The sequence below is a fragment of the Prosopis cineraria genome, unplaced genomic scaffold (genome assembly GCF_029017545.1).
Source record: "Prosopis cineraria cultivar Desert tree isolate PC_DT_omini unplaced genomic scaffold, ASM2901754v1 PC14, whole genome shotgun sequence".
Classification (NCBI taxonomy): Eukaryota; Viridiplantae; Streptophyta; class Magnoliopsida; order Fabales; family Fabaceae; genus Prosopis; species Prosopis cineraria.
The window spans coordinates 27638363-27780647 of NW_026555345.1; the positions used below are offsets into that span (position 1 = coordinate 27638363).

The following is a 142285-nucleotide window of genomic DNA, read 5'->3' on the forward strand; positions in this document are numbered from 1 at the left end:
TTAATTTAATTATAATTTCATTCTTAAATTTTAACTCAATATATATTAATCTTCATATATAATTTTAATTTGATTAAACTTAATTTTTAAATCTTAACTTATTAGAACTTAGTCTATATAATTTTAACATATTAAAATATTAATCTTTAAAATTTAATAAATAACTCTAGTTCTTATAATTGTAATCTTTAAAACTTAAAAATTATTATTTTAAATAATTAAAATTATATTAATTAAGTTGCATCCAATCTAAATTTTGTGATTTAGTTTTAACCATATTAAAATTATAATAATTAAATGCACTAGATTAAATTTTAATTTTTTAAATTAGGAAATCAAAATGGCACATCTGAATTTGTTTGTGTACTTTTAACCGGACAACTTCAATAATCAAGCGGCAACCGACACGACGGCGCTGCCACGTGTCCATTCATAACATATTGATCCTAAGTCGGTTTGCTCTGGATCCGGTAAAAGCACTGGACACGTGTCGGTCCCTGTCTCCCCACTCACATCTGAAAGCAACCTTAACCGCGCTGCTGAGCAGGTTCACATATCTATCACTTTACACGCTCACCCTTCTCTCTCTCCGGCTTCCTCTGAACCTCATACCCACCATTTTTTCCGGCCGTCACGTCGGATATACCTTCTCTCATGCTTCCTTTATCAGATCATTCCTCGTCAGAGCCCTTACCTCACCGAAGACCCAGAGCTCCTGAACTATTCGACGCCAAGAGCTATTTCAATTCACTTTCCACTTTATTCCAACCCCTTTTCTCTCCTCAAAGTCCTCGCGCATGGATTCTCGTTGTCGTCCTCTTCATTCAGATTGTACTCCTCTGCAACCTCCGTAGTTTCCCCACCTCAATATCTATTCGTTACCGCCGCCATGTCCACCATCGCTTCCCCGCTTATCTTGCCTCCAACAGCGTCATCGAGCATATACCGAAGGAGGAAAACGCCTTCGTCCAGAAGATACCCGGTGAAAACACCGTCGCCGTTGTCGAGATGTCGTCCAATGAGAATTCCGGCAACAATGACCAATGTGGATCCGGCAGAGTCTTCATCTATAACCTTCCGAGAACCTTCAACAAAGAAATCCTCGAGAATTGTGACAACCTGAACCCGTGGAGCTCCAGGTGTGACGCTCTTTCAAATGACGGATTCGGCCAGGTTGCCACCGGACTCGCCGAAATTGTGCCGGAGAATCTAACTCCGGCGTGGCACTGGACGGACCAGTTCGTTTCGGAGATTATCTTCCACAATCGCATGCTGAACCATAAGTGCAGAGTCACGGAGCCAGAATCCGCTACGGCGTTCTACATCCCCTTCTACGCTGGGCTCGCTGTGGGGAAGTACCTATGGTCGAAATCCACCGCCGCGGAACGCGATCGACACTGCAAGATGATGCTAAAGTGGGTCCAGGATCAGCCCTACTATCAAAGATCCAACGGCTGGAATCACTTCATCACCATGGGCCGCATAACATGGGATTTCCGTCGTTCCAAAGATGAAGACTGGGGTTCTAGCTGCATCTACATGGCGGGAATGAAAAACATCACGCGACTTCTCATTGAACGCAACCCGTGGGACTATTTCGACATCGGCATTCCCTACCCCACCGGATTCCATCCCCGATCCCAGTCAGACCTAAGTCGGTGGCAGAACTTCGTACGAGAACGGAAGCGAAACACTCTCTTCTGCTTCGCCGGAGCGCCACGCAAATCGTTTAAGAACGATTTCCGAGGTCTTTTGCTGAGTCAGTGCCGGGACTCGTCTGGGTCATGCCGAGTCGTAGACTGTGCGGGAAGTCGGTGCTCTAACGGCACGTCGGTGATTCTGGAAACGTTTCTGGACTCCGATTTCTGCTTGCAGCCAAGAGGCGATAGTTTCACGAGGAGGTCGATTTTCGACTGTATGCTAGCCGGTTCGATTCCGGTTTTCTTCTGGAGGCGAACCGCTTACCTTCAGTATGAGTGGTTCTTACCCAGTGAACCGAGTAGTTTTTCGGTTTTCGTAGACCGGAATGAGGTGAAGAATGGGACCTCCATTAAGGCTTTGCTAGAAAGGTACAGTAAAGAGGAGGTCAAGGCGATGAGGGATAAAGTGATTGAGTTCATACCCAAGTTTGTGTATGCTGAACCCCACGAGGGGATAGAGGGGATAAAGGATGCTTTTGATGTTGCCCTTGATGGGGTTCTGAGAAGGTTTAAGGGGCAAGAAGAATCAGGGTTTACTAAATGGTAAGCTGGTAATAACACGGAAGAAGATGAAAAACCCAAGCTGTTACGATAAATTGGGTGGTAGAATAGAGTTATTTTGACAGTTTAAATTAATACAATGGGCTCGGGGGTTGTACTATAGCATGTGATTCTTTCTATGGTGATGAAGGATGATATATTCGTCAAAAACCGTTGTTGTATATTGTATAATTTTTTTCAGAGAGAGAATAAAATTAATTTTTGAGCACAATAATTGCTTAGTTCTGCGCTACGGTAATAGCAGCTGCTGGCTGGTAGCTCCTGAGAAATCACCCCACATTCTGGTGATGCTTCCTGCAATAAAGATTGGTGGTCCTCACTGATCTTGGAATAGATTATGGCACTGGTCTGCTCTCTTGGTGTTTAGGGTTTGGCCAATGATGAGGATGGAGGAACAGACACAGCAACAGCATCACTGATATGAATGCATTGTAAAAGCTACATTGCGCCATAAATTTGTGGATCGGTTGAGTTTGGATAGGCATATCCAGGGCATGCTGGATCTGTTAGCGTTTTATGGAAAACCTTTCTGTATTTATCAATATGTGATGAACTTGAGCATCATCACCGGTTCACAATGGAAAGCTTGAACAGGTACATGTTAATGCAATTTTCTTGCATTTTAATTACATCAGATTGAGGCAGATGGATTTGTCTGATGTGAAAACATGGCTCTGAGCTTAGTTAATTCCGGTTGTAACAACTGCTCATTCATGAATTTTGATAAAATTTAGAGCATGTTACCCCTTTATTAGTGAGTGAGTGGCTGATATGTGGTATCTTTAAAGCACTAAAAGCTGGACTGATGATTGAATTGGTTAAGATACTAGTTCAAAGACTAACAATTAAAAATAGTAGACAAACGTTTATTAACAAATTTATTAAACTGATTAATATATTAATCTAAGGACCGACTAGTTCAGATGTTCATTATATGGGATGACCTAATTTTAATACTATTTTGGAGGGTCAATGGCAAGGGAGAACTAGGAACCGCAAGAGGTTAAATTTTTTTTTTTTATTGATTGATTTACTGAAAGAAAATGGCTTTGGAAGATGATCCCAGAAGGAATCCAAGCCAATTTCTGCAGTGGCCTTGTGGGGTTTAAAGGGGTGAAAAAGCAAAACATTTAAAAAATACGTCACCTTTGTCCTTTTTATGTAAACCAAGCTGAAGGATTAAAGAGCGGCGAGGTCATCCTCATTTGTTTCCAGCTTATTAAAGTAGGAAAATAAAATAAAAAACTGGAGAAGGGAAAGCAGTCGCACAAGCTTTCTAATTCTTTCAAGGACACGTATCAAAGAATTATTTTTTAAAAAAAGTGAGCGTTGGTGTCGGAATTATTCTTTGCTTTTTGCAAAATACGTATGCTGAATAAATAAAGCCATCCTATCCGTGCAGTACATGCCAAGTGTAATGTTTTTAAATAGGTAAGAGTGGTCACCAAAAGGACCCAATGATTCTAATATAGCTCTGCCTTGTATATCTTCAAGCATCAAGACAACATTGTTTTCATTATTGACACTATAAATCCAGGTGTCATCGAAAAAGAGAGCTCTAATCCATGAGCTAGGTTCATTGTGGTTTGATATTTGAAATTAAAATAAAGTTCCTTGAAAAGTTTCATTTTAGAAGCAACTCAAAGTAGAAAAAATTCTCATCGTATTACCAAAAAAAAAAAGTTAAGTCTTGTGAATGGTTGATTCCGTGGCTGGCAGCTGCAATATATATATATATATATATATATATATCAAGCTAAAGTTAACATGAGTTTTCATCATTAAAACAAATCGCTGAAAGTTTGAATGTCAATTTTTGCACTACTTACAGTTGCACAAGCGCACGCATAAATTTTTTTTAACAAATTCATCCTAATTGAAAGAAACAAGCTATTTTTTTTTTAATAAATAAACAGAAGTTTACCAAACAATTGTTTAAATACGCCCAGTTCCGACAAGTGAAGCAGCGGCCTCACGTTCCTGGGGTTTAGGGATTAGGAGTATTTTGTGGATTGTAGTTAATAGAATAGAAGTAAAATATATAAAATATAAATGAAGGGCTCATATTCCACAAGAATATTTCTATAAGCGTTTTTAAGTTTTTAGGCATGCTCGTTCCAAAATCCAAATGGTAGCAAAATATATATATAATTAATAATATTAACAATAATAATTTATAAGACTGGTGATTACTGTACTTTAAAATAACAAATATTATTACTGACATATAAAATCATTTACTAAAGATAAGAAAAGACTTTCTTTGCGTCAATAAATGAAGAAGAAACAATATACTGCCTCTGGACTATAACCATAAGAAGATGCCCGTTGTTAGTCTCTCTCTCTCTCTCTCTCCCCCCCTTTTTTTTATTGGTAAAACCGTTGTTAGTCTCTTGAGCAATGTGTCCCTTAAAAAAAAAAATTGGGCCATAAACCCAACAAGGCCGATTTCTCCAAAAACCATCAGACGAAACAGAAGAGGGGCCATGATAAGTCTTGCCCCAAACAATAGCATGATAAATGACTCCAAAAAAAAGAACAAAAACTAAATCAAGGATCCATGTGTGTTCATGAAGTATATAATTGAAAGAGATACTATTCACAACTCCATGAGCAATATTATTACCAAAAAAAAAAAAACTCTGTGAGCAATGTGGCTTAGCTACTTACATATAATATAGTGATGAATAGTTCAACTGATATGGACATTCACTTTTCAAACTATATCAATGAAACTTAAAGAACGTGGGGTACATAATTTGTAAATAATATGGCAGGTTATTTTTTTGGGAAGTTAGATTTTTTTTTTATTTTCTTATGTATAAATAAAAAAATAAAGGTGACAAATGAATGCACATTGAGATTTGACAAGAACCATGCTTCCCAATCCAATGTGCAGGGCGACAGTCCAGGTGTCGTTTTCTTATGCTATTTTCACATACACCATGGACACATGTGTCATTCCTCCGTTTTATTTATTTGTTTATTTTAATTTCTTAATTTTATCTTAAATTTCTTTCTTTCTAATCTAATTGCACAGTGTATTTTGCAGAATTTTAAAAATGGAGTTGATCATATATAAATTTTCATAATTATATTAATTTCGATTCCTGAAATTTATCTTCAATTAAATTAAATTAAATTAAATTTTATTGAATTTCTCTTTTATTTGACTAGGCAGAGCTATTTATTATTATTTTCAACGCTTTTGAATTTTAGTTTTATTTCTGTGGAGGCCCCTGCATATGATTTTGTCTTGTTTCGCCTGAAGCTCATAAATTGCTTGCTCGTGGGTCTCGATCGACGAACGAACCGATTTCAGGCTTAGGTCGTAATACACAATCTATAAAGAAACTAACTCCACAAAAGCCATATCTATCGATCTTAGATTCTTCAGGTTTCGCTTCGGAGGAGATGATGAAGACGGAGGTATTTCTGCTACTCTTGCTTGCCTTTGGAACGACACTCTCAGTCGCAGAGTTCCAATCTTCTACTCCACAACTTCACGCGGCCGAATTCTTCAATGTTAGCTATATCCAGGTATGCCTCACAAAGCCTCTTATCGTGGTTAATTTCTCGCTCGTTGATTCCTTACTCTTGTTTTATTGCACGTGAACTATGCTGTGGCCTGTGAGTTTCTTTCTTAATTAATTTCGTTTGTCGTAATTCAGATGAAAAACGTTGGCAGCTGTCCTTACACGGTGATTATATCTACGAGTTGTTCGTCTCCTGTATATACAAGGGATCAGATCAGTATTTCTTTTGGAGATGCTTATGGCAATCAGGTCTGCTCTTTCCTAAATAAGATTCATCCATTCACTTATTGCATTTGCTTGAACATTAGGTCTACTTTTAATTGGGATTTAGTTGCCCTGACTCCTGAGCCTGTGATTTGAAACCTTTTGGTTCTTTAATTGGTTCAAGATCGAATTATCAAATTGGAGAACAAGTCAAACTCAGAAACTGCAGTTAGAATCTTATTTAATTTTCCGTTTGAGTTCATCTTAGTCACGAGCTGATTCTTTCCTTTCATTTTTTTTTTTCCTTGGGGTCATTTTTTTTTTGGTGAATCAATTCATTTTATTCGTTGTCCTCTTTTTATAGCAGAAAGAACTATAACATCATTTGTGGGTATTTTGATTGTTTCGACTTGAGTTGTTCTAGAGTCAACTACCGATTGGTTTTGGAAGAGGCATGATTCATCACTTTAGTCTTTAGAAGTCAGAGATCATATCGATGGTTCAAATTAATTTTGAAATTCAATGATAGTAATTATCTTCCAATCAGTTAGGAGTTGGAACATGCATGTAGGGGCCCCAGTGGCCCATGGTAGTTTCTTTTTCTCGTAGTGCTGTCCGCAAATTTATTCTATATTGGTATGTTTATGGGAAGGCTAATGGTGTAACATAGACACTGGTTGACAGCTATGGAATAAAAGATCAAGTTTGAGTCTCTAATTTATCATTAAGAGCATAACAATGAATTCTTGCAGCGATGTGGGGGGAAACACTAGTGAATTGATAGCTTTAGAATCTATGTTGACAAGTAGCATATAAAAGGCCCGAATAGTAAAATCGAACAGACAGCACGCCTCATTTTGGACATGGTTTTAACTAATTGAGGAGGCTTATTTTTGCTTCTTTTTCACCTATAATTGCTCAGATATATGTACCAAGACTGGATGATCCATCTTCAAAAGCATTTGAGCGGTGTTCTTCAGATACATTTCAGATAAACGGTCCATGCGCATATCAGATCTGCTACGTGTACCTATGCAGAACTGGACCCGATGGCTGGAAGCCACGAAGTGTGCAAATTTACGGTCATAACACAAGGGCTGTTACATTTAACTACAACACATTCATTCCACCAGATACGTGGTACGGGTTTAATTTGTGCAATGCTGCTTCATCTTCACGCCGACTATCTAGCGAGAAATGGTTTTTATGTGTTGTTCTAGGGTTTGTTTTGAGTTTTTGGATGTAGATATTTGATATATGTTCTTTAAATTCCTGTTCTCTGTAACTGGGAAGCTTAATATATGCTACAAAAGAAAACGGAACAAGATATGTATGAAAACCCATGGTCTGATTCAGTGTAGCATTGGCTTGCTTGTTTTGTCTGATTTATGTGTTTCCATACGCAATGTTAAATAATAAATAGGTGCTTGCTGCCAGACAATTTAGACATCACTAGTGAGAGTGAAATGAAAAGAAAGCATTCGAATGGAACTTTCAGAGTGAGCAAGAATTACTTTTTCTTTTCTGGTTGCTCTGGAGCAGAAGAATAAAACATTTTAGCGTTAAAGGGTATCATTTCAGAATGAGCAGAAGAATAATACTGAAGCCTGGGATTCTCTCTCTCTGAAGGCAAGCATATGCCTGGGAAGAACAAGCCTGGGGTTCATTTTTGTTCTGCTTACATTGAGAGAATATGGAGCCTGGGATTTAACTTTTTTGAATATGGAGCCAGGAACTTTTTGTATTGAGAGAATATAATCCACTGTTTTATATTTTTTTGGTTTATGTTGCTTCTCATGTCAAGCTAGGCTCCCACCCCCTGGTTTGAATTAGAGATATCAATTAGGATCAACCCTTAAAGAGCCAGGGTTTAAACGGACTGACTCTAATAAGTACGATTATGTCTTAAGATTTTCTTTTACAACACCTGGCCTTGGCTTTCAAGGCCCTAGCCCTTTTTTTAATTAAAAATTCTAAGAAAATATACATTTATAATTTTAGAAAAAGTTATTACATATAATATTAAATTTCAGAAAATAAATTTAAATCAATTCATACTACAATAAATATAGAAAACTTAAACATCTAAGTCTAATATCAAATAGTAACATTAAAACTAACACAAGTGAAAATTAGACTTTGTTAATATCATTAGCTTAATTTTAATGATTGAATGAGGGAAGGATGAATAAGTTTAAGATGTTCATTTTTTTTTCATTATATATTTAATATTCTATATTTTAAAATTATAATTTTTTTAAAAAAATAAAAGGGCTTAAAAGGATCAGTGATGGCCCTTTTAAGTTCGAATTACTATTTTTGGTCCAAAATAGTAACCCATCTTAGTTATTCTTGAGTTTAAAAAAGACTGGTTCGACATGTTCAATCCTAATTGATAGTTCTAGTTTGAATATAAGATTTAAAAAGAAGAAAAATTAGTTGTTTTTTGTTTTTTAAAACTATTTTGTTGTTTAGTTATGTTAATTTAAAAATAATTTTAAAATTAAAAATTTGATTAATGGTGATGGTGGCAGGGAATTAATGATGATGATTTATAATAAAATTTAGTCAAGTTAATTATATTTTTCAATAACGATATGTAATGTGTTTTAAAAATAAGAAAGATAAAATGAAAATTTTAAAATGTTTCCCTTTTTTATTTAAAAATAAAATATAAGAACAATTTTAAAAATAATTAAATTTAAAACACTTATCAAACAGTTTTTCTTATTTCTTTGTTTTCAAAATAAAAATAGTTTTTAAACATTAAAACTAAAATATGTCCTACATTTGATCTATATAATTTTGATTCAATTGTAAATTAATCTTAAATCATAACGACAACTCCTTAATATCTTATAGTTTAAATTAACTCAATTCATAAACTCTAAACGTTGAAATCATGCAATTGGTTTATATAATTTTAACTATTTAATATATTAGTTCTTATATTTAAAAAAATAATTTTAATTTTCATAATTTTATTTTGTTAAAATATAAGAAGTAACATTTTGAATGGTTAAAACTATAGTAGCTGCATTATATCGAATCAAAAATTAAGGTATAACTTATATGATTATATGATACAACACTACAAAAAAAGTTTCTATGTATAAAAATATCATAATCTATCTAAAATAAACTAATTTATTTTTTAAAAATAATTTTTAAAAATAATTTATTTTTAAACTAAAATTGAGAAATATTTTAGGAAAAATTAATCATTTAGTCTTTATAGTTTTGATCTAGTTATAACTTAATTTTTGATCCTTGACTCTTTATAACTCAGTCTTTGAAGTTTTGACTCGGTTGTAAATCAGTTCCTGAATTTTACCTTTTGTAATTTAGTCCCTAAGGTTTTAACTTTTTAAATATTAATCTCTATATTTTAAAAAAAAAATTATAAAAATTAATAATATTTTAAAATTTATTACTAATATCTTAAATCACTAAACCCTTTTAATATTTATAAATATTAAAAGTTTAAAATATTTTTAATTTCTATAATTTTAAAATATAGGGACCAATATATAAGATGTTGAAATTTCAGAGACTAAATTATAAGAGATAAAGTTTAGGCATTGATTTACAATCAAGTTAAAACTTTAAGGACTGAATTATAACGAATCAAAATTTAAAGATTGAGTTACAATTAGGCCAAAACTATAAAGACTAAATAATTAATTTTCTCAATGTTTTAACTATTATTATTATTACATTATCATATGATTTACATAATTAAATGATACAACAAGATAAATAATCATCATATAAAAATAAAACTAAAAACAAAATGACATGCACTAAAAGTTGGGATAGTAAAACTGAAAAAATTATATAATACTTTAATTAATTTTTTTCATCTTGTATTCAAATTACCAATCTACCTTCATGGAAGATGTCATCGAAAATTGAATCAATCAACATGGTGAGCAAAGCAATATTGATAACAAATGCTTCAAATCATAGTTACTAGTCTTTATCATAAATTATTGGCAGGGGTTGAAGATTATACTGAAATTTCAATGAAGAAAGAAAGAAAATAAAGATGTGGTAATAAATAGATTGAATGGACATTCTCCTGCAACATTTGAATACGTAGTGTGTGTTTGGATTAACTTTCTAATTAAGATTCGAGTGGTCCAAATCTCAATAACATAGTTGAAAGCTCTTTATTTGGATTAAACTCTTATTTGGATAAAAAAAAAAAAACTAAATGAGTGTTAATGGCTCAATGACCATTTTCATAGAAGTTGGGAGGAGTAGCTTTGTAATGAAATGTGAAGGTACAGCATTGGGATATCGCAGATTCTTTTCTCTCTCCTCATATCTTCACTTTCAGGTCGCTACTCTCTCTTTGCTCAGCCTCCTATCTTCACAAACTCTGTCTTCATCTGATTCATCTCACCACCGTTGCTGATCGACCATTGTGCTCTTGTCGTCGACGAAGTTGAGAGTGATGTGATTGCTTGTGTATGTTTTGTTGAGATTGCTTTGTCCCTTAGTTTTCACTCACTGGTAGTCAACCTTGCTAGATCTACACATCCTTGCTTTTTATGGCCCTCGTTTGGTGCTTACCATCGTTGTACTTATTGGATTAGTTCTTTGTTGCTATCATTGAATTCATAGAAGGCAAGAAACTCCAATCCTTTGAAACAAATAGAAAGCTTAGCGAGGGACAAAGAAGAAAACGAGATACTAAATTTTTTATTTCCTTTGAGATTTTCTGATTTTGAAGGGGACTTTTACTTGTTATTCGTGGCTGAATTTTTTGGCCTTGAATGGTATCTAATTTTTTTTTTCCCTTTTGGTTCTCTCTCTTTTTATTTGTTTATTATTTTTAATTTAGTTTAAACTTTTCCTTTCTTTTTAATTTTGAATGAAGCTTAGTGCTTGATCATCTTTGGATATACGTTAATTTTCATTACCTTTTGTTTTGTCCATTGGGTGTTAATTAGTAATTACTGGATTAATTTTTCCAGTTATGTGCGATGGACTAATTATATATTCATCCCTTTTTGTTCTACTATTGGAAGAAATTCACAAGTAATGGAAATCGATTAAAAAAAAATTAATGAAGATTTTTTCATTTATCAATTTATTTTATATTTTAAATTCTATTTTTTTTAAAATTGTAATATTAAGTTTAATATTTTTTCCAACAATATTAAATTAATCACCAAATATATATACAAAAAATTGATGCTTATTTTTATTATCATACATTTTAATTGGCTTTTAAATAAAATCAATCAAATAAATTTTAGTTTATTCAATTAATTTTTAAAAAATATTATTTAAATATAAATTATGTTACAGTCGCAAACTTTTTTTTTAATTTAAATTTGCTAAGCTCAATTAAATTCTAACTTTAATTGTGAGTTTTCTAATCTAAACACACACATAATATAGTGGAGTTAGATGATAATTCAACAATTTGTTCTGAGATTTAATTAAGGAGATTAAAGCTCTTTTATTCAGAAGTTGGAATGCGCCTTTAAATTTCATGTTTAGAGATGCTAACCGCCTTGCACGTAATTTAGCTAGAGCTTGTCATTCTTTTAAACTTGATCTCTGTGTCTTTCATCAAAAACCACCATTCCTCTAATGAAATAAACAAATTTGAGTATTTGTCCCTCCAACAGTTCATAATAAGAATACGCCCCCGGCTGGCGCACCCATAAAGCCGGGAACCTCAGGTTTTGTTAGGCTTCGGTTTCTCCTGCTCCCTCTTCCGCAGTCCACTGTAGAGCTTAGAGGCAGGAAAATTCTCTACACACCCTCCCCTTTCTCTTTTCTGGTGCCTTTTACACATGACATAAACTGGTTTACTCATTTCTTTGTGATTTAACCCGCGGTAACATGCCTTCTATGGCTCCCTCTAAGAGTCCTAAAGAGAAGGAGAAGAAGATGAAGAACACGATTTTAACTGAGGAAGCATCCATTGGTATGGAGAGCACAAAAAGTTCTAAGCTTACAAGAAATACCAAGGTGTCTGATTCTGACCAAGACGGGTTTTCGGACAAGAAAGCGAAGAAGAAGGAGACCAAAAAGCGTAAATCTTCGGATATTGATGGGGTTGGAGAGAAGAGCGAGAGTAGCTCGGAGTTAGTTGAGCCCGAAAGTTCGAGGGCGAAGAGTCAGGAGAAGAGAAAGAAGAATAAAAAGCCGAAATTCGAGGAACCTGACATGGGAGAGGAAGAGGTTGAGAAGAAGGATCCCAATGCAATTTCGAACTTTCGGATATCGGAGCCCTTGAGGGCCAAGTTGAAGGAGAAAGGGATTGAATCTCTGTTTCCCATTCAGGCAATGACTTTCGATACCATCCTCGATGGATGTGATTTGGTCGGTCGGGCTCGCACTGGTCAGGTGTGTTCTCTTATGATTCGTTTGTGTATTTAGACATCTTTATGATTTCCTGGCTCTGAATAGTTAAATCATGTGTTTTCGGGAGCCGGGAGGTGCAGAATTCTTGTTAATATGAGCATTTTGTTATATGGTAGTTATTACCTCTTGTACCCGAAGGTTCAACAAGGTCATTCTGCTTTTGACCGATTTCATTTTTTATGTTGCAGTCGTTTGTTTTAATTGTTTACTGTTGGAAAAAATGTAGGGTAAGACTTTGGCTTTTGTGTTGCCCATGTTAGAGTCTTTAGCCAATGGTTCAGCGAAAACAGCCAGAAAGATTGGATATGGGAGGTCTCCAAGCGTTCTTGTGCTCTTACCTACTAGGGAATTGGCCTCTCAGGTACAATATTCAAGAGGCGATTGCAGAAAAATCTTCACATGTGACTGATATATGGATATTGGTTTTTCTTTTGTTTATACTGTGTTATGTGATGCATCAGGTGTTCTCTGATTTTGAAATTTATGGTGAGGCATTGGGTTTGATTTCTTGCTGTTTGTATGGTGGAGCTCCATATCAAGCTCAAGAAATTAAGCTCAAGCGAGGTGTTGATATTGTTATTGGAACACCAGGCCGCATAAAGGTAATTACTGTGGTGCATGCATATGTAATATGTGTCTATATATTATAGAGCTGCTGTTATTCCTTGTTATGGTTATTAAATTATGACCAGCATAGAAGCTTCAGTTTTTTCTCATGCAAGACATTTTTCTTAATTTATATGTGCATGTCCATGTAGGATCATATAGAGAGACAAAATATTGACCTAACCCAACTAAGGTTCCGTGTCCTTGATGAGGCAGATGAGATGCTGAGGATGGGTTTTGTTGAAGATGTTGAACTCATTTTGGGTCTGTGTTTTTACCTCTCACTGTAATGCGTGGAATGCCACTATGATTCAATATTAGTATAAATTATGCATATTCGATGGAAGATACTTTGATCACTCTTCATCTTCTTATTTGTTGATATTCTTTACTCCTGATATGGTTAAATTGTCACAAAAAATATTGAGATGTTGTCATCTTGTGGGAACCATGCATGGTTGATAAAGCTATACTCGATTGTTTATTTATCTTTACTGTTGAATTGAAATGTTAATAGTTGAATGCAATTTGCATGCTGGCCTTAGTACATTTCCTTTATGATTAAACACATGTTAAGGTTCCTAGTTGTTGGGTTCATTTTTGGAAAATTACTATCTCTCCTAAACTGTAGGTTAATCACAATTTGCTACTCTAATTTTAAATCAAAACATTTAACCTCCTAAATGTTGCAAGTGGAAATTTTATATTATCTTTTGGAGTTAACATCTAAATGTCCGAAGATTTCATTGTGATAGCTCATAAATATCCATAATTTCTGGAATTTTTCCTTTCTGAGGTATTACAAGCTAGTCTTGACTTACGTGTAATGCTCTTGTTTTTTTTTTTTTTTTTGGGGGGGGGATAAGTTTAAGTTTTGAAGCTTGTATGCCACCTTTTTCAAAGGTTTTTGGGATGATAATATATTTTTTAGCGATGTCAAATTCTGCCCTATATGTTATGCAGGTAAGGTTAAAGATGTTAGTAAAGTTCAGACACTTCTATTCAGTGCTACTTTGCCAGACTGGGTCAAGCATGTATGCTTCTATGAAAATTTTTTTCTTGTCACAAAAGTTTTGTCTTCTGATCAGATGCTCTGCCTTGTGGTTTTTCATCTCATGGAATGTGTAATTTTGTTGCCAGATTTCCTCAAAGTTTTTGAAATCAGATAAGAAAAATGTTGACCTTGTTGGGAATGAGAAAATGAAGGCTAGCACCAATGTTAGGCATATTGTTCTTCCATGTACAAGTTCTGCCAGGTCCCAGCTTATCCCAGACATTATTCGCTGCTATAGCAGGTAAATTTTTATAATTTATTTTTTGTATGTGCATAACATTTTTATGTCTCTGTTGGATCTATTGAATCTGGTTTTGTTTCAGTGGAGGCCGGACAATTATATTTACTGAGACAAAGGAGTCAGCTTCTGAGCTTGCAGGGCTTTTGCCTGGAGCTCGAGCTCTACATGGTGACATACAGCAAGCGCAACGTGAGGTGAGGTGTTCTATGAAAATTTATGATTTTCTTATTTGGAATTTCAATCGTGCACATTTTGTAAGGGTGATCCTGTATTATAACTCTTGCATCCTTTTGACAGATATATTTGCTTTTTGTCATTTTTTCAGCTGACAACCTTTTTCTTTCGATCTGCTGAAATGGATCCTCCCACTTGCAGGTCACATTGTCTGGCTTTAGGTCTGGGAAATTCATGACATTAGTGGCCACAAATGTGGCAGCTCGGGGTTTAGATATTAATGACGTTCAGTTAATTATTCAGGTTCTTCTAATGCATTTACTTAATTACTTATATTACATTGAATCATTATTACAACTTTCCTAATCTTTATGGTGATATTTATATTGGGTTTAGTGTGAACCTCCGCGTGATGTAGAAGCCTATATTCATCGTTCTGGCCTCACAGGACGAGCAGGTATAAATGGAGTATTGATATTTGTTCAAAAAGGGAATGTTTAGGATAATCAAACTTTGATAATCCTGAGGTTGAATTTTTCAGCCAATACTGGGGTTGCTGTTATGCTTTATGATCCAAGAAGGTCAAATATATCTAAAATTGAAAGAGAATCAGGTGTGAAATTTGAACACATATCTGCTCCTCAGCCTGCTGATATTGCAAAAGCTGTTGGTGGGGATGCTGTTGAAATGATAAACCAAGTATCCGACAGGTATTTTTTTTTCTTATATGCAAAATTGCAAATGGTATTTTATGCTGCCATTCTTGTTAACAAATGTGATATGCAGCGTGATTCCTGCATTCAAAGCTGCTGCTGAGGAGCTTGTGAACAACTCTGGTTTAACAGCCGTTGAATTACTTGCAAAAGCTCTTGCCAAGGCTGTTGTGAGCCCCCTATTCTTATAACATTTTCTCAATCTATCTTTTTGTTGCAATTGCAATTTGTTTTTTGTTTTTTGCAAACTCTTCATCTTTAATATCCTTCTCTGAGCTGGAAAAAATTGATTGTATAATGTGCAGGGTTATACTGAGATAAAGAAAAGATCACTTCTTACTTCCATGGAGAATTATGTCACGTTACTTCTTGAGATTGGAAGACCCATCTTCACCCCATCGTGAGAACCTTAGAATGGACCTTGTTCTTTAATTATTATGATGCTTGCATGTTACTCTAAGTCAGTTACTGATTACCGAAGAATACTTTCTATGTTATTTGAAAGGTCTAGATGTTTGCCTTGCTGTGGGAAAATCTGTTATCTGCTCCTTAACCTTTAATTTTAAGTGATTTTGCAATATGTGGTGAAATATGTTGGGAAAATGCAATGCAGTTCACATCCTATTTGTGACTACTTGTCTTTGTCCTGCTATAATATGTGCTGTAATAAAATATTTCTAGCCTGGTCTTCATAATTTGCAAAGCCTTAATCATTCCCTTTTGCCGATAGAAAACTATATCTGAAAGTGCTTTAGGTGTTTTAAATTTTTGTGACAAGGCATCTGACTATTTTAGCTTCATTAATGGGCTGGTGCATTTTGATGTTGAAATTTGTAGTTGCTGGTTATTTTGGGGTTGGCAGCAAGTTAATTCCTTGAGATTTTAATCTCTGAAGCCATTTGTTATGACAAATGCTGCTCTTTATTTCACCATCAATTAGAGTGAGTTCTATATGCATTTGCAGTTTTGCATGAAATTTGAAATGAACCACAACTATTCATGGTTTTTAAATACATCCCATAACTTTAATTAATATATTGATCTATGTTGTTCTTGTATGTTAAACATACAATGATTGGAATAGACTGATGATCTTCACAATTTAATTCTTTGGTCTAGGCTAATTTTTTCTGGAGTTATCATGATAGGTAATAACTATATTCAAGTATTGTGAGTTTCTTTAACTGATCTTTTCATGGTTTTTTTAACCAGTTTTGCATATGGAATCCTCAGGAGATTTCTTCCCGAGGAGAAAGTTGAGGCAGTGAAGGGCCTTACTCTGACTGCAGATGGAAATGGCTCTGTTTTTGATGTGCCAGCTGAAGATTTAGATACATATCTTGCTGGTAAATTATACTTTGGACTATGCATGCGAATTAGCTTTGTCGTAAGTGATTCAGTCCTACATCTTGGTGGTTATCTTTCTTATTAAGCAATGTTTATCCTTTAGGTCAGGAAAATGCTGCTAATATAAGCTTAGAAGTATTACAAGAATTGCCACGTTTGCAAGAAAGAGACCAATCAAGAGGGGGTAGATTTGGTGGCGGTGGTCGTGGTGGGTTTGGTAATAATAGAAGTAGTGGCGGTGGAAACAGGTTTTCTGGTGGAAGAGGAGGCGGCAGGAACGGTGGTTTCTCAAATCAGAGGAGTGATCAGTTTTTCGGCGGTTCTAATGGCGGGAGAGGCCGTGGTGGCAATAGAGGGGGAAACAGATGGTAGGGAAAATAAGAAACTGAGTTTATCAAGGCAGAGGACTAAAATCCTTATAGCAGTCAAACCCACACCACACCCCCCCCCCAAAAAAAAATATCGGAAAAGAAAAATATTCATTTTGGTGCTCTTAACTCCTAGGATACCATTTTTGTTCACTATTCTTTGGAAAGATAGCGTGAGATTAGATTGTGTATGTAGGACTGAGCAAGGTAAAATAACAGGAAATATATAGATTCTGGCAAATGATTATCCCACGACTTCTTTACACCTTTTGATAATTGTTAATGACATTACTTTGATTGAAATGTCAAGCCAAAAGAAAAGAAAGAAAGAAAGAAAGAAAGTTGTAGCCAACTGAAATTTGAAGTAGTTATTTATCATGGGTAAGATTTCGGTATTAGCCTTATATACTTTATTTGATCCAATGAAATAAAAATAAGTGAATTTTAATTTGTTAATAATATTAATATGAAGAGTTTGTTATAGAATAAATAATTTATAAAAGATTCATGTGTATTTATTTAATTGGAAACTAGTATTTTAGGTATTTAAAGTTAAATATACAAGTTTTTTTCATTTATTAACACATGTTAAGTTATGCTTATTTCATGTCATTTGTTAGTTCAGTTGCAATTACCCCCTTATTGTATGCCAATCATGGCTAATGCTTGAAATGTCTCGCTGTAAAAGTAATATGACGGAAAAAAATTGTGCGACCATGAAAATAATTATTATGGAAAAAATTATATTCATGAACTAAGAAATTTAAAGGGAGAATCTTAATAAAAGATCTTTAAAAAAATTTAATATCTTATAAAAATATTGGATAAATAAATTGAATGCTTGTTAAAATAATAATTTATTAGTTTGTTAATTTTTTACTCATTCAACATCATTTTAAGAAATTAAGAGCCTGTTTTTTTTTTAAAATTATTTTTTTTAAAATAGAAAAATTTAAAAACTCGTTTGGTTAAGTCTTATTTATTTATTTATTTGCAAAACTGTTTTCAATTTTTTATTTTTAAAAATAAAAAAATAAAAACAATTTTGAGTTGTTTTTGTTTTTATTTTTTTATTTTTAAAATATACATTTGATTATTAAAAATTATAATTATGTTTATCAATTTTTTTTCATAAATTACCATCATTAACCACCTATAATTATCACTGTTAATTTATTTTTTAATTCTAAAACTCTTTTTAAGTGAATATAACCAAATGAATTTTCATTTTATTTTGTTTTGAAAAACAATTATGAAGACTATATTACAAAACAGTTTTTAAAAACAAAAAATAAGAACAGAAAGCAAACAAGCGTTAAATTTTTTCTTGAGTTTTTAAACTTGAAAATTTAAGTACAACTCTCATTTAGCATAGTTAAAACAATTACTTCGTTTATTTATTTGTTAATTTTTACTTAAATATCTTCCTAGATCTTTTATTTATGTTCTCCCAAATTTAAGCCTGAAAGCCCAAGTACAACTTTCCTATAGTATAATTTCCATATGTTTATGTTCAATTTATCTTAATTTATCTCTTTATAGTCGAGTAACATGAATCACAATATTTTTCATCTTTGTTTTATTTATTTAGAGGGACATACATACACTAACAATATGAAATTATTCTACCAAAAAAAAAATATGAAATTAAAAGGGAGATTGAATCCTCAGGACCTCAACGTCCAATTTACAAGGAAACTTGTATACATAGGCAGTAAAATTGGTGGCAAATGGCAAGATCTGACTTTCCATGGCATTGTATTAAAAAAAAAAAAAAAAAAACCTTCCAGTGGTTTTGACCTTATTGTGGCTAGGCTGGTTCTTAACATAGCTTTCGGCTTGTATTTATATACGCCAGGCCCTGTCCTTAAACAAGCAAAGTGGAGTTGTACTTGTTGGCCTTAGTGTCAGTTATCTATTTAGATTTTAGATTATGGTTACCCGCTTAGAGTTCAAAACTTTTGAACCCAGAAGTCTCAAGAACTCACTCTCAAAATTAATTGAAGAATGCAAGAATTTCAGAGAGCTCAAACAAATCCATACCCAGATTCTTACGTCCCAGTTGTTACCTAACAATGACCAATATTATCTTATTACTCGTTTCCTCTTCTTTTGTGCTTTTTCGAGTTGGGGCTCATTCACCTATGCTTCTAATGTTTTTCGGACGATAAACAACCCGGAAATTCGTGCTTACAATATCCTGCTTAGATCATACGCAGCTTTGAAGGATGATGGTGAAGATAGCCACATTTGCAGGGCTTTAGTGCTTTATAGAGAAATGCTTCGCAATGGCATTTTACCAAATAACCTCACTTTCCCCTTCCTGTTGAAGGATTGCACTAGTAGGCTGGATGAAGCTACTGGCTCAGGAATTCATGCCCAAGTCGTCAAGTTTGGATTTTATGATGATATTTTTGTTGGGAATTCGTTGATAAACTTATATATGGCATGCAGGTTGTTGAGTAATGCCAGGAAGCTGTTTGATGAAATGCTGGTGAGAGATACTGTCACTTGGAACTCAGTAATTATTGGGTTTTTGAGAAATGGAGAGCTTGACAACGCAATGGATTTGTTCACACGGATGAGTGAGAAGAATATCATAACTTGGAACTCCATTATTACAGGGTTGGTCCAAGGTGGCCGACCAAGAGAGTCACTGCAACTTTTCCATCAAATGCAGGTTTCCAGCGAAGATAACATGGTTGAGCCTGATAAAATTACAATTGCTAGTGTCCTCTCAGCCTGTGCTCAACTTGGTTCGATAGATCATGGGAAATGGGTGCATAGTTATCTGAGAAGAAGTGGGCTAGAGTGTGATGTGGTAATCGGAACAGCACTTGTAAGTATGTATGGTAAGTGTGGGCATGCAGATCAAGCAATTGAGATCTTCAAACAAATGCCTGAGAAGGATGCTTCAGCGTGGACAGCAATGATTTCCGTGCTTGCTCTTCACGGATTAGGCGAGAAGGCTTTTGATTGCTTTCTAGAGATGGAAAAAGCTGGAGTGAAGCCTAACCATGTATCATTCGTGGGATTATTGTCTGCTTGTGCTCATTCTGGTTTGGTAGAGAAAGGTCGGTGGTGCTTTGACATGATGAAAAATGTTTACTCAATTGAACCCCACGTTTATCACTATGCTTGCATGGTTGACATTCTTAGCCGAGCCAAGCTCTTTGAGGAGGCGGAAAGTCTCATAAGGGACATGCCAATGAAGCCTGATGTTTATGTCTGGGGTTCATTACTTGGAGGATGTCAGATGCATGGGAATACAAAACTAGGAGAAAAGGTAGCTTTTCATTTGATTCATTTAGAGCCTCGCAATCATGCTTTCTATATGAACTTGTGTGACATATATGCCAAAGCTGGCCGGTTTGATGCTGCTAAAAGAGTTAGAAATCTAATGAAAGAAAGAGGAATCCAAAAGGATATCCCAGGTTGTAGCATGATTGAAATTTGTGGGGTGGTTCATGAATTTTCTGCAGGAGTTTCACTGAATCTTCCAATGGAAATTTTTTTGGTCTTAAACCAGTTAAATAATCAGATAAAGTTGCCAGGATGATAAAAATCAGTACAAGCATCTCTTCAATTAGAATATGGAGGCATTTGCGCAGTACGCTGTATTATAGTTCAACAATCAATCGTGGTGGTATGTGCTCTGCAGTTGGTTAACCCCTGACGCCATGAATAACGATTTTAATTGCTGCTTATGTTCTCCTCCCTAGGTTGTATCCTATGAATAACTACACATGCATTCAAATCGCCACTGCAAAGAAGGAAATCATCAATTTGGTGGCGGTTCATGCAACCTTCACTACATGGAAGCAATTTTTAATCATTTTCGGTGGTCTTTGGTATTACTACAGTGGTTGCTGCCTATGTTTTAGCAACAGGGGCTACCACAAGAAATTTCTTTTCTCGTGGTTAAAACCATCGTTAGAGCAAAATTTAACCATTATATTGTCAAAGCCTGCGCTTTTTCCCCCCCTTGGAGTGATTGGGATGATCACTCAATTACCAAAGTGAGGGCAGAAAATTTGACGAGGATAAAGCACATTACACATGCACTGCACTAGTAGGTAAAGATGTTAGATGATGAGGGATGACATTTTTGTGCAGAAATGTCTGCATGATTCGGTGTTCTTGTGATGGAGAAGACGAATTAGATCCTCTGCATTCGCATGTTCAAGAGAGATCATAGCACAAATAGCACGTAACTATGTGCGACATGTATTCACGTTTTTGAATGAACAAAGATTTACATTGCGTTGAAGAGGTATAATCTCTCTTTACCTGATTATGCAACAGTTTCTGTATGAGAATTGATTTTGCATCAGCAAGAAACAGATGCAATAACGTGATCCACATATTAGGAAATGTCCTTTCTTTATGAAACCGTTGGCTTTGGAATTATCAGGTTCAGTTTGGCACCATTCAAGTGCAAAACTCAGATCTTGGGTATGGGTGGATGTGAGAGAGAGAGAGAGAGAGATTTTATTTAGTTTTGCATATCCTAGAGTTACGAATAGATTTCTTGGTGTTAGATTCATGGATGCTTATTTTTTAACGGGAGTTACACTTTGAGACCAGAGCATGAATTTAATTTTAATTTCGGATAAAAAAGTTTCTAAAATTTTATTGAAGGATTAAAACATTAAATAATTTTGACGTTAATATGCTAAACTTTAATCTTTAAGATTTTAAAATTTGACATGGATAATACAAAATTGTGATATTGTTCGATTTTAAAATATTGATATCATTCTTGAGATACTCATGAGGTTACCATCATATTAATGATCTTATATAGTAAGGCTTCAAATTAGTTTAGACAAAAGGTGGTAATACCTCCAAATTTCTAAGAATATCAGGTGATAGAATAAAAAAATATTGAAATCAAATTTTAGAATATGAATATTGAATTATTTAATTTTTTTTTTTGAAAATAATAATACCAAATTTTAGCAAAAGCCTTTGAGAATATCAATAAAGGACTCTCGAAGAAGATTTAAGATTGGGTTAATGTTTATTTTTTCTCCTAAACTATACTCTCAAGGACACTCAATATCTTAAACTCAATTTTGATCCATTCATCTCTTTAAATGTTTAAAACTTGATCATTTTTGCCTCTGTTGTTAATTCACAATTAAGTTTGACCATTAAATATATTTGTTGACTAAAACTGCACACTTGGCAGTACATATATACTCAAAATTTTCACCTTACTTAAACAGGTCAGATTTTTTGCTTTTCAAAAAAATGATTAAGGGGCATCTCAAAAGTTTTTATAAAAGAGCACCTAATATTCTTATTTTTTAGATGGAATAATATTGCATTGAAAGTATTAAAAGTAGAGCAATGTTGCCCTTTTCTAATCTTTAATCAATGTTTGACTAATAGTTGACCAAAAGATGAATGAAAAGTCTAATGTGGCAAGCTACGTGTATCTCAAAAAAAGAAAAAAATTATTCAAAAAAACCTCACTAAAAAATTATTTGCCAAGAAGGACTTGGGTTAGAAAATGAAATTGGTCTCTGGCATTAATTTCACACGACTAAATTACCTTATCTCCCTTAATGAAAGGAAAGCAAAAATCGAATGAAAGCTCCAGCTCTCTTCACACGTGATTATCTCTCACCCAATGTTTGATTCAATCTGAGGAAGTTGCCACTGTGTTTGACCACCAAATTTGTGACTTTATTAGGTTAGTTCATTGAGTATTTGATGATGAGGGTGAGGTGGTGTTTGATTTTCAATTTTTGTCTTGTGATTGTGGAGTTTGGTTGTCTAAGTTTTAAATTACTGTGAAAAGAGCTCAAAAGAGGTTGAACCAAATATTTGCTATGCCACTTGCTCCTCCTATATGCATATTGCCTCACACTGCAGAGTTAGTGACGCTTAATCTAGAATTTGTTGTAATCATCTTACAATTTTTTGATAACGATAGCCTTTTCCTACCATATCAAAAATTGCAGATGTATATAATATCCTTATGAGTAAGGAACTAAAAGAAATATTTTGTTTCTTTCATATGGATGGAAAGATTGCTATTGATGATGAGAGGGTGAAATATGTTGGTGGAAGAGCAAATGGAGGGATAGTAAATAGGTTACATTAATTTATGAGTTGAGAAGAAAAATATGTTTATGTTTTGGGTATGAAGTTAAAAATTTGGAATTAAAGTACACACTGTTAGAATTAGATGAAACCACTGTTATAGACTTTAATGATGATGAAGGAGTTTAACAATTGGTTATGTTTTCCATGAAGAACTCTTGTTGGTGTTTGTTTATCATAGTGATAACTCTTGGTTCTCCAAAATTTGAGTCCATCATGAACTTTGCTCTGTAATTAACTCTCCTTGCTTTCACATTCAATTTCTTTAACCATTCTTTTAGCACGTCTTCATTACTCTTCTTTGGGGCCTTCACTTGTGCACAGTCAAACACAATAGTTAGGCGTGATGACAAGAATTCAACCAATGATCAAAGTTCAGAAATCCAAAATATGATCATGGTTGAAACTTTATTTGCTATCATTTTCTGATAAACCCAAAAAAAAGGAAATCGATCAAAATAGGAAAATCTCTCAAAAGGTATCAATTTTCAAGGAATTGCTACCATTTTTGACATGCCCAGAGAACAAGAGTTTTAAATCGCACAATGATTTACATAAGGTAACAACAAGCATTGTTGGGGGGGAAGAAAAAAAAAAAAGAAACCAAAGAACAAGAAGGTGATGATGAAGACCAAGAAAAGGATTTGACCAAATCTTCATTAGGCTAGATTTGTCCACAAGAACACTTCCTTCTTCATCACTCTTGTGCTGAGAATTCATAGAGACATTACTTTCAAAAGAAGAAGAAATAAGAAATAAGAAGCAATCACCTAAAAGCCAAGATTGAGGATAAAGGATGAGAGTGAGATCTAACGACACCTTGGCACCATTACAGAGGCGAGATCAAGATAAGGACTGTGGCAAGAATTAGAGACGCTTGAAGCCTGGAGTGGCTGAGTGAGATTGAGAGGTGACAAGTGAGATCGACGAAAATACAAGATCAACTTACTGAGAGGAATTCACGTGTGTGACTTGTCATTTGAGATTGAAAGGAGTGAGGAAAGGGAGATGAGAGCACCGTGAGGGAGGGAGATTAGAAGTGGAGTGCCACCTGTCAAAGCCATGTATTGTGTCATCATACTCAATTAGTCAACATTAGTAAAACATTGGAGAAGACATTACTCTACTTTTAATATTTCTAAGGCAAAATTGCTACTTCTAAAATGTAAGGTATTGGGTGCTCTTTTGTCCCTTAACAAAAAAAATTACTCTCATTTCTCTTATCACCATGATCAACCCATCACCTACTGAAAAAATTATCCAGAGCAAGAAAAACAAAAGAAAAACCAAATCCTAGAACAACAAATCAAATCGCTGAGATTCTTCTTTCCCTCTTACCCCATTGTGCAAAAATCCTACCAAGTTGTTTGTCGCTAACTTGCGATCTTGCTTATTTGTGTTGTTCGTGTCTCAAATCTCAATAAGTCTTTGAGATCCCTCCCCCTACTTTAAATCTTATTCCTTTTAGGTTCTTTAATCTCGTTTAGATCTTTTTTTTAACATCACTTCAATTCCCAGCCATCAAAGTTCGATCTGAAGCTCTATCATCTAGATCACATTTCACTCCAGTCAACAGCCTTATCTCTGGAATCCATACCCTTCCTGCCTCTTCAACTTCTCTCGTCCAATATCCTCAACCTTACCACTTCCTCTCGTCACATTTGCAAAATCAAAAACCAGCTCCTGCAATACCATTTTCTCCTTGTCGCAGGCACATGTTTGTGAAGTGGACAGATTCTGAGATTGAGACTCTGTTTTAGGGGAAGGATTATTTGCAACCGTTACTTCAAGTTCAGTCAAGAAAAATAACCCAAAAGAAAAAATTAAAGAAGAGGCTATCGTTTCTTTTGATGCCACCATGCTAAAAGATACCATCAGCAAAATAAAGAAAATTTGGATTATTGAGCCTTGGACCGTCAAGGATGAACCAGGAAAGTATGAGGTGATGGGGTGAAACTTTTTTAGTCAGATGATATAAGTTCACAGTCAACGTTAAGATCAATTAACAATAAAGGGTAAATTGAACTAATTTTTTGAATTTTGAAAAAAAGAATGGACCAAAGTTGAATTTAGGACTCTGGGTGTCCTAAGAAAATAATTTAGGGATAAAGCATTACTTTTTTTAATATTTGACAAGAATTTCTAACAAGTAAACATTAACAAATCAAATCAAAAGAGGAAGTTATTGTTTTAATAAGTATTCAATTAATCTAAAATCCTTATCATATATTAAATTCTTTCATAGATACTTCATTGATATTTTGCCAAAATCCTTTAGTATCAAATTTTAGAATATTAGTGTCAAATTGTGAAATATTAGTATCAAATTACTTAAAGGCATTTGACCCTCAACTAAAATGTTAGAATCTTTCATATTGAATTAAATTTTTGGGTGAATCTCATTGAAGGCTCCTAATACACAAAAATTTTCATGTAGGGCCCAATAAAATTTGAAAATGCATTGCAAGCTCGACGGTCTATCTTGCAAATTTTGTTGTGGACGAAAAGATGCAGTTGCTCTTATCTCAACAAAATATCTATATATGCACAATATAATATTCACAAATTCTCAATACAATATTCATAAATGCACAATACATCTAGTGAATATGGTTTAACTTGAAGTGAAAATGTACCAGCAAACAACGGATGAATAATATAATATCTATAAATGCACAACACGATATTTATAAATTCTCAAAGAAGTGAACATATGTAAACTTACAGCATTTGTACAATATAAAGTCTATAATAAATAATATATTTTCATTGAAACAACATACTTTAAGTTAATGCCCACCGAATATATTGTGCATTCATAAATATTTCGAGAATATCATGTTGTGCACACATGGACATTCTATTGAGATAAGGACAAATGTGCCTTTTCATCAACAACAAAATTTGCAAGAAGGGTCATTGAACTTGCAAAGCATTTTTGAATTTTATTGAGCCCTAAATACAATTTTTTTTGTTTTGAGGACTCTAGATGAAATTTTCCCTAAATTTTTGTATGTCTCAAATTGTAACTCCTACATTTTTATCATATTATGATGGTTGAATCATTGGTGGTATACATGTGTTTTAATGTTTTTGAAACTTTATAATAATTTTCTTGCCTAAACTTTTTTTTTAAACCATGCACAAATAACCTCTCAAGTCTTAACCTTTAAAATTTAGTAATGAACTTCTTAAATTTTCAAGTCCTCCCAACTATCAATTATATACTCTCATAAACTTTATTTTTGTGTGTATATAGCTCTTTAAATTTTGACTTTAATGTCAATGTAGATAAATTATGAATAAAACTAATAATAAAAGAGTTATTTAGATAAATGTGAGAATTAAGAAGTTCTAAAAATTAGGAAGATTATGTATATATAACATAAACTTGTAATATATAAATCAGTAAGACTCTAAATAAGAATTTATTTAAGTCTAGTTGACATTTTCTCTTGAAAAGACAGCCCATAGGTGTACATAAAAAAAAAAAAAAAAGTGGTGTATCTAGGAAAAGACCACCCATGGGCCAGTTCAACCTGACTTAGTCAAACAATATTCAGCCAGCTTGAACACCGGATACCTCAATGACTTAATTAATTTAAAGTAAAATTTTCTAAATATCAAGATCATGACTTTTAGTCAGGAGTAAAAAATAATGACTTTAGGGCTATATAGTGCTAGATGCTAAATTCTTTATTTTTCGATCTAGATGCTGATCAATTTAATCATTGTGTATGTAATCAATCAAAATTATTCTTTCAGGTGCCCAAAAAAATTGCGATGGTTTTTTTTTTTGACACAGTTATATAATTATGTTGGATTTGAGCATTCTCGGCTTAGCAAGTCTAAGTGGGATAAACTCTCCTGAAAATATTTTCTGCATTTACACAAATTTAAATTTGAGATATCTTGTTGAAATAGTTATAGCCCCTTTTGTTAGAGATAAAATGTCCCACATATAGTAATCAAAAGCTGGATTAAAAATATATAAAATTTAGAGTGTGTTTAAACAAATAGCTAGCTATTTTTGTAAAGTATATTGCTCTCAAATATACTTAATATAAAGAGTTTAGTATAGTATCAAAGCCATTTGATCGGAGACAAAAAGAAAAAAGAGAGAGAAAAAAAAGAATGAGTTAAAAATGAAAAAAAAATAAGAGATTAAAAAAAAAGAAAAGAGAAGAATAAAAGTAGTAGAAGGAATATTATAGATAAAAAATTCCACATCTAGTAATTAAAAAATTGAGAGAAAAGAAAACTAGTAAAGAGAATATTAGAGATAAAGAGTTCCACATCTAATAATTAAAAAATAGATTAAAAATATATAAAGTTTAAGATATATCTAGCCAACTAGTTAACTATTTTGATAAAGTAGACTATCCTAAAAAATATTTAATATAAAATGTTTGACACCTTCCCCTATGACTAACATTTATCGGTAATTATAATAACTAATAAAGTTCCCTTATAATAATATTTTTAAATAAATGTTAATATTGCATGAAAATCTTTCCCACAGCAATAACTTATAATACTCTACATCGTTTTATACGTAGTATCTATACAATAATAGAATGTCCAAACTCAAGGTTTGGAAAACGTTGAGGTTTGCCGAATTAAAGCAATTGGTTGTGCACTTGTGATGGTTCCACGTGATTGATTGTACCCGCAATGCCTATATTTTAAAAACCGAACCAGATAATTAGCCAGAAAAATTAATGGATCACTGATCTCACGATTCAACCGATTAAACTGATAGTTAAATCAATGATATAATAATTAAATAAAAAAATAATATTTATATACATATATATAATATATATATATATATATATACATATATAAAAGTGGGTAAAAATAGTTCAACTGCTCTAAATCTTGGCTTTTTGCTCCGGGTCTTGAAGAATCGCTTAAGTCAAAGTGGGCCACCCTGAATCAACTGTTAGAACAGGTCAAATGATTAAATTAAATCGTTTTCTTCTTTCAGAGATAGTTTGATAGATTTGATCATCAGAATCAGTTTGGGTCTTAAAAAAGTGCTCTTAAGGTTTGCTGAATTAAAGCAATCAGTTGTGAACTTGTGATGGTCCCACGTGATTTATTGTTCTTTGAAATGTTGATATAATTTTAGTCAACTCTCCAAAATTTTAAAGTTTCATCCTATATTTAGAGAATTAAAATGAAATTAAAGAGATGACCCAAATAATTTTAATGTTCTTTATGAAACTTAGCAAATAAACAACTCATGTAAAGAAAATAAACAACAGATATATGAAAATAAACAACTCTCGTTAATGGCGTAATACCACTATGAATGTCCCACTAACTTTGTGGCAATGTTTAAATCAACTAGTAAGGATTGTTCCCGCTTAACTTTGTGGCAATGTTAGAACTGTATGGGAGAGCCCCCACTTGAAAGGGTCCGTCAATGTTCTCTTGTGTGTCATTGCTGGGGTTAGATTCCCACGTGTTGGTTGTTATGTGTCTAACCAACCTGGTATTCAATTTCAGAGAAAATGTTTCTTCTCAATTTCACATGGGGCCACAATGTGGTCCCACCGTGTTGGTTGCCAGACAATGAGATAGCTTAATATACAGCATCTTTATTTGTGCTTTGTTATAGCCTCATTTCTCTAATGGATCTTCTCTTTGTTCTGAGCTCTCTGGTTTTGTTTGCACTGGTGAGTCTAAGTTTCGCTGCAATTGTAATCAAAATCCACGGCAGAAGATTGTCTAACAAGAAAAGAAGATACCACCCAGTTGCTGGGACTGTATTGGACCATCTTTTCAACTATCACAAGCTGCTGGATTTCATCACTGAGCGCACAAGACAGAGGAAAACTTACAGGATGCTTAGCTTCTTGAGAGCTGAGGTCTACACTGCAGATCCAGTAAATATTGAGCACTTTCTTGCGGGAAACTTCACAAACTACGGCAAGGTATTTCTTCAAGCTTGAAATTCTGTGGTCAAAACTCAAGGTTGGCTTATCAATACATGTTTGTAGATACGCTAACTTGGTGATGCTAGCCTGTGATACAAGTGAGAGGGCGTGTTCAATCTTAGTTGTCAACGACAACAATTTTTTTTTTTTTTTTTTTGTCTTTGATAAAAAGTAAGCCAACAAAAGAAGGAACTAGAGGTTGGGTTGGGTATTTTGAAAGATTCAACAACCCAAATAAAACTGATTTCCAAATTTTTCTTTGGACATACATACAATCAGGTTACGTTGTTTGAGCTACCAAGTGGGTACAGGTGCGTGTATATATATATATATATATGCATGGATATGAAACTATGATATTATAAAGTATTCATGTATTTAAAATTCTTTTTGTGGATAATTCAAATAAAGAAGAGAGACAAACTGAAATTCAAAATAAAAACAAATGATTGGGAGTGACAAACTTATCTTTATTCTTGAATCAGCAAAAGACAAGAACAAAATATTAGAGAAAGACAATAGTGACAAAAGCACTAACAATAAAAATATAAAGAGAACTTGAGAATTAGAGTGACTAAAATTTTAAATAACTAAAATATGATACATAGTGAATTTGAAATAAGAAATGTAATGTAATCCATAGATTTTTTATATATTCAAATGGGGTATTTGGTTTAAATCCAAATCCTATTATAAACACAATACTTTGTTTTAGATGTTTTCTATTTAAATTATTCAATTCAAACATGATGATGTGGATATCATTTTATAGCTCAATATTACTTAATTTCACTGGACAACCTAATAGCAAATACTTAAATAACTTAATAGCATCTAATCAATCTTACGGTATCTCAATTGAGATATAATAGTAAGATAGAAGAATGTCATCAAAATGAAGATCTATAAATAAAAGAGAATAAAGGTTTCCACGTGTTATTCCAGGGTTGGTATCACCATAGTGTTTTGAGCGATCTTCTGGGTGATGGTATATTCACAGTGGATGGAGTGAAGTGGAAACATCAGAGAAAGGCAGCAAGTTATCAATTCTCCACCAGATTATTGAAAGACTTCAGCAGTTCAGTGTTCAGATCCAATGCAGTAAAGCTTGCAGGGATGGTCTCTGAAGCTGCAATTTCCAACAATGCTATTGAGCTGCAAGTAAGAAATTATTTTGTGGAATAGAGGAACACCTTTGTATCATCATTTCTTTGAGGCTTCAAGTCTCACCTTGTTGGTCAATGGCATGCAGGATTTGTTCATGAAGTCAGCGTTAGATTCAGTGTTTAAGGTTGTGCTTGGTGTAGAACTGGACACCATGTATGGAACCTATGAAGAAGGTACTCGGTTCTCCAATGCTTTTGATGAAGCAAGTGCAATTACCTCGTATAGATATGTTGACGTTTTCTGGAAGATCAAGCGACTCCTGAACATTGGATCAGAAGCAGTACTTAGAAACAACGTAAGAGTGGTAGACCAGTTTGTGTATAAAGTAATCAGAACCAAGATTCAGCAAGTCCAAAAGCAACAAGATGATGATTCTCCTGTGAGTATAACTTTTCCTTTAACCAAACTGTAGGCTGCATAACCAACTAAAGTTAGCATGAGGCTCTCGTCACTTAAACAAGTAGTTCAAGGTTTGAATCTTTGCTTTTATGTATAAATCAATTTAGTTAGCGGAAATATACTTATTGCTTTCAGTACCTCAGGGAAAATTACCAAAAAAAAAAAAATGCTGGCTGCATTGTTTCTTTCTGTCGTGCATATCACTAGTGAAAAGTTTCGAAATTGTCATTTGATTATGACATGCGCACGCTTATATTTGTCTATATGTGGCAAGCATTCTTATGGTGTTTACAATTCCTAGTACCTAAACCTGTCCTAAAAGTTTATGCAAAGTGAAGAATTAATTTGATGACAGACAATATGTTTAACAGGTGGTGAATGGCGATATCTTGTCAAGATTTATAGAATTGAAAGAGACAAATCCAACATATCTTAAAGACATCATCCTGAGTTTCATCATCGCTGGGAAAGACACAACAGGAAGCACTCTTTCCTGGTTTGTTTACCTGCTCTGCAAGCATCCCCATATACAGGAAAAAATTGCACAAGAAATCTGGGAGGCAACAAAAGTACAAGGTGGCATAACCTCTGAAGAACTTGCAGCAAGAGTGACTGAAGATGCCCTTGAGAAAATGCAGTATCTGCATGCAGCTTTAACTGAGACACTAAGGCTTTACCCAGCAATTCCGCTGGTAATGAAGATACGTTAACGTATTCACTCAAAAAAAAAAAAAAAAAAAAAAGATACGTTAACATAAGTTAAAATCCAGGCATCACCTTTGTAATGAGTTACTACTTTATCAGCGAAAACTTATCTCATTCTCTCCCTCCTTCCTTCCCTCTCAAACTGCATGGTATACGGCCAGTAACTGTGTGGTGATTCAGATTTCAGCATATGAATTTTTTTACTTGTAATTGGAAAAATTGAAGTATGCTTGCATATATGATTTGAGTGTCTGACATTGTTTTATAGAAATGTTTGTGTTTCATAACTGTTTAATGAGGTTCTTGTTGCTATTACAGGAAGGCAAGTTCTGTTTCTCAGATGACGTATTGCCAGATGGATTTAATGTGAGGAAAGGTGATCTGATGGTGTTCTGCCCATATGCCATGGGAAGGATGAAGTACTTATGGGGTGATGATGCTGAGTCGTTTAAGCCAGAGAGATGGTTTGATCATAATGGAATTTTCCAGCATGAGAGCTCTTTCAAGCTCACTGCCTTCCAGGTAAGTATTTATGAAATTAGAACTTGTGCGTCTGTCAGATAAGAGATTGAGACATAGTTGGTGTTGATGTGATGAACAGGCGGGTCCAAGAATTTGCCTGGGCAAGGAGTTTGCATACAGACAGATGAAGATATTTGCTGCAGTTCTGTTGGGCTGCTTCAAACTAAGACTGGCAGATCAAAAGCAATCAGCAAAACACAGGTCAATGCTTACTTTACAAATTGATGGTGGTCTTCATGTTCTTGCTTCTCACAGATTGAGGCTCTGATTCTCTAGTCTCTTGAGATATCCCAAAGGCTGATGTATTGCTATCTGCTGTTTAAAAACAGCTACTATACATGAAGCATATTGGTATTTAAATAAATTGCACATAAACCTTTCTTAAAAGTCCATCATATGCTTTGTGTTGATACTAAAGGGTTCCACATTGACATCCTCAAATGTAATCCCATTTAATTTGATAAAAATCTAGATATGCATTATGCACTATATCTTTATTGTCACAATTCTAATAATTATTTTGGAAAAATCATTTTAAGATCCCACACAAGGAATCTAAATATAGAAAAATCTTGTGAAATTTCAAGATTACTTTAAAATCTCGTGTTCTTAACTAAAGTTGTTGCATTCTTCTAATTTGAAAGTTAATAACTTAAAAATATTACGCTAATCAAAACTCTAGGATGTCAATTACTTCTTCAAACAAACTTCCAAAGCAAAATTACTCTTTGATCCTTGTTAAAATTTTCAACTAATAATTAACATTGGTCAAACATTACTATAAAGTGACATTGCACTATTTTTTTAACTTATAGGATTATATTATGTTAATCAAAAGTTAAAAATATTAATTACACCTGGAAAAAAATTTCAAGAAAAAATTATCCTTTAACACTTATATAAAAAATAAAATTGTATCCTAATTGATGTATATTTAACATTTGGAGTCGAATATTTTCAGTGGATCAAGAATAGCACCGTAAAAAAATCAAGCAGATAGCTTAAATAAATAGAACCAGATTGTTTTTGTGATGAAATTCGTATATTTGTTTTTCCAGATTATTCGGTTAGCATTTATCCTAGTGAAATGGTGTCTATCTATCACCTTCTTTGAAGCAAAATTAAATAATCACGACCGTTTAAGTGGCATTAATAGCCCCAAAAAAAAAAAAGGCTGATATAGATGTTTAATAATGAATCCACGATGAGATCACCCACAGATTGCTCCCAAAAAAGAAGAAGAAGAAGTCAAACATATCACGCATGCCGCAATACTGATGATTCTTCTCTCAGGTTATTTGGGCCAACTTTTCTCTTAAACAATATCGCAATTAATTAATGGCTACTTGATCGTTTTTATGATGAGCCCTTCAAATCAATTTTGAAAATAAATTATTTTTTCTTGGCTGATGAGACAAAACAAGTTAATATATGAAGTGATGAAAAAGACAACTTGGTTTTTAAATCTTTATTATGTTTGGCAAGGCATAAAGAGTTACTTTGTCAATTATAGAATCTAATTTCTCACAAGCTAGATTCAAACTTTCAACTACTTGTTCAAGATGAAAGTCCCAACACTCACGCTAACCCAAGTTGGCATTTTTCAAACCTTTGTTAATCATGTAAAGACATGTTTATTTCATCCAGTTTCTCTGTTGCTTTATAAAGGGGCTGAGAAATAGATTAGAGACATACTACATTACTTCTTGAATATAATCAATCAATTAATCCTATACTAAACTCACCAAAAACAAAGTAGTAATCACCCTGCAGCATCCTCTAATTAATCTCAATTAATGTTATGACTTATTATTACTTCATCAATCATTTTACCTCTCTATCATTACAAGTAACATAACTGAGTCAAAATGTAAGCAAACGAGACCCGCTTGTTTTATAAATAAGTTAACATGTCTACGGTATACTTCAGAAGCTTCAGATTATTACTTATTATCATTGGCTCTTGAAACCAGCTGTGAACGTAGAGTGCCAGAGAGGATCAAAATGGAGGCCAATGGAAGAAATGAGAGGAATTCCTCTTGACTCAGTGATTCTGATCCTCACAACACGAGCATCCACCACACCACCTTCAAGCCTATGAAGCCTCTTGTAGCCCACTGTGGTCCCTCTGATCATCAATTCACCATCCACATATATCTCATGCTCTCCAATCCTCTGACCAAGTCCAATCGCTTCCTGTACCCTCACCACATTGAATCTCACGCTCCCATTGTTCTTCCCTCTTATCTCAACCCAATACTCTGTTCCTTCTTCAGGAGCCCAGTATGACCACAGATGGTCACTGTCTATCATGTTTTCTGGTCCAAAACCACCTTCTTTTCCTCCTCTTTGACTGCTGACTGTAACCGTGCAGTCTTCTTGCGCTATGTTCTTCTGGAAGACTGTGGCGATTGCACTGTGAAACTGGTTCAACCTCTGAGCATCAATGTCAGATATGAGGCCAGTTGTGTTGGGAGGCACGTTGAGGAGCAACAAGCAGTTTCTGCCAACTGAGTTGTAGTAAATGTCGAGTAGTTCAGTGAGGCTTTTTGGTGATTCTGACTTGTGCCAGAACCATCCTGGTCGAATCGATACATCGCATTCTGCAGGAACCCAGTCTGTTCCTCTGGGATCACCTGTGTTTAGGTACCTACAATGAATATATTATCAACAAGAAATCAGTGATTAATTACAGTCATCACAAATTATAAACGGTGTATCTTTAAATTGTATCTGTTCACGACAACTTCACTTGCACGTCAAGTATAATGAGTTTTCATCAGTTACTTATCTTCAAAGTGAATTTCAAAGGCCATTTTTTTTTTCTCTTTTTTCTAACGAAGCACCCAGTATATCTTGAACCTGCCCCACATGCTGAGAAAGTTTAACAGGATCTAAACTAATCCAAATCAAGTCAAGTCTATAGAAGCTCTAACTAATTCTACTGCATTTTCAAGACTCGAATTCGAAATCTTTAATCAAGTTGGTATATCTCCCTAGCCAAGCTTTCCTAGCAATCTTATTTTAGTTTCACAGGATTTATATGCATAATATGAAAATGAAAAAGATGACCTAAACTTCTTTTTATATATGATGGTGGTGGTAGTGATTGGAGAGAATAATGCTTTGCTTGGAAGATGAGCTTACTTGGTGATGTCTGGATTTCCGATGGAAAGAGAGGTTCGGTTAATGATAGACCAACACGTGTCTGATGCGTAGCCTTGTTCATCTCCCACCCACCTCACATCTGGACCTGCGTCAGAAAATATGTTAATGGAACTCTGCAACTCTTTCGCCATTGAGAACCATTTTACGAAGAAGTACGTCACGTTCTTTGCCTTTGGATCCTTGGCTCCATCAAACCATATCTCCCTCACTTCTCCATATCTGCTAATTATCAAATACCAACAGTTCATGCTATAATATTCGTCGATCAATTCTTTGTAGAAACAGATAGTAAATAATTGAAGGAACTCACTTATTGAGCAGTTCTTGAAGCTGAGCTAAATAGTATTCGTTGTAAGGTTTATCGCGTCCATATCTTGAGTCATGTCTGTCCCAAGGAGAAAGATAAAGCCCTGCATCGATTCCTTTTGTTGAAGTTGCATTCACAAACTCTCTCACAACATCTCCCTTGCCATTTTTCCAAGGGGTTCCGATCACAGAATGCTCTGTGTACTTTGAAGGCCACAGGCAGAACCCGTCATGGTGTTTCGCGGTGAGGATCACCAGGGAAACTCCGGCCTCCGCCGCGACCTCCACCCACTGGCCTGCGTCGAGGCCCGGAGGGTTGAAGATTTTGGGGCTTTCATGGCCGTCTCCCCATTCTCTGTCCGTGAAGGTGTTCACGCCGAAGTGGAGGAACATGATGATCTCTCTTTGTTGCCATTTTAACTGAGAATATGATGGAAGAGGCAGAATCGGCAACGGTGGAGTTGGCACAGCTTGGTCATGCACAGAAGTGGCCGACTTGAAGAGAAGATGAAGAATAGATGTGAGAAGAAAGGAGAAGAACGATAACCTTTCCATGACGCTCTAAATTTTGGTTCTTCTCCATCGTCATCTTCTTTGCACCTCTTTATTAACCAAAAAGAGCCCCCCGGGGGGTTGGGGGGGGGGGGTTTAGAAAATAGGTATGGAGTAGCAGTAATTAAGGAAAATTGTCAGGAAATTCTTGTTTTTATACCTATCGTTTTGCTTAATTTTTTAATTAGACTTTTTGGTGGGTCCTCATAATTAACAAATTTTCTAATGTAATTTACTATTATAATTATAACAATATTTTTGTTAAGTTTTATTTATTTAACTAACTATATACTGCTTTGATATTCTATATACACACACACTACTAAAAAAGATTAAAATATAGATAATAAAATAAAAGTAATCACATACTAGTATTTGACAAAATATTGACAAGAACATAGCACGATAAGAGGCTTACTTATACAATTCAACATCATCAAGATTTAATTGAAATCGAACGAAATGATATGGACAAAATATAAATTTTTTTAAAAGTCTTTTTTTTATACTTTTTAAGCTCATGGGAGAAATTAATCATGACATTTCAAAACTAGATAATGTGAGTGCATTTGCCATAAAATCAAATGAATGTATGATTTTGATACATGAATGGTTTCATGATGAATTTGATCACCATTAAATGGTTTCTACCCTTGTACATCATTCATGTATTAATTTATTATGAGTGAAAAATGACATTTGAGTGTTATTTCAAGATGACACCTTTATTAATGTTTAGGAGTTTTCTTCAAGATGACACTTGAGTGTTTAAGAATGGAAAATGACAAGGAGTGGCCTTTTAAGGCATCTTTAGTCACTCCAAAAGCTCAGATTTTTTCTGTTCAAATTGGGAGATCAAGGGTGGAATGACCCTAAACAAATATTTTAATTATAAAATTATCCTTAATTAAACTCCAACTTTGTTAAAAGAATCCTGCTTATTATTATAAGAATAAAGTAAATTAAAATAATGTTATATAAAATTTTATTTAAATGACTTGAGTATTTTGATTAGATAAATTATAATTGATGTGACATGCTCAATCTACTTAAAAAATTTTCTATATTGATCTAGCCGTAAAGAGAGATAAATAAAAATGAAAGAGGTGGAGGAGGAGGGGAAAAAAACAAAGAGAGCAAAGAATATATCTATATTGTGCTTCAACACCATGTTCAATAAAAGCAAACGTACTTGTTGGAAAAGGAAAATATTTAATCCCATCCGAATATTATATTTTTAAAAGACATGTTATTCTATTATATTTCTATCATAAATCAATTTCGATTATTAAGAATGTTGAGAAGACAAAATGGGATGAGGACAACTTTGTCTTGTATCTCATCTCAAAAAAAAAATAAGATTAAATTTTTATACTATATTCCATCTTATTTAAAATCGGGATGGGACATGATAAAATGGAATGGGATCAAAACATTGCAATAAAATAGGCAAAATATGAAGAAGAGATTTAAATAACAATATTTATTATATTATATAACTTGTTAAGTTTAAAATTAAAATAATATAAATAAACTCAATCATTGAGGTAGAGCAATTATAATTTAAAGTAAAAGAACAAAATTACAAAAATTATAATTTAAAGTCAATTACCCAACAACCACAAATGACCTACAAACTACAAGCACTATAACTATAACATAATCATTAAATTGCATAATTTAAGTGACTAGATGATTATATATAAAATAAATAAACAACAGAAATATACTCTAATTGTAATAGAATAAATAAATATTAAATAATAATAAAATAAAACAGAAAAAAATATAATAATATATTTGGAATGGGATGTCTTGAAAGTGATCTCACGTCCCTTCTAGCCTATCCCGAACATATTTTTACCTCGTTTCATAAAATTCCATCCCTTTTTTTTGGGACTGGGACAAAACCAAACTACCCAATACAAAGACAAGCATGAACACCCCTACTAATTACCTACCTAGAATTAAAAAGAGATGATTCAGGACCTGTTTGGTTCAATTGCCATATCCCTGAAAGCTGTAATGCATTGCAATGCAATGCTTATCCCTATCAACATGTTTGGTAATTTTTTAATTCTATTTATAAAACACCTCTTAAAAATAATAATTGATTCAAAATATAGAATATTGTAAAACAGTTAAAAGAAGATGGAATAAAAAATTATTTTTATATTCTATCAAATAAAACCTCTATTTAAAAAAAGGGAGGGATTCCTCAATCCTATCCACTTGTCCTCCCAAATTCATTCTCATTCCAGATTTATTATCTTCTTCCTCAATATAAAAAAAAAAAAATTCACAAAGTACAGGCAGAAGCACAAGACAAGTATAGGTTCACCATTTTCCTACTCACAAAAGCCAAAAATTTGATATCTACCTTTTTAATTTTATATCTACAAGCACAAGCATATAGATATAAGGGATAATTATAATCAAGTTTTATATAAAAAAAATTAATTACTATAAATTTATTACTGTAAAATTTCAATATAATTTTTTCATAGATCTGTTCTTCGCCTTGGTCTTTCTGACTTCCCCCTTCAAGTGAAGGCTGCCGATTAAAATTCACTTGCATAAAGCAAATAGAGTATTTTGAACGTAGTGGATAATGGATGTTAGGCATCAATAAAAAGTCAAACCCGTAGGGGAACTCGGAAGGGACGTCAAGAGAAGCATCCAAGTCAGCGTCGACACCATTCTTGTCGGCGAGGAACTGCGAGGGAAGCCATAGCTCAGCTCAGCGTCATTCACAGCTTTAACCATGCTCGGTAGCAAATTCAAAATGGAGAGTGAAGTTCAGGTGATGCCAACAATTGAAGGTGGAGAAGTCCAGGAAACCAGGATGGAGAGCGAGGAGACGACAGTGATGAAGGGAGGGAGGCGTCTAGACAGCGACGCCGCCGAAGAGGGATGGAGAGGAAGGAGAAGGGTTGGATAAAGACATACGGATGAGAATGCTTAGGGGCAAATTATGTCTTTTCACATGAGTTATTGAGGATAAAGTGGGAATTTTCTATGTATTCCAGGTGTGCAATGAATATTCATAGCCTCCACCCTAGGAATGTCTATTACCATGAAATGCGCAATGGGTGTTACCATTGCAATATTTTTTGCCACCCATAAACCCAAACAAACAGGCCCATAATGGCAATGGGGAAAAGTTTACCACTGTAAAGGTGCTATGGGGTTGAACCAAACGCTGCTGTTATTATTAGATTTATTTGCAAATAGAGTAAACTTCTAAAAAAATTACAAATTTATATTATATTATCTCTTATAGTAATAGGATAATATTAAAAAAACATAATTAATACTCTATCAAATATCTTATATTTTAGGTATTAAATTTTTTTTAAGGTGATCTATAATAAAAACTGGAGATAATGTATTTGAAAAATAATAAAGGGCGAATATCAATAAAGAACTCTAGAAGCAATTTATTTTTATAAAAATATTTTTAAAAAGTAAACATTAACAATTAATGAGTAAATTTCTTATTTTAACAAGTAAAGTCCTTACCAAATATTAAATTCTTGTAGAAGTGTTTTTTTTTTATTCTCCCAAAATATATATACGTATAGTTCTAGGCAGTCACACATTTGTGTGGCGTTTATCCTCCCAATGCTAATTTTTTCTCCTATGGCATGATTGTATTCGTATACCTGTAGAAATCCTTGTTATTAAAAAAAAAAAAGTTAAAACCAAAAATACTCTTCAGATTTTCTTCACCTCCCAGATTATCTTCTTCCTCCCCATTTTCCGTACGAATACTCTTGATTAAATTCAAGCAGTTCATATTTAATATTTTATAAAAGCATTATTAAAATATTAAATTGTGAAAATAAATAAATAAATTTGAACTAATTCATATGAGGAGGAGGGTTATAAGAGTTGAGTGAGCTACCCAAAAGTATTTCATTTGGCTGATTGAAGTATCCTGAGTCTAGAAATATGTAGTCAAGGTGAAGTCAGAAAATTTTATTTGAAGGGCCAAAATGACAAAGCAGCATATATAATAATTGAAGAAAAATTAAATATATATATATATATATATATCAATAACATAATATAAATATTTTAGTGTATATATTTATATTCAATTTTATAAATATATAACAAAAATAAATATATACATTCATTTTAAAATTTTGCTCATTGAGTTTTCATGACATAAAAATAATTAATTATCATGTCTATGATAAAATTTTTAGCAATATCCTTATTAGTATAAACTATTATTAAATTGGCAAATATTTCATCTTCTACATAGGTATTGAATGATTTAAATATATCATTGAAATCTAAAGTTTTATTCAATCAAACAAATTTTATTACTTATTTATTGAATTTATTGTTTAATTCATTCAATTGATAATTGTAGTAAATAAATATATCAATACAGTAATGATGTTCATTTGTTATAAATTTTTTATGTCAATAAAATTTAATTATATCATAGTAAAAATTATTTAAATAACAAATTTCAAAAGCTTGGTTACTACAAAAAAAGTAATTTTTTTCTAACAGAATATATTTTAATCATAATCTCTTAACTTTCAGATAAGTAATTTTATGATAAATATTAAGCATACATCATTCAATGTATCTTGAAATTTTTGTTATAGTGTTTGATAAAATTTGTTAGTAATAATTTTTATAATTTTTTTAATCAAATATAAAAGAGTTAAAGTTCAATTTTACTCATATACTTATTTTTTAGGAGCGCTAGGCACTCTATACTTTTAAATGGGATAATTTTATCCCTGAACTATTTTTTTGAAGAGTAAAAAACCCCTTTTATTAGTTAACCACTAGTTTTTTTCATTTTTTACTGATGTGGAATGTGTGTAAAACCCATGCACAGTAATATATAAGACTTTGGTCATGTCTTTTAGTCTAATTTACCCCTGAACTCTTTTCTAGAAGCGTTGAGCACTTTAAATTTTTTTTAGAAGCGTCGAGCACCCTAAAATCTTGTTAAAATAAAATTTAATAAATATTATTAAAATATTAAGTATTTTAATATTTCATAATTTAAATATTATTATTTAAAATATTACACCACCCAATTTAATATTTTAATGTTATCAATATTTTACAATGTTGTATTAAAATGAAGGGAATGAACTTATAAATTAACGAATGAATTTTTTCTTCTAATCTCTTCATTTTTCTCTTTTTTAAGCAACTTTTTTTATAGCACATTACTAAAAAAAGAGACATCTTTTAAATTAACATTTTTGTTAGCATATTTCTGGTCATGATTTGTCATGTCTTTTACTCTTAACACTGCAATGTATAGAGAGTATTAAATTTATATAGTATAATATTTTGAAAGAAGATTGTTAGTTGACCCAAAAAATTACAAAAAATGACCTAAAAATTTAAAGAACTTAACTAATACTCCCTCTGTTAAAAAATATAGAGCATTTTTTGAAGAGTTAGATGTTCAAAAATATAAGACAAGTTTAGTTTTTTAAGGTATAATCATTGTCTTTTTTTTCAAAAATGCCTCTATTAATAGTGATCTTATACTTATTATAAGGTGTTTGATAGGGGTAAATATGAAAAGATAGGATTAGTTTGAAAGTAGGTAATTACTTTATTGGAAGTGAGATTCAGTTAAAAATGCCTTACATTTTTAAACAAAGGGAGTATAAAAACTATAAGTCAGTTCTAATACGTACAAAAGGTATAATGATTTAGACACTATCTCAAATAAAAGATCAAATATCGATGTATAAAAAATAAGAAGTAATTTATAAATTTATAAAATGCTAGTTTGACTTGTTAATATTTAAAAAGTAATTTAAAAATTTTAAATGAATATTTATAAATAATAGTATTTAAATTATTAAATATGAAAATATTTAATATTTTGAAAATATTTATTAAATTTTATTTTATGCTTTTATAAAAAGACTTTAGAGTGTTTAATATTTCTAGAAAAAGAGTTTAAGGGCAAATTAGTATCAAAGGATGTAGTCAGAGTCTTATCTGTCACTGTGCGAGAGCCCCACGCATATGTCACGTTAGCAAAAAATGAAAAAGTTAATGGCCTCCTAACATAAGAGTGTTGTTGGACCTCAAAAATATTTCAGAGATAAAATTGGCCTATTTAAAAGTATAGGATGTCTAGCGCTCTTAAAAAACAAATACAAAGGAAAAATTGAATTTTAACCCAATATAAAATGAATCTAAAAACAAATGACATCCATGGTTTAAAAGCAAGTGTAGTATTATCTCGTTGAAAATAAATAAATCCTATAATAACTATATCTTCAATTTAGTGAAATAGTTAGACTATACATGTACAAAAAACTATATATAGAATTGAAATAAGAATTTCATATACTCTTTCCGTTCAAAAATGTAAGACATTTTTAACCGACTCTTACCTTTTAATAAAGTAGTTACCTACTTTCAAACTAACCCTATCTTTTCATATTTATCCATATTAAACATCATGTAATAAATATGAAGTCACTATCAATAGGGGCACTTTTTGAAAAAAAAGTAATGATTACACCTCGAAAAATTAAAAATACTTTATATTTTTGAACATCCAACTTCTCAGAAAATGTCTTATATTTTTGAACGAAGAGAGTAATATTTTAAAATTTTTATAATGTATCAATTTAAGAGGCTAAAAATATATAATCTTAATATTTTATAAAAAAAATTAAAAAATTAGGAGGCTGTGGCTCATGTTGGTCCTCCCGCACTCCACATTTACAATGGCATGAAATAAAAATGTTTAAAACATCTCTGAGATAATTGTAAGACGGACATTGGTGAGAATGGTGCCACATAGCAAGAATCTAGGTTTGCTATTATTCAAAGGATACAAAGGAAGTTGAGCGGGTTTCCCAGTCGCAATTGAAGATGGTTCGTTAAGGCAATGTTTGGATTGAGAAGAATGGCAGGTAAGAGAAGGGAAGGTCTGACTTATATATAAATAAAAGGAAAATGTCCATATCAAAACATTATCTTATCAACAAGGGCAAGAAGGATCCGCTTTCTTGTGATATTCAATGCGAATCTGAGCTTTTTGAGTACCTTTATCTCATCTGAAGGGTCTTCAATGAATTGATTCTCTTCCTTTACTTGCCATTAAACGCCCCATATCACGTCCACTCATGCCCAGTTGGCATTTTATCGCTATAATTGATGTTTGATTGCGACCCTCCTTTTTTAACCTTTTCCCCCCTTTTGATGACATTCTACTCTAGCCTTTGCTTAATATTTATGGGCCTGGTCGGCCCATCTAGGCCCATTAAATATACGACTTAAAATTGTTCTTACTGTAATGGAATTATTACTGTGCTCATAAATCTATGTTTTTTTTTTAAGGAAAATAATTCAGCTCAAATCTAATAGTAAACATGACACTCTTATGATCTTTTTTATAGAAAAAAGAAAAAAAAATTTTAATTCTATTTATAAAAAACTTGTCAATTTTTAATGCTTCTCTTTATATTTTTGCTTTTATTAAATACTTTAAATAAAAATATCAGTAATGTAATTTAAGAACATTCATTAACGATAAAAGTAAAAAAAATTTTAATTTTTAAGATAAAGTTAATAAAATTTAAGGTTTTCTTGAGTTTTGATAAAATATATTAGAAGTGATTTATAAATAAGACTAAAAAAAATATCATATACTGATGTGCTCAAAATGTGTAATTAATAATTTTGGGTGGCATTTACATGAACTTTTTTCTAAAAAATAGTTACTTCTTCCATTTAAAAATGTAAAGTATTTTTAACCGAATCTCACTCTTCAATAAAGCAGTTACCTACTTTGCAATTAATTTTATTTTTTTCATAATTATTCCTATTAAACACTCTATAATAAATATAAAGTCATTATTAATAGGGACATTTTTTTAAAAAAAAGATAATAATTATACTTTGAAAGATTAAAAATGTCTTACATTTTTAACGAAGAGAGTACAATTTAAGACTGAAGAGAGAATGCGTAATTAGTAGAACTTATGGACTGGGGAGGGAAAAACCTTCACAGAACTTTCATCCGTGGATCACAATTGGCGTCTCAACCCTCAAGCTTCCATCATCGCATCGCGGATGACTCAGCTAGCTCCGTTACCTTTTATTCGCAAATTAAATTAAAATATGCTCAATTGAGGGTATGCATTTTTTTCATCTACAATATTATAAATTTTGTATTTGACTAATTGAAGGAAATGTTTACGGGCGGGAACCCGCTACGATTTAAAATATGGATATGATCAGAATGTAACAAACTGAGAAAAAAAAATTAAAGTTGAAAACAACAGGATCATGACACTAAATTTGGTGATGAGAGAGAGCCACGTGTGTAGGTCTTGGAAAAAAACACGAAGACTATCTGTATCAGCGAGTCAAATTAAAGGTCAAGAAAGTTAGTTTGGTAACTTTGGTTAGGTATTTAGATATCATGTTCTGCTATTACATTTCCTGCAGAAACTGAGGCCAAAAGCAGAACACAGAGAAGAGAAACAGTGGTGGAGACATGGAGCTCGGTGTAAATCCTTTTCCATTAACATTCGCAGTTCACTTTCTGGGTATTGCTGCTATTGCCATGGTCTTGGTTTGGACCATTCACTATCTTGGTGGCTTAGCTTGGAACTCTTACGACAAGAGCCTCCTCTTCAATGTAACTTCTGACCTTGAGATCTCTCTCTCTCTTACTCTTCCCACTTCACACATGCATTTTAATGTCTAAGTCTCGTGTCACGTACTCTGTTTGATGCAGTTCCATCCTGTTCTTATGCTAATTGGCTTAATTGTTATTGGAGGCGAAGGTAATTAATTACAGTCCAACATATATGCTCTGAGAGAGCGTAGTGAGCGGGTTATTTATGAGCAAAGCTCTGATAATGTTTCTTTTGTGGGTGACTGTTGATCAAAATGCAGCAATCATAAGTTACAAATCACTTCCGCTAGAGAAAGAGGTGAAGAAACTGATACACCTCGTCCTTCACGCCATTGCATTGATCCTCGGAATAGTGGGAACTTATGCTGTCTTCTTGTTTCATAACGAGAAAGACATAGCTAATCTCTACAGCTTCCATTCCTGGATTGGAATTGCAGCCATTGTCCTCTATGGCGTTCAGGTAAAACCATTCGTTTCATTCACAAGGCTTAGGCGAGCACTTCAGAAACGCGGTATTTACTATTTAGGCACTCCGGTAGAGTGACTTACTGGAACACTTCTTAGTTAAAGCACTTGTATATGTTTTCCCTCAACTTTTTAGAATGCTTTCATGCATAAGCGCTCCAATACATAGACTCTTGACACTATGGGATGATCAAAATTGAACATGAACAAATGAAAATGGTGTTGCAGTGGATATATGGGTTTGTGATATTCATGTACCCTGGAGGGGATCCAGGTCTGAGGAGAGTGTCAGTTCCATGGCACATAGTGTTTGGGCTGACGGTGTACGTGATGGCTGTTGCGGCGGCTCTTCTGGGATTTCTGGAGAAGCTGACATTTCTGGAGAAGAGTGGATTGGCCAAATTTGGAGCTGAGGCTTACCTCGTCAACTTTACTTGTGTTGTTACCGTCTTGTTTGCTGCTCTCGTTGTCTTCTGTGCTGTCACCAAGCCCCCTGCTCCTTCTTACCATGACTATGCTCCTATTTAATAGTTTCATCATTCATCTGCTGGTACCACCAACAGATCTGAAGCTTGGAAAAGATCATAGCTAGGAATTCAATGGACAATTTTAGAGGAAATTAAATATATAGAAGCTTTCTTTTTTTTTTTTTGTTCTTTTAATGTTAGTTTAAATACATGACTTTTCAATATTGGGTATATGTGAGATTTCAAATGCCCTTTTGTTTCGGTTATTGGTGTTTGAAGCCGACACCAAAGTTTGATGGGTGGTCTAGTTTATTTTTATATGAGTATTCACTTTCTATTGATATATATCGTAAAATATTCAGGGAACTTTAGCTGGATCAACCACTATTTTTGACAAGGACGTTAATAAATTGTTGGTGAGAACATTGACATTTGATGAGGCAAGTTTGGTGTACTTTGGACTTCGTGGTAGCTAGCTCATCCACAGTTGACAACTATATTTTTTTTATTTTAATCATTTAAAATTGTTTGCAATAATAAAATTCAAATAAACAAACGGTCCTCTTTTTTAGATTAGATTATTAATTTCTTATAATTATAAATTAACTGCATATACTTCGGGAAAAATGAAAAAAAAGAATAAATTATATGTTTATATAAATTTCACTTTTTATATATAAGTCTTATTTATTACTTGAGAAATGTTTTTTTTATTAGCAGTTACTTCGTTCATATCAAATTATAAGATAATTATATAAGATTGCTCATATTGATAAAATACAATAATGATACTTTATAAATTTATTTTTTCAAAATAAAACTATAACATTCAAAAATAACCCTTCACATTTAATTATTGCATTACAATATCATTATAATTTTTTTACTTAAAAGATAATATTGTAAAAGTATTATTAATAAAATTTTATTTTTCTCAAATCTTATATTTTGATATAACAAAATTTCAACAAAATTATTTTATAATTTAAGACAAAAAGAATGTTTAATTAATGTTTACTGACTCAGGCGACATGTGTGGGTCTCTCCCTCTCTCCCACCGTGAGGGGTATTAAAGCGTTTGTTCCCCAAGACTAACAACTACTATCTTAATTTAATTAGAAATTTTGAATTTAAATTCTGAAAATATAGTAAATTTTTTTACTTGAGTTCAGATATATAGAACCGATAAATTACTAAAAAAAAAATTGGAAGTTTCAATTGGGATTACGACTAAGCAATTATAATTTTCTTGGCGAGAAAATTAAACTATTTCACGCACCATAACTTACTAAAAGATTTTTATTGAGGAATGACATTTTGGGACATGTAAGAAGATTAATTATAGTTAAGAAAATTGACTTGAAAATGATAAAAATTCAGTTGAAAATAATTTAATTGTAATTAAAAATCACAAGAATTCTGGTACTTAATATAATCTTCTTTCCCAAAATGATCTTTTTGTTCTTATTCTTAATGGATATATATATATATATATATATATAAACGGAATAAAAGAGTCAGGAAGTGGATATGATTTATGAGTGCGAGGCTAAAAACAAAGACTATATTCAATTATTTATATTCTTGAATTAATTTGAAAATGGCTGACAAAAGAATAGGGATGAGAAAATTTCTCAAATCCCGTTTTTTTTTGTTTTTTTTTTTTGTAGAAATTTTTCTCAAAGACTTGTTTACTGAAAGGGGTCAGAATACAGATCTTACCAGGCTCCCACAATGGGTTCTACATGGGCTCCATTTCAGGTGGACTATTGTCCAATATCTTGTGAAATAATCAAGTACGTGGGACGCACATTATGAATGGTAAAGGTTTGAGTTTCTTAAATATCATTTCAGTGTTGGGAGTTGTGCATGAAAAATCATTTATTTAGAGAAAATGACTCCTTAAATGGCACTTGAGTTTCTCTAAGGATTGGTCTTAAGGTTGTTAACTGTGGCGATACCTTGGTTAAAAAAAAAAATCTCATAAAATAGCATAGACAATTATATATAACAAAATGCATGTACTGTGGAATGCATGTAAATACCAATTAAATATGCGTGGGCCATTAAATGGATATGTGTAAGAGATTTTTTTATTTTTGTTCATTAAAGACTTGTTTACATGTTAAAGATACTGTTACAATGTTATGTACTGTGAGAGAGATAACTTTTGCTGTTAATAAAGTCTACCCCTTATGCTAAAAAATAATAATAATAAAAGATACTACTACAATAAATCACAAATATTAGAAGACAATGTTATAATGAAAAAGACTAACATGTATAACATCCTAATTTTTAATATGAGATTTTAATGAGGGGGTTTGTTAATTTGAGATTTATTAAGGTTAATAAATAACTAAGAATCTAAATGTGTTGGTTATTTGGGACTTAGGGTGGTTAAGTTGAGATTTGGTGATGAATTAGGGAGTATGTGGTGATTTTGTTTGTCACCGTAACCAAGGCTCGCAAGTTAAGCCAATGCTCTCTATTCAAGACCATCAATAGTTGAATCTAATTCATGGCAAAACCATCCATCGTTATAAATAGAAAGGGCGGACTAATTTAAGTGGCTTCAATTGTTCGTGGTTGTGACATACACAAGCCATGACCAATTAGAATACATGAGAGGAGTGGGAGACAATAGAGGGCAATGACTAGGCTTTATTAAGGCATGAATTTTTGAGGGTTTTAAGCCATTTTTGAGCCCAGTAATCACTCAAGGTAAGTTTTTAAATCCTCAGCTCCTCTCCTATTTTGTCTAGTTCTCTCTCATATTTGAAAAGTTTTTCAATTAGGGTTTCCTATAAAGGTAGAAATGCGAAGTAATAATAATTTATTATGATTGTTGATATTGGTGAAAGTATAATAAATGCTATAAAACATTTCTTTAAGGTTGGATTTCAATTTTGAGAACTTTAGGTTAAACCTTAGACCTAAATGGTTAAGTTTATGTTGAATGTGAACTTTTAGAATAATTTTCTGGGGACTGGATGTTTATTTGAGTATATGTAAATGTTTTTAAGGCTTATGAATGGTGATTTAAGGCTTAAGGACAATGCTTGATTTTTGGATGTATGTTTGGACAAATTTATGAATATGAAAGGATGGAAATGGTGATATTAGATGTGATTTGAGAATTAATTATAGTTTATTAGTATGTTGAAATTTTAGAAAGAAGTATGAAAAGTTTAAATAGAGTGCTAACCTTAAATGAGGATTAATTGTGAGTTAGGTCTAGATTTCCTAACTCTATGAATATAATCGTTTATTGATTCCAAATTGAAATTTATATTTATGTATTATGGACAAATTTGTGTAGATTTTGTGGACCAAGAATGAAAGAAGTGGTGTTGTGAAAATAACTATTATTAATATGTAATAGTGCGTTGGTGCGTGCGAGCATTATATTTGGTATTATATTATTATTTGGAAGTATGAGATTTGTTTGGATTTGTTTTTATTCGGAAAGGTTTGAAATATATATGATACGTTGGGTTTAAAATATGTGATATTGAGGATTTTGTCTGGAGTTTTTTTTTTTAATCAAGTGGTAAACTCTCCTTGAAACCATGGGTGGTTGATAGCTTGGACTAACTCACATTTGTTAGGTGACTTGGTTTTCGACACAATGTACAAAGGGATATAAGGTACAGCCATACAAATTATTTTTGCTCGAATTGTTTGAATATCATATGTATAAAAAATAATCTTATATGCTAATTTAACAATCGCATAGATAGTTGCATCATATACATTATTGTATATTAATTTTGGTTATTGAGACTTTTGTATCTCATTGTCCATGATTAAGATTTTTATATAAACAAGTCCAGTCCAACTAGGGAAGCACTAGAGGCTTAGTTTTGGTATATGAGGCACCAGTTTCTTTTGTTTGGCCTCTTTTTGGGTTAAATAATGTATATTTGTTAACCTAAAATGATTATCATTATAATTGAATATGTAGACTCTATATTTTAATTATCTTTCACATATGTTGCCACAAGGATTTTGTCTGTCCCTCGTGGCCACTGATTGACTTCGTATATCTTGCCATAAGGATTCTATTTGTCCCTTGTAGTATTTATTGTTTGCCTGGAATTCTTATGCTATGAAGAAACTTGGGATTTTGAGTAACTAGTGTTGATTATATAAAAGCGACAGGTAGCTGTAACCTAACTATGACTTTACTTTTCTCTTGTTTAGGTTATGTTTGATAGATGATGTTAAATGGGAAAATTTAACAACCCAAGTGTGTAGATATAAATTAAATTAATTAATAAAAAATTAAAATTAATTATGATAAAATAGTTAAGCATTTTAAAATTGAGGGGTAAGTATAATAAAGTGAATGGTAATTTGGTGAGAATACTTCTGGGTCTCTATTGGCTAATTTAGAGTTCAATATGGTTAATGCTAAAGAACTTATTTTATTTCTGTTCTAATATTATAAAAAAAGAAGAAAAAGAAGAAAGAATATAATATTAATAAAAATCAATAACACACACGATAGGCAGCGGTCATTAATTCTCATCCTTTTCCTTTCTTGCACATTCTCAAAATTTCAATTTGAGAGAGAGACAGAGCACGAGAGAAAATCATCCTTATTTTCTTATTTTATTCTTCTTCTTCCGATCGCTTTTATTAGTTGTCAGCGATAATGGTCTCTCTCTTCCTTGCTTTTTGCTATCACTTTGCTCTTCTTCCTTCTTTGATCGCTGCAGCGGCGTCAAAGGCTTCCCTTGCCAATTGATTCATGCTTGTTTGGTGGTTCAATACTTGTTTCTCTATCGTCCTTTAGCTTGATTTGGTGTGGGTAGGCTTGAAATCTCTCCTCCTCATTTTTTATGTGTTGTTGCCGCCCACCTGTATGTGTGAGTATGTTGCATGAGTTGTAAAATTTGATTTTTCTTCCTACTCATGTGTGATGCATGAATTAGGAAGTAGGTAGAATTTTATTAAGCTAGAAATTTAATTTTAAAGACTATACTTTGTTAGGTAATTTCACTTGAGCTATTTTGATTATTATAAGAGGAAGAAGGTAGGTATAGAATCACTCTTTTCTTAAGCCTAAATTGATCTTTGATGAGAAGTTTGAATTGTACCGTATAATTGTGATATCAAAACTGTTAGGGTGAAAGATTTAAGGTTAAGAAGTTTAAATGGACTGCTTTGGAAATTATGCATACTGAGTAAGAGAGAGTTTGTTCATTTAGTAGAAAATCTATTAAAATTCTATTATGTTTGGTAGGATTAGTAGAAGAAGAGAAAAATTGATTGCAGTTGCAAGAAGGGAATTTTGAAAACAGGGTGACATATCAGGTAAGTAAATAACGTTCCCCAATGAAAAGAAGTGATGGTATTTTTTTTGCCTTATTCATTAATTCATTCATTTATTTGTCTATCTATGTTCATTATTCAAGTTTAATTATGTATGTATTTCCATAGTATTTTATTTTTTTAAAAAATTAATTAATTATTGTTTATGCATGGACCGGACAAATGGTAGATGAAAAAGTTATTTATAATTCTCAAATTAAAAGGAAATTTTTGAGCTACAAGGATTTTTGGATTTCATATATAACAAAAATGTTTTATAGGATTGAATATAGAGCACTGGTTGCTAACGATAGTTTCGTTAACTCTTGATGTGCCATGGCACACCTAGCTAACAGAGTACATTAGAGGTGCTAGCCCCGTGTGCCAGTCAACATACGTGAAAAGGAGGATAAAATTTTGTGGATATAATTCACATCTGTTATTCGTGAGCTTTATGCTTGCGCCTGTTTTTTTCATGACTTCTAATCACACCAGATATTACTTACTCTCGTGGACTGTGTGTCCACGCTTGGTATTCATTCTGTTTAGGTCCTAATAGAAAAGAAATCTTTCAAATTGTATTTTTTTGCTCTTTAGAATTGTATTTTTATGATTTGTTTTATATAAAGAATATATTCCTAACTTGATGATTACGATTCTCTATTCTCTTGTTCTATTTTGTTACTTAGTTACCAAAGATAAATTGTATGAAAATTTTCTAATACTATTGATAATTAAATTAACCTCTGGTTTCCTATTATATATGTTTATGATTATCATTTTTATTTATTAAAATTATTTGGGGACGTTATTTACTAAAAGAATTTTTAGTATTCAGATAGTAGAAGCGGACCTGCTCTTCAGTAAACCTCGTGGAACTCCTTAAGACGAGAAGTATTTTTGTTACTCCATTGACATTGTGGATTAATATAAATATTTAATTATTTGTTTTTTTTCTAGAGTTGCTCCACGAATCCTATAGGTAGAATCCTTATTTAAAATATTCTAGATTATATGTATATATATATATTGTATTGGAGTGGAACTTCGAATGCTGCTTGGATATTCTTTTGACAAGTTGTAGAGATTTCGGGTAGTCCAATTTAGAGGGGAGACTCTGCCGAAATTTTTATAACAAATTTAAATATTTTGTTAGTACTAATAGTAATGACGATTTTACGATGAGATTGGGTAATTATTATGTTAGACACTTTATGGGTTTAGGCTTATGGAATATGAGTTTTCTTGCATTCCAGTCAGTTACACTTTGAAAGATCAAGGTGTGACAGAATATGTCAGGGTCAAGTGTATACCTTAGAGTAGACTTCGATTGGACCATACTATTAAATCATGAAAAGCATTGTTCGAGTTCATTTTGGATATTGATGATTAAATTTATGTTTGGAAAGTGTGATTTATCTTATTAGAGTTTGGTTTACTTGTTATGGAAGTATGCTTGAGTCACTTTATTGATTATTATTTGTGTTTGTATAATGTTTGGAATTAAATTACCTTAGAAACCATGCTTCATCCTTATTTATGATTTTTGAAGTAGATGATAGAATTTGAATATTGGTTTTCAGTAAGATCCCATTAAGTTCATTTAATTTAATATTATTTTTCATCAGCTTTTATTTAGATAACCTATTTAGTTTTCTAAATTACCATGGTAAGCTTATAATTAAACATTTTCTATCATGGTAGTTCATTTTTTATCATGATAGTTTATTTTAAAAAATATTTTATTATAAAAAAGATCTTTCTATCATGGTAAACTTTATAAAAATAATTTTCTTTCTTCATTACCATGGTAGTCCTCTTTCTATCATGGTATGATTTTGAAAAATATGCTTTACTCTTTATTACCTAGTAGACACTTTTCTATCATAATAAGTTTTTAATAATTAATGGTTAATTATTTAGATGTATTTGGCAAAAAATAGGAGTGAAATTTTAGATACAACATGTATAGCAAATAAAATGAAGAAAAAATATAATCATTAGTCTTTATAACTTTATCAAATTTTACTTTTAATTCTTATAGTTTTTCTAATGTTTACAGTTCTTATAGAGATTGAAAATGCTTAAACTATAAGGACTTGAAAAACAAACATGTTATCCAATTTTCTTGAAACTATAGGATTGAAAATATTAAAAAAAATTATAAGAACATAAGCAAAATTTGATAAAATTATAGAGATTAATAATTATATTTTCTTTAAAATGAATTACAAATTTTGATTCTAAATGAATATCCACATATGATTATTATGTTCACTATTCAGTGTAAAATGCATTTTAATCCTGAAAAGTGATCTTGTGTCACTTTTGTGAGTATAAATGTATAATGCTTTTGATTATATTTTTTATGGTAAACTATGAAAGCTGTGGCTATGAAACAGATGATGATTCTATCTTTACCAATTGTGAATGGCCAGAAACAAATGATAAGAAATCTGAAATTATCAGAAAAGATATAAGATTCTAAGGAATCTGAATCAAGTTGACATGTGAAATTTCAGAATACAAACAAAAAATAGGAATAACTAAAAAGATGTTTTTGTTGTTCCCATTAATAGGCCAATTCATAAAAACTGCAGGTATCGACAATTTTTCATCAACTTTTTTCACGGGTTTTTATATTTCCTTTGTTCCCTTTCCACCAATCGATGTGTTCCATCCGGCCTTCAAGTTCATTATTTTAGGTCACTATGAGAAAATTGGCTTTTGATTTAAATTTTATCTCAATAATTTTTAAAATTATTTATCCAATATTATCATCCAATTAGATTCAAACTAGATCAAACTTTGAATGGAAAAAACTCTTCCTCCATACTCCCTCTTGTCCTTGCTATAAGAAACATGTTAAAAGAGATTGATGGTCCTTAATACAAAATACTCATTAAGGTGTTAATTATATTTTTTAATATTATTTCCATTTAAATTCAATAACTATGAGTGAAAATATGATGCAAGTTTAAAATTGTTTATTTAAATAGAAAAAAATTAAAAAATTATTCTATTTTTGAACAATAATTCATGACTTAACCATCTCCCTATAATTTCAATAAAGTAGTTAAAGGTGTATTCTAAAGCTCCATCCAATGTAACTATTGTTGGTAATTTTACTTCAATATTTAAAAACTAATTGGCATAATATTTTCCTTTTACCCAAGAGTTTGCAATATGATCAATCTCTTATAAAAAAAAAATCAAATAACTCTCTTTTAACTCAACTAGAAGTTGATTATTGTATCATCTTTATTCTAGGTGTGTGGCCATCATGGTATCATGTTTGATAGGATTTGTGTAATTACATTTTTTATATGTAAAATATAATTGACCATTCTTTCTACCAAAAATTAAAACAAAAAAGAATAACTCTCTTTTAACTTTTGATTATTTAGAGGTTTAGTCTGATTTTAAGTAAGATTGTTGATTGGATAACTCTTTCTTTTTTTTTTTTTTAACTCTTTCTTTCTTTTTTGTTTTTTGTTTTAACTCTTTCATTGGCTCTCTGACATATTCTCTAAGTTTTAAATTTGCCATCCCCAATCACCTTTTAACATACATACATACATACATACATACATACATATATATATATATATATATAAATCCTTAAATCCATCATTCTCTCGCAACTGCCTTTTAAAATTTGCATCCTTATATGTTTTCAAAAAAGTGTCTGTAAACTCACTTAATTCAATTTTTGGGAGCTAAATTTTTTTTCTTCTTAAATTCTAAAATAAAATAAGATGTTTATATTTTTGGTATAAATAAGGTATTTGCTTCTAACTTCTAAATATCAAAAACATCCATGTATATTGGGAAATAAAATTTATTGTTATTCTTTTAAATGCTTGTATGATACTATTTTAGACCTTCTAAATATATTGCTTTTTTTACAAAGTTATCTAGCTAATATATACATAATATTTAGTTTTGTTAATTTTTAATGTTTCCTGCGCACTGTACCGGATATAAAATCTAATTTAGGTCTTGAGTTTTAACTAAATCAAAATTATATAAACAATATTATATTATAGATAAAAAATAAACTATATTAAATTGAGTCAAAATTCAAAAATTGAATTTTAATTGAAATTAAAAAAATCAAATGATTAATTATTAATTATTTTATAAATAAACTAAAAAATTGAACTAAATAAATTTTGAAGATTTCGTCATCGCGAAGAAATAACTGAATTTTGATGAAAGAAATCTTCCGTATTCGCCTCCCTTCTCCACGCTACAAAAAAATGAAAAATGAAAATAAACATAGCTTTGTTTTTTTTGTTTTTTGGCGTCACGACGCTACGCGGAGCTTAATGTTGAAGACAAGCTCAGCCTCAACAATTAATTTAACTGGCGTGCTGTATATTACATGTTAATCAGGCTTTTAAATTATTTAATAATAAATTGAAGTTAAATCGTCATGAGGGGTCATTCACCCATCTCTCGCTTTATTGACGTTTACATATTATATCCATAAATATCAATAATTGTCGTCAAGTCTCATTTAGCAACAATTTATAAATTTCCTAATTTTCTAGAGTGTTTGATGATGTTAATTAATTGTTTCTTTTTTCTAAATTATATATGTATGTATGTATTTTGTGGAAACTTTCTGTTAGTGGCTTAGGGCACCATATAATTCTGTAACGTCCACGCTATTTTTTAAAGCAAGTCACTTGGTATCCGGAGTTAAATTACACTCGGATTAAAAATAAGGTTTTATTTGGAAATTAAGTTTTATTTTGTATTAAATTGGACTACCGTAAAAATTTGTCGTACTGACAAATAAAATTAATACCCAATCATCAGTATTAATGTTAATATTAATATCAATTCTTTGACTGAACGACACCTTTATTGCATAATTATAATTCAGAAATACAAGTTATACCATTAATATGAATATGAATAACAAATACTCCTTTATGGATAGGGATTAAGTCTAGTAAAAAGAATTAGTACCTCATGACATGGAAAATCAATATTTAAATATGAGTTGGAGAAGTGCCCACACGCCTCAAATGAAATTATCTTTAATAAGAGAATATCTATGAACAATCAAAAAACAAATACTCTTTTGCTTCAAAATTATAAGGTAATTTTTTAGATATCATGTTTTAACATATAAAATTTTTTGGTATTTTCTAATAGTAAGTGATGAGGTTTTTAAAATTTTTTTAGCTAAAGTATATTTTTAATCCTTTAATATTATACAAGGTTTCAATTTAATTTTGTAATTCTATAAAGTATATTTTTATTTCTTTAACATTAATATCATTAGATTTAATAGATTATTTTTTGTGTCAATCATAATTATTTTAAAAAAATAAACTCAATAAGTCAACATTTAATTATATTTTATCAATATTTGAATGTTTAATGTTAAAATTTTTTTGTGATGAAATTAAATTTATTAAATCTAAAAGACTAAAAATATACTTTATAAAATTAAGGAATTAAAATAAAATTTTGTGTAGTTAAAATAAGAGGTGAACATTAATTAAAAATATCTTATAATTTTAAATAGGCAATGCATGAAATTAAAATATAGGAAATAAATTAACTTATTTATAAAATGTAAATATTATATTTATCAAATTTTGTGTAATAATTTTTTATTGCTCAAATTTTGTGTAATATGGATAACCGGACATAATACACTTTTTATGAATTTGATTTCAGAATAATTTTCTGGCACTAACTAATACACGCTACGAAACACCACCAGTGAATACCAAACTTTGAAGAAATTCATTTATTGAAGTAGAAGGTTTAAAGGCCAAAAAAGCTACAGTGATGTGAAAGCGAAATATATTGAGTTTTATATTTGAATACATGTCTTCTACGACTCTACGAAAAATATCCACTAAGCATTGCCAGAGAAAATTTATAATATTCAAGGACTAATCGATTTTCAATTTTCATTTGGTTCATGGGTCCTTTAATGAAATTAATTTTTTACATAAAATGACTAAATTGCCTAAAGTTTAAAATGAAAAAAGTCATCCTGCTATTAGCAGAACTTGCCACTAACCCGTCGCAGGAAAGCCAATTGGCAGTGAGATCGTTGGAACCCCTACTAAGCTAGGGTCACCGATAGGTGATCACAGGAGCCTTGACACCAATGACATTCAAGAATAATTTATAAAAATTGTCGAGGGAGAAAATCTTATAATTCTTTGATCACTTAAAAAATTTAATAGTCACCAAATCTATTAATTATATATGATAAAAAAATTCAAGTAATAACTCAAACTTTTAAACCACTTCTGCACTATAATATAACAGTATATTATGAATTCTAGAATAGCACTTGTTGTTTCAATAATATTATGCTTGTTGATCTAATATGGTCAATTATAAATTAAAAATTTTAAAATTTATGCATTTATTTATTAAAAATTTAAATGTATTGTTATTGATAATCACAAATAGATTATTATCAAAACATGAATAAATATTTATTGATGAAATACTAACATGTACAATTAAGCCTATCTTATTGATTTTTTTTAACATGTTAAAACCTGAATATATTGTTGTCAATTTCAAATGATTTATTGTTAAAATTTAAATAATTTATTTAAAGGTAAATAATTAATAGGGTCTTCGTCGATGATTAGGTGGTCAACATCAGTGATAGTGGGGGTGACTTTTTTATTTTAAATTTTTGGAGTAATTTGATTATTTTATATAAAAAACTAATTTTATCTAAGTACCAATAGAGTGCAATAAAAATTCAAAATCTATTAATTTTTGAATGCTATGAATTTCTTCCTACAATTCTTGGTTGATATTTTCCCTATCTTCCACTCAAAAGTCAAGATTTTTCCACCTGGCCATTACAAATAACAAAGAAACACATACAAACACATTCTTGTTTATCTCATGTTGAAACAATAATTTGATTTGATATTAGTTTTATCTATTATGATTTAGTTACTCTTATTTAAAATAAAAAAATTTTGACAAAATGATTTTTATTTAATTTCCTTCTCCTTCTTCTTTTTGCATGGATCATCAATCTCACTTTGAGTTGATAAGACTTTAACAAGATTTCAACTAATCTCGATCAATTGAATTCCTAGAGCTTACTATCAATACCTTTAATTAAGACGGTATAATTTTATTATCAGTTAAACCAAGTATTTGTCTGGTGATATTTCTTCTGTCTCAATAAGGAAAGTGAAAGAATTGTTAGTGTTAAAGACGAAGTAAAATCACTGGAGCCCCTTTTTGTGAGTGTATCTTAACCAAATGATTTGGTGTTATCTTTTTTCGCATATTAGTTTTAAATTATTAATTAATTAAAAGTGGAAGAATATAGTATTGGAAAAAAAGAAATTAAAAAAAAAAAAGAAAGTAGTACGATTGAATTGAGGCAAGTGATGAGAGAGGGTGGCCACCTGTATGCACCATCCAGCTAAGCGCCTTTGGAATATCAAAGACCTTAATCTTCTGGAGCTCATACGGTTACCTTATTCCTCCAACCATAATATCCTAGCCACCTCTCTCTCCCTCCTCATCAATTCCTGATTTTTCCTCAATAAGTGAAAGCTCCGTTACACCCCTTTGCTTCAAATCCTCCTCCTCGTCGTCGTCACAAGCTTTCTGTAAGGAATCACAACTCAACTCTGAAGAAGGAAAGGAACAGCATGACAGAGGAGCAACCTAAAGCTGTTGAGACTCAATCCTCGTCGGACCCTCCGCCGCCGCCGCCTCATGAAGAGCCTCCACCACCTCATGAGGAGCCTCCCCCACCACACCCGCTGCCGCCGCCTCATGAGGAGCCTCCGAAGGATGTCACTGAGGAGAAATCTGTAACTCCTCAACCTCCTTCTGAGGACCTTAAGGCTCTTGCTCTTGTTGAGAGTATATACTGATCTTCATCTCTTTCTCGCTTCCCTGTTATATATGTTTGCTTCCTCAGAAAATTAACTCAACGGAATATATATATATATATATATATATATGTATTGATATGTATATCTCTCTGTGTCAGTGTGTGATTGTGTTCCATGGTTACTCTGTTTATTTTATGGCTGGTTCAGTGGACGAGTCAATATTTGAACACCTTTTTTTTTCCCTTGTCGTTATATATATATATATATATATATGGTGAATTGGTGAATTTCTTTTCAAGTTTCTTATATGTAACTTGTCATATTTGCTCTTCTGTTTTCCATGGCCATCTGATAATTTCCTGAGTTTAATTCGTAACTATCTCTGCTCTTTTCGTCAAATGAATTATTCTTTTCCAGTTGAGTTTCTGAAAGGCTTTTCATCTTTTACGGACTCAAAATACATAATTCTCTCTCTAATGAATGCTCTCTCTTTTTTTTTTTAAAAAAAAAAAACTGACTCAAATGAATATATACTTTCAACTTTTATTTTTTAAAAAACAATTTAAGGATTTTGTTTTATATATAACAAGGATTTTTTTTATTGCGTACTCTTGTTTCTTCCTTCTCTTGCGAGTTTACCATGGCTGGTATTTGCCTATTGTCATTCTGTTGAGAAACACGGACTTGTCCTAGGAAGAGAGGTTTGGCCGTTTGGGTATCTTAAAAGCAAGAAAACAGGACTCTGATTATATAATTCATTTGTACCTTCTTCTCAATGGTGATGCTTCTTACAAGTCATCCTTTAATTTCTGTGTCTGTACTCAAACTGATCTCAGCTATTTGTTGTGACCTGGTGATGAAAAGTGTATCTGAAGTTCAAATTTAAGGCTACTTAAGGCCAGCTGTAGTGGTTGAGTAAATGAGGTCTGGATTAAAGATCATGATTATGATCATCCTATTACATTCCGGTATAGGATAGTGATTGTAAGTCGAAAGTTCACCAATTGAACAACAGAGGAAGTTGGTGAGAATAACTAACTTATCAAGTTCTGTAAAGCCTGTGAACACTCTGCGGTAATGATTGGTTGATGAATCCGTAGAGTGTTTCTACCTTCTTTCATGTATGTGGTATCATACCCAAAATAAATAAATGAAAAAAAAACATAGAACTTCTGAGCCGCAGTGTATCAATACTTGTGTATTTTGCGTGGTTGAACTATCACCATGATATAATGACTTCATCGTGTTCATTGTTGTTAATTAATCTAGAGCCTCATGAAGCTTCTGAAGAGAAACCATCTGAAGGTTCTGTGAATCGAGGTATCTCAACTGTTTTATATCCCTTTATGCATTTCCATATCCTCACATTAGAGGCTAAATAAACTTTTTCTTATGCAGATGCAGTGCTGGCTAGAGTTGCAACAGAGAAGAGGCTTTCACTGATCAAAGCATGGGAAGAAAGTGAAAAATCAAAAGCAGAGAACAAGTAAGGAACTGCCTTTGCATTATTACACTTTACATTATATTCAATCAAGATATTTGTGTCTTTGATATTCATTCAACAAGGTTTCATTGATATTAATTTGACTAGAATCTTTTGAGCAGAGCGCACAAGAAGTTATCAGCTATTTCAGCATGGGAAAACAGTAAGAAAGCAGCCATCGAGGCTGAATTAAGAAAGATTGAAGTAAGATCAATCTTTCCTTTTTGTTAGTAATTCCCAGAAGTGCTTTGTGAGTACTGTTAAAATGTTTGTCCATTGATTGAAATCCTGCTCACTATAACTGCTGCTACGAACTGAATTCTCCTACTTCTATAACTGTTCATTTGTTCTGTAACCAGTCTGTATTTTTCTGAAAAAATGAAATGAGAAAACGAATTAAAAAAGTCTTGAAAATAAAAGAAATAGAAAATTAGTTGTGCCAGACTAGAATGTAAACTAATCAAAATTATTCTTTGCATACTATTTTTTTCTGACCTTTTTCTAAATAGATATTGGTCTGCTGCTAATTCTTCTCTCTGTTTCTAATCTGTATGTGAGTAGGAACAACTTGAAAAGAAGAAGGCAGAATATGTGGAGAAAATGAAAAACAAAATAGCTATTATCCACAAGGAGGCTGAAGAGAAGAGGGCAATTATTGATGCCAAGAAGGGGGAAGATCTTCTCAAGGCAGAGGAAGCAGCTGCAAAATACAGGGCCACTGGAACCGCTCCAAAGAAGATCCTTGGCTGTTTCTGATACTGAAATCCTAAGATCTCACAAGAAAACCAAGAACGTTGAATTGTTGGTGTCTTCTTCTTTTTTTTTTCCTGGCTGAACCGTGGTTAGTGTATTTTCTTTGACTGTCCAAATGTCAGTACAGATGTGTTATTTGTTGGTGTCAGTACAGGTGTTATTTGTATTTGAATTATTTGTTGGGGATTTAGTTGATGTTCATTTATTTTGTGTGCATATCAATGTTGGTGTGAGTGGACTAATTGCTATAGACATGAAATTCTATAATTTATTTTGTGGTACGCTGAATTTTTCTTAATAACACTGCATATGAAGCATAGGTTTACCATACCTTATGTTGGAACTAATGCAATATTTGGAAAGTAAAAAAAATATTTTCTAGAAAGGAAATGGAAGATGTATCTATTCCATTTTTTTTCAAGATGCATTTCTCATTTTCTCTTTTAAAAACACTTTTCTATTTACCAAATATTGCATAAGTTTATTTTATGGAAAAATAAAATCAAGGTGGCAAGGATTGAATTATTGAACATTTGATCTTGAAGATTTTGGTATCATGCCGAGGATTATTTTCAATTGTAAGCTCTTCAGCACCAATCAGTCTTAAAAAGAGAGGAGCGAAGAGAAGGTAAGACTGGTGAAAGTAACATAGAAATTAATCAAAAGGCATTACAAAACCCTTTTCTCACCACTATGAAGCGGAAGGTGATTTTGAATTCTAGCAACCACTTTATCTAGTTTTCCTACTTGTTACCCCTAAGCCTTCGAACAAGTGGCAAACATGGAGAGTATATGGGGAAAGCAGCTGAGCCGTGACTAGTCACTAGACTACATATACCAAAAATGAAGAAACAGAAAGGCACAAAATTTTCTTTTCATCAAGGCATTGCCTTTCCAGAGAAGATATGCAGTAGGTTTAGACGTTTAGTCATATCTATCATGCAGATGACCATGGAAATTCTCAGTCTGTTCCAATCCTTCAAAGAATCCTACACTGTCATCATGCATATCTAGCAGGAGCTTTAATGCAGAATCAGAGGCATCAAGAAATTCATGAGACCCTGAGTCTGACCCAGCTGTTCCACCTTCAAGCTTTGGGTTGCAGCTGCTTACTTGTTCTATAGCCAAGTTGGCAAAGGCAATGCTTGATTGCGAGGTAGGGCTTTCGCTTTCTGCTTTCTTTTCTGTGATCATGCGAAATGATTGTCCAACCTCAGAATGCCAAAGTCGAAGAAAGCAATCAGAATGTGTGTTTGTTTTAGAACAATGATTAAGACACGAGGTTTCCAATTCCATTGACAGCCTTTTTTCTGCCTCAACCCTGGCCTTTTCCCACTGGATTACGTGACGTACAGAAGAAGATTCGGATTTCATATCACTTTGACGAGGACCGAAAGAGGGCTCTTGTGCCTCCAGAGAATGACCTGAGTGAAGGGAGCGCTTCTTCAGATGGGTGTTCCAATAGTTCTTAATTTCATTGTCCGTTCTTCCAGATAAATGAGATGCTATAGCAGCCCACCTAATGCAGCCAAATGTTAAAATTACGAGACATTAGAATGAGAAGATTAATGATATGGGGATGAGCCCCTATCATAAAAGACCTTTCTTCGTTTTGGACACACACACACACACACACACACACACGTGCTGTAAAAGACATGCACAATATTAATGCAGCCAAATGTTGAAATTACAAGACATTAGAATGAGAAGATTAATGATATGGGGATGAGACCCCTATCATAAAAGACCTTTCTTCCTTTTGGATATATATATATATATATATATACATATGCTGTAAAAGATATGCACAATAGCATAGAGAATGAGGGGCACAATATTCTCCAGAAATCCATTGCAACTACAAATAAAATGTTTCAATTTCATCAATTTGATTCACTTGGTTCAAGATAAGAGCTTAGGCATGACTGTGTTTTCTTCTGCAGCTCATGACTACAATGAGCTATCACAGAGCATGAGTAGTGTGTATTAGTGTGCTCAACAAAATCAGCAAAGGGGATCAATGCACTACCTGTTGCCAAGCATGCCATGAAGTTGAATAATTTTACTTTCTTCTTCACCAGTAAAAGGGCCACGCTTGATGTCAGGACGAAGATAGTTTATCCACCGAAGTCGGCAACTTTTTCCACATCGAAGTAGACCTAGTCACAGTCATGGTATAAATATTAAGAAGTGCTAATAGATAAAGTCTATCTAGTATAGGTATTGATACTATTTTGGAGCATAGTTAAAGTCTTCTGATAAAATCACGTACTTGGATTTAGGAGAGAAATGCAAAATACCATAAATCATGCCCTAAGGTTTATTAATCATTAGGATGAAGTGGACTTAAATTTCCATCTTTTTTTTTTTTTTCCACCAAGACCACCGTATTTTTCTTCTTTGGAGTGTATCAACTTTTCCACCGTCATCACCACAACAAATCTCCATCCAACACAATTTTCTGAACAAGTTTTAGAAGGGGGAAAATATAACTGAATAATAAGTTTTACTCTGTATGCACAAGGTAAATAAATTGGTTGAAGTGCGCATTGAATATTAATATAATTGAATTTGAAATATCAGGTCATTTTACCTTGTTGATCATTTATCATTTTACCCTGCATTATTTATTTCCCTCTACTTTTTGGGGAAGAAACATGATGCAGTTAACCAGAAACGGTATGAGAGCAGCAACATACAGAGGCTGCTCATAGAATTACAGCAAACAGATATAATCAGTAATTTATTCCCTTCTATTTTGTAATTCTCATGGAAGTAACATCATATAAAAAGAACTCTACTATGGGATTTCTCTGAGAATCAGATTGATAATCTAAAATCTACCGAGTTACTGAAGAAATTGGCATTTGCATTTTCTCTGAGTATCAGATTGCTAAGTGAATAACTAAAACCTTGTACCAAAAGAAGTTGCAGTAGATGTAGTCCTCAAAGATTCAATAATACGTTACTACAGAGTGACATGGACACATCAAATTCACCACGAAGGATTTGACTAGAATTCATGCAAATAAAGAAAGTTTAGGAGATAGATCATATGGTCCCCTACATTATTATATATATATATATATATATATATTTTGGTGAAATCATTATATCAGTTTTCCTATCCTCTAATTTTCATTATTACTAGAGAATTTCAGGGCAAAAAGGAATTGCGGGCTGGAGGAAAAGTGCAACAATATGTTATCTTCATAAACAAGATTTAACCCTAGCTACAAACATTCCAGAAGCTCCTTGCCGGTGCATCCTCCTTTACCTTCCCACCCAACCCATGATCCGGCATAGGCAAACAAAAAATGACCATGTATACGCAGAGTTGACCATACTCGAACAAACTATATTAACAGGAATGTATGAAATATTAATATATAGAAACGGATAATGAAGACAAAATAAATACTTTCTCTCTTCTTTTTTTTCGGTGGATAGACATACTGTATTAAACAATATCAAACACCATCACCATGCTTCTCCAGTTTTGACCTATAGGTAACAAAAGTAAGTGCAGGAAAAACAAGAACAGAGAGGTGTGCAGGAAGATAAACCTGCGTTCTTGGGTAGCGTACGCCAACTACCACAGCCATGCTTCTTGATGTACTGAACTAAGAGTTGATCTTCTTCAGGAGTCCAAGCTCCCTTTCTCACTCCATATTTATCGCAGCATGGTGACCTCCCCATCTTCACCCTCTCATTACAAGATAGATTAAGTACTGTATACGATGTGTTCTTTTTCCTTATCTATTTTCAATAACCTAGAAGAAGAGGAAGAGGAGGAGCCGGAAGAGGAAGGAGCAGATGAAAAGGAAGAAGAGTGTTGCAGTAGAAAACCCACTGAAGGGGAAGCAATGAAAACAATCAGATAGCTATAAATGCAAAGAGTACAGTACAATTGGGCGGCGTAAAGAACCAGGACCGTATTTAATGCATACATGCCATGTAAGGCAATGGCTGGGGTTCTTTCTTCCTAGGAACGCAAAATGAGAAAGAGAAAACAAGCATAAATATAAAAACATTAAAACCCATGAAAAAGAGGGTAACCCCGTAAGGGATCATTAACCAGACATATGATTTCAACCGAAGAAAACGACAGAACTTTCAGTGAAACAATTAGTCAAACATTTGACAGGCAGAAGACTGACGAATGCCCACTGAGACGGACCCATGAAACGGTGACTTTGTTGGGAAGTTTTCTTTTTTACCCTTCTGAAAATTCCACAAAATCTAACACTCCAAGCGAATGCATCACATTGGTGCTGAGGAAATGAGGAAGATTCAAGTTTCAATGTGTCGTCTAGTGTTAATGAAACAAGGAACAAACAGCGTGGGACTGGGTGAATACATGTCAAACCTTCGTTAACACCGAATTGGCACAATGCATTTGGTTTCGTGAAGGAAGCTCAAATTTAGCAACCATTCAAGTTTAATTAACGATGCTCGATCGGTTCAATAAACTCTTGAGCATGAAACAGTTACAGAGCAACGCAACGTACGCATGCGCGCGCGTGTGTTTCCTCTTATATAAATCCGTCCATACAGGAATTCAAACATCACCTCCAAAGAAAAACAAGTTAATGGTTCATTGCCATCATAAAATCCTCCGAGCCAAGAAGCTTACAAAAGTACGCTGTGTCCGCTGTTCATCTTTAATGATGTCAGGTTTTCAATCAAGGCTATTCAGGACAATGATGATATGGGGCTGGCCTGCCTACCAGTGTGGCAGTTTCGGATCACGTTCAAGTTAACGCTGTTAGGATTGAAGATCTAGAGGTACAGGTTACTAAATTATTTCGGCACTTTGTTATTTGTGATTGTACAGAGGTTAGATGAGTTTTCAAGATTGGTTATATGGAATGTGAGAATCGAAGCTGGGAGCCCCTAGGTTAGAAGACTTGATGGAAATCTCGATGCAGAAAACTATACTTGGATTAGACACATGTGGTCGCAGTGGATACTATCACAAGCGAGATAGATTAAAGATAATGTACATGGATCAATGCAGAGGCTGACGTATAAGTTTCATTAGAAAAATTAAGGCACCGATTGATGAGAATCTTTGAGGGCTTGGAATCCAGGAAAGTTAGATTGTGCAATGACATAGTGCGAGCTTTGTCTGCGAAAGGAATGAGTTGTTGCATGATACGTGCAAGAAACACAATGCTTCTGTTGAGTCACTTTGAGGTATAGTCTTTTATTTTGATTTGAAAAATAAAAGAGATGTCTTTCTCATAAATCTGATGTTGTGTTTGGATATTATTTCATATTTGATTGATAAAATTCGCTTGCGTGAATGAAATTCTAAAACTAAATCATTGAATTTGAGGAAACCATAGAGACTGGAAAAAGATGGAAAAGGTTCTTCTTTTTGTGTGCCAAATGGGTTTACTCCACCTGTTAAACCCCCCCCCCTTTCTTCTTCTTTTTTCCTCATCTTTTCTTCTCCTACAATGTTTCCTTTTCCTTCCCCAGCACATCCTCAGAATCACTTCTTCTCCAAGTTGTTTAATACCTAATATGCCCTATAAAAAGCCCTAATTTCCGCTTCATCTACTATATACCTTGTTGAAGCAGTATTCAGGAAATGGTGAAGCTGACAATAGTAGGAAGGGTTAGTGATGGATTACCTCTAGCTCAAGGTCTGAGATATGTGAATGAAGAAAATGGGTATCTTTCTTTTTACCAGAAACAAGCACAACTCATCCTCCAAGAAATTTCAAGAGGAGCATTGACGGCCTCCAAGATGACCATTCCTATTGATCATCACAGTTTCAAGTATCCTTTCTTCTGTATTCTGAAACTCTGTAAACTCCTTTTCACTGACTTTCATAATTTAAATCCCTGCAATACAGTTTTAACACTTTTTAAGAATCCTTTAATTCTCTGTTGGGCTAGCCTGTTATATGTGGTACTTAGAATGCATATTAACGTAAACACAACCCATATCACTGATGAAGAAGGATAATAATCTGACGAGATCGTAAGAGGGATGAAGATGATTATTGTTCTTTCACTAGTCACTGGGCTGAGTTGGTGTAATTTCTGCTAGTTTAGAGCTTAAGATAGCACATCCTTTTCTAGGCTAACAAAGTTTGAGATCTCTCAAATTTAAACCTGGGACTGCATTGAAATTTGCATAAATTAATTGAGTAATTAACCTATTTCTTTGACATGAACTCTTGATCCTCTTATTTCTGTTCTGTTCTGCTTCACATTCTTATCTTCTCACTTCAGAATTCTTTGGTGGGTCATTTTAGTGTTCCTTTAATGAGAAGTTGAGTTGTAGAGCCGTTTTGCTTAAGGCTTAAGCTATAGATTTGATTTTCTAAAACAAATTTTTTCTTTTATTTTGGCCAGTTTTTTTAAGCTGATTTTTTCCCCAAAATGCTTGAATTCATGAAATTTAACTGCAATTAATTATCTTTTGGTATTGGTTAAGCTACTTGATCGAGAACGGAGTTGTTTTCATTGTGTTGTGTGACTCCTCGTACCCAAGAAAACTGGCTTTCCATTATCTTCAAGATTTACAAAAGGAGTTTGAGAAGTTTGATAAAACCCTCACAGACAAAATCACAAGGCCATACAGCTTTGTCAAATTTGGTAATTTTCATTCATAGCTATAAAATAAGCATCTAGCATGAACGTCAATGTGAGGAAAAAATTTCCAGATCTCTCTCTCTTTCTCTCGGTAGCTATATTAGCAGCTGCAACTTTCACATATTTTCTTGGCAAAAATATTCCAATTTCTTTGGCAGATGGTATAATTGCAAATATTAGAAGACAATACATTGATACAAGAACTCAGGTCAACCTTTCAAAACTTAATGCTAATCGGAAACAAGACATAGATGTTGTTACTGAAGTTATGTCCAATATTTTAAGAAGGAGAGGTCCAGGTAAGATTTTCCCCCCTGAACCGTTTAAATATTGCTTCGGATTATTTAGTTTGGTTAAATTGATCCTCTGGTCCTCAGAATTTCTCACAATTTTTAATTTGATCCCTATAATTAAAAAATTGTTGTTGATTCTCTAGTTCTAAAAAATTTTCATTTGGTCTAACTTAAACGTGAGTACAATTTCTGCTAATTCAAGCATTTGTATGCCATCATAGCACTTTTTTTTAACAAAAAATGGTCCACGAGACAGATCAAAATTGTGACTCTATCCACTTAAGTTTGTCTCGTAGTTCAATCTTGCTAGTCTAAATATGCATGATTCATGCAGCAAGAAGAGTAAAGGTGAATGATGGAGTAAATTCTATTTATGTGTTTAACATGTGGGGTATATGGCTAGGCTGAGCTGGACCGATTTAAAAAATATTAAAGGTAGAAGCACTCAATTACAAAATGTTAAACTATAAGAACCATATTGAAAATTCAGTAGAAGTCTAAGTGCTGTCATAGTTATTCAACCTTCCATTTCATATAATAATAAATATCTTGTACTGGCAGAAACAGTGGGAAGATTGCCTTCAACTCCTCCACCAGCATCCCCTATATGGGGTTCTCCTCAACTTGAGGTATCATATAAATTGCTTCTAATGACTATGAAGTAGGCTAACTTGAACATTTTTCTTCTTTCCTCTCAGTTGTCAGAACAAATATGTTATATACAGTTTCGTTCTTTTGGTATACAGGTCATTGCACTGAAATGGACTCCTATTATGATCATTGTTGTTGCTTCCATGGTTTTATTATGGGCTAGCTTGGTCCTCACAGACTACGTTATGATTTCAAGCTGATATTACTAAGTCTGAGATCAAGATTAATGAGAAGGGTCTAATATGATTCAACTAGTATTCGAAGGACTCGAGGGTTACATTGTGCGTCCCTGATCAAAACATAATACAAATTTGGTGTTGGAACTTGGAAAGGCATAGATTCCTTCACGTGTGGGAAAAAGAGAGAGTTGAAAGAGAGAAAATTTAAATAACTATGACATATGTCATTGAGTTTGTACTGTTGTTTCGCTGGAAAGTGATATCTTCTATCTTATACTATATAAACTATTCGGGATGGGTGCATGTGTGTAAATGTACTGGGTTTACTGTTTGCGATTTGATGTTGTGAACCACAGATGAGAAGAAATCAGAAAATCTGCCCCAGTTGGAATATAAAATTGTGCTTGGTTCTTTTCTTGATGACCCTTAGATGGCTTACCATGCTTGTATGAGAATCTGAAGAGAGCCTAAAAGCTTCTCTGCAAGCTATTGAGCAGGAACCTTTTCTTGGCGAAAGCGGTCAATCATTCATGCTGTCTTGATTATATTATTTAGTCTCAAATTGGGTTCCCTAATCTTTTTATGAATACCTTGCTTTTTAAGAAAACGCGAAATTTAACCCAAACATCACCGGATTGTAAATACCAAAAGAATTAGAGCAAACCCTTAACAGCTTAACTTGGTCTTCTAACCACTTTTGTGTTGGAAAGTTTGGTTTTGATCCAAATTCATTCTTCCAAAGATAGCAACATAACCTGATGCAAATCAATCAAAGAGAAAATATTCTATGGGCTTGAAAAGAAATAAAAATTCCCCAGTTGTAAAGTGATACAGAGCTTCCTTAGGGAGCTAGGTGATTCTGAAATCATCTTTGGAGGAAATAAATGGGGCTTTACTCAAAACAGATTATCATCATCCTGCGCTCTCATATTATTTGCTGTAATTGTCTGGAACGTTAAAGTTGTCACTTGTCCTCAAGTCCTTTCATAATATCATGGACAACATATAAATCAACACCGAGATGTGCAAGATTTGCAGCAAACATCATTGAAATGAAACCACAACATGTTGACTCTGTAATCAGAAACAAGATTTTATAGATGCATGCAGAAGCAACTCAGAATGAGTAACAGTTAAATTACACTTTTCTGGTATCCTATCGAACTCATTTGAAGTGACTAACTTCATAATGAAAGTGCGCGCGCGTGTTTGTGTGTTTATAATGTAGGTTGATTTTTTTTCCTGTAAAGTATTATAAACTATTCTTCCTTCTTTGAGTTGCTTTGGAAACTCTGCTTCTATATGTACATTTCATCATTGTTCATGCTGAAACTTGGGAAATGGATGACCCCATTTCCCGCCATTTGATTTGCTATCTTGAACTGTGCATTGAACACTTCAGTAGCTGCTGCTGCTGCATCTGTGGTCGTTAGATAATTAAGGAACTCTCCTCCATAGGTTCCTCCTTCTGATACTCCATGCATTGCGACTTCATGGAAATCAGAGTATTGATCAAAACTTTCATTTCCAAACACAAAAGGGTCATCACCAGCATTTGCAGGGATCCCACTGTTGGCTCGATCTAGCGAAAGCCACTCAGCAAATAGAAGTTTTGGTAAGGAGCTCTGAGTAGCCTCTTTGATGAAGTTATAGTTTTGCAAAGAAGAGAAGTGATCAGAGGTTGGAATTGCTGGTTTTTGACTTAATGGTGAAGAGGAATCAAAGGTATCTGAGCTTGAACTAGCATGCTGCATTTGTTTATTATTTTGAGATTTTATTTCTTCTGACTTGGCCACTTTCTTTTTCAAATATGAATGCCAGTGGTTCTTTATCTCATTATCTGTCCTTCCTGGTAACTGCTGTGCTATCTGTGACCACCTGATCAATATAATTTAGTTGTACTGAGCGATGCTCATCAATACAGCAAGAAAAATAACAAAAACCTTATCCCACTAAGTGGGATTGTTTACATGAATCACATGATGCTATTTTGCTTTGTCTAACGAAAGAATTTCTGAAAAAGAAATTGGAAAAGGAAAAAAATTCACACTACAATATGGATTACTATGGAATGCTGCCTTTTCTGAGAAATTGATTCGGGAAAGTGAAAGTGATAAAGATTCTTTGGTGCTTGTTAATAGGGTATTGGATTTGAGAATTAGGGTTCAATATAGGGATTCTTTTTTTTTTTTTTTTGCCAGCAACTTAGGGATTTGAATAGTAGGCTTAAATTACTTCAATATTCAATTGTTCATTGACATCTGCCCCTCCTTAAAATAAAAGAAAACGCATGCCAATTCATGGTTTGACTAACCTATTGGTCTTTTCCTTTAATTATAGCTTAGATAGGACCCACTGGCTGCTCATTTTATTGACAATTAACAGCTACTTCTTGACTTAGACCTCTAAACCAGTAATATTGACTAATTTACAGGGTAATTTTTTTTTTTTTTTGCCTTAGATTTTCAGAACAGAAAAAATTGAAATTGGTGGAATTAATGAAAATTTGAAAATAGACTCAGTGTTACTGCTTACTTGTTGCCCAACATGTGGTGAAGAGTCAAGATTGTCTCCTCCTCTTGTTTGCTAAACATCCCTCTCTTCAATCCTGGCCTTAGATAGTTGATCCACCTTAATCTGCAACTCTTCCCATTCCTCTGCAAGCCTGTTTATTTCATTCAACTCCATCAGCCAATAGCATTTTCATTAATAATAAAAAATAAAAGAATAAATAATAATTATTTAGGCGAACCAAAAGTCACCATCCATCTTTTCACTCTTACATCTTTATTATCATAAGCAGAATCTACTGTTGACTCAAAATGTCTATTTTGTCAGAAGTATCAAAATGCTGAAGTTGTCTTTTACAATGATGACTCTGATGATTTAACCTTGTAATTTGTATCTCTAGAGAAGATTATAAATGGTTGGACACATTAACATATTCGGTTCAGCTGCGGAATTTTTATTGGTCAACTCAAATATCTGGTTGCCAGAATCATTGAAAAGTCTGCTCACATTAGTGTTTGATTACATTTACCAGATGGATAAAGGGAAACATTTCTTCATGAAAACTTATTACATTTATCAGTCACCCATATCAGATGAAAAGTCATTCTCTAAATTACACTTGAACACTTAAAATTTCATAGCATTTAAGTGTATATACTTGAATCATGTGCATGAATCTGCGTCTATACTTAAATTGATAAGGAATCAGGAAGAGGGAAGTGAAAGAAGGAACATACCTGCTTTAATGGGAACAGAGCTCCAGCAGCCATGGCCATGCTTGAGGATGTAGTTTATGAGCTTATTGTCTTCTTCAGGTGACCATAACCCCTTCCTGTGTTTTGGTTTTGCCTTATCTGCTGGCTGCCTCCCCATTTTGTTGTGTCTCAGAAACTCAGTTTAATGGATTCTACTAAACAGAGACAAAACACAGACAGAGAGAAAGAGAAAGCAGAATATTTGACATGGGAATAGTGGACAAGCATATCCATATATATATAAATCAGAAATTAGTTGTACTCTTGAATTTTTAACTCCTTACCAACTCACAAATAAGAAATAAAACTCAGTTGGGATGTGAAGAGGGGCCTAAACCATATTATATATATATATATATATATATTATGTGTGTATGTATGGAACTAGTAGGGAAAGTATTGTATTTAACATGAATGTGCTGATAATTTTTTAAAATAAAGAAGGATCATCAATGGCATATAACGTACATGAATGTAATAGGGGAAATCAGTATATCTTGAACTCAAGCTCTCATATTTTTCATACACTTGGTGGTTGGTATCTAGTTGGTAAATACTTCCAATTATACAATATAAGTATATATAATGTGATAAATTAAAATATAATAGGAATGTTGAATTCAGACTTATGGCTTTAAATTAATGCAATTCAAGTTTAGCTTATTTTCTTGAAAACTGTAAACAGAGCCTTGTGCTTGTGCCGACACTTTCCTTGCCGACCAAGACCAATCAGAGCTCAAGTCATCACAAATTTGTTTCAACTGTAAGTAACTGTAAATGTATGCTGAGGTGTCCATTAATGTGATTTAAGCTATGAAGAGAATTCGTATAATATCTGTGTTCAATGAAATTGACGCATATCAAGGGGTTGGTAGGAAATCCTACTTTCACTATGTGACATGATTCAAAGTTAATAATAATAAGAAGAAGAAGAAGAAGAAGAAGAAGAAGGAAGACAAATTGCAAGCTTATCCAAAGTTACTGCATACATATAGGCCTTTTGTGTTGCATTGAAATTTTAAGAATGCCTTGGGTTATTCATAATATATAAATGATAAGATTTGTGCCAACAAAGATTATTTCAATTGATAAAAATTTAATTCATAACTTATAAAGTCATGAATTTAAATTCTGCTGTTAATGTGAGAACTTTGTTAATTGATAATATGTTTTTGAGTTTATATAAAATATTTTAAACCAATTCAGCTAAACTTTCTCCTATAAAAAATTAGTGAGATTTGTTGTAGATATTTCAAACCAGCTATAGAAGGGGAGAAAGAAAGAGACAAATACGTACTGTTTAAGACTCATCAAGATTTTTTTTTGGACGTAAATAATATTTTTATCATAACTTTTTAGAAAAATTAAATGATTTGGATTATAAAAGCTTGATGAAACTAAATAGATCGTTTATATATATATATATATATATATATTAACATGAAACTCGTGTATTTTGGTAATGCTTTTTTATATCATGTTTATAGGTGTGTTTGTAATTTTATTCGATTAATTTACGTTTAATAAATTTATGTATTTAGAGATAAAAAATCGTTCGGGGAATCTGTCCAATCTATATGCAGTCAAGAAACTGCAGTGATTGGAGGATGTATTCAAACGATGATTAGAAGATAGATAGAGGAAAAAATTTCTCATCTTTTTATAAAGCACCATATAAAATATTTACTACATATTTTTTATATTATCCTTATTTAATGTTATTTTTTTCAAGTTACAGTATATGAGTTTAAATAAAGTTCAAATTGCAAACTTTTTTAACTAGCTAATTTGCCCTCTTATAATATTTTTTTTTCTTGATAAAAGAAAATTTTGCAATTCAAAAGCACTTAAAAAGTTGTTTGCAAACAATTTTTTAATAAATTTCTCCCATTAATAAGAAGGTTCGAATTTATACTGTTATGAGTTTATGACATATTAGCTACAGTCTTATTCATTAGACAAAGCTTTGTTGAAGCGATATTTGATACTTTTGGGCAAATTCAAAAAATAATAAAATCATTGTTTCAAAAAAAAATAAAATAAGTATGGGAATAAACCTTAATTGGATGCATGCTTTTTAAAATGTCCTTTACAGAAAATAAAAAGAGATAATGAAACTTTAATCCCTCAGGTGTGCTTCAATTACAATTTTCTTGAATTTAATTTTTAAATATTTGGCCTGTTATATTTTCTTAAATCATAGTATGAGTTTTTTAAGTTTTATAACACAAATTGACTCTTAAAATTATTTTAATATGTAAAGTATATTAATGTGTATGCATCTAAATGAAAACAAATTAAGTTTCAAATTAATTTGATTTTTATTAATATAATCCCTTATACTGTGTTTTGTCATCTTATTTTTAAAAAAAAGTTTAAAGTTTGCTTTTCCCTACCTAAATAATTATATTTATTTTTATTAATTTATATGGCTTTCATCAATATTTTGTTTTCCATGTTAATAAATTTTAATAGTGAAACATTTTTTTAAACAATCAAAATCAAATTCATAACCAAAGTAAATTTAAGGAATTAAATTGATAAAAATTAAATTTAAGAAATTAAATTAATAATTAAAATAAACTTGAAGACTAAAATTACATTATTGCAAATATAAATTACACCTCTCACCATTTAAAAGTGAACTCTCTCGCTTTCAGCTCTCATCTCATAGACGAGGGTATGATTAGAAATGAAAAAACTTTTGTATCGCGTAAATTTTATGAGTATTTCCCTAGTTTGTGTCTTTTTTAAAAAAATTGAAACTTATATTAAAAAATACAGAAGATATACACACACACACTAATACTACTACTAGGTTTATGTGTTATGGTATACATGTAATTAAAAATAAAATAATAATAATTATATACAAAGTGCAAGCACAAATGTACATAGATGCATGCTTGTGCAGATAACGATTCACGACACCATTGACTTGATGACATTTAGGAGCGCGTGCAAGTGTGAAGTGTGGGGTACGATATTTCAGTAATTTCAAATTTGATTATCTCATAATTTAATGAATTATTAGATTATTGGATTGGTGACTTGTTGACATAAACAAGGAATCGCAATTATTGTTGAGAATTGGCCAACGTGATGCCTCAATTCGTAAATTAAATTATATTTTTCTTTTCAGTTTTAACTAAAGAATACAGTAAATAAACCAAATCTTGTACTTAATAATAATAATAATAATTAGTTCGTTGAAAAACTAAGAACAATTAGGCATATTTGTCACGCACGCGTTTGTCCCTTCTAAAAGGAGCAAGGACCATTTATTTTTCCTGAATAACTTGTGTGAGACGCCAAGTATATTTTAAATGCGACACTGTTTATTAAATCTGATTTCGTTACAATCAGTGTTTTACAAGCCTAACGTGACTGCGAACCAGACAAGCGGTTCAATGTTTTTATGAACTAACTAATTAAATTAATAGTCGAATTAATAATATAATAATTAAATAAAAATATTATATATATAATATAAATAGAAAATTATTAAAAAAATATGAATATAGAAGGGAGAATCACGTCCAATGGCTTGACAAAAAAAATTATTCACAAATACAAATTAATACGAATGAATTATTATTAAAATAAAAACATGAACTTATTTTTACTATTTTTTCCCACCATGTGAATTATTAAAAAAATATATTGATTAAGGATTTATAATTTTGATTTAGGTTTGGCTCACTCAACATTGTCATTTAATTTTATTTTTTTTTAAAGCTTCAAACCAATCCAATTTGCCATCTCAACTTGGTCTAACAACAATTCTCAATTCTTTACACGATGCAACTTAACTCAACCCTTTAAATGATTTTTTGGAGAAAGCCAAGCTGCTATGCCGTTTAGCCAATAGTCTAATCGATCAAATTGTTTGACTCGATTTAATTTTTAATACATTAGTTATAGCAAGTTAATAAATTTATTATAAACGTTGTTATTATTTTGTATTAGTTTTTTTAAAATATATAATGCATTGTTCTTCTTTCAGCCAAAAAAAAATATAATGCATTATTCTTAATGTATGTTTATAAATAACAAAGACTAAAATATATTTTTAATTTTCTAACTTTATATACTTTTTATAATCAATAATGTAAAGTATTTTTTAAAAATTGAATGTTAAAAAATACAAGAGATTTTTAATATTTCAAGATATAATTAATATGTCTTTTAAAAGTTCATATAAAAAATAAATCATTTTATATTTATTTTAAAGTAAAACATCCTATTAAATAAAATTAAATATAAAAAGATTATGTTAGTTTTAAGACAATTAATTACTTTATTATATAGTGAGATTGGATAAAAAATACTTTATATTTTTTAATAGAGAGAGTATAAAGTTTTACTTTAGTCTTTTAATCTTATAAAGTATTTTTTCAATTCTCTAATAACACAGCTAGTTTCAAAAGATTATTTTTCATGCCAATTATTATTATTTTTAAAAAAATTAAATTTAATATATCAACATTTAAAAATATTTTATTAATATTTAAAATTTTAATATAAAAAATTCGTATCAATAAAATTAATAATGTTAGGGTTAAAAAGTTAAAAAAAATATTTCATAAACTTAAGGGATTAAAGTAAAAACTCATACAAAATTAAAAGATTAAATGTGTATTTTATCCAATAACAAAAGTCATAACATATTCATGTACATCAAGGTTTTACTTTTAACGACAAAATATGAATTATTGGCCAAAACTAGCAATAATATGTGTTTATCTATTTTTAAAATATATATTGATTCATTTGGGCCGTGCTTGGCATGATGAGGACCAAATTATTATTTAATCACCAATGGGTTTAATTAAGTGATACATTTAACATTTGATAATATATACCAATAGCTGTTGATCTCAATAAAAGGAGTTAAAATTATTTAAATACAATGTTACAATGTCTCAAGCTTGAGTTTATTTAAATGTAAAAAATACTTCAGAGAGCTACCCCAAATCAAAGCCATGTTTTTTGGAGGGTCCAAAATTATAGAATATTTTTGTAGGAGATTTGATTTTTTAAAATATAAAATACTTTGATAAAAAATAAAAATTTATTAATAATATTTTTTTAATATTATCATTTTTATATATCCTCTCTTTCCTTAATATTATTTAATAAATGTAAAGTATATTTAATAAACTTTATTAATATGTGTGAATTTGTCTAAAAATATTTTATAATTTAAAATAAATCAAGTATTTGATAATTTGTACACTGATATCTATCTACTACTTTTTCCTTCATTTTTTGGCCAGAATTTCCATTTTATATTATTGAGAAACAACATAAGAAATTTATTAATATCACAAAAACCAGCCCCTTCACTTTTCGGATATGCCTGTTTCCTTGATGCTCAAAATCTTTATGCCCCCATAACATAAAGCAAAATAAAACATATATCTCATTGATGTATAATTAATTTAGATTTGTTTAAGTGTTCAATAATCAACTCATTATTATGATAAAGGGACAGATTAATTAATTAATTAATAATTGAGAGTGATGGTGACATCTTTCTAGATGACACCGGCTGGCCAATTGAACAGTGCTAGGTGCTCCGAATCTAATTACTTCCTTGTTAATTAATATAAGAAATACTATTTTTAGTTCAAATAATAATAGGAAGTTAAATTACTGTAGAAAAACATTTTGGTGCATTTGATTTTGATTTTTGAATGCCACATGACTCTGTCCCAATAATTCATTAAGTCTATGTGAGGCATGGAATTAGTAGACTTACGTTTGAATTAGAGCTAAGCGTGAAATTCTTGATAATTTTAAATGTTATCATTTATCTCAGATTTTAAAATATTTATATTTAGATCAGATAGAAAATTCGACGGATTTTAATACAACCTAAAAGTAAACTCTCCCTGGTCAAGTCTAAACCCAACTCAAAGTACGAAGGGGAAATCAGGAAATTAAGTTATACATAACCAGTTGTAATTTTTTTTTTTAACGATTAACCGGCTGTAAAATTTAGATTTGCTAACAACTGGTCAGTGAAGTTCTTTAAAAAATTACACTTTTGTATAATTTTATTTAATTTTTAAGTTAGTTTTTCTAGTTTAAAATTTTTTAATTGAGTTAGTATCAGAACATGCCTCAACTAAGCTTTTTAATCACCGAAAAAATTGTGAGTATTTGTTAAATTTTTTCAATATAATTTTTTATATATTCTTTCAACAGTTTGTATGTATATATATTATTTGTGATTATAAAATGATAAGAGCATTGATAATAATAAAGTAAATTTAAAACTTTAAAAAGTATATTCTTATGAAAAAAAATATAATAATAGAGGCTAAAAGAGTCAGGTGGATAAAATCATGAAAGTAAAAACTAAAAAGACAAAGTTAGACCTTATAAGAAATTAATAAACTTTACTCACTCGAAGAAAAAAAAAAGGACTTTAGTTATTTAATTTATTATAAGGCTTCTAGCTTTTCTTATAACTAAAAAAATAATTTATTAACTTGTGGAACTTTTATCAGTAGTTTTGTGACTTAATGGCATATAATTTTTGTTTTTTATTTTTTTTTACTCATATGCATAGTCACGCTAAAGTATTAAATATAGGTATCTCTTTTAATAATGATTTTATTTATGAAAGGTCACAAATTTAATCCCACTCATTTTTAAAGAATTACAGCCAGTAAGTAGTAGTTTTCTAATATTTATTTATTGCTAAGCCTACTTGACAGTTTATGAAATAAAATTCATTTAAAAGACATTGTTGCATTAAAAAATATTTATTTTAAAAATAGTTTATATTTCTTGGGAATCAAAAAATAAAATTAGCAATCGATTATAAATTTCTTGATAGGTATACTTTCCCAAAAAAATTGGCAAATTGAACAAAACAACACCTAGGGTTAAAAATTAAATAAAATTAGAGATTAACATATATTTGTATTTACCTCACGTCCTTTGTATTCTCATGTTCCTTTCCCATGCTAGCACTTTTCTTGTGGAATACAGTCATTATCAGGAGATTGACCAAGACTTCTTCTTCTTCTTCTTTCATATTCCTATCATTTTAATAATAATATGAACTTCTTCCTTGAATAGTACTTATCCAATGATCAAATTTTGTAAAAATTCTGTTCAAAAATCACAATTATTATCCGAATTTATTCAAAATAAAATATTTTTAATAAATTTTTAAAGTCGTTTGAAACAATTGTTTATTGCTCCCACAATGCAAGTCTTTTGAAAAAAGTTTTCCTATATTGGTGTTAGTGTATGAATATTTAATAAACCACAAGGAATTTGACTTGTTAAGCATATACTTCTGATTATTGTTATAAGATGCTTTTAACCATTTCATTTATATTAAGAAAATTTAATTTTTTCTTGATAGTATAAAAAATGAGATGTATTTTTATTAAAAAAATAATTTCAAAAAATATTTTATAAATAAAATCAGAGAGAGTATTGTTTAAATCTGTTGTATTTCGACCTAATCAAAAGGTGAAGAGTTTTATCATTTGAGGTTTTGTAGCACGATTGAGTTAGGCCCAACAAATCTAAAGCGGAAATAAAATGTCCAGCCAAAAAGTCAATTATTACTTTTGCAGTGTATTGCTCATATCAATATTATCTAAAATATGAATTCAAGAACCATCTTGGCTTGGTCTTTGTTTAAAACGGCCGATGTTCCGTCCTTTTAATTTAATCGTTTACCTAACAAAAATTTTTCCCATTTACGGTTGAAATTGCTTAACTTAAGACTTAGAGAATGAAACAGCTCAGAGTTATCTCATGGAGTTCATAGGATTGGCTTTCTCAATTTCTACTTGAATATTTAATTCAATGATGAAGTATTGGTGACGACTAGAATGACGGTGGTTGCTACCATGGAAAATGATTTGAGTGGCTGCAAGAAGTGAGAGAAGAAAATGAAACAATTTTTTTTATTAAAAATAAAAGAGAGGAGATATATGACTTTTGATTTCTAACTAATATTTAAGGCTTGAAAAATGACTTGAACTACCATGGAAAATGATTTGAGTGGCTGCAAAAAGTGAGAGAAGAAAATGAAAGATTTTTTTTTATTATTAAAAATAAAAGAAAGGAGATATATGACCTCTGATTTCTAACTAATATACTTAAGACTTGAAAAGTTACTTTGAACAAGTCATTTCTCAGTTTATCATGGCAATCATGGTTTGCATCCTTAGGTTCTGATATCATCTCTTCCTTGTACTCGGCATCTGTCTTTTGTCTCTTCTTCGATCCCCTTCCTAGACGGTGCAAGAACTTTTAAAAATAATAATAATAGTAGCAGTAAGTCCATGTAATTTGATTAACTTTTTGTTTTTTATTTTTGTAGTTTCGTTTCATTATTTTCAATCTCTCTTTTTAGTTTGATCCACTGCAATGGTTAGCTATTTAATGGGACAATTCACCTTTATCTTCTACATTTTATTCAAACCAAATAAAAAAGGTTTTCTTTTCCCTTATCTCTTATTTTTAATTATATCTAATCAATTTATGTTCTCGTCAGCATATTAAGCTTGCAAAATGTAATGAAATTAACTCTATTATTACCAGCTCATATGTACATTCTATAAACCATGGGGATACACGTCATCAATTGATCAAATTTATGATATAAAATTGCCGGGACTGAAAAATTAAACACAAATAAATTACAATAACCGTTACACATTTTCATCTTAAGTGGCTTCGATTATTTTAAATATGTTTGATGTTTATCAACAATATACCAAAGCCTCCCATACATTGCAAAGTTTAAACTGTTGCCATGTAAATATAAAACGTCTAATTCAGGGCTTTGTCAAATTTATTAAGAATTTGCAGAGTATTAAGAATGAACATTGAAAACGCCAGGATAAGGGCATAGAATGTTAGCAAGATTCAATTTACAAAAACAGAAGCCTGCCTGATAATGTTTCACGCGGAGCCGAGTTCGGTACACAGTACAAACCTCAAATCCCAATTTCTAAATAGTACCATCCCCAGGCCATCCCATACAAAACCATACAATCACAATTTTGCATTCAAATCCTACACATTACAGCTATGGCTTTAAATCTTTCATAAGTGAATCAAATGAAGGGCCGTCACCCTATTCTCTAACTATTAACTCAGTTGAGACTGGCTGAAATTGTCATACAAGACTAACAAAATTAGGGCAACCTGGATCGCCGCATCTGCAACAGCCGGTATCATGGTAATCACAACGCAACCAGAATCAGACACCAGTCATCCCTCTTTCCAAGGGCAAGCTTAACTATCTACTTGTTAGTAGTACACAAAGAGCAACCTCCTAGGACTCAAGACAAATACAAGGTTGTAACTTGTACAAAATACAAGAATCAGTCAATACATCAATCGATAGTCTAACAATTAACATAGAAATCATGTCATAAAGCAGCCTATAGCCAGTCTATTTCTCTATTTCTCTCCAGAAAATTGAATGTCAAATTCGGCACACTAGCCTGTCTATGCAATGATAACAAAGGATAAACAGTGATTGTTCTTGGAATACTAAAGGACTGCAATACTATGCCGTCAGGACAGAAGATCCTGATTTAAATTCAATTCGCGATCATCTTAAACTGGAATCTGGAGAGCTGCTGAGGAATTGTGGATATAACAGGGCCATATCTCTGCAACAGAGCAAATTAGTTATGATATGCACAAATGTCAATATAGGAAAAAAATTGTAACTGCTATAATCAAGAAATTGCAAATGGCAAGCATTGAAAAACTTCTATTATGACTCCCAAATAGTAAACAACATTTTAGACAAGCCCAAAAATTGGCCACATCAAATTGATCGAATTCCCATACTTGAGCAGATTCAGTTAAAAGTCTCCACATTTAAATTACTTCAACAATAAACCTACCACATTGAGTTTTTCAAACCAAATACAGCCATAACCATACCTGAACATTGTCATACAGTTCAAACAACGGGACAGCAAGAAGTTTAAGGTTTTTGGGCACTGCAAAGTACTCCCTCTCAGAGAGGTGGACAAGGAAAAGTTTTTTGCACTCCTGCATAGATTAATCACACATTCGTAAGCATGGACCCAGAGAGTCAGGGAGATATTGCATATCCAATTATATATTCTTGACAAATCACCTTCGGTTTTGTTATGTGAGGAGGGCAGTATGGATACATAATGGTTTCAAAGTTTGGCCTCCACCAGATTGCGACACACTCACCTATCTGCATCAAAGTGAAGTTCAACAACATCATATGCATTGAAAATTAGTTGCAAGCCTGCATAAATCTCAAAGAAGATGAGCTTCAATCATGTGTCTGACACTACCATCTGCATCCGTGATTAAACCATTAGAGAAAATTACACACGTGCCCATGGGCATAAAATCTAAAAACAATTAACCTTGCCCTTTTATTTTGGTCAACAATCATCATTCTTGCTTGACTGTTCAACAGGACAGAAATTGTCTCCATTTCCCATCCCCATACTTCCTAACGTTAACCGTCATCTATTCTTACTTAGTTACATTTAAATCTTTGTTTTGAGTCCCAGGGAGTAATATCATGGGTAATGATACCTGCCAGTCTGGCACAAGGGCTGGTGAATTAGCACCAAGCTTGCTGGTCAACTTTCTCCTCAGGCCCTCAATTTCTGTCCCACAAAAGAAAACAGTTCATAAGGGATAAATAAAACTTAATATTTTCCGATAATTTGATATTTTGAATCAGGAAATGCAAGACCTTACCATTCTCCCCTGGCTTGAGGCGTCCACCTGGAAGTTTGCAGAAGGTATTTCCAATTTGTAAAAGAAGTATGTGAGGATGATTGTGTTCTTGTACCTGCAAAATACATATGCTAAGACCAGAGAATAACGAAAATGCCCAGTGCAGATCCATAAAAGTAGAAAGCAAAAACCTTTTTCAAACCCAGTAATGTCATGCATGAGAATGTAATGGTAGGATATTAGAACATTTAGCACAAGAAAAAAAGAGCAACCAGCATAAGAATAGCTACGGCCAACATTATAAGTGTTTGCCCAATATTTTACACTTCTCTACTTGTCAAAACACAACAGAATATTCATTTTCCATGGGCAATGATGTCAGCCTATAATCTGATTGCCAAGATGACATTTTAAGCAAATGCAGGGAAGAGTGAGTTACACAGACCCCTTGGAGTATACTGCCATTACATGAGTTGCTTCAGAAAGTGCATATATGATATCTACTTTGAATAAAGAAACGGAAACAGCACAGCATCCATAGTTTAATTTTCAATACATATTCCCATGTATAATTCAAAATCCTTGTTGTCTCCCTAATGAAACTTGATCTTGTAACGATGCACAGCTTCTCCTTTAATCCTCTCTTACTATTCTGGGGTCGACAATATCTAGACTCATATTTAACATTTGCGCATTTCTTATAAAAGATAAGGGATTGGCATTTCTAAGCACCTGTACTTTCTAAAAGTAAAAGCTTAGAGAATGGAATTGATTTTTAGACCAAAACTTAAATTAGGGTATATAATTATTGGCCAAAAAAATAGAGTATACAATAATTCCTACAAGAAAGATAGGTATGCACAATGAAGGGGCAAGAATGAACCAGACATTGTTTAGGCATGAGGCACAGAACTCAAATTTACAGTGGTGGCCCTTCCTTCTTCTCAACCTGGCTACACCAGTATGAAAGTGATTTTGCCATGCTTCAAAAAAGGTTTATGTAATTCACTGTATGCACGAGATGTCTAGGAAGTATAAAGAGCCAAAACCAAATCTTAAAGTTTCTCAATTTACAGTCATGTAATCCTCCCAAGAATCAAAGCCCCTAAGCCAGTGCTCAACAAGGAGTAAATAAAGGTCGCGCTCCCAATGTCTGGGGCAGATTATCTATGGTGTGAAGATAATATATACATTGATATGACAAAAAGGAGATGATAACATAATTGAAAGCATGAATACCACATACAGAAAATAATAAATTAGTCGCTAATAAAATCATATAACATGTCAACACAAACTGCTAGTCCACAGCTTTCCAATGGAATAAACTACTGTGTGGGAAACAAAGATATAAAGATACTGGCAAAACAATAAGCGATAAGTCACAGAACATACCAATAAGATGCCCTCTACGCTGGTCCTCATCCCTTCCTTCATGTAACTGCAGCTCAGAAATAATTCCATTTGAGAACGTTATGGTTATATTTGGACATGAGCAATGCATAGGAGTAGAATACAAAAAACTACAATGCTTATGCCAGGAACCTCATTTCGAAGGAAACTTAACAAATGATAGCAGAAACAGTTACACCCTATTTGGCAATTCAAAATCATTTCTGACACTAAAAATATCATATTCTCCCCATATAGGTTCTTTCTAGGAACAGATCTCCTGAAGTTGGCTTTTCATGGAGTGTTGAGAAATCAGCAAAAACTAAATGTTGTCATTTCGGGAAAAAATAATGACAAGACTTCATCAAAATTTACCAAACAAAAATTTCAGAGATTCCACAGGCTTCTTTACTCACAAAAAGAAACCAAAAATAAAGAAACGAGCAAGTATCGCAGAATGCCTTAGTCCCAATCCCATGCCAGCAGCACAGTTACCATAAAAAAGGTTGCACAACATGAGTTTATTATACTTAATTTATCAATTTTTTTAAATGATTGCAAATGGCAAAGTTTTTTTAAAGCGAAATATCCACATTCAGAGCAAATTGAAAAGGGGCATCCAGGGAGAGAACAGTTAAGGTCGTTCTAGGGTTAATGAAGTTTGACGAGACGAAGCCGAAGAGAGCGATAGTAAATGGAGAAAAGAGACTAACTTGACTTTCATACGAGCAAGTCGATCAGCGACGGAGGTGTCCTTCTCCATCTTGGGCTCCTTGGTCCCGAAGGTGTAGCTGGAAAGCGGGTATGTGTTGACCACCTGAGACGATACCATATTGCTAGTCGGCGTGTCTCTCTGGAGGACGCAAGAGAATCGAAGAAGCAGCGCCTGAAGATCTGAACAACGATGGTGTCAGTGGCGGAGTGTGTTTCAGCTTTTGTTTGTGATCTCCTTCCCTGGCCGCCTCCTCTCCGCGCTCCCGCTCCCCGCACCACCCAATGTAACCATGGCTGTATATATTAATATTAATATTAATCACTATCATTAATCATTTTTATTCCCATTACAATACAATAACCACAAATTAAACATATAAGAATAAGAAAAATAAACATCTTTTTCCTATATTTCACTAAACTTAAAAAATGAATTATATAATTTGTTATAAAGTTGCATATTAACTCAAAGGATTTAATAATTCCTATATGAGAACAAAATTTGTCATTTTATAGAAAGGTACGAGATTGGGAAGTAAATGAAGTTCTTAAGAAAATGATAAATAGCAGAACTAATGGACTTGTTATGTCCTTATTGAAGTGTGAAATTGTTTTGGTAAGGAAGGGGTGTAATAGTTAACTAAGTTATTTAATGAGATATTATAGTCAAAGAACCTTAGTTCCTATTTACAAAAATAAAAAAGGATATTTAGAATTGTACTAACTATAGAGATATTAAACTTATGAGTCATACGATGAAATTGTGAAAAAGAATGATTTAGTATAGGTTGAGATTGAAAACTAATATCTTTGAGAATCAGTTTGGCTTCATGCCAAGTAGAAAAACTACAAAAACGTCCTATTTACTAAGGGAATTAATGAAAAAGCATTGATATAAAGGTAAAAATTTACATATAATTTTCATTGATTTGAAAAAAGCTTATGATCGAGTACCTTAAAAAGTACTTTAGAAGGCATTAGAAAAGAAGGGTTTCCGGGTTGGCTATATTCGAGCTATATAAGACATGTGTAAGGGAGCAACAACTAGTATAAGAACTATAGTGGTGAAACAAAAGACTTTTCTATAAAAATTGAACTGCATCAGAGATCATCTTTGAATCCTTATTTATTTGATCTCATCTTAAATGTTTTAACTGAGTATATTTAAAAGGAAATTCCTAAATGCATGCTTTTCACAGATGATATAGTTTTTATTGTGAAGACAAGAGAGAAAATTAACTGTAAACTTAAGTTATGGAGGAGGACAATGAAATCAAAAGGTTTTCGTTTGAGTGGGAGTAAAACAAAATATTTACATTGTAATTTTAATAAGAGGTCAGTAAGTGGTAATTTGGAAGTGAAATTGGGTGATCAAATTATACCTCAAGTGAAAAGTTTAGATATTTAAAAGCGATTATTCAATATAATAGGAAAATTGATAGAGATATTGCATATACGATACAAACTGGGTGATTTAATTGAAAAAAGGCTAAAGGAATTATTTACGATCAAAAAATACCAAATAAACTTAAAGAGAAGTTTTATTAAATTGTTATAAGACCAGCGCTGCTATATGGTAGTGAATGTTGAGCTTTAACAGGATAACAAGAGCATAAAGTTAAAGTTAAAGCAGTAGAGATGGGAATTTTGAGATGGATATGCGAACATACACGTAAAAACAAAATAAAAATGAGCGTATATGGAAAAAAGTGGGCATCGCACCTATTGAAGGAAAAATAATAGAAAATCATTTAAGGTGGTTTGGACATATACAAAAAAGACCATGAGAGGCACATGTTAGAAGAGTGAAACAAATAACTTTGAGCATTGTCAAAAGGGTAGAGGAAGGCCAAACAGAACACTTTTGAAAGTTGTTGATTGAGACATCTTAATTAACAATATTTCTAAAAGCTTAATAAATGATATAGTACAATGCCGTCATATAATCTATATAGCTGACTCTATCTAGTGAGATAAGGCTTGTTGTTGTTATTGTTATAAAATTGCATATTATAATGATACTCATGCACTAAATTCTTTCTTTTTTTATTTCATTGAATTAAAACTCTTTTTCATTGCATACAACTTTGTAAATTGTACAAATTCCACCATCAGGTGCCACGTTATTAAGGAAAAAAATTATTATCTTTTGAATGTTTTTTGGAAATTTTTCATTAAACCCTAGCCAAACTTATTTACAATCAACCCATAAAATTCTGAAACATCAGTTTAGTCACCATGGTTTCATTTGGGCAAAATTAAAATTAAGTTTTTGAGAGAAACGACACAAATAACCTCCATCTACTACATCAATTGTTTTTTTTAATATAAGGTCACAGAAAAAATGTGTAGGAAGAAGAAATTAGGTCAAGTCTACACTCATAAAGATTCGACACCTTAGGGGTGGATCATCAAATTAGTTGTTTATTTTTTTCATAACTACATAAATTGTTTATGCTATTAATAAGAGTTGCAAATTCCACCTATGTCAGTTTTTCATTTTTCATGCATCAATTATTCATTTTTCCTTTACAAGTTATTCATGCACCTAATTTCACTTGTTTATATTCATAATGGTGTTATACTGCTGATATAAGTTGCAAATTCTACCTACATTAGCTACTTATTTTTCATATATCAATTATTCATATGCCTAGCTTTGCTTGTTTTTATTTATAATGGTATGATGCTATTAATGAGTTGCAAATTTCTTATATGTTAGTTATTCACTTTTCATACGTTAATTGTTTATTTTTTCTATGTCAGCTGTTTTTATTTAAGGAGATTGTGGTTATTTGTGTCATTTTCCTTAAAAACTCAATTTCAATTTAGCCTAAATGGGACCTATAAAAATTGAACTAATGTTTCAAAATTTTACAAGGATTTATTGTAAAGTTTAGTCATTGGGGGTTTATTGAAATTTTCCCATTTCTTTTCATAATTTTCTGTCCTTACTGTCTCTTTCCACTTTCTCCTCCATCTAAGCTAAGCATTAGTTCCTTATTTATTGTTGATTGCATTTTATTTTTATGTCATTTTTAATCTAAAGATAACAAATTTATAATTGTTATGAAAATAGAAGTTGAAAGGAGGAGAGAAGAGAGAAAACTATAGTGAAACAATAATAAAATAGAGAACTTTTGTATTTTCAGTATGTCAAATACAATTGAGGTGTCTTTTATTTATAGACACAAATATATCAATTAAAGTGAATAAATATAAAAGATAATAATAATTTGAAGATATTATAGGAACCGAAAAATATTGACAAATCTGAGATAATGGACATTCATATAATATTATAATATTCTTAACACTCTCCCTTGAATGTTCAAATATTGGGCCAAATTAAAACCTTAATAAGAAAAACCCAATGGGATAAAAACTTAGTTAAGAAAAAAGAGTACACAATATCATCATAATTATTGAAGTTGCCTCATTAAAAATCTTATCAGGAAAACTCAATGGGACAAAACCTTGGTTAAGAAAAAAGAGTACAGCATAACCTTTACTCCCCCTGATGATGATATCACCCCGTGTTATTTAGTCTTCTTGAGTCATTGTATCCTAACTTGTGTGTTAATTTTTTGAATATTATTGTTGCTGATGCCTTTGAGTCGTCTTTTTAAATATATCTTCTGAATATGAACACATTCTTCACTTGTGGTATATCTTGTGAGAGTAGAAAAATAATTTGATATACATGTATTTTCATAAATAAATAATCTCTCAAAAGTCAACTTGTATAGTTCAAACTAAACATATATAACACATGCATAATCGATTGATTTTGATTCTAATTAAGTTCAATAAATCAACCACATATAATAATTCTTCAAGCATATCATATCAAGTACATAGCTTCATTGTAAATTAAGGCAATATCATAAATTTTGATATGAAAGCATTCATATATGATGCTTCAGGATCATATTTCATCATCTTCTTGAAGAAAAATAATCTTGATTCTCATCTAATCATCTAATATTTTAACATATTTCTCTAACAATTAAGTTTTCATATAAACTCTTTAGGATATTCAATAATGCCCAATTAATCAAATCTGATGCAAATCAATATGTATATAATCATATGAACAAATATAATGAACAAGAAAGTCTCTTAAAGCTACCATTTAGTAGATGCATATCAAATTTTTATACTGCCAAAGTAATAACATATCAAAAATCTTTTCATTCATCACACATTATATTAATGCATATTTTGAATCCTTGTGAGAAATTCTTATATTGAAAGTCAAGTTTTGAATGTGACATTTCATTTTTTTTTTTACATAAATGCTCATATATAATCTCATACTTTAAGTGCTTGAACTATTAGTTCATAACTTTCATATCATAAACAAGTGAATATAATTCTACTTGTATTGCATCCTTTTTTTTATTCTATCAAAATCCTCATTTGATAGTGATATTTCATTCTCATTGAAAGTGTTGGTGACAACTCTCATCTTTTTGGTTCCATCAATTCTCATATTGACATAACTTTTCAATATCCCTTTATTATTATCAGGTACCTGATCCTCTTCTAGGGACTTAAAGTTAGTTATGTCTTAGCCTCTTCTAGAATGTCAGCCTCCTTAATATGATCATCTCACTTATTTGCTCCTTTTTCTTTCTATAATATTTTTTCTTTGCAATTAATTAGCCTTTCACGCTTCAGGTGTGATTTATTTTTATTTATACCTTAGGAGCATTATTAGCTGGAGCATGAATTCGAAATTTCTTCTTTTTATCAATATTTACATATCGGGCAACTATTTTATTTCATGAATGCAACATTATATGAACTTTTGATTCATGTACAAGGATCTCTATAACACATCGATAATGCATTCATGTATTTTTTTACTTCTAGCTTTTCATCATCTCTCTCTTTTATTGGGATTACAAACCATGCAATATAAGCCTTTTATATCAATTTGTTTCATATAGAAATATTATATTAATTCATTTAGGAACAAACAAGAAGAAGAAGATTCTTAACCAACATTTATTCCCAATCTTATTGTGTGTTCATAAGATGAACGCTTGTAGCACTAATTGAATTCATGAATTGTGCCACACATCACAACTTAATTAAATTCCCATTGAACCATAAAGACTTTGGCATTATTTCCAACTTTCTTTTGAAAGTATATTTCATACATAGTGGTGGAGCTTTCATCACAAAGTCTCAATCTTTAGCTCTTGACATAAGGTTAAATTATAGTGGGATGTTGACAATACTTTATTAGCTTGATGTTTTAAAGTGCTACAATTGCAAACTTGCATGTTTAAATGGAAAATCTTATTGTCATAAATTTTGGTCTAATCATCTTATTAAAAGTATAAATAATCTTTTATAGACTATTCTAATGAGTAAGCTTTTCTTCATTCTATAATCATTGAGAACCTAAGATATGAAACCATTAGTGTTCTCAAGTGATTCATCCTTATCACTATATCAGCAATTGTGTACATAGTAGTTATTTCTCTTTCACAAACTCCTAATTGTGAATTGATAAACATTTATAACTATCTTATAGATGAATCTACCAATCTCATTAAATATTTGCATGGTTTACATGGTATCTAAATGGACTCACTTCCACTCAATATATTAAATATCTAGGATCCAATTCCAATTATTGCTAGTAATAGTATCATAATTTTCCTTAAGCAGCATATGAGAATTCTTGAAGCATGTAATGTGTTAATTATTTAGGAAGAATTTTCTAGTTCTTCCATGGATATCATTGTAAATTCTTAATAATTCTTGCATCAATATTGATCTAAAATGATCTAACTGATCATGCCAAATAATATAAGTATACTTCTAATCTACCAAACTAAAGTAACAATAAACTTTCAATTTGCTAAGAATTGTAAACTTATGGTTACAATCTTAATATGACATCTAATATCATAAAAACCCTTAATAACTTATTTAAAACTCATGTAAATAACATATCACAAATGAATTTTTCTTCACCAGTATGAAAAATCTTTGAAAAACACTATTAATTTTGTACAACTCGATATACATAAAGAATAACACCATTTAAAATAAAGGATTGTTAATCCTCTTATTTATATATTATGTAAAGAAATTTTTTTTTATATTAAGTTCTTTAGGAAACAAAATACAACTAGTTTTACATTCATAATTTTCTATAAATACCTTGAAACTCTTGCAATTTTTTTTTAGCATTTACAATCAATCAACGTTTTAGTATTAATATTTTCAATAATTAAGATAATCTCAAATATTTTATTCCTTATATATTGATCATAATTATCTAATCAGATTTAAATTTCACTATTATTGGATATAAAGATTATTATATATTACCATTTTAATTAGAAGTAAACAAGTTAACTGTTAAAACTTTGAAAAAATATATGTACCTCTGTCTAGAAAATTTTTTTAAAAAAAGATTATTTTAATCAAAAATTTCTCCAGAATTGATTTTCAAGAACTCTTAAAATGATTTAAAAATTTTCTTAAAAGGAACTCACTCAACAAAAAAAAAATATAAGAATTATTTACATATAACCGCTTTCATATATTCATAATTTTCATTACTTTATTTATTGTATGACTTGCATACCTCTAATGAGTACTTTTATTTTAATCCTAAATATGATATATATCTCAATTGTAACTATTAACACATGTATGGATAATTTAATGTGAAATTTTATCATTAATAAAAATACATTATATATATATATATATATTATATCTTTAATGTGTATGTATATGTGAGAGTTATCAAATATATCTTCACATATCATGAGAAAAATAATTTAATATCAAGTGTGTATTAAAATTTGAAATATTCATTTGCATAGAAGGAGAAAAACAACTTACTCATTCTTATGAGTATTTATAGATCAACACTTGCGATACTATGTAAACACAATAATAATTAAATATTTGATTGTAATACTTTGTGAATATATTTCTTTAAACCAGCAAAATTATTCTTTGACATTTTCTTCCAGTTCAATAGATGATAGATAATGTGTCTATATGGCTACATGCCATATTTTTCATAATATAAATTTTATTGACTATAATCTTTAGGATTATAAAAATAATCTCTTAAACCCAATTATTTCTTTTGAACTATTAGCCTTTAAGGTTTTGGTAGTTAAAATAATTAAATTAATAATCAATATACTCTTTCCAAAAATTTTATATAATTTGTTAGATTTATAAGATTATCCTTTCACATAACAGTTATAATAAAAATCAAAATAACTTTTGACCATATAATAACAAAATCAATTTTTTGCTTTTGGTCATATAATCACAAATAAATTAAATATGGCTTCTGGCTATTTAATCATAAAATCACATAAGACTTCTGATAATCTACTAACAAAATTATAAATAACTTCTGCTCATTTAATAATAAAGTTAAATACGACTTTTGATCATAAGATAATAAAATTAAATATGGTATCTAGCCATAAAATAACAAAATTAAATATAACTTCTAGTCATATAATTTATCATGACCATAAGTTGATCATTTATAAAATAGTAAAAATTTAAAGTGGTATAACTTCATGCCATAATCAAAATAATATAGCTATTAATAATTTTATTGCAAGAGTATTAAAAATAACCAAATAAGAGAAAGTAAAAAATATATATATACATATATATATATATATATATATAAAGTATACATATATATATATATATATATAAAACTTTATTATATGGCTTTATGATTTACTTTATATTTGTGAACAACTTCAAGGTCTACTTTAAATTTTTATGGATATCTTCAAGATCCACTTCCTCTTTTATATGAATAATTTCGGGATCCACTTTGTATTTTATATGTATCATTTCATGATCAATTTTATGTCATGGATGGATAACTTCAGAATCCATTTTTTTAAAAATTATATACATACATAGCTAGACAAATTATATGTATAAACAATAAATTAAAAAATAAAAAATTGAATGCACATAGGATAAATAAATAATTAAATATAAATATCTAAAATTCACTTTTAGATCCTGTGGATATATTCAAGATTCATTTTATATTTTATTTGGATAAAATCAATATCCACAATAATAGGTAAATAACTTTAGGATTTACTTTATATTCTATGTGGTAATCTTCCAAATTCACTTTATACTATATATGGTAATCTTCTAGATCTATTTTATATTTTCTATGTGAATAACTTCATGATCCACTTTATATTATATATTGATAACTTCTAGATCTACTATTTTAAAAGTAAATTGTACCTCATACTTTTGGATGTGAAACACAATATGTAATTATTTGAGTAATTGAGGGAGGAATAAAATAATTGAACAAAAAAATAAATTCAATAATAACAAATAACAAGAGTACATGGATGATAAAAACTTACTCAATATTCAACTGATTGTGCCTTCATCTTTATTAAAGATGTTCATTAGCACGGGTATTAATCTCTAATCCAATAATTATAAAGGCACTCAGTGTTAAGAGTATGGCTGTCATGCTGATAATGTGTTATAAAAATAGAGAAGAAAACTATACTGAGAGAATAAGAGAATAGAGAGCTTTCTTATTTCTGATGCATCGAATACAATTGAGATGTCTTCTATTTATAGACACAAATATCTCAATTAAAGTGAATAAATATATAAGATAATAATACCTGAAAGATATTATAGTAATCGAAAGATATTAGAGAATCTAAGATAATGGATATCCACATAATATCCTAGTATTCATAACAATAATCATATTTTTATAATAATAAGACAAGATGGTAATGTTCTCATATGTTTATTATAAAGTTTTATAACTAATCATCAACTGTTATTAGTAATGATCAACCATGGCTACAGTTAATTAAATCAAAGTCCTTAAAAGTTCTTTCAAAAAACGGGATCGTAAAAATTATTTAAAAATGTACTTAAAAGGATTAGTTCTTGAAATTCACTTAAAATCATAGTATAAAAGTTTGCGAAAATATGAAAAATGGATTGAGCATTTAAAACATTTTCAAACAAGGGCAGAAAATACATTTAAATTAAATTGTGCATGTCCGTCATGGCTAAGGGACCTTCTACAACAACCTATGACATATAACCCATTCACCATGGCCAACTTCCCCATCCCCCGCAGCTAACCCTACATAGCACCTTTACCATGACCAAACTTCACATCCATTTTTGCTGACCCTCTATTGTGTCATCCATCACGTCTAAAGTGTGTACTTGCCGCGGTTAACTAGCTATAACAACATAAAAATGCAAGCTTAAATTTATATCTTCTAAATTGCCTGGACTACCAATTAATGTGATCCAAGGGCCCATATGCAAATAATTATCAATTTTATCCAATGATTTTGGTTATAATTCAATTCAATACTAATTGAGGATCTTTGAACACTTAAGGCCAAAACTAGCCTTTACTTCTAAAGACTACTCAACTAAGTATCTCTCCTCATAATGCCATTTATCACAACAAATCACATGCATGAAACACTTGCATGCATAAAACATGACCACAAAAACATATCATGGAATTATCCTTAATCATATAAATACATTTGCAAGTTAGCCTTTCCTAAAAATATAAGGCTAACAACCACAAAAAATGCCTAAAGTTGATAATTAGGGCTCTCATGCAAATGAATGATAATCCACACAAACAAATATAATCCTAACATTAGCAAAACTTAATATCCATTATAATACAAAAGCTACTAGAAATATTACTACTTGAAACTCTAATGTTTGGCTTCTAAAGCTTCCCCTTTGTCTTTTACTTTAAGATCTCCTAAAAAATATTAATAAATAGGAGTGGGATTAAACAATATCAACAACCAAGTAATTTAATTAACACATATTAAAGTGTAGCATTCACAACAAATAAACATATAATAAAACATGAGGCAACCCATACATTAATGACAATATAACATATGACTTAGTATGCATGATCAATCCAACCACCTTACACAACTTCTTGTATCATTTGATCAAATCCATGAAATAATACCTTATATAGGTCTAATCCATATGACTGAACTAGTCTTACTCTTCAATTGTGAGAAGTCATCCAACCAAAGGCTTTCATACTCACTCTCGAACCATAAATTTTCCTTACTCAAATTTCAAGGTGTCATAAGTGCCTAACACACATTATTCAGGAACCAATGATACTAAGCATTGTACTAGACTCATATCATATTCGTAGGTTATTGGCAATGTTAAGCGCATTTAATAATTAAATTTGCCAATCATTGTGCACAAACTCAATAGAGGCCATACCTTGTGGATTTATCCAAAATCATATCCTTTACTACTCTAAGGTGAATTCTCATTCATCATGATCATGTAAGTTCATCCTACATATACAAGACAAACTCATGTGTATATCGTAATAATTCAGCATATTCATAATTTTAAGAACTTTCATGCTTAAATCAGCTCATACAACAACATAACCCATAATAGCTCATCGCCTCATCATCATAAAATCAATACATAGCCAATCCAGGCTCGATAATTTCTAATCATATAGTCATGTGGTAATTATACACAATTAATCACCAAGTGTAATTCATCACACAGAGGCATACTCCATAACTCATGTATCAAATCCCAAAGCTAAACAATTTCATTATCATGCTTTTATTGCTCATTCTAAGCCATCAACATCATTAATATGATTTTTCAAATACAATGATATACTCAAATTAAATTTCTAGTTACCTCCACTCCTGGGCTACCATACTAAAAGTCAAGTTTAAATTTTCCAAGGGAGCTTCTTCGAACACGAGCTCTAAGTAGAGGTGTTTAGCTTATACCCATCCTAATTGATCCGATATCATCCCCATCATATTGAGATGGGTCCCATCCCAGTCTAAAGACAATCGAGATGGGACTTTGCTGGATGAGATAGGAAAGGGGTTCGGGACGGGATGAGATACAAGATTATTATCGAGACGTCCTGCCTGTCTCGAATATTATATATGTTATTTTTTATTTTAAAAATATATATTAAATATATTAATATAATTTATACTTATATTAATTATATTAATTATAATTTCAATACTTACAATTTTTATATAAAATTAAAGTTTTTTATATTGATAATTTTAATGACATAAAGTAAACAGGGTGATATCTTTTTTTATAATATATTAATTACATTTATATAATTTATTTTTATATCTATCTATTTAATATTTTTTATTTATATCATATTTTTATTTTATTTTTCAAAGAGTAATTATCTTAGCACATTTTAACTAAAGTAGAAGAACAATAATTTAATGTTGTACTTTACTCACCTATTATTGATACTCTTATAGTCTAGAGATCACTTATAATTGCTATCATAATATGTAGTTATGATTAATGTAATTCAATAATTAACTTAAAATTGATGTAATTTATGTACTTGTATTGTTTTGACTTTAAACTTAATAAATTATATAAAATTTTAATAAATGTCATTATCTAGATTTTTTTTCAACATTGTTTGATTTATCAGGATGACGAGATGTGCTGATCTTGTCTTGATTCCTAATGGAATGGAATTCGAGATGGTATGAGACACAGCGTAAAAATTCAATCCCGATCTTTTATTTGAGATGGGACATGGGATAAGGGTGTCCCGGTCTCATCTCGTCCTGTGAACACCCCTAGCTCCAAGTACAATCAGTCTATAGCAATAATCTAAAAAAAAGTATTAATGACTAATCGTTATTAATTAACTATAACTAGCCCCTAAAACTCATTTTCATTAGTTTATTTAACTCCTATTAAGCTTAATGATCATTGCTAGCCATTCTCATTAGCTTACACTTAATTATTTAACATTAAGGTTAACTCTAAATCCTTTATTTATAACATTTAAGACTTTCGACAGCCAACACCTAATGGTAGAAGCATTAAATAGAATCCTTAGACTCCATTTAAGCCATAAGGAGGGTTGTTACTTGACCATAAATTTTAACTCAAGCCATACCTATCCGAATAAGTGTAGAAACTTCAGGAAGAAGAGATAATAGTGAATTAGGAATCTCACGCAAGGTTTTGAATGCCTAAAATTGCCTCTAAAAATCCCACAAGCAAACCCTAGTAAAGATTCATCGTTTTACTCTCCTATCTCCCTTGAACTTTCTTCTCTTATGCTAAAATGAGTTGTAGAATTGGGATTTAAAATCTTATCACATCCATCATGGCGCATGGTGTTGTCTACCATGATGGATGGCTTAAAACAAACGGCATTACTCAAGCAAAAATTTTGAATCCAAAATAGCCTAATGGCCTCTCTGACCCCTTTCTAAGCCTCATATAGGCTCCAATAGGCCCACATGGCCATCTTAATTTTATAATTAACTCCTAATCACCTAGATTAACTAATTAAATCCCTTAATTAATCAGTCTAACCCTTAGATTAAAATTTAGAATATTATAGACTACTTCTGATGTTAAAGGCCATTCGTTATGCTCTCTTCTTCACTAAGCATCAATGGTGGATTGCAAGTCCTATGTCTATTCCTTTACTTCTTACTATACCACATACCTCTTATCATGACTTTGTTTTTGGATTGCAATAACCACATTATACGTTAAAGTTGTTGCAAGCCGCTATCCTCTTTTAATTGCTAGTTTTCCAGCTGTGACTCTAGTTGAATGTTAGTTTTTTATTCTTTCTTGTAAAATATCTTATTACCTTAAAAAATATCCAAGCCATGAAAGTTGGATAATGCAAGTTGTGCATTTAAATACAAAAAAGTTATATTATACTAAGTATATTTTTTGGTAGGAGACAATGACCTATAATATCCACTCACCTGCTCATATTTACACTAAGGAAGGAACACATGTACCCACTACAAATTTTCCCGCTTTGGGAATTGAACGTTCATCCTCCTTATTGTAAGAGGACTGCACACACTACTAGGTCAAAAGGCCATTGGTTACTAAGTATATAGATGAATGGATGAACCATGATAATGCAATATTTTTTATGCATAAAGATGAATGAGGCCTCTTGTCTTAATTATAAAGTAAAGTTTTAAAATTTTATTTACTTTTAAATATAGAAAAAATATATAGTGGTTAATTTTTTATATTATCCCTAGTAATATCTAAACATACTTTATTATAATTATTATAAATTTTAATTTAATAAAAAAATTTGAAAGGTCAATTTTTTAACAATTCATCATGAATAAAAATATGAACATTAGTTACTTTTTTTTTTAAATGTGAAGTTATTAAATTAACTTGATGTGAGTAATGTTTTAGTTCATAGCATGCAAAGTTATTAGAGCTGGACTGGTTAGTGTGGCTAGTTTAACTGAAAACTAGTTAGGTATGCGGTCCAAAAATGGTGCACAAGCGGGGGAGGAGGGAGAACCACCTTCAAACCTGCTTAATCTAATCTAAACTGAGAGAACTGACAAGACGACTCACTTATATATATATATATATATATATATTCTACTATGTCACAGAAGGGAATCATGCAAATGGGATCAAACTTCCTAAACTTACATCACTTTGCTCATGCAGCTAGAACCCTAATCCCTCTTCGTGTTCTTCCTTCTTTAACAGTTGACCATCTTCCATTCTTACTCTATCGATCATCTTCCTCTTCTCTATACATCAATCTTTTCAAAGTCATCACCACTCATCTTACATCTCGAGTTCTCCTCGCTCATGTTCTTCTTGTTCTTTGGCGTTAATCTCTTCAAACTTCATCGTCACTTATTACTCATCCTTAGTCATGTTGTTCCAATCGTTCCAACCATTTAATCGTTATAGTTGAGTTTCTCTCCTCTGTCTCACAGCTTTGTCTTCGATAGCTGAATTTGGATTACTAGATTGTATGAAAATGTTAGGTCGATGTGTTGTGCTATGTATGGTTGGGGATGACATTGAATGTAGATGTTTCCTACTTCCCTTTATCGTTTCGTTTGTATCAAATTATCAGTGAATACTTGGACTTATATGACTATGAAGTTTAAAGTATGATGATATTATTATTTTATTAGTGATAAGTTTCCTTCAATTGATCAGTTTTCCTGTAATTTTTAATGCATAATATTTAAAATATATTCATAATAATTTAACTATAAACAGTTCGATCCTAGCTCGACATTTAAACCATAAACTACTACCTTATTGACTTAATGGTAAATTCTGTAAACATTGGCAGAAAGCGTAGCACTCGTGAAGGCGCCGGAACAAACGCAAGCTGTGCTGCACGCTTGTGTCATTTTCCTTGGAGGCAGAAAGCGCGCCAAATCAACGAATCCTTTTACCCAGTTCGTCGCTTCTGAACCTCTCAAGTGACGGACCCACATCCGCCGCTCGGCCACCCAGCACGGTGGCGCTACCACCACCGGCATGGGAAAGCAAAAGCAACAAGTCATTTCCCGCTTCTTCGCGCCCAAATCAACCGATTCATCATCTTCTTCTCGTCGTCCGAACCCTCCAACCCCTCCTCCCAAAATCTCGGCCACTGTCAGTTTCTCTCCCGCCAAACGCCTTATCGCTTCTCAGCTAACATCACCGGATAAGCCTTCGAAAATTCCTAAACGCTCTCCCCACACTCAAAACCCTATACCTCCTCTTCCCGAGCCCTCCCTCCACCAGAGATTCCTCCAGAAGTTTCTCGAACCTTCCTCTGACCTTCCAGAGGCTTCTTCGGGGATTCCGAAGTTGCAGTCGTCTAAACCGGTTAAGTATACCCCTTTAGAGCAGCAAGTGGTGGAACTCAAGAGTAAATACCCAGATGTTCTTCTAATGGTTGAAGTTGGCTATAAGTATCGATTTTTCGGCGAAGATGCTGAAGTTGCAGCTAGGGAGTTGGGGATATATGCTCATATGGATCATAATTTCATGACTGCGAGCGTACCAACTTTTCGTCTTCACGTACATGTGAGAAGGCTAGTGAGTGCTGGGTACAAGGTCGGTGTAATTAAGCAGACTGAGACCGCAGCCATTAAAGCTCATGGGTCGAATAGGTTGGGTCCATTTTGTCGAGGGTTATCGGCATTGTACACAAAAGCAACACTGGAGGCTGCCGAGGATCTGGGTGGAAGGGAAGAGGGCCGTGGATCTGATAGTAATTATCTACTTTGTGTTGTTGAGCAGAGCATTTTGGGAGAAAACGCAAAGCGTGGACTGGAAAGTGGTTTTGAAGTGAAAATTGGAGTTATTGGGGTGGAAATATCAACTGGCGATGTTGTTTATGGGGAATTTAATGATAACTATTTAAGGAGTGCACTTGAGGCTGCAATTATGAACTTGTCTCCGGTTGAGTTGCTTCTTGGGGACCCACTGTCCAAACAAACAGAGAAGGTAATCTCTATTTACAAGAATGTTGCATGGTTACGTTTCTTACAAGAAACATTACTTTTCCCCACGTTTCAAGAATTGCAATATTGCTTCGTTATGTTGTAAAGAGAACTCCAGCTTTTAGACCGAGTAATTTTGACTTTGAAGCCCTGGTTGCTTAGTGAATTCTTTCTTGGTTATCCTTACTACATGGATTAATGGGTAGAAGTGACAATTTAAAGGAGCATAACTGTGAAATCTTCATTTTGCTTACAGTGCTTATCCTTGCTGTAGATTGTTAGTTTAGAACAAGGATGCTAGTAAAAGTTGATTTTGCACCTTCGTCCCCTCAGAAAAACAAAGTACTGAAAGCAAAGTCATGGCTTTTGGATTTCCTCAACTACTAACAACAAGTGGGTTTGTTAAAATAAATGGACGGACATTTATCAGGTGAAAAACGATCAGTATTGTTGTTCAATTTGTGCAAAATATCAAAAAAAAAAAGATAGGGTGTTAATCAAAGAAACAACTTGAAATGCAAAGAGCTTGGGGAAAGAGAGAAACGAATTTTAAAATGTATCTTGGTTTGACTCCAACCCAAGCCTTGAACAAGGTGATGTGAATTCACTGTTTCTAATTCAGTTGAATGGTTTAACAATATGGTTTGATTTCTCATCTAGATTCAGGAAGAAGCATTTTGACCGACTCATCACCATTATTTATGATTTTTTCCTATGTGATATTCATGAAAGAAACTTGTGGTGCATGCATTCGTTCCAATAAGGTGCTTTTTGATATTTTGTTTTCACATTTTTTTGGTCTGATTAACAACTAGCAACATTACCTGGATTTACTTTCAGCTTCTGAATAGTGCCGCAAGTCAAAAAGGCAATGATAAGTATCATTTCACTTCTTTTTTTCTTTCTCCTTTTGCTTTTCCTTTTTTTCTTTTACTTATACATATGAATCCTAGGGGAAGATGCAGAAACCAGAAGTAAAATGATCCTATCCAAACTTGAACCTAGAGTATCTTCTACCAACAATGTGAGCCAAGGCCATAAAAAAGGATTTTGACATAGAGAGCTTGACCTTTTGGGAGCTGAACTTCACCATTGGATTATTTCAAGATATGTGTGTATGGTAATGAAAAGTTGCTTTACACAGGTCTTGGGGAAATCTCCTGGTGTATCATTCCCCTTTGCAAAATGAAACTTTCCTTCTGGTTTTCCTATTAGTTGTCAAAACGGTTTCCCTTTTATACTAGCAACTTTGGATAAACTGTGGGTCACTAATTTGTGATTATTTATGGGCCAACTTTTTTAACTGGGTGGAACTTATTGGTTCAATATCAGCATTTTCTTTAATTTGGTTAAAAGCAGGATTATTTTATATATTGATCGATAATTATTATGGTTCTCATAAAGGAAGTTCGTTGTTATAATGGGTTTTTCTGTGGCTCTTGATGTATGCAGATATGCATCTGTATGTGCTGATAATTTACTACATCTCTATATCTGGAGAACATTCAGTGGTTCTCATTGTTTTGCCTAAATGTATTGATTGGAAAATTTTTGAAATGATTTTATGATTGAAAGTTATTTCTAAATCTGATCAATTTTTACTGTTGTATATAATTACAAAAAATTTGAAGTTTATCTCAAATCATGTATTTCTAACGAAGAGACCCTTATCTGATGATAACTATGGATGAATTGCTTGTTTTAGTCCATATAGAAAAATTTAAATGAATTAATATCAGTTCTCTATAATGACAATCGCCTGATGTAATTAGATCTTATATTATTAGTTGTTACTGGCTTATGCTGGGCCTGGCTCAAATGTTCGTGTGGAGCGTGCTTCACGAGATTGCTTCGCCAATGGAGGTGCTCTTGCTGAAGTTGCGTCTTTGTATGAGAACATGGATGTTGACAGTCCATCAGAACCCATGCAAGGGAATGAGTTAAATGAGCATGGAAATTGTCAGTTGTCAATCAAGGTACATTATTTCGTAAAGGAAGTCATGAACATTGCTGATTTAGCTGTCCGAGCTTTGGCCTTAACCATTCTATTTAATCTCTTCTTTTTTCTTCTTTTTTATTGTAAAGGAGATCATGAACATGCCTGATTTAGCTGTCCAAGGTTTGGCATTAACCATTCGTCATTTAAAGCAATTTGGTTTTGAAAGAATAATGTGTTTAGGAGCTTCTTTGAGGCCCTTATCAAGCAATATGGAAATGACCCTCTCAGCCAACACGCTTCAACAACTAGAGGTATTTGTAGATATTGTATTGAGAGTGTTTAATGCTAATTGGGCCAATATTTCTCCCTTGCTAGTTGTATCTACTTTCACTGTTTATTTCAAGATAGATTGACAATTATAAATTATTCTAGCGGTGATTATTATTCAATCTGGTTAAATTGCCAAGAATTTTATCAAAAGGTTGTCATGAAGAAGTTTCTTGTTACTTGAATGAATTTAATATTCCACAATTAACATGGCTCCACCATTGCACTGACACAACAATCACCACTAGAAACTAGTTCTTCAAACATGAACATCAAATACATGTGTGCACATACCCAAAAGAAGGAATATTGTTTGAAAGAAAAACGAAATGATAAATGGATTAATTGGTCACAATAATATCATCTGATCAACCCAATTCTATTACAGCCCCTTTTCTTTCTTCGGTTAAAGTTGAAAACCGACTGATTCTGCTAGATTTATATTTAACTATGGCAATGAAGCATCCTAATTTGCTACTTGCAACAACTAGTATTCTTTTTTTTTTTTTTTGGAGTTACAAAGGCAAGCCAAAGCTTGTAGAAACTAAAAGTTACAAACTAGAGATCTTTGTGAGACAGCAAAACAAACTATTACTAAGCATTCCTCTAGTCTTCAAGAAACTTGTTCAAACATCTAGTAGGGACATTCGGGATCAAGAACAAATCAGAACTATCCTGGTAAGCTCCCTTAGCCATAAAGTCCGCACATAGTATGTGTTCCTGACTAGTATAACATAAAGAAGCATCCCAACCTTCATATAGCATTTGCCAAATCTCCAGTGAAAGTGTTTTCAAAGGAAGTTATAGCAAATTATCACGGCTCAGCAAATTTATAGCATTCAAAGAATCTGAGTAAATCTGGATTTTAGACAGCTTAAGCTGCTTGGAAATCAACAAACCCACTTTAATTGCCATCAATTCAGCTTCAATAGGGGAGCAGAACTTCAAGTCTTGTTAAAGGCCCATTATCCATTCTCCCCTGTGTTTTCTTAATGCGCCACCACAAGCTGCACAATGGTTACATTGGACCGAGCCATCAACATCTACACGAATATAATCTGGTTGACATGCTGTCCAGCATTGTTCCAGAGGATGATTAAACTGGAAAATCTGATGCTTGAGTTCATTGTTAGCAACCAACTCCATGAGAAGAAATTTGCATCTATGGACAATATCAGTTTAGTGAAAGTAGAGCCTTCAAAAATTGTTTTGCAGTGTGACATCCAAAGGGTCCAACAAATAGTCACGAACACTCTTGTCTAGGTTGATGCTTTGAAATTATCCTTCGCTGGGTGGTGCTTTGAGTTTCATTGTAGCCATACTTGTAAGTTGCCAATGAAAAAACTAGAGAAAGCATTAGTATTCAAAATATTAATCCACACTTCTTTGGCTCCCTCACAATCTCTCAAGATATGTAAGATAGATTTCTCGCTATTACACTCAAAGGGGCAAAGATTAGTGTTCGATCCTCTCTTAGCTCTGAGTAAGTTTGTCATCAATCTTTCATGGAAACTTGCCACATGAAGAATTTGACTTTTTTGAGGATTTGCCACTTCCATAGCTCGCACCATATTGGGGACACCCTCCATCTCCATAATGAAAGAGGGAGTCATAAGCACTCTTAACTGTAAACTGGCCATACCCTGAGTAATACCGATGTATGCCATCTTCTTCATCTGAGACAAGTGGTTGAATCTTTAACAAGAGAGAGATCACCCAGCATGGTAGGATCTCCTTTCATCCCTATACATTCTAATGACCATTAGGTAGGACATGATCTCGGACACTGTCACGGGGGTTGATTAGGTCAGATCGTGTAGCATATTCGATGGGCGGTTTATCCAAAGGACTCCAGCAATCCCACTAAAACGTTGTTGATCTATTGTTATTGACCTTTTTCCCAAGTCTCTCCTTAAAAGTATCCCATACTTTAGAAATAAACCTCCACGTGAGAGAAGCATTTTTGAATCTTCTAACCCTAGGAATAGGAGAATCCCCACACTTGTATTTTGCTTTCAGACATTGTACCCATAACGCCTCGGGTTTCTTTATCATACCCTAACAAAGTTTCATTATAAAGGCCGCATTTTGCTGTCTTAAATTCTTATTGCCAAGTCCACCTTCTTTCTTAGACTTAGTGACTTGTCCCCAAGCTACAATGTGCATCTTCTTGGTTTCTTCATCTTGACTCCATAGGAAACTTCTACCAAGCTTTTCAAGATCACGAATAATACCCTTAGGAAGCAAAATTGATTGCATGTGGTAGCTAGGTAGAGTTGAAAGAACTTCTTTAATAAGAACCGTTCGACCAACTGTAATCAATGGCTTCCTTTTGCAAGGTGAGAGGCATTGTTTTGCCTTTTGGACAATTGAACTGAAGATTGAGTTCGTGATATGTGAATGTATCAAAGGGATCCCTAGATACTTCCCCAAAACAGCTGTAACTCTAATACCCAAAGCTTGACTAAGTTCTAGTTTTCAATTAATGTGAATGTTTCTCGAGCAGAACATTTTAGATTTCTCCAAATTAATTTTGTGGCTTGATGCATCACAAAACTTTTGCATGCTTCTCTTGACAACCCCCATTTGTTGTAACGAAGCCTCCGCAAAGAGTATAAGATCATTAGCGAAAAAGAGGTGAGATATGCATGGGCCTTGAGTTCTGAATCTAAAAAAGCTTCCATTAGTTCACATCACACTCTTTTTTAATCAGCTGGCCAAGTCATTTCATGCATAGTACAAAGAGATATGGATTTAGTAGGTCTCCCTAACGGATGCCTCTGGAAGGATAGAAATCTGGACCATCTTCCCCATTCCATAACACTCGCATAGAAGCTGTACTAATGCAAGCCATGATTAGATTAACAAAGTGGTGTTGTAGACCGATTTGCACTAGAGGATCTTGGATGAAATTCTAGTCTAGTCGATCATAAGCTTTTTCCCTATCGACCTTTATTGCCACAAACCCCTTTTTCCGCTTGCTCATTCTCATTGTATGATAACTTCCTGAGCAATAATGATATTATCACAGCCAGTTCTATTTGATATAAAGCTACATTGTTCTTAGGCAACCAAATCATTCATCACAACCTTCAACTGATTGGCTAGAAGTTTCGTAATGATTTTGAAACTCACATTGCAAAGAGAGATGGGACGAAACTCCTTAAGAGATGTAGGATGATCAACCTTTGGTGAAAGAACAATTTTAGTTTGGTTAACTTCCTTAACCACTGAAGGGTTTAAGAAGCATTCTTGAACCAAATCAAAGATTTTATGGCCAATTAAATTCCATTGAGTTTGAAAGAAATGAGCGTGCAAATCATCCGGCCTTGGTGCCTTGAAAGCACCAATAGAAAAGGCAGTATTTTTGACTTCAATAAGGTCAACCCTTCTTTGAATCCAATCCAACTCTCTTTGAGAAATACTTGGGAAAGTTGATAGCCAATCAACATTAGCAGTAAGCTCTAGATCTCTAGTGTAGAGTTGCTGAAAGTATTGACATGCCATATTTTTCAATTCTGTTGAGTCATGTACCTAGTTGCCATAAGAATCTTTGATAGCTGAAATTTTCTGCCTCTTGCTATTGGAGATTGTGGGTGCATGGAAAAATTTAGTATTCTTATCCCCTAATTGCAGCCACTTTACACCTAGATTTTTGGAACTAAAATAATTCTTCTTGAGCTGCAACTTTATGGTAATCTCACCAAAGTTGGGCTTGAAGACGTTTGAGACCCGACTGGAATTGGGAAAGATTTCTCTTCTCAATCCCTTCGATTCTGTGAATAATTTCCTTCTTTTTATAAGCAAAGTTCCCCACTTGGTTTCTATTCCATGCCTCTACTAATTGTTGGAAATGAGGGACACTACTTATCTAATCCACATTCTCCCAAGAACCATGAACCACATCTTTAAAGGAGGCTTCAAATGACCATGCAGCTAAGTAGGTGAAACGACGAGTGTGCCTAGGTGAAGGAGTATTACCATATGAGTTTACCACAATGACTTTATGGTCAGAATTAAACTTTAGTTCATGTATGACCTTGGTTGCTGGAAAGATGGATTCCCAACAAAAATTATGGAACACCCAGTCTAGTCTTTCGTAAACATTATGCTACTCCTAGGTAAAACGGTTCCCTTCAAAGGGAGGATTTAAGAGTCCAGTGCTCGTGATACAGTCAGCAAAATCATGTACAGGTTTCATGAGTGGTGGTGCGCCTCTCTCTTTATCACTTGGGTCCAAATATAAGTTAAAACCCCTAAGGACTAGCCAAGACATTGTCATATTAAGTGCCAAGTGTTTAAGGGATTCCTATAAGACAGTTCTGTCACCTGCTCTAGTTTCTCCATAGACAAATGGGACAAACAAATCTCTATTATTTTGAAGATCAATGATTTTACAATGGAGGAGATGAGTATTAGAAAAGATGTAATCCACTTTGCAGTTACACATATTCCACAAAACCCATATTCCTTCGGCAAATCCATTTGCCTCAACTTGAATCCAATGGCGGAAACTCAACTTTCTAACAATGCCATCCGCACGACTACCACTTACACGTGGTTCCAATAAACATAGAACATCAGTTTTGCATCTATTGACAATATCTTTAATAGTGATAGGGAAAGCACGATCACCAGCTCCCTTACAATTCTAGGATGCTATAATCATTATAAAATCCTTAGGGAAGAAATTCGAGAAGAACTTACTGTTTTTCCATTGCAGAGGTGCAAGGCACCATATCCTCTTCCTATGTCTCAGCCACCAGAGAGCTACTCTCCTCAATAAATTCATTTGCATCATCGAACTCCACCTCGTGGGGATCTGGCGGTTTGGGACGCATGAGTTGAGAAGAGTCCACTCTGCTCAAATGTCCAGTTGCTATTGCCTTGGTTATGTCTTGATCTAACTGAGGCGTGTGTTCTACATCAGTCTCCCTTGAAGTTAATTCTACACCTTTAATTTTACACTGGACCAGTTGATCCAAATTGCCACTAACCACCACATGACTTCTAAGCCTTGTACTTTTGGACTTATCTTTGACATCTTGGTCAAATACAAGAGGCCTAGTTCCAGAGTGTACATTCTGTGCGTGATTCTTGGGTCCAAGCCCAGAGTTCGGCCCATGTGTGTTAGGCTGAACGTTTTCTTTTCCTTTCGGTTTATAAGTTACTCTACTCTTACTACCCTCTAGCTTCTTAGTTCCAACTTTTTTGCTGCTAGACCACTGGCTTTTTTAGCTCCCATTTCGCCCTTGTTAAATCGAGCAGCCTCATTTCCTCTCATGTTAGAGTGTCCAGGTTCTATACTTTGGTATAGACCTCTTTCTTGTGTTAGTTGGTCATCTTCTTCTAGGTCCTCTATCACAGCAGACCGTGATTTTTGAACAAAATAAGCCTCTTTTCTATCTTCTTTTTTGAAGTGAGCTTATATGCCTTCTTTGACTTTCAGACCTATCCATTCTCCTTGGGAATCAAGGTGCTGTGAAACCCAGCTTGATCATCCATGTACCAAAAATATTATTTTTTCCAGCATACGTACTCACGTTTGACTGAGGTTTCGTCGAGTTTACAATCAGCGTTGATTTCTCAAGTGGAGTCCCATTCTGCTGAGTGCTTAAGTTGCATTTCTAGGGGTATGCTTCCCTACGATGTCCAAATCGCTCACAAGCAAAGCAAACAAGGCCTAATCCCTCATATTCAACATTAAACACCTCTCCAGCAGCGATTACACGAGGAACAAGTTGTTTTTGAAGATCTAACTCAACACATATTCTTGCAAACCTCCCTCGTTCAATCTTTGCATCTTTTGCTTGCAAGTCAGCTAGTGTGTTGAGGTCAACTTTTAGCGTTCTTCTGATTCTATCACCCTGTCTTGCTATGAAGTGGCTGTTATAACAGTATATGGGAATATCTGGTATTCTAACCTGCATAGCTATACGACCCAAAGGATTTTTATGAGGATTAAAGTATGGTGTCCATCTTTGAACCAGCACATAGTGTTGCCCAATAACCCAAGGCCCTTCATATAAAACTTTTTAGTATTGATGCTTCCAATTTTCCGTCTCTTTTAAACGTCATTGAAAAATAATTGTTTGGTAAGTCAATCAGTTTGAAGCTAGAAAATCCCTAAAGTTTGCTAAGCCAGTTTTTCAGCCTATACACATTAAACTTCTTGCCTAATACTGTCAGAACAAGAACATAATTCCATTGTTAACACCACTCATTAAATTCTTCCTGGGAAATCGGTATTACCGGATAGATCTCCATGAGCTTCTTTACTTCTTCTGATGGTTCTGGTAACTTTCAAGATATACCCTAGTCGTCATTAAAAAGTTCAACTTCTTCCATCGAGTAACCTCCGTGAGTCACCTCATTGAAGTTCATCAGCGATTCTCTGTATGAGACCATTGGTTTTTTCTTGCACTCTTTCAATGCATCTGTGTTATTCTTCTTGCTAAGCTTATCGATTTCTTCAGTACCTTTTTCCTATTTAAGATCATCCATAATGGCCTGAGGTACTTCCTCCACTTTCTTCTTCTTGCTACGACAATCATTTTCCTCTTGAGAAGGCCTGTTTGGCGGTGTTTTCTGGTGGCCAAGATCAGTCATGGTAGTAATGCATGTATCCCCAAAGAGAGAGACTAAAACCTACTCAGAGCTCCCCCCCCCCTAAAAAAAAAGAAACAATCCTATTTCAACCCACTTTTTGAAAGTCATTTTAACAACTAGTATTCTTTGATAGGAACAACAGGTGCCACAATTGTGAATGGTCGCATACCATTCTTTGACCTCATTAGATGATTATTTGTTTTCCTCTCGTGTGGTTTTTATATTCTAGAACTGTATATTTTTGCTTTTGTAATTATCAAAATTATTCTAACTCTTGCTGCATATATATGTTCTCACATGTTCTCACTTTTTAGGTTTTAAAAAATAACAGCAATGGATCTGAGACTGGCTCGTTGCTGCAGATTATGAATCATACTCTTACAATATTTGGTTCCAGGAATCTTAGGCACTGGGTATGGATTACATTATTACTGATATACCACCATTTAATGTCAATTCCCCACTGACAAAACAAAAGGAAACAAAATGATTTCTTGAATATTTGTGCATGATACAGGTAACTCATCCATTGTGTGATAGAACAATGATTTCAGCCCGTCTTGATGCTGTATCTGAGATAGCAGAATCCATGGGTTCTTGCAATGTTTTGAAGAATCTAAAACATGTCAAGGAAGATTCTGATGTAGCAGTAGTGCAACCTGAGTTATCTTTCATACTTTGTTCAGTTTTGACAAATCTGGGTCGGGCACCAGATATACAGCGTGGGATTACAAGAATTTTTCATCTGACTGCTACCCCATCAGAGGTAATAAGCATCTTATTGACCTGTCGTGTGTTCCATATATTCTGAAATTTAATCGTCTTTTCTCATCTCCTTGGTCTCTTTGTACTTTTTCTTTAGAGGGCGACAGATAGAAAAGGGAGTAACATTCTGTTGGTTCCCAGATTTTGTTCCATGCTTAATTTATGGAGAAATAACATGCTAAGAATATGTTAGCACTATTGATATATGGTTTTCAAATGAATATCTTTTGTTGGAGTTGCTAAAAATAGTGCATAAATTTGAAAATAGTCTGTTCTGATTATAGAAGGAAGTGTGTGCATGTGGATGTCGGTATATTTAATAGTTTGACATAGTTGAAGCCTGAACATCTGATATACAAATGTTTATTCACCAAATTTGAGTATTTGGAGTGTGCTATTCCCTGTAGAAAGTAGAAGGTAAGCCATTTTTTTCTCGTCTGTTGAATCTATTGCCTATACAGTCTTAATGTAGAGATCTAAGTAGGACTTCAAAATGGAGAATATGACAAGTTCTTTAATCAAGTCTAAAATTGAGGGTGAAAAATTGTTTGAATCAAGTTGCAAAGTTTTCATAGTTTGGGAATGGTGAGTATTGGCCCTCAATTTTAGTGTATAGTCTGTGCCAATAGCAGAGAATGTTGGTATTGCTGTTCCTTGGCTGTTATAAGTTATTGGGCTCTTAATATTTTGTAATTAATGGTAATGGGTATAGATCGCCTCTGTAGATCTTTACTTGAGTGGAAAACTGTTACTGATGGCTGGAATCAGTTACATAATCCTGCTACAGTTTGTTGCAGTTATTCAAGCTATATTATCTGCTGGAAAATGGCTTCAACAACTTAACACAGACGAGGAAGACGATAATATGTTGCACTCAAGTCTGTTGAAAAAGCTGATTTCGACGGCTTCTTCTGCCAGTGTTATCAGCAGTGCAGCAAAAATGTTGTCATCTATAAACAAAGAATCTGCTGATCAGGGAGACATGACAAACTTGTTGATTTCATCTGAGGGGAGATTTCCTGAGGTCCATGCTTCGCATGGGGAATTTCATTTTAAATTTGCTTCCTTTTGGCCTTTTAATTGTATTTTGTGTTATCCTGAACATTGTTTGGTTTTATTACCATAAATAGGTTGTCCAAGCCCGTAAGGCCTTTCAGATGGCTGAGGATCGATTAAATTCTTTGATCATTTTGTACCGTAAACAGCTTGGAATGCGCAATTTGGAATTTATGAGTGTTTCTGGAATAACTCATTTGATTGAGGTAATTAATCTTATTCTTGAAAATCCTGTTATGGCTGATTGTATTGAACTTGATTCTGGTTACACCTTCATTACATTAGCTGGTGGTATTCTAATTACTTTATAGTTCATTCTCTTGTTTTTTTTTTTTTTCCAGATTTTCATTTTTTCCATTTAAATCGAAGACTTTGTTGATGTATCAATCATTTGGTGCTACATGTAGAAAAATATTTTTTTTTTTTGGGCTGACGGTAGGATTTGACGTTATATGATGCTTGCTGTGGTCTTAATTTGTGTGGCTTACACTTATAAACGGAATGAATAGTTAGGTATCTATTGTTGATTATCTTGTGCTTAACGTATATTATTTTCATTTTTTCCCTCCTTGGTACCTCTCTTTCCTCCCTCCTCCCCTCCTCCCCAAGGCAAGGAGGGAAAGTATATTTGTAAGACCTGCTGCTATTTTCTTTATTTCCTTTTGTGGGTTACGGTTTTGTATCCAATTGTGAGCTAACGTCATGTAAGTGTCTTGATTATTATTATACTTTTTTTCCCCCGATAAACTTAATATTAATCTCATGCTTTCGGGCTCAATAAGTTAGTTTGAAACTATTACCCTCTCCGATCCTTATTATATGACAATTTTAGTCATGTCATGCATCTTAAAAAAAGTTAGTTTTTTTTCTTGATATCATAAAAAAGTTATATGTATTTTCATTTTTACCTTTGGCTTTAAATAATAATACAAATACATTAAATACCTTCACACTAATCAAAAAGGGGTAAAATTAGAAAAATGATTTAATTATTACAAGATGTCCTGTATTTTAGACCAAAAATTACTTCTTAAAAGTCTCTTATAAATAGGACCAAAGAGAGTATATCCTTTCACAAGTTTAATGCTTGGTTGTGAATAAATTATAATTCTTGTGATTTGTTTGGCTAAAGGTATCCACAGATGTAAAGGCACCTTCAAACTGGCTTAAGATAAATAGTACAAAGAAAACAATCCGTTATCACCCTCCTGAAGTGTTAGCAGCATTAGACAAGTTATCATTGGCAAAAGAGGAACTCACCGTTGTCTGTCAAACTGCATGGAATAGCTTTCTGAAGGATTTCAGTAAACACTATGTGGAGTTTCAAGCTTGTGTTCAAGCACTAGCTGCTCTGGATTGTCTCCATTCACTTGCCATTCTTTCAAGAAATAAGGTTTGTTCCCAGAGAAGTTTTTAAGTACCTCCATATATTTGCGGAGATTTTTTAGTATAACTCTTTAGATTCATCTGTTGCAGAGTTATGTTCGCCCAGTATTTGTAGATGATCATGAGCCTTCTCAGATACAAATTTGTTCTGGTCGACATCCGGTATGCATCTTATGAATTGTGAATATTTTACAAAATTTGCATTAATACTTAAATTGATTGAGTTGCAAACTCACTTTTTTCATGCTGTGTGGGTGAGCATGTTTTTGGCATATCAGTGAGATTTAGCCATGCACCCTTGTTCAATCTGTCAAGTTCAAATTTCATGAATGTTACAGTTGGTATGTGGGATTGAATTGAGATACTCTTAATTATTGTAAGGAGCTCCAATTATATATAAGCATTTGGGTTTAAGCCCAACGGAACATATCCTTGACTGATGAAATTGTCTATTTTACTTGATGAGGAAGCAATCAAAACGCATTAGGTTCTTGATGAAATTTTGTTATCATGATAAATTGATAATTGAACCATTTTTGGTCCTTTTATTTTCAAATTGGTTGTCATTTGTCAGCTATTGTATGATTCCCCATTTGGCAATGGCTTGACTCTAATACCCTTAATTTTTTAACATTTTCCCCCTAATAGAGGGTTTTTAATTTTTCCAAAAACCTAAACTATACTCAAAGAGTAGTGTAACATTGTTTTAGGATATTTATTTAAGAGAAGAGTATGTAATGAATATATATTTTTATGGGGTGTTCATATAACTCTAAACCCACTTAGGGTTATATGAACATCCCATTAAAAATATTCATTAATGGAAGTCTATGTAATGAGTATTTTTATGGGATGTTCATATAACCCTTTCCCCATCTAGTGGGATGAGGCTTGTTATTGTTCATATAACCCTTTCTTTTGTGTTGTTTGTTTAATAACAGAATACTCTATCCTAATATTATTGGTTTGCAGTTTTGGGTGGCTTCCACTCTATCAATTCTGACTTAACCCCATTGCTGATTGCTAGACTCATTATTATGAGGCATTTCTCATCAGGTTTTGGATACCACCTTACAAGACAATTTCGTCCCAAACGATACAGACATGCATGCAGAGAGAGTATACTGTCAGATCGTTACTGGACCCAATATGGGAGGAAAAAGTTGCTATATTCGCCAGGTCGCTCTCATTACTTTGATGGCTCAGGTATAATCAGTTGTGTGTGTGTTTTGTACAATGATGTCTTTTATGTCTCATACCATGAAAACTTGAGGTAGATGACATAATTTCTCCATATGGCTGTTGCTTTATTGAAATATGTCCTGATATGTCTAGGTTGGCTCCTTTGTCCCAGCATCATCTGCAAAACTACATGTCATGGACGGGATCTACACTCGGATGGGTGCTTCTGATAGTCTTCAGCAAGGGAGAAGCACCTTCCTGGAAGAACTAAGCGAAACTTCACATATACTTCAAAGTTGCACTGGACGGTCACTTGTTATAATTGATGAGCTTGGGAGAGGAACAAGTACTCATGATGGCATGGCTATTGCTTATGCAACTTTGCATTATCTGCTGGGGCAGAAAAAATGCATGGTCCTTTTTGTGACACACTTTCCCAAGATTGCTGACATCATAAATGAATTTCCTGGTTCTGTGGCTGCTTACCATGTATCCTATCTGACCTCACCTGATGGTGCAAGGAAAACCTTCAACTCAGATCATGAAGATGTCACTTATCTGTACAAGCTTGCCCCTGGTGTTTCAGAGAAGAGTTTTGGATTTAAAGTAGCTCAGCTTGCACAGGTAGACTCTCGATCTATATGTTATTTTGCACTGCTGCTTGGGAAATTGACTTGAAAGCTGATTTCTATGAGAGAGAAAAGAATGAGAGAATGCTCTGGAAGGCCATTTCTGGAAAAGGAGGCTTACATGATTATTTGCTAAAAACATGAGAGCTGGGTACATTGGATTTGCCTTTGGGTCTGGTTTTGTCAGCTGAGTTCTCTGGTGATGTCATTATTAAATTTGCAAATATAATGAATGCTATTTAATAAAAATGATTACATTATGCTTTTCAGCTTCCTTCACGCTGTATTAGCCGAGCAACTGTAATGGCTTCCAGATTAGAGGAAGTAGTAAACAGTAGAATAAAGAGTAGATCTGTAAAGGATCTTCTGTTGGGTACAATGGTGATCGATGAAGACCAAGAAGCACAGCAGCGTATGCCTCAGCCACTAGATCGTTCATGTCAAGAGTTCATCAGCACTTACAAAGGATTCTTTTCAAACTTAAAGGCTGCATTTCAAGAGGATGATCTTGCAGAAAGCTTCCAGTTTTTAGAGCATGCTAGAAGCATTACAAAGGAATTAATTAGCAGGTGAAGTTAATATATTTTTTTTTTTAAAGAAGGAATTATTGTTGCTGTATAGATATTACCTTAGTATGCATCTCAATAGTCGCTATTAACTTGTGCTTCTTGAGGACTAAGTGGGGGTTATTTCCGATACATTAAGATTGTCGTTTTAGACCTTTTGACTCTAATTTTCTTTTGTCAAAATATTCATTATATGCACTAAAGTTAATCCTTTGATTATTTGCATCATCTGCAAATGACCATGCACCGGCTTATTGGAGTATGCTTGGATATTTACGTTTCTTATTAATGGGAAGACCATATTGTTGAGCTTGGAGATATGATACAAAATATCGACGCAACGAAGTGATTTAATTTTCTTCCTTTGCCTTTTCAGATAAATGCTGCTTTTTGAAGTGAGATGAAATGTGTCATTGACACACAAAGGCAGGGTTCAGAAGCTGTAGGACGTCTTTTTGGGTTAACATACAGCCATGGACGTTGTATATAGGACATTTTGCCTGAGAAGTTTTGCATGTTTTATCTGCTTTTTAATTCTCTTTTTCGTCCTCATTGTGCTCCCTCAGTTCGATCACTTTTCTTTGAGAAAATAGCATTTAACGGCCGCTGAGGAAAAGATTAATTGATTTTAAAATTGCACTGTAGTTTCTTGTTAATTGATATTAATTTTTAAAGTTAATTTTTAAAGTCAAAAGTTAAAAATGTCCCCTCAAATTAAAAAAAAAAAGCCGCATGTCAGAGCTATTGCTATCAGTGGCCGATTGCTAAAGCTCAAACACTGAAAACATTTTATTTAAAAAATAATTAGTTTAGGTGGTGAAGAGAGGGTTTAATCATATGATCCTTGGTCATCTAAAAAAGTTGGTAGCTATAAGACCATTAAACGATTTAATTATATATAAAAAAATGTGAGAAGTAAATTAAATTTTTAATTATTTTTGTGTTGTTAATTTTTGAACTTGTTATTTTATAACTGTTATTTGTTAATCTAACATGTATAACTATAAATTGAGAATTTTAAAACTTTACACATTTTATTTATTAAATGTTTGAATGTATTGTTAATCATGAATATTCTTATCAATTTTTTTAATCTGTTAAAATTAAAATAAATTATTGTTAATTTTGAATGAATTGTTGTGAAAACTTAAATATACACTTGTTAATTGCACTTTTAACATATAATGAAGTTCATCTTATCTGTTTTTTGAACGTGTTAAAGTTTGAATAAACTGTTATTGATTTAGAATGAATTGTTGTAAAAATTCAAATGAATATTTGTAGTTGATTAAAAGCATAGGTTTAATGGATTGTTATTTTTTTAGTTTGTTAAATCTCGATTTGACTATTGTTAATTTTAAATGAGTTGTTAAAACTCGAATGGATACTTGATGAAAAAATAACACATACAATTATGTTCATTCTGTATGTTTTTCTAGTTTGTTAAAGCTTGAATAAACTGATGTTAATTTAGAATGAGTTGTTGTCAAAATTTAAATAAATACTTTCTTGATAAAAAACTACCATGTACGATTATACTTATCCTACATGCTATTGTAATTTAAAATGGCTTGTTTTTTTATACCACCCTTCCATTAGACCTATATTTTTAATCATCAACATTAAATATTCATTTAAATTTTAACAACAACTCATTTCAAATTAACAATAATCTATTCGGGCTTTAAGAAGCTAAAAAAAGCATATAGAATTGATATAATTGTAAGTATTAGTCTTTCATCGATAAATATTTATTCAGGTTCTAATAATAATTCATTCTAAATTAACAACAGTTCATTTAGGCTTTAACAAGCTAAAAAAGTAACAATCCATTTGACATGTGATTAATAAGTGTACATTTAGGTTTTCGCTACAATTTATTTGAAATTGACAACAATTTATTTTGATTTTAACAAGTTAGAAAAACTGATAGGAAGAGCTTAATTATACGTGTTATTCATTCATTAACAAATATCCGTTTGAGTTTTGACAATAATCTATTCGTGATTAACAATATATTCAGACGTTTAATAAGTAAAAAGTCTGAAGGTTTAAAACTCCCAATTTATAGTTATCCATGTCAAATTAACAAGTAACATTTGCAAAATAATAAGTTCTGTTTAAAAATTAACAACACACCATTATGTTATTACACGGAACTAGTTAAAAGCATGGTTTACTAATTATATATATATATATATATATATATTGCTAAAGGCCACCAAGCTTTTTAAGTAACTAAGAGTTATGAGATCAAACCCTCCATTGACCACCCAAACTAATTAATTTTAAAATAAAATGTCACCAGTGTTAGAGCTTTGGTGACTGGTCACCAGCAACCTCACCGGCAGCAAGGACTTTGACAATCTTGCCCCCATTGATGATGGGGTTTCTTTTTTCTTTTTTAACTTGAGGGGCATATATTAATTTAAAAATTAATATCAGTCAAGGATTAAGGGATTGCAGTCAATTTTAAAGTCAATTAATCCTTAATCAATATTAATTTTTTTCAGCAGTTCTTGGATGCTATTTCTCCCTCTTCTTTCTTTCGTATCTGATCCCTCTCTACAGAAAAGTAAAGCGTATACATGCATTACTCATATGCCTTGTATACAGCACAACTTTTTTTCCCCTTTCGAGCCACGTGGGTATGGAACTCAGGACCTTTTGCATTAAGGAGGAGTTCACGTTACTAAACCAAAGGGTTCTCAACTCTACTCGGTTACTTAATAGTAAGTGATGTCATTTTTAATTTTCCACTTGCTCAAGTGGAAAGTTTACATTTTTCCATCGGTGGATTGGTTAGAACCCAAATTCCCGCTGAATGCTGGAAATTGGCTTCAGTAAGCCTAATTTATTCCTACCAAGCTAAAGAATGGCCAATTTTTTCCTCTTCCGTTTATTGATGCATATGATTAAATGTAAATAATATCGTTCAGCTCAATTATCGTTAAATTGTTTGCACTTAAAATTATTGTGATTTTGTTGTATTTAAATATTTATCAAATGATTTTACAATTTGATAAAGTTATAAAAATAATTTTACTACAGTAAAATGCATGCGTAATATAAATAAAAAATAAAATTTGGATAGGAAGATAATATTTTATTCTTAATCATTGTTAGATTTTTTGCTAATCAATAACATACAACGTTAAACGTGGGATTCCTCGTGAGTTGTGATTATAGAAGTCCAAGAGGTCGTGCGAGCCGTCTCTTTCTTCCTACCTCCCCAAGTCCCACCTACCAAACTTCTCGTTAAACTTAGCATCGTGTTGAACTGTTCACCAATCGATCATGTCTCCATTAAACTAATCAAGCTCTTCACATTAGAATGGTTTCTTTTAACAAAAAATAAAAATAATTACATCAAGAACATTCTGTTTACCAACATAGCTATTCAATGGAGGTCATCCCTAATTCCTGCTAAGAACAATCTCAGCTCCTTGGCTTTCCTCTTATGTTCAGGTGACGTGTCACTATCTGAGTCACTCAAATTTATCACTTCAATATGTTCACCATTAGACTGTGCGCACCTGGAGGAAGCACATGACTGCTTAGGTGGGGAAGGACTCAGTAAGTCAATGACCTCATATTTTGCCATGGAATCACCCTGCTGCTGATTGCCATATGTGTCCCTCACATTCTGATCCCATTCAATCTGTTCATCATGTGATGAATACGACAAATTTCTGCTATTCAGATCAGCTTCTTCCATGGCAGATGCATCATGAAATACCTGCTCTGATGAATCAGATGTCTTGTGACTGGCATGGTCTACCAGATTGACATCCAGTGACAGATTCGTGAGTCTCAGGTCAAGTTCAATCATAGAAGATGCAGTTTCTGATTTCTTTGGCCTTCTTTTCTGAATATTTTGTTTCTTAAGCCAACACTTTTTCTCCTCAAATTCTAGAATCTTCTCAGGACAAGCACTGGAGATGATTCATGATAGAACAATAATGATCATTATAAATTAATGACCAGGTAATACATTATCTGGATCTGGACCACAACTAGTTTCAAAGTAAATTTGGAAAACAAAAACTTAGATGAGATTTTTTATACTTTTGTTATCAGGTTTATTAATTTAAACATTAACCCATTGTTTTTCAATAATATTACACTTCTACAATTTTGCAGGATTATATATAATTTTTCAAAAATAACGTCATTATTGTATAACTTTTTTTGCAGAAATATATATTTAATTGCATTCCTTCCGTCCCTGAATATAGTACCTAATTGCCAAAATCACAGAGACCAAGGAAGTAAATTGCATCTAAATGTTTTCTTCTTCTTTCCAAAAGCTACCCCTCATTAAATGTTTTATCATGGTAAAATCATTTATTAGGGGTTTGACAAAATTGGATTGGGTGCTATATTTAGAGATGGAGAGGGTATTAACTATGAGAAAATGACAATTAGGGACCCCATAAGAATATTAATGACAATTACAGATCCTAAATTATTGAAATTTCAATAATAAATCATAGTCCTTAATTGCAATTAAAAAAAATGTGAATAGTCAATTGGGAAATGTACTAAAAACACTTGGAGTTATTTATAACATCAATTGAAAATTTACAAGCATTAGTTGTGAATGTCAATTTTTTGCTGTCAATATACAAATAAACCACTTGAAAAATCAACTAAATACATCACAGATTATTTGTAATATTAGTTGAAAATTTATGAGTCAATTATGAATCACAAGCCAATTACTTAAATTTTTTTTTTTGCTATTAATATATAGATTAATCACTTGAAAAATCTACTAAATATATTGGAGATTACTTGCAACGTCATTTGGAAATTTACTAGAGTTAGTTGTGAATTGTAAGCTGATCACTTAAAATTTTTTTTGCTATTACTTGGAAAATCAACATAACATAGATGGAAATCTTTATAGTATTAGTTCAGAATTTACTAAAATCTGTTGTGAATCTCAAGCCAATTAATAAAAGATAATTTATTGCAAATAAGGACCATTGTCTATTATTGGAATTTCAATAATTCAAAGTCTGTAATTGTCATTAATGATCTTATAGAGTCCTTAATTATTACCTTCCCATTAACTTTTATAGTGGAGTGGGTGGTTCCCCCATAAGCTATACACTTTCCATGTAATTACTGGAAAAACATGCAGTTTAATATTTTAGTTAGAAAACTTACCTTTTTAAAAGATCAGCCGGTACTATTGAAGTTCCAAGTCCATCCATTTCATTCCATGACACCTCGTAGCATTCTCTTCCTTGAACTTTTCGGCACTTTATGATTTCCGAGACAGGACACTTCACAGGGATCTGTGATAGGGTATGTTGCATGTAGTGTAAGAGGGCTATACATAGGAAGGCAGAAAGAAAATAATCATGTCTAAATATAATCATATAAAGCTAAAAAATTATACAAATCGTAGATGGAAAATATACCAAGCTTATATAGATGAAATGTGGTGTAAACTGTCAAATGCGATAAAAAGTAATGACCGCAAATCAGTAATCAAAGAGTGATTGTTGCATATAACAAAAAAAATTAAAAGGAAGTTATATTGCTAGCTGCAGTAGACCGTAATTAAATGATGATTCATGGCAAGGGCTAGCAGTACCTCATTCAAAGGAAGATTCACTCCTACTTGTGATGAAGTTAAGCGCAAATTGGCAAATCGCCGTAAATCCCTTTCAGCTATTTTTGGAAGGATATATTCATCTATGACAAGAATCATCAGTAAAATCACAAATCAAAATTACTTCCAAAAATTACTGGCCTGGTGTTGCCCTTGTAGATATTTAAGGTTCTTTCAAGTTTCCAAGAATTCTGGTTGAAAGAGGGATTTAAAAGAATTCTAAAACTCTAAACACCAATGTGAGAACCAACTGTTCATAGGTAATATCTAAATAAAATATGGACAAATAACCTTATCTGACAAGACAGAATGGAGCATGCAAGAGCAGTAGAAGAACCTGTTTTCTCCGGAGGCCACTGAAAGAATTCAGCACATATCTGTTGGAGTTTACTGCGTTGAAATGGATACTGAGCAAGAACCCTACAGAGATAGTCATTCATCCGCTGAAATCAATTCTGTACAATTTATGAACCAGATCTGACTCTTCAGACTATACATTAATATATAATTTTATTAATACATTCCACATTCAATTAGTGCAAATCCATAGCTGCTTTTGATGGACTTCGTTTGAGTTTCAATAGATTCTTATCAGGGAATATATCCAATCAATTAGTAGATAGACCCCAACTCTCACTGTCTTAAACAATATAGATCAGCATCGTCTTGTGCATGACACAAATCTAATCCCAGCGTAGATAGACCCCAACTCTCACCGGTCTCACCTTTGGCTTTCCAGCATGTTCTTCTTGAACATTCCATGATGTTGCGGGTTCTAGACTGTGTACTCGCAGACATATATCTAATCCCAGAGTTTGAGTAACTTAAGTTTTCAGGTACTCTGAATGAGACCTCTAGATGGTGGATCCAATAATCACAGTCAAGAATAAGGCATGAATGATGGTTTCAATGAAGCCCCAAGTCTAATTCCATGGCATAAGTTCACCCCGAGAAAAAAGAGCGAGAGAGAAGTGTTGTAGTCTTAGTTCTTGTAGGTAGTAACAAAGCAAAATCGCCAATTCTACTATATAATCAACATTTCAGGTATTCTTAGCGCTGCTAATGCTAATCTTGATATATTTCCAATAAAATTTAAGTGTCAATGAGTTACAATTAGTTAGTTAATAGATAATTTTGACGCAGATCCGTAGAATGATTTAGTTATTCTAAAGTTAACTGAGGTTACTGATTAATAGTTAAAATGGCATCAATACCAAAATCCTTACATTGTTGTAACTATAAGTCGTTTCTCCATCTTGATATTACTCCTTTCGAACCACAATACAGGGCATTTTCTAGAAATCTTGCTTGGTTCAAAATATAGGATATTAGGTGACTTTTACAATTATTTTTTCCCAACTATACCCCTACTTCATATATTACTCTCTTTGAAAAAATGATGCATTGGAATTTTAATTATTATTATCAAAGTACTTATATAAGGTATTTAATGAGAGTAAAATTGGAAAGATGTAAATTTTTTTAAGAAATCAAAGTTTTAACTAACATTTTTTAGAACCGTGAATTAGTTACCAATTTCCTATATTTGGCCTGAAGGATGTATATTATAATGAATCAGGCAACATCCACCTCACTAACACTAAACTAAAGTAAAACTACCTCATCACAATATCAGAATCTGCTGGGTGGCACTTCGGCTTCACATAAGCATTGATAACTTGCAAGAAGTTATAATCTCTTTGTGAATTGTTCTTGCCTCCTGCATGTGAGAAAACACAGAAACAAAGATGTGAACCTGACAACCAACGAGACAAATCAATATATAAAGCATGTTCATTCTAATAATGTTTAAGAAAAAAGAATATCAATGAATTAGACAAACCAATAATATGTTTGGAAACTATGACCAGTTGCGAAGTACAAGAGCATAAGAGACCTCTACCAAAAGTATATGTAAAAGATATACTTTCGAGACTTTAATTTGTTACAAACTCTCCAGAATTTAAAGTTTACTTCTAATTCAAGTACGTGTTGAAATAAAACTGAAAATGGATAAATTTATTGGCAGAAATCTCGAAGAAAATTACATTTGTGCAAATTTCAGGTCATGGATTAGAAGCAATATAAATGCTTTACCATGACTCAATGCCATATCATGGTCCAACATATTTTCTTTATTGTTCTTGAAAACTTGCCCCATCTTCTTTGCGCCTTTCAGTGTTTTCAGACATTCAATTCCTTCAGAAGCAAATTTTTGGAGCACACATTTGTCGCCAATTGACCTAACTATCTGACAAGCAAGCTCCTACAACCATAATAAAATTATCACAAGGTTATAAGCACCAAACAAACAGAGGGATTAGAAAAAAGGTATCATGTGACCATGAACAACGACAGGATTCATACTTACCGGACCTAGACCATAAACTCCTTGACTATAGTCACTCCCAAGAAGTAAGGCAAGAGCAATCTGAAGATTCCGAGTCACAGAACCAACGGTTATTGAGCCAGAAAGGGAACCCAGTCCCATAAAATTGAATTATTTACAGAATTGGAACATGGACTTATTGAACAAATCAAGATAGTAAGACTCTCCATAAGATGGAAACACCACTGATTTTGGTAAAAGAACATACAAAAGAGATATAAAATACTTGAAGAATTTAAGACTGAAAATTTACAAACAGAAGAATAGTGATATGTATACATGGATACATGCACAATGCTGGCTTCAGCCAAAGTTTCTACAAGGAAACTCAATTCAACAGTAGAAGATCACAACTCTGTGCCTCACACTTCAAAGGAAACCTTTGAAAACAAGTTCCTTGATGTAACTAGACCACACAAAGTGGTTCCACAATAGAGTAACTTCTGCTTTAACTGGTTTTTCAGGGTACTATTAACTGAAAAGCTAACATTGGCGGACCTTCCTTGACCTAGCTACTCTTTCACATCCTTGACGTGCACAAACCTAACTGATTGTAAGATTAAATAACATACTGACTGAACAATGAAAGTTCATCTAAATTAATTATACACAAAAACAAAACACCATGTATTCAAAAAGGCAACAGAAAGTTACCAATGAGTCCCTTCCAAATCCAAGTTTCCTTTCAATGTCTTCCATCTCATAGCAAACAACATATCCACCATCTCCTAACTCATCAATAAATGGTTCCTTGCATTAGTTAGCATCAATAAACTCAAAACAAAACAAATTTAGACATGATTCAAAACAGATCTACTCACCAAGGCAAATATCCCTATACACTGTCCTGGCACCAAAAAGAAAGATATCTGAATCTGAACTGAAACATCCATCCTGAAAGTAACCACAACTCTTAATGAATGAACTAACACTGATAACAGGTTAGCTATTAGCATAAGCATCCCACAGATATCAATAATTTCCAAATTGAAAGCAAAGAATAATTTGCAGGCAATCAATTGTTCTTACACACAATAATTCAGAGTTCAACAAAGCACATTGAGCTTCACCTTCTTCAATCCTGGATTAGCAAAAGACTAACAATGTTACTAGTTCGCATTAGTGCAGAAACTTTATTTCTTCTTCATGCCATAGTGAGGAGTGCAGATTCTTTTCAATTAACTTCTAGACAGAACAGAAGCAAATAGTACACATTTCTCATTAGTAGTACGAGTTACTAAGCTGTTTCTTTCCAGCTATCTGATACTCTCACATCCAAGTTTTCTTCATTCCAGGCTTCATTTTTTCTTTTCCTCTGATACTGTTTCTGGCTAAACTGAAAATAACACTCTTTTACGTTCACTGTCTGACAAGAAGTAACTACTCCTTAGTCCTAAGAGTTGGAAGCGCTTTCATAAGCAATATATTGATAATTGATAAACTCTGATCTCTCCAATGTATTGCTAAGACTAAGAACAATTAAGTTTTATTTGATCCTTATTAGTAGCATATTGTCCAGTTATTGGACCATGTCATTAAACATACATATCATACTATATAGGTCTGCTCCTTTCATCTCTAAAGATATAACAAATCAGTCCATCCATGCAATGCACAATAATATACAAATGAAAACTAATCCAATCTATATGCTTTAGTTCTGTTGAAGTCATCCATATTAAGCTATTATATTTATCATCATTAAAACAACATGTTGAACCTAACTTCAAATAGTAAATTACCCATTCAGACATGGGATACCAAGAGCCATCCCCAAGATGTGAGCCTCTTTTATCATGCACGAAAACTCAGATCCCCTGTTCCTCGGTAAAGAAGACACTTTCTGTAAGTTGCTTTCATTTTGTGCTACCTACATTATAATTGACTAAAGTGAGTAGAAATGGAAAGTTAGAAAAAGAAAATGCAACATGTAAAAAAAAAAAGAAGAAGAAGAAGAAGGGAGCATATATGAAGTAAATACTACTTACATCTTTTCCAGAGTTTAATCGTTGCCTATAAGTTGATAACTTGATAGCAGGAATTGATCCATCTAAGAAATAGCAAAGGGCACAGTATGTGAATGGATATGGCCGGATACTGTCAAACCAACAACATTCAGAAAGCGCAGAACGACCAGTAAAAGAGACACTGTAATTAAGTAAAGAAGAAGGAATGAGGATATGGACTATAATGTGATATCCAAAGCCTCGTAACAGATTGCATGAAACTGATTCATACACTGGAATTTTCCAACACCAAAATGAGTTGGATCAGTAACAGGACGTGAACCTTAGATGTGACCGTAGAAGTTCATTCTTCAGGGTCTCCGTAGAATTTTCAAAACAAGTCCTTCAATTAAAGAGACCAAGATATTCAAGAGCCATGGTGAGTTTTGCTGCGGGACAGCCCTTAGATTAGATAAGGCTAATATGCGTCCCACCAAATTCAAGTGTGTAAAACAGGTTCATCCAGTTCGACTATGCTAAGGCCTGCTTTTTTGAAAATCTCACTTGGACGCAGAATTTAAGGTTGTACAAATACTTCCTGGTTCTACCAGAGGAGATTTTCTGTTTTCAGTTTTTCTTGGCCACTATGATGACCATTTAGAACAAAACTCTTACTCGCTAATTAAAATTGAAATTTTTTTACATTTTTTCGGACCTGCTATAGCATGACTGTAATAGGTGATAAGTGATAACTGGTAAAGTAGAGTATCAAAGTCAACAACAAAATACGTAGTGACACACACCTGTGACAAAAATTAGGCTGCAATTCAAAGCAATGAGCGCTCTGATGCGGTGAAAGAGACCCGTGAGGTAGACTTTCTCCTTCACACACGATATGGATTTGCCCACATTCTGAAGTTGAACTATCCAACATGAGAGATCTATGCATATCCTTTTGTTCCTAGATTCGAATTCCAGCACAAGTCCATAAAGTCATAAAGAACACAAAAAATGAACATGAGAGAGAATGTAAAGTTTAAGGAAATTACTCACCGGAGATGGTGTAGTGGAATTGTTTTCTTGCAGGATTCAAGTATATCCCACAAGTGCTTCACGCCCATGAGGGAAGGGGGGGGGGAGAGAGAGAGAGAAACGTTGTAAGACTATCTATGAGAGGGTAGACCGATAGAGATGAAGAGCTGCAGGGTTTGAAGTTGCAGGCCACGGATTCGAAACCAGGCTCCCCCTCGCATCGCATGTCGAGGACGACCAGCCGCAAGCGACGTCGTTTTCAAGTCGTCTGCAGAAAGGGCGAAGGACACATAAGGACCATGGATGAAAATTAATTATTATAAAGGATTGTGAATTTTTTAAAAATTACAGAAAACCAGATTATGCAGAGGGGACACGTTGTTGGTGCTATTTTATTTGCTCACATCTATACTTTATCATGACAAAAACTAGAAAATGGCCCGCGTGAATAGGAAGAAATTTATTTATTTATTTATTTAGTTTTCTTTTTTATGTGTCTTTGATCATCATGTGGATATTTATATCTGTATATCTTTAATTATGTCAAATCATAGCTTAATAAAATATGACTCTTATATAGTATTCAATGTATGGTCTAATTTTAATATGTCATGACACATTATAGTCTTTTATTTTTTTTCTTTTAGCGATTAAACTTCACCAGTCTTAGATTGAATAAAATATGATTACAATAGTTGAATAAAAATAATATAGTAGATCCTTGTATTTGTTGCTTGTGCCTTATGGGATCTTTTCTACAGGAAGAGTATATTCATTAAAGCACGAAATCTAGAGGGCCTTGATATAATATAGGATAAAGTAATTAAGGGGAAAAAAAAAGAAATAAAAGTCATACTCATACATGTGAAACTTACAAAATAATAAATCTCATCATGGTGTCTCTTTTTCTTTAATTCAAATGAAACATAATTTAAACAGTCTCAATTATTCTTATAAAAAAAACTCTTGATTAATAAATCATAGTATTAAACCATGTTGTGAGTGAATCCAACCCAAAAGAAAAAAAAAAAAAGAAAAAGGGACAAGGAATTAAGTTGTTGATTACCACTAAATGTACATTTCCTTGTCCCATTGCTCCATCATTGCCTTGTGTATTATCCAACTTCAACACGGACAATGTCCCTTTGAAATGATTTATATGAAAGGGGATCAGTTACTTAATGCACAATTAATAGTTGTATAAAGTGTAATGATTTATATGAAACTAATTAAAAATAAACTAATGAAACTCGTAAAATATAAAGCAAAAAGTGAGATTAAACAATTATTTATTATGCCAGCATGAGTCATTAGAAAAGGCCTTTTAAAAAATTTGTTGCATTTTTTTTAAAAAAAAATCCGCTTGCAAGATTTATGACTCATGCGCTAAATGTACAATAAATTATTTGTAATAACAACTTGTTAATTTTACAATTTATTACTTTTGTTTATACTGAAAATATAAATATCTGTTTTTATTTATAAACTTATTATTCATGGAAAAATTAAAAGGTAATTTGGAAAGTACATAAATAAAAAATATGTTGCTCTGGTATCATAAAAATACAATATAAAATAGGGTTAACGAGCTAATAAGACCCTAAACTCTTGCTTAAAAATTGCCCTAAATCTTAAACTCTTAAAATGTGTAAAATAAACTATAAACTTTTAAATTCAAAGCAAAATAAACTTGATCATTAACTTTTTTAACGCTGTTACTATTCATGCAAGTATTGTTCACAGTGGGCTCCAATTAATGCTAACGTGTCATTGTGATTTAGCATCACAAATTCTAAACTATTGTGTTAGTAGCGTTCTGAATCCTGAAATATTATCTTAATAGCATTCTGGACCTTAAACTTTAAAATTTTGAGTAACTTACCCACATCATTTATGTATAGAATGTTGACTATTATGTAAACTAAATTAGTTTCAACATGGTTCGCTACAGTGAATGCATTGTTGGCCATGGTGAACGACATATAATTTTATAAAATGACATTTTTGCCCCTTTTTTGCAATATTTTCCAAACGATTGGTATCTCATTTTGTATACTCTATAACTCTAATTTAATTATTATTTTAAATAACGTTTATTTATTTAATGGTGAAAACTTAAGATCCCATTTGAAAAGAAGTTTAAATATTAAATAATTTTAATTAACCAACTAATTTGAGTTTAAAATTCGTTGGTGAAATCATCGGCTTTCGCATATATATTCTGTAAAATCTTATGATACTTAAATTTTTTTTCAAATGGGATCCTAAATTTTTATCATTAAATAAATAAACATTATTCAAAATAAGCTTAATATGAAAACATGAGATACCAATCATTTAAAAAACATTGCAAAAAGGAGGCAAAAAATGTCATTTCAAAAAATTATAGATTGTTCACCATGGCCAACGATCCATTCATCGCGGTGAACTATGTTGAAGCTAATTTGATCTATATAATATTCAACACTTTATACATAAATGGTGGGGGTAATTTGCTCAAAATTTTAAAGTTCAAGGTCTAGAATGCTACTAACATAATAGTTCAAGATTCAAAACGCTACTAACATAATGGTTTAAGGTTTGTGGAGCTAATTTACAATGACACGTTAACATTAATTGGGCCCACAGTGAATAGTACCTCGGTGTGAACAGTGTAACATCCTAAAAAATTTAACCTAAGGTTGATTAGGTTATTAAGGACAAATTAAATAATTAAGAGTTAACTTAAATTTAAAGATAATGTACGGATAACTAATAGATTTATCAGACCTTAATTAGGGTTTAGAATTGAACCCTAAGTGGTATCGGGCCACATTTAGACCCAATTAGATGCACAATGTTCGAAACCTAAATTTTTGGTCTTTGACCATAGCCAAAAGTCTCTTGACTGTAGTAAGAACTCGATTTGTAAGCCTCCAAATTCATATTTCAACTCAAAAAATTAGGGAGTTAAGTAGAAGTCTGAAGGTGAATGAGGAGAGCTCTGCTAAGGTTTATTGTAGGCATCTAATTGAGTTTATTTAGAGCTTCTAATCACTTGGATAAGTCGCTACAAACTCTTCTCTTCCTCTCTTGTGCATTTTCATCATTATTTTTGGGTAGTTTTTTAGAAATCTAAAAATGGGTTGTGATTTTTCCTAGAAGTCTGACTTCAAAAGGATTAATGGATGTTTATTTAAGTATTTAACTTTTGGGTTATAGTGCAAATGAAGTTTTAGAATTTCAAAGTGATGTTTAAAGTAAACCCTATAGCTAATTAATTGAGCTAAGAAGGTTATGAGTTATTAATGGTGTTGATTAGACTAATGAGAGTCTAAGTGAACTAATGAAACCTAAAAATAGATTTGGTTGTGGGTAGATGACCACAATGAGATTTTTTTAGTTTAGGTTTTGATTAGAGGTAATTAAGGATAATTAGTCGTTAATGACTATTGATGCGTTTGATTGTAGGTTGATCATTGTTGGTACTATTGAGCTTATTGGAGGCTCCATTTAATATTCATAGGTACTCCTGATTAGTAAACGAAGAGTTTAGATAATCGAGAATTTAAGTATAGTATATCATTATGTCTGCATTTACACTTTAAGCATTATTATAGATAACTTGAATAAGCTTATGAATGAATATGTTGATTTTAAATTATTACCCAAACGTGAAACATGACTCATTGTGATGAAATATTTGTTGATTATATTTATATAGACGTTAAGCTTAGATTACCTATGAGAAGAATATGTTAACATGATGAGTGGTCATAATTGATTATGTTAGAAGAGATGTGATAAACATGCAAGTTTTAAAAATTATGAGGATGATGAATTACTATAATATGCATAAGCTTATATTTGCATTTGTTGATTGAATTTGCATGATCATAATGGGCAGGAGTTCACTTTAGCATTATAGAAAGATTATGATAGAAAATCCACATGGTGTAGCCTCCACTGAGTTTGTGCATAGTGGTTGGCATACTTTATTACTTTATGAGCTTAGTATTGCCAACAACCTTCAAGTGTGGCATGGGTCAGGCATGATGCTCAGTATTATTGATCCTGGATTGGATGATATAGGTCAAACACTTATGACATCTTAAAATTTAAGTAGGGAGAATTCATGGTCCAAAAGTGAGTGTGAGAGTCTTTGGCCAGGTGACCCTTCATAATTAGAGAATGGGGCTAGTCGAATCACATGGGCTAGATCTATATGAGATAATAGCCCATGGATTCGGTCAAATGATATAAGAAGTGATATAAAATGGTTGCATTTGATCATGCAAAACACATTTTGACGATGCATTGTAAATAATGTTAGTTTTCCCTGTATGATATTAAATGCTTAATTATTATAATTGCCACACTTTAATATACTTGATTAAATTATTTGGTTACTGAGATATTTATCTCACTTCCGTAGTTTAATGTTTATAGGGGAGGATCAATCTAATAGCAAAGGGGAGACCTATAAAGCTAGAGACTGAGTAATCAATTATAATGTCTTTAGTTTTATCTTTTATGTATAATTTAAATACAATATTTTTTCAACTAGGGGTCTTTCATATTGATTTATGTTTGCTTGAAGTCTACTTGCATTTATAGTCTTAAATATTGAATTTAGTCATTTTTAGATTTTCTTAGCCATAGAAGGGTCCAAACTCCTAATTTAACCATGGTAGTGTGCCAAAATAGTTTGAAAAAGTATATCTTGATAAGTTATATGAGTTTAACATGTTTTGAGTGATTGTTTAGCTTGAATGTAAATAATTACATTTTTACCCCCTTATTATGTACTTGATAGTGGTTGGGTGGCCAGCTCTTATATTAAGAGTGTTTTAATGATTGTGACTATTTGAAAAAGTGTATTAGGAGTTATTGAGTATGGTTCAAGCTCTTGTGTGGGTTAATGGGTTATGGTTTGAGATTTGGATACTTAGTTGATGGTTTAAAGGTAAAAATGTGAAATTATGGTTCTAGGTATCCAAATTATTCATGTGATGTTGGATTGACATGAAACCAAAACTATTAGCTATGTTATGAAATTTTTGACATGTGAGCACTTAAATCACCTCAATCGAAGGTCCAAGTTGAAAGTTATATGCATCAAAAGTTCATAGTTAGGGAGCTATCATGACAGTTGTTGTCATATTTTTTGCCATGGCCAATATATTTTCGGCTGCAGCCAAGAGAGAATTGACTACAGCTAAAACTTTCTTGGAAGTGTTGGCCAGGACTTAATGTTTTCTGCCTGCAACCAAGTACTCATGTTAAGTAAAAATGACCATTTTTACCTCATTTTGACTTGTTTTTAACTCTAATTATTTTTTTTCAAACACTTTTTAATTTAATTTATAATGGATAAATGACCTTTTAAACTCAATTTTGAGATTTAATGATTATGGGATTCTATCTCTATAGGATCTTTCTTACTTAATCTTTTGAGTTTTTATATTGGCAAGGTTAATCTTTTTTTTTTCATGATATCTTTTATTATTGATTAAATTAGTTAGAATTATTATGGAAGCTTTACCTTAAAGTTAAGTATGTGCTAATCATATGTTTAAGAATTGAAGATTTTACAGACAGTAACGGCATTAAAAAAATTAACGACTAGGGTTTATTTTGTACATTTTAAGAATTTAGGGTCCTATTTACTCATTAACCCTCTAAAATATGTTAATTTGTTATTGTGATATCATAAATAAAAATACTTTAACATAATATTATAAAAGGATAATATAAAAATTTTATTAAATATTAATAGTCATGATCAGGTATATATATATATATTTTAGCAAAGTGAAAAAAAGATTATGAATATAAAAATTAATGTGAAAAACATGCGTTTTGTAAACAAAGGGGCATCAATAAGATTTATTGTCCATTTGACAAACTTATGATAAGTTATTTTAATAACAATTTATTATTTTTACACTAATGAGATTTAGTAAAAGGTGTTAATTCCTTACAACGTGGCAAATCAAAATTTAGATTTTCATTAATAGAAGTGTCAATACTTAGTAATAAATTGTATCTCAAATATAATTACTCAAGAAATTAGTACGAGCAATCAAGAAAAATAATAATTTGCTATTTCTGTGCATAATAAAGGGAGCCTGACTGTTGAAGAATCTAGAGATGAATATCGAGAACCAAAAACTTATATAAATGTACTTAAAAGAATAAAAAAAATGAAAATGAAAGAGGCGTGCCAAAAAATTAGAAAATTATGGCACCAACAACGAATAAACCATTAAAATTTAATAAAAAATTAAGGGTAAAACATATCCCTAAAATATACACACAAACTCACAAATAATTATAAATTTAGTTATGAGTGATTTATATTTCTTAAGTATTGAGATTTTTAAATCTATCATTTTTATTGTTTATCTCATTAATTTTTTCTATTCGTGCTCACATTTAAACTTTTAAATATTTTAGTGGGCTCACTATTTTTAATAATCTTTTAAAATATTAAAAAAAAACCCTTCTCTCTCCTCCCTTTGTTCTTATGCTCCCTCTCTCCTCTTTCTCTCTCCCCTCATGAATAACTTGGACAATGTGGATGAGGAGATGGACAAAGAAGAAGACGAGAACAATGGAGCAGACGACGGTGAAGGAGCTAGAGCAGAGGCTGCAGTTTTTGGGGAGCTAAAAATCTGAGAAGACACCGTTCTCAAAGTTCTTCATGCCTACGGAGTACTCAACGAGTCCGAGCGGGAGCTGGGAGAGTTTGATGATGACGGGGGAGACATCATCGAGGAATTGCATCGCAGATATAGAGGTAACGATGGTGGAGAGCCACACAAATATGAAAATAAGGTCGAGGAAGAGGGCGAAGCAACTAATGAGGATGGTGTCAACACTGGACAGCTTGCGTCTCACGATCTTGCATCTCAATGTGACCACCACAACCAATATTATGCTCTACTGCATCAACGTCAAGGTATGCACACAGGGGTGTGGGTGTGTGTGTTTGGAGTGCTTGTTTTACTAATTTAGCTTCGCCAAGAGATGTTCGACTTGACTAGAAGATGCTAGGATTGATGCCTTCATGGTCTTCATGTCTTTGCTAATCATGGACGTCTCGTAAAGGGATGGTAGACAGAGAGATTGTAAAGGGAGACGAAGAGAGAGAAAGGATGGGAGGGAAAGAGAGTGATCGTTGGTGGACATGGGCTGAGGGAACAGGATTGCCATGAGAGTGCTGGCAAGTGCATGTTCATGGCTGCGATGATTCTCCATAATAAGGTGAAGGGAGTCTGTGACCCCATGGCCGTGTTCCACGCCTACTTCATTACTGGGATTCTTGTCGGCATCTTCTTTATTGTGAGATTGTGTTCTTGATTGAGCGTGAATGGGAAGAAAAAAGGTCGGGGGAGGAGAGAGAGTAGGTAGGACCATATTTAATATTTTATTATTAAAAATATAAAAGGCAGTGGGACCCACATGCTGAAACAAACTGACATTAGGCACGGAAACGCCAGGTTACTGGGTGAGAAAATCTTTTATGCTGGGATACACAAATGACCTATGCAGTTGAATTTAAAATTATTTACAATCTTTTATGTATATTTTAAAAATATTTTTTATCCTTAATTCTTTAATAAATATGTACAAAGACATTAACAGAATTATGCTATACAAAGAACAGAGATAAATTGCATTTTACTATTAAACAGGGACGCGTTGACAAGGATTACATCCAGTCATTTTTTTATAAAAAGAAAAAGAAAAATTACACCAGCACAAGGACCCCATAGTAATAAACAAATAGTGGGAGTTAAACACCATACAAGGGCATTTAAGGGATTACAATGTAGTAGCAACAGTGAAGAAATGCAATTTACAAGAGGTAAGATGTTTTATTAATTGATGTAATACTCACAGCATATGATTGATAAATGATATTATAACACGACTTATACTATTTGCTTGATACAATCATTATAGTTATAATTTATAAATAATACAATGACATAAATTGTAGTATAAGTATAGTACTTTTTTTTTAACTTACACTTTAGTCTCATTTTTAATACTATTAGGAATATTATGTTAAATATTATAAAAGATTTAATTTATTATTTGTATTTATATTGAAAAATTTTAAATTATTAATTTACCCATATAATTTATTTGCCTATCATTTTGCTTTATAATTTAAGGAACCTCAAACAAATTTTTGCCAAAAAAGAAACTTTAAATAATTAAGTATGACAATCATTCAAAAATATTTTAAGAAAATTATAAAATTTAAATGAACATAAATATAAATTATATTGACTAATCTATCTCTTATTTCATTAATTTTTTTTTCACATATGTTTTTGAAATATTATTGCAACAAATTTACTCCTTTTGTTTAAAAATATAAATTATTTTTTGAAGGATTAAATATTAAAAAATATAAGATATTTTTAGCATTTTAAAATATAATCATTGCTTTTTTTTAAAAAAATGGCCCCTAAGAAATAAATTACTTTATATTATTTTAAAGTAAAACACTTTATTAAATAAAAATAAATATGAAAAGAATGTGTTAGTTTAAAAATAAATAATTATTTTATTAAAAGATAAGATTTAATTAAAACTGTCTTAAATTTTTAAAAAGAGATAGTATATATTTAATTTTTTTAAAAAATATACTAAAAAAATCTATTCGTATAACTAATAAATTTAAAATATGAGTAAAAATGTAAAATAATATATCAAGCATGAAGTTTTAATCCAACAACTATCAATTAATGATTAAATAAATGAAAACAAAAACTTAAAAGTAAAAAGTGTGTTTGTATTTTATGACTTTTGTAATAGAGGAGAAAGCAATATATTTTATTTTAAAAATATTAAAATAAATTTTTAATATTTATTCTTATTTTTAAAACTAAAATATTTTCATTCGTCACATAAGATATAAATCTAATTTTATTATTAAACAGGGAGGCATTGACAAGTATCACAACCAATCATTCTTTATAAAAAAGAAAAATTACACCAGCACGAGGACCCCACAATAATAAACAAATAGTGGGAAGCAAACACCACCATAAAAGGGCATTTAGGGGATTACACTGTAGTAGAAACAGTGTCAAAAATGCAATTTACAGAAGGTAAGATGTTTTATTGAACTTGTATTATTTATAGGAAGATTTGAAAAGCATGAAGGGAAAGTGAGAAATTTTTTTTTTTTCAAAATTTTTTAAAAAGTAGATGAAATTAAAACTTTTTTTATAACAAAATATATGCACATTAACCTAGATTTTGGCCAGCCTTAATAAACTCAAAAAATTTTAGGATAGGGTTTAAAAGTTTTTTTTTAACTCCAAACTTATTCGGGCTATTTAAATAAATCTAAAAAAAATATAAGCTAAGCTCGAATACATAAATTTTTTTATTATTAATAAAATAATATTAAAATTAAAAATATTAATTTTTAAATAAAAATTAAATTTAGATAAAAAAATAAAATAAAATAATATTTAACAATTTGGATCATTTGAAAGCTTGAGGGATTAAGGTTGTATTTGACCATATATGTTTTTTTTATACAGTATGATATTTTAAATATACTCTGAATAAGCTCAATTCAAATTAAATTTGATATGAACAGGCTTGGCCTTCTCAAATTACTGGCTCTGCATTAATCTAAGAATATAAAAAAATTAAAAGTACAATCCTATTATCAATAAAAATAAATTTTACATTGACAAATCATTTATAAATTTTTAAATTTAAAACATTTATAAAATTTAAAACAGATATATAAAAAATTCAAAAAATAAATGACAACCGTCAATTAATTGTCATTTCAACGTTACTGTTGTTTCTTTAGCGGGAAAAAACGTTACTGTTGTTTTTGTTATAGAACAGTAATAAAGATTACATTTTACAAAAAGAAAAAGGATAACCAAAATTTAAAAAGGCAAATGAAAAAAAATGTCCTGATGTAGCTGAAACAGGACTTGGTTGCAAATAAGACTTGTAAATTTAAGAAGATAAGTTGTAAATGAATTATAACTTGTAAAAATTTTGTAAATCTGAAAAATCCATCCAATTATAAATAATAACAGATTAGTTGCAAATGAATTGTAAAATAAAATTTTCGAATTTCTAAAACTTTTGTTATTCACAAGCCATTCGTAATTAATCTTCAGCTGTTCACAACTACTATTTTAACATTTACAGTTGAGTTTTTAAAATTAGGAAAGCTTCAATAAGTTATAACTTATTTGTAATTAATTATTTTATATTGGCATCTAAGTTCCCCTGATTTACAATTCCTTTTCCTCTGTTTGCAACTAAGCAATATGTAATATGTATAGGTATCTTTATCCATTTAGTCCTTTATTAAAACTTTGGCACTGTCTCCGTTCTTATTGTCTGGGAAACTATTAGTTTTCACTTATATTTTTTATAAACAGAATCAATCATTTTAATAGACATTTATTATATATTTTTTAAACCACCTCTCATAATTTATATTAATTAAAAATAACTAATGTATGCTCATGTTAATTAATACAGAGCATTTTATGTTTTTAATTTTTAGTCATAATTATTATAGTTGACCAACTTTCTTAAACTGTGTAATATAATATATATATGTGTGTGTGTAGAAATGAGGAAATACTTTGTAATTTTAAAAATTCACAGTTCATGGTATTACCTCCATAATGTTTTTGTGTCACTCTTCCTATCTTCCATCACGAATGCTACAATGAGCATATTTTTCTTTTTTTTTTTTCACAATATAAAATATAAATAAAAATATAATCATTGCTTATATAGTTTTATCAAATTTTTCTTTTAGTTTATATTTTTTTAGGCCATGTTTGGTAGGTTGGAATTGTGAAGATGGAAATGGAATTGGGATAGGAATATGAATAAAGTGATGTTTGGTAGATATGAATTACAATTCCTGGGAATCCTAATTCTATGGAAAAAAGCTAATTTTGATTCCTTATGTAAATCTATGGAATTGGGAGCAATTCTATGGAATTGTAATATTTAAGACACTTTTGCCCTCATACGAATTTCAAAAAGACAAATTTGCCCTCAAAAAAAATAAAACCCTCACCTCACTCACACTCACGCTTGGTCGCGGCAGAGCGAGAGAAAGCAAGATTTGTTGCAGACCGAGAGAAGGCGAGAGCTGTGGTGAGATCGAAGACGAGTCGGACGACGAACGACGCGGTCTGGACAAATATTTTGGATTTCGCGACCAAGGTATGGGTATCAATCGACTTCCCTCCTCCATTCTTTTTCATCTGTGATTTTATATCCTTCGGCCGCCTCCCCTGTTTAAGCTAGGTTCTTTTCTGGGTATCAATCGAAGCTATGAAGCTAGGTTTGAAACTTGAAAGTTGTTTTTCCACCCTGATATACATATAGTGACAAATAAATAGAATATTTTAAATATTAGTGGGACTTCAGGTTGTCATAGGCTTCGGTTTGATGCAGAGACATCGTCTTGATTATATTTAACATTAACTAGACTGCATTATTTGCCCTAAAAAGAAACACGTTGTAGATTGCATTATTGAGGGAACCCGTTATTGTACATAGATGTTTCAAGTGTGTATATTTTGGAGATCTCGCAAGCTTTTCACAAGCTGTACATTCTGAAGTCTGCCCAGACCTTTCTCTTCTCCTCTTTTGGGGGCTCTAGTCACGGATCCTTATCCTTTCATCCCTTCTTTCCCTTATTTTTTTGCTGAATTTTTGAATTTTGTTTCTTCTCTTATGCCTTGCATCCTATAACTCATGTGTGAGTTGTCTTATCCTTTCATCCTTTGTAGATATTCCCGTTACAAATAAAAAAACAAATAGACTTGTCAATAGTTTGACCATAGATGCAACTATACTCTTCCCAAATAACCTGCTCTACACTGTACATCTGTTCTGCTCCTATTGGTACATTATCCTCAATGGTTATAGTTAATTAGAATTAAACAAATCAAATGCCACGAAATTACTTCCCAGTGGGTGAATTGTCTAGTTATTTATTCTTATTAGGCTACACATAATATAAATCAAACAGACTTGATCAATGAAGTCCAGAAGTACGTAAATGCTTTAATGATTCACTAGTATGGGTTTAACTCGAAGGAATATTGAGGGTAAGACCATAATGATAGCATGAAGGCTGAAAGAGCATTCATTAATTCCTTGTCTCATCGTGTCATCAAATTTCTGTAGATTCACAAAGTATGCATGCAGTATAGGCAAAAAGAATATTAAACTCTGAAATAAAGGACACTGGGGTCCATGTGCCCTGGTATGATACTCTTGAGCTGGGAACTTTGGGAGTCGATTAGCCATATACATTGCTGCTTCTAAGTATGACTCATTCCTTCTCGTTGTCCCTTCCTTTTCCAAAAACTGAATAGCCATAGTCTGCTATGCTTCCCAAGTTCCTCTGTTTTCGGTCTCCAGCTTCCATTTCTCAGATTGAAGCTGTACAAGGGCAGGAATCTCTGGCCATAGTCTGCTATAAACTCCATGGCTCTTAGTATGAACTCAAAATCCTCTTTGCTCATGTAATAAGGAAAACTGACTCTGGTCCATCCAGGTTTGACGCTAACATAACCCTATTCGTGGTATTCAACATTTTTCTTTACCAACAATGTGTGTTTAATTTAAAATGATTTACTAGAGTTTCATGATTTTCTAGTCTATTAAATATGGGCTTTATGCTAGAATTTTATACTGTTTTTGTTGCCTATAGAATTTTATACTGTTTCTAGTCTATTGAAGTGATATTTATTGGATGTTTTAGAATTTTTTATCCTGATATTTTAAAATTTATAACCTACAGTTATGGATCCAGAAATGAGAGATGTGATAGTTCATTTGATGATTTGGTGGATGCATGTTCTTCACTCTATGTATCAATGTTTCTTTGCCATTTGTACCACTATAGCCTTGCGTAGGAATCGCATTAGTCGAAGGCCATATACGGTAGACTTCTATGCTAATAGAGTCCACTTACGAAACTTGGTGTATAACAGTGACATTACTTGTTATAACCAGCTTAGAATGAATAGAGCCACATTCGACAAGCTATGTCTTATGCTTGATGTCATAGGAGGTTTGAAACCAACTAAAAACATGCTAGTTGATGAGCAAGTGGCAATGTTCTTACATATCCTTGCACATCATTTAAAAAATAGAGTTATACGATTTTATTTTGGGAGGTCTGCTGAAACTATTAGTAGGTATTTTAATTTGGTCTTAACTTCTATGATGAAACTGAATCGAGAGCTCCTAAAGAAACCTGAGCCAATTGCTGAGGATTCAATAGACGAAAAATGGAGGTGGTTTAAGGTAATCTCATATCTTAATTCATAACTTTTATTAATGATATAATTTATCTATTCTTTTAATTAATTATTTGTTATTTTCAGCATTGTTTAGGTGCTCTTGATGGAACCCATATTAAAATGAAGGTGCCTATGGCTGACAAAGCGAGATATAGAAATCGAAAGGGGGAAATAACTACTAATGTGTTGGGAGTTTGCTCTCCGGATGGACAATTCATATATGTCTTAACGGGTTGGGAAGGCTCAGCAGCTGATGGTAGAGTTTTGCGAGATGCTATTAGTCGTAGGAATGGTTTGAAAGTGCCTCAAGGTAATGTTAATTTATTTTTAAGTAATGATCAATGTAGTAATGAGCTTAAAGTTAATTTCTTTTATTCTTGTAGGCCAATATTACTTGGTTGATGCGGGGTATGCAAATTGTGAAGGATTTCTTGCCCCATTTCGAGGTCAGCGATACTACTTAAGTGAGTGGAGGGATGGACGGCAGCCTTTAACTCCACGTGAGTGCTTCAACATGAGGCATTCATCTGCGCGTAATGTTATTGAACGATGTTTTGGAATGTTGAAACTACGATGGGCTATTCTTAGGAGTCCTTCATTCTACCCTGCTCAAGTCCATAATCGGGTCATCATAGCGTGTTGTCTCCTTCATAATTTGATCCGTCGACAAGGAGATGATCCACTGGATATTGAGATAGAGGCATTGGAGACAACTACCAATGATATGGAGATACCTTATATTCAAACAATTGAGACATCAAATGCATGGGCTAACTTTCGTGATACCTTGGCAAATGAAATGTTTGTTGAACTTATGAGTCATAGGGGTAGTATGTGAGCATTAGAAGAGACACCTAAATCTAGATGTGACTTGAATTCTAGTTGAATATTTGTGGATGTATGTTTTGTGTAATGACAACATTATAAATGGTTTTATTAGGTGATGTTTTCCTTCTTTGCAATATTGTGATGTATGAGATTTTATCTTCATAGCAATTGATTGTGTTATGGTATGTTAAAACTAATGATAATTTTTGCTGTTTAAGTAAGATCATGACAGGTGGCGATTCCACAAAGTCAACCCATCATGTCTGGACACCTGAGGAAGACTCTCTTCTTGTGCAATCCTTGCTTCAGCTTCGTGATGATGGGACCTTGGTTGCAGATAATGGGTTTAAGGCTGGAGGTTTAAAGAAGTTGCAAAGAATGATAGAGGAGAAGTCACCTGGATGTGGGATACTAGCTGTACCTCACATTCAATCTCGTTTGAAGACCTTGAAGACTAGTTGGCAGGTCATATATGATATGTTATATGGCTCAAACACATCTGGATTTGGTTGGGACCCTGACAAACAATGTGTTACAGCAGACAAGGAAGTGTGGGATGAGTATGTTAAGGTAAAACTTTACTAGAAAAATATTTTTTACTTCAGCTTTATACTTATAATAAATATTGATGCAGATTTGAATTTGTAAGCTTACTAGCTATTGATATTTTTATGTGATTTTATGTTTGTAGAGCCATAAAAAAGCTGCTCATTTCAAGAACAAACCCTTTCCTCTCTTTGATGCACTATGCTCTATATTTGGAAAAGATAGAGCTATAGGAAAAGGGTCACTTTCAAGCAATGATGTGCATGAGGTTGAAGCTTATACAGAGTTTGATACAATAGCTGCTAATGTTGATGAAGATACTGTGGATATTGGACTAGAGATGGATCCATCAATTACATTCTCTGACCATCCATCAGAAAACACAAATGTTGGCACTTCTAAGTCTAAGAAAAGGAAAAGAACTAGTCAAGATCGTGATGAGTTTTTGACTGAGGCACTTAAAGAGATGTTAGCAGCTACTTCCCAAGACATCAAGGATTCCTCTGCCCAATTAGGAGCTCGTTTAGACAAGTTGGCTCGAGAAGCAATGTTAGATGCACGAAGAGAGGCTCTATATGATGAGTTGTTGAAGGTTGAAGATCTTACTGACAATGAGCGCACTGATGCATATCTTAAAATGATAGGTGATGATAAAATTCTTGTTGGATTTCCTAACCTACCAGATAAGGCTAAGGCAGCTGTGGTTCGCAAAATACTTTATGCATAAATGTGTTATGTATGCTGCTTCTTTTTGGGTATTATAGTGTAGCTAAGTCTACATTGTAAACCATGATGGATATATTTTTTTGGCTCTGTCATGGTTGGTAGCCTTTTTGATTACATAGTTGTGGCTGCCTTATATATAGGAAGTCTGATTGTAAAGTGCTCAAGTCTACTTCTTTAGTTCATTTTTTGGTTTTGCCATGGTAGGTAAATTGTGCATTGGAAGATATGGCAAAAAAATTGAGTCAGACATTTTGTACAAATGCTACTTATGTGATAAATAGTTAACTTTATCCTTAGTGACATGAAAACGTTATAATATGGATATAAGATAGTATTATATATAATATTTGTATATAATTTATATATTTATAATATTTTTTGTAAAATATTTTACTAGATATAATATGTTGGTATAAGAAGTAGAATTGATTTGTTTGACATTTTTCTTCTAAATCTATGTGTTAGTGTATTTATTTTAAAGTAGAAAGGATGGGAACCATTGTCAATTTTATTTTCAAGAAAATGTTCCCTCTGATGATAAAACTTTTTGTTTGGCCCAAGCTAGTGAATAATAGTTATCGATATAATCTATGATTTATATAATATTTCATTAATATATAAAATACATAAGAAAATTGGTACACAATTAAGTTTTTATTATGTTTTATTTTAATTTTTATATAGGGGTATTTTTGTCTTTTAAGTATAATTCCATTTCCATGTCTTGCATACCAAACAAAAGTAATGTAAGGATTCCATCTAATTTTTCTGACATACCAAACATACTTTTATAATTCAATTCTATTCCAATTCTGATTCCAATTCTGATTCCGATTCCAATTCCAATTCCATCAAAAACTATTCAATCATACCAAACGGGGCCTTAGTGTTTTCAGAAAAAAATACTGAAAACATTGAAATTATGGGGACCTAGCTAAAAAATATCACTTAACCTTAATAAAACTATAAGACTAAAAATATTTTTAAAAAAATCATAAGGACTAAAAGCAAATTAAGCATCCAAAACTATTGGAACGAATGACTGAATTTTCCCAAATATAAATAGTTATAATCAATCATATCTTCCAAATTAATATATTTTTCTATATTGCTAATGATTAAAGGACAAATATTACCAAAAAAAAGTATCCAAATTTATAAAGAATGAGCCAAAAAACTATAGAAAAGAAATGAAGAAAATGTTTAGTCATTTTCTATAATTTTTAAATTATTTTTTATAATTTTTTAGTCAACAACTAGTTAAAGATAACATTTATTAATAATAAAGATAATATTATATTATTTTTAAAAGTTGAAAGGTGATATTACATTAAAAACAAATTTAAAATTCTAGACACTTTTACACATATAGTTTAAAGTAAGTTTGTCATTTAATCATCAACTCATTTTTTCGTGCTTATTTTTTTG

At 32.2% G+C, this 142285-nt stretch overlaps 16 protein-coding genes across 27 annotated transcripts; 11 read left to right on the forward strand and 5 right to left on the reverse strand.

Moving 5' to 3' along the window:
- The first annotated feature begins 554 nt into the window (after positions 1-554).
- LOC129292274 (xyloglucan galactosyltransferase XLT2) lies at positions 555-2892 on the forward strand. The gene has a single exon (XM_054929852.1). It carries the CDS (start codon positions 655-657, stop codon positions 2245-2247), a length of 1593 nt encoding a protein of 530 aa, XP_054785827.1. The 5' UTR covers positions 555-654; the 3' UTR covers positions 2248-2892.
- A 2613-nt stretch (positions 2893-5505) lies between these two features.
- Positions 5506-7384, forward strand: LOC129292275 (embryo-specific protein ATS3B). The gene is made up of 3 exons (XM_054929853.1): positions 5506-5801; positions 5933-6046; positions 6924-7384. Exons 1-3 carry the CDS (start codon positions 5676-5678, stop codon positions 7245-7247), a joined length of 564 nt encoding a protein of 187 aa, XP_054785828.1. The 5' UTR covers positions 5506-5675; the 3' UTR covers positions 7248-7384.
- Positions 7385-11429: 4045 nt separating this feature from the next.
- Positions 11430-17143, forward strand: LOC129292273 (DEAD-box ATP-dependent RNA helicase 7-like). Of its 3 annotated transcripts, XR_008588890.1 has the most exons (15): positions 11430-12370; positions 12615-12749; positions 12850-12990; positions 13147-13258; positions 13958-14028; positions 14135-14289; positions 14372-14483; positions 14665-14766; positions 14860-14920; positions 15005-15173; positions 15250-15346; positions 15482-15576; positions 16296-16324; positions 16410-16522; positions 16627-16766. XR_008588890.1 is itself a non-coding variant. In XM_054929851.1 (14 exons), exons 1-14 carry the CDS (start codon positions 11864-11866, stop codon positions 16893-16895), a joined length of 2139 nt encoding a protein of 712 aa, XP_054785826.1. In that variant the 5' UTR covers positions 11438-11863; the 3' UTR covers positions 16896-17143. The 3 variants fall into 3 exon arrangements, 2 of the variants coding, with proteins under 2 accessions (XP_054785826.1, XP_054785825.1); XM_054929851.1 differs by lacking the exon at positions 16296-16324 and having other exon boundaries at positions 11438-12370; positions 16627-17143; XM_054929850.1 differs by lacking the exon at positions 16296-16324 and having other exon boundaries at positions 11443-12370; positions 16389-16522; positions 16627-17143.
- A 1550-nt stretch (positions 17144-18693) lies between these two features.
- LOC129293559 (pentatricopeptide repeat-containing protein At5g66520-like) lies at positions 18694-21283 on the forward strand. The gene is made up of 2 exons (XM_054931588.1): positions 18694-20537; positions 20614-21283. Exon 1 carries the CDS (start codon positions 18825-18827, stop codon positions 20448-20450), a length of 1626 nt encoding a protein of 541 aa, XP_054787563.1. The 5' UTR covers positions 18694-18824; the 3' UTR covers positions 20451-20537; positions 20614-21283.
- A 7297-nt stretch (positions 21284-28580) lies between these two features.
- Positions 28581-32232, forward strand: LOC129293435 (cytochrome P450 704C1-like). The gene is made up of 6 exons (XM_054931409.1): positions 28581-28947; positions 29896-30111; positions 30203-30496; positions 30888-31208; positions 31540-31743; positions 31823-32232. Exons 1-6 carry the CDS (start codon positions 28645-28647, stop codon positions 32009-32011), a joined length of 1527 nt encoding a protein of 508 aa, XP_054787384.1. The 5' UTR covers positions 28581-28644; the 3' UTR covers positions 32012-32232.
- Positions 32233-33526: 1294 nt separating this feature from the next.
- Positions 33527-38692, reverse strand: LOC129293017 (alpha-L-fucosidase 1-like). Its single transcript, XM_054930807.1, has 4 exons — positions 38412-38692; positions 35222-35819; positions 34891-35130; positions 33527-34393 (listed from the first exon to the last, which is right to left on the reverse strand). Exons 2-4 carry the CDS (start codon positions 35770-35772, stop codon positions 33697-33699), a joined length of 1488 nt encoding a protein of 495 aa, XP_054786782.1. The 5' UTR covers positions 35773-35819; positions 38412-38692; the 3' UTR covers positions 33527-33696.
- Positions 38693-44218: 5526 nt separating this feature from the next.
- LOC129293630 (transmembrane ascorbate ferrireductase 1) lies at positions 44219-45817 on the forward strand. Its single transcript, XM_054931692.1, has 4 exons — positions 44219-44431; positions 44531-44579; positions 44692-44891; positions 45125-45817. The coding sequence occupies exons 1-4, from the start codon at positions 44288-44290 to the stop codon at positions 45422-45424; spliced, it is 693 nt and encodes a 230-aa protein (XP_054787667.1). The 5' UTR covers positions 44219-44287; the 3' UTR covers positions 45425-45817.
- Positions 45818-58163: 12346 nt separating this feature from the next.
- Positions 58164-61061, forward strand: LOC129293728 (remorin-like). Its single transcript, XM_054931819.1, has 5 exons — positions 58164-58572; positions 59814-59864; positions 59943-60030; positions 60150-60231; positions 60589-61061. The coding sequence occupies exons 1-5, from the start codon at positions 58356-58358 to the stop codon at positions 60781-60783; spliced, it is 633 nt and encodes a 210-aa protein (XP_054787794.1). The 5' UTR covers positions 58164-58355; the 3' UTR covers positions 60784-61061.
- Positions 61062-61358: 297 nt separating this feature from the next.
- Positions 61359-64875, reverse strand: LOC129293724 (transcription factor MYB17-like). The gene is made up of 3 exons (XM_054931812.1): positions 64350-64875; positions 62813-62942; positions 61359-62299 (listed from the first exon to the last, which is right to left on the reverse strand). Exons 1-3 carry the CDS (start codon positions 64480-64482, stop codon positions 61705-61707), a joined length of 858 nt encoding a protein of 285 aa, XP_054787787.1. The 5' UTR covers positions 64483-64875; the 3' UTR covers positions 61359-61704.
- A 174-nt stretch (positions 64876-65049) lies between these two features.
- Positions 65050-68941, forward strand: LOC129293726 (25.3 kDa vesicle transport protein SEC22-1). 5 transcript variants are annotated; one of them, XM_054931814.1, is made up of 6 exons: positions 65050-65982; positions 66373-66573; positions 67238-67398; positions 67554-67694; positions 68250-68317; positions 68414-68941. In XM_054931814.1, the coding sequence occupies exons 2-6, from the start codon at positions 66383-66385 to the stop codon at positions 68537-68539; spliced, it is 687 nt and encodes a 228-aa protein (XP_054787789.1). In that variant the 5' UTR covers positions 65050-65982; positions 66373-66382; the 3' UTR covers positions 68540-68941. The 5 variants fall into 5 exon arrangements, with proteins under 5 accessions (XP_054787789.1, XP_054787790.1, XP_054787793.1 ...); XM_054931815.1 differs by having other exon boundaries at positions 68256-68317; XM_054931817.1 differs by having other exon boundaries at positions 65100-65982; positions 68256-68317; positions 68435-68941.
- Positions 68942-69542: 601 nt separating this feature from the next.
- On the reverse strand, positions 69543-71975 carry LOC129293725 (transcription factor LAF1-like). The gene is made up of 3 exons (XM_054931813.1): positions 71767-71975; positions 71054-71183; positions 69543-70396 (listed from the first exon to the last, which is right to left on the reverse strand). The coding sequence occupies exons 1-3, from the start codon at positions 71900-71902 to the stop codon at positions 69817-69819; spliced, it is 846 nt and encodes a 281-aa protein (XP_054787788.1). The 5' UTR covers positions 71903-71975; the 3' UTR covers positions 69543-69816.
- Positions 71976-80666: 8691 nt separating this feature from the next.
- On the reverse strand, positions 80667-84896 carry LOC129291992 (pre-mRNA cleavage factor Im 25 kDa subunit 2). Its single transcript, XM_054929485.1, has 7 exons — positions 84618-84896; positions 83908-83953; positions 82534-82627; positions 82366-82439; positions 81926-82012; positions 81727-81837; positions 80667-81446 (listed from the first exon to the last, which is right to left on the reverse strand). Exons 1-7 carry the CDS (start codon positions 84734-84736, stop codon positions 81375-81377), a joined length of 603 nt encoding a protein of 200 aa, XP_054785460.1. The 5' UTR covers positions 84737-84896; the 3' UTR covers positions 80667-81374.
- Positions 84897-98830: 13934 nt separating this feature from the next.
- Positions 98831-115086, forward strand: LOC129292916 (DNA mismatch repair protein MSH3). 2 transcript variants are annotated; one of them, XM_054930616.1, is made up of 13 exons: positions 98831-99987; positions 101771-101959; positions 102069-102233; positions 109173-109271; positions 109376-109624; positions 110411-110647; positions 110754-110885; positions 111812-112072; positions 112156-112227; positions 113122-113271; positions 113401-113871; positions 114147-114445; positions 114819-115086. In XM_054930616.1, the coding sequence occupies exons 1-13, from the start codon at positions 99031-99033 to the stop codon at positions 114820-114822; spliced, it is 3285 nt and encodes a 1094-aa protein (XP_054786591.1). In that variant the 5' UTR covers positions 98831-99030; the 3' UTR covers positions 114823-115086. The 2 variants fall into 2 exon arrangements, with proteins under 2 accessions (XP_054786591.1, XP_054786592.1); XM_054930617.1 differs by having other exon boundaries at positions 109221-109271.
- A 2631-nt stretch (positions 115087-117717) lies between these two features.
- On the reverse strand, positions 117718-125703 carry LOC129293172 (single-strand DNA endonuclease 1). 5 transcript variants are annotated; one of them, XM_054930977.1, is made up of 14 exons: positions 125457-125703; positions 125207-125364; positions 124446-124507; positions 124200-124327; positions 123487-123538; positions 123279-123351; positions 123112-123185; positions 122440-122499; positions 122166-122334; positions 121689-121788; positions 120406-120488; positions 120051-120151; positions 119618-119748; positions 117718-118377 (listed from the first exon to the last, which is right to left on the reverse strand). In XM_054930977.1, the coding sequence occupies exons 1-14, from the start codon at positions 125522-125524 to the stop codon at positions 117843-117845; spliced, it is 1794 nt and encodes a 597-aa protein (XP_054786952.1). In that variant the 5' UTR covers positions 125525-125703; the 3' UTR covers positions 117718-117842. The 5 variants fall into 5 exon arrangements, with proteins under 5 accessions (XP_054786952.1, XP_054786954.1, XP_054786951.1 ...); XM_054930979.1 differs by having other exon boundaries at positions 124446-124554; XM_054930976.1 differs by having other exon boundaries at positions 123112-123182; positions 124446-124605.
- Positions 125704-138569: 12866 nt separating this feature from the next.
- LOC129292197 (protein ALP1-like) lies at positions 138570-139607 on the forward strand. Its single transcript, XM_054929757.1, has 3 exons — positions 138570-138761; positions 138842-139067; positions 139141-139607. The coding sequence occupies exons 1-3, from the start codon at positions 138570-138572 to the stop codon at positions 139593-139595; spliced, it is 873 nt and encodes a 290-aa protein (XP_054785732.1). The 3' UTR covers positions 139596-139607.
- Positions 139608-139810: 203 nt separating this feature from the next.
- Positions 139811-140858, forward strand: LOC129292438 (uncharacterized protein At2g29880-like). Its single transcript, XM_054929990.1, has 2 exons — positions 139811-140155; positions 140277-140858. Exons 1-2 carry the CDS (start codon positions 139811-139813, stop codon positions 140856-140858), a joined length of 927 nt encoding a protein of 308 aa, XP_054785965.1.
- The last annotated feature ends 1427 nt before the right edge of the window (positions 140859-142285 follow it).

Excerpts from the sequence above, each read along its gene's own strand:
- LOC129292274 (XM_054929852.1), top strand. The coding sequence starts at position 655 with ATGCTTCCTTTATCAGATCATTCCTCGTCAGAGCCCTTACCTCACCGA.
- LOC129292275 (XM_054929853.1), top strand. The coding sequence starts at position 5,676 with ATGATGAAGACGGAGGTATTTCTGCTACTCTTGCTTGCCTTTGGAACG. Across the intron at positions 5,802-5,932 it reads TCAATGTTAGCTATATCCAG|ATGAAAAACGTTGGCAGCTG; the intron begins GTATGCCTCACA and ends GTCGTAATTCAG. Across the intron at positions 6,047-6,923 it reads GAGATGCTTATGGCAATCAG|ATATATGTACCAAGACTGGA; the intron begins GTCTGCTCTTTC and ends ATAATTGCTCAG.
- LOC129292273 (XM_054929850.1), top strand. The coding sequence starts at position 11,864 with ATGCCTTCTATGGCTCCCTCTAAGAGTCCTAAAGAGAAGGAGAAGAAG. Across the intron at positions 12,371-12,614 it reads GTCGGGCTCGCACTGGTCAG|GGTAAGACTTTGGCTTTTGT; the intron begins GTGTGTTCTCTT and ends GAAAAAATGTAG. Across the intron at positions 14,484-14,664 it reads TACAGCAAGCGCAACGTGAG|GTCACATTGTCTGGCTTTAG; the intron begins GTGAGGTGTTCT and ends TCCCACTTGCAG.
- LOC129293559 (XM_054931588.1), top strand. The coding sequence starts at position 18,825 with ATGGTTACCCGCTTAGAGTTCAAAACTTTTGAACCCAGAAGTCTCAAG.
- LOC129293435 (XM_054931409.1), top strand. The coding sequence starts at position 28,645 with ATGGATCTTCTCTTTGTTCTGAGCTCTCTGGTTTTGTTTGCACTGGTG. Across the intron at positions 30,112-30,202 it reads ACAATGCTATTGAGCTGCAA|GATTTGTTCATGAAGTCAGC; the intron begins GTAAGAAATTAT and ends AATGGCATGCAG. Across the intron at positions 31,744-31,822 it reads TCAAGCTCACTGCCTTCCAG|GCGGGTCCAAGAATTTGCCT; the intron begins GTAAGTATTTAT and ends TGTGATGAACAG.
- LOC129293017 (XM_054930807.1), bottom strand. The coding sequence starts at position 35,772 with ATGGAAAGGTTATCGTTCTTCTCCTTTCTTCTCACATCTATTCTTCAT. Across the intron at positions 35,131-35,221 it reads CTTCAAGAACTGCTCAATAA|ATATGGAGAAGTGAGGGAGA; the intron begins GTGAGTTCCTTC and ends GATAATTAGCAG. Across the intron at positions 34,394-34,890 it reads GGAAATCCAGACATCACCAA|GTACCTAAACACAGGTGATC; the intron begins GTAAGCTCATCT and ends TATTCATTGTAG.
- LOC129293630 (XM_054931692.1), top strand. The coding sequence starts at position 44,288 with ATGGAGCTCGGTGTAAATCCTTTTCCATTAACATTCGCAGTTCACTTT. Across the intron at positions 44,432-44,530 it reads ACAAGAGCCTCCTCTTCAAT|TTCCATCCTGTTCTTATGCT; the intron begins GTAACTTCTGAC and ends TGTTTGATGCAG. Across the intron at positions 44,580-44,691 it reads AATTGTTATTGGAGGCGAAG|CAATCATAAGTTACAAATCA; the intron begins GTAATTAATTAC and ends ATCAAAATGCAG.
- LOC129293728 (XM_054931819.1), top strand. The coding sequence starts at position 58,356 with ATGACAGAGGAGCAACCTAAAGCTGTTGAGACTCAATCCTCGTCGGAC. Across the intron at positions 58,573-59,813 it reads GGCTCTTGCTCTTGTTGAGA|AGCCTCATGAAGCTTCTGAA; the intron begins GTATATACTGAT and ends TAATTAATCTAG. Across the intron at positions 60,031-60,149 it reads AAATCAAAAGCAGAGAACAA|AGCGCACAAGAAGTTATCAG; the intron begins GTAAGGAACTGC and ends TCTTTTGAGCAG.
- LOC129293724 (XM_054931812.1), bottom strand. The coding sequence starts at position 64,482 with ATGGGGAGGTCACCATGCTGCGATAAATATGGAGTGAGAAAGGGAGCT. Across the intron at positions 62,943-64,349 it reads TACGCTACCCAAGAACGCAG|GTCTACTTCGATGTGGAAAA; the intron begins GTTTATCTTCCT and ends GACTGTGACTAG. Across the intron at positions 62,300-62,812 it reads CATGGCATGCTTGGCAACAG|GTGGGCTGCTATAGCATCTC; the intron begins GTAGTGCATTGA and ends TGGCTGCATTAG.
- LOC129293726 (XM_054931814.1), top strand. The coding sequence starts at position 66,383 with ATGGTGAAGCTGACAATAGTAGGAAGGGTTAGTGATGGATTACCTCTA. Across the intron at positions 67,399-67,553 it reads ATACAGCTTTGTCAAATTTG|ATGGTATAATTGCAAATATT; the intron begins GTAATTTTCATT and ends TTTCTTTGGCAG. Across the intron at positions 67,695-68,249 it reads TTTAAGAAGGAGAGGTCCAG|AAACAGTGGGAAGATTGCCT; the intron begins GTAAGATTTTCC and ends TTGTACTGGCAG.
- LOC129293725 (XM_054931813.1), bottom strand. The coding sequence starts at position 71,902 with ATGGGGAGGCAGCCAGCAGATAAGGCAAAACCAAAACACAGGAAGGGG. Across the intron at positions 71,184-71,766 it reads CTCTGTTCCCATTAAAGCAG|GCTTGCAGAGGAATGGGAAG; the intron begins GTATGTTCCTTC and ends TGAAATAAACAG. Across the intron at positions 70,397-71,053 it reads CACCACATGTTGGGCAACAA|GTGGTCACAGATAGCACAGC; the intron begins GTAAGCAGTAAC and ends TATATTGATCAG.
- LOC129291992 (XM_054929485.1), bottom strand. The coding sequence starts at position 84,736 with ATGGTATCGTCTCAGGTGGTCAACACATACCCGCTTTCCAGCTACACC. Across the intron at positions 83,954-84,617 it reads CTTGCTCGTATGAAAGTCAA|TTACATGAAGGAAGGGATGA; the intron begins GTTAGTCTCTTT and ends TCTGAGCTGCAG. Across the intron at positions 82,628-83,907 it reads GCGTAGAGGGCATCTTATTG|GTACAAGAACACAATCATCC; the intron begins GTATGTTCTGTG and ends TGTATTTTGCAG.
- LOC129292916 (XM_054930616.1), top strand. The coding sequence starts at position 99,031 with ATGGGAAAGCAAAAGCAACAAGTCATTTCCCGCTTCTTCGCGCCCAAA. Across the intron at positions 102,234-109,172 it reads ACACGCTTCAACAACTAGAG|GTTTTAAAAAATAACAGCAA; the intron begins GTATTTGTAGAT and ends CTCACTTTTTAG. Across the intron at positions 112,228-113,121 it reads TTTGTTCTGGTCGACATCCG|GTTTTGGATACCACCTTACA; the intron begins GTATGCATCTTA and ends ATTTCTCATCAG.
- LOC129293172 (XM_054930975.1), bottom strand. The coding sequence starts at position 125,352 with ATGCATAGATCTCTCATGTTGGATAGTTCAACTTCAGAATGTGGGCAA. Across the intron at positions 120,152-120,405 it reads GTGGCCTCCGGAGAAAACAG|ATGAATATATCCTTCCAAAA; the intron begins GTTCTTCTACTG and ends TTCTTGTCATAG. Across the intron at positions 119,749-120,050 it reads TGAATCTTCCTTTGAATGAG|ATCCCTGTGAAGTGTCCTGT; the intron begins GTACTGCTAGCC and ends ACCCTATCACAG.
- LOC129292197 (XM_054929757.1), top strand. The coding sequence starts at position 138,570 with ATGTTCTTACATATCCTTGCACATCATTTAAAAAATAGAGTTATACGA. Across the intron at positions 138,762-138,841 it reads AAAAATGGAGGTGGTTTAAG|CATTGTTTAGGTGCTCTTGA; the intron begins GTAATCTCATAT and ends TGTTATTTTCAG. Across the intron at positions 139,068-139,140 it reads TGGTTTGAAAGTGCCTCAAG|GCCAATATTACTTGGTTGAT; the intron begins GTAATGTTAATT and ends TTATTCTTGTAG.
- LOC129292438 (XM_054929990.1), top strand. The coding sequence starts at position 139,811 with ATGACAGGTGGCGATTCCACAAAGTCAACCCATCATGTCTGGACACCT. Across the intron at positions 140,156-140,276 it reads TGTGGGATGAGTATGTTAAG|AGCCATAAAAAAGCTGCTCA; the intron begins GTAAAACTTTAC and ends TTATGTTTGTAG.